We start from the raw sequence: 144,179 nt of genomic DNA, 5'->3' as shown, positions 1-144,179 counted from the left end.
ATGCTATACCAGCTCTTTTCCATTTGAGCCAATTTCTTCTATGAAAAGATTTTCTACCCAATTTTTTCTTCCCTATTATTTCTCCTGAAATTATTGCTTTTCTTTCAAATGTACTTCCCATTCCTGACTACACATTATAATCACGTAGGGAACTTTAAAAAAGTATGATTATTTGGGGCAAGGGAGAGACTAAAAAAGAAGAAGAAGAAAAAAAAAAGAAAATGAAATAATATCTGAGAGAACTTTAAATGCCAAAAACCTGTTAATTTAAAATTCTATATTTAGAGGAAATATCTCCTTAACAAGTGAAGAGAGTGATCAGTGATAAGTGGTTACCACTGATTTTTTGTGCCCAGTGAGTCAAGAGTGACACCTCCAAAGACCAATGGGATAATGGCACTCTGCCACTTCAGCAGGAACAAGACTCGGCCATGCACTCCACAGAGATTATAAAAGTTTTAGGGGACAGCATTGGATCTGTAGTCTCATCTGACCCAGACAGAAGGCTCCTGACTCTTTCATATACCCATCTTGAAAAAGAACAGGAGAAGTAAAAGAATCTGAAAGATTGAGCATTGATGAAATCTAAAAGAAACAATATTAAACTAGCTCTGAGATAGAATGGCAATCTCAATGAAATGAATTGAACATTTAAACACAAAGAGATAATTTAACCCAGGAGTGATTTAGATATCATTAATGGACGAATTCAGTTTTTTTTGCTGCCTAGTTGAGGAGTGGACACGTATATTTATATCCATAACCCATATTTCTGACTTTCTGCTGTTAGTATAGATAATGCCCCTCCTCCCCTCCCTGCTCTGTCCTCCTGCCTGTGCATGTTTGTCATATGCATGGGGGATTTTGTAGTTGAAAGAAATTGGCAGAGTGTAGTGGGACAGTAAAGAGAAAGAAAAACCAAGAGGAAATGAAATGTCTGTTCTTAATCAGGATTTAAAATTTTGAATCCCATGGAAAGATGGTGTTGAGACAGAAATAGTGGGAAGAAAATTTGTGAGACTCCAGCATAAGAATTGTTTCTAGGTTCGAGGGACTGTGTTTAGCACAGGATTGGGAGAGCAGTCCTTTCCTGCTGCAACTTCTCAGACCCTGCACAGTTCTGGCTCCTAGAATAGTAGATCATTGGAGGCACCTCCAATGAGAGCCTGCAACACATCCAGGTGAGTGTCGTTTCAGTAGGCATGAACAGTGGTTAAATGATTCCAAGTGGCCACCAGCCAGTAGATGAGGACCTAAATTCTGAAGGCACCTAAATTCCTTCTACATGGATGATGAGTATGGAGCCAGACGTCATTTAAGATGTGTTTGGAATGAATGAGCATACAGAAAAGCATTGTGGAAGTTAGGGAGCAAGTAAGGATTATAATTGTAATAATAGTAATATTTTATTCTCCCACAGAGAAGGCCTACCAATCAAAAAAATAATAATAATAAATAAATAATCTAAGTGAGAAGAAATAGATTCTTATGGAAAAATATTTTCTTATTTTTTTTCCTCCACCGTATTCAAATTGTATCTACACCTAGTCCTTCATAATTTGTCTCAGAAATCCAGCCTGTATATATCTGGCTCCAAGAATTAACATGATTTACTCAAGACCACTTGGCTAATGCTTAGCACAATCCCGAAGCCTTCTTGTTCCTAGTTCCGAGTCTTTCTGCTGAGTTCTGTTTTTAGGGTCATATTTCTCCTGACTGTGTCTGCCTACGGCCACCTGAGATCTGAATTACTGCCCTGGGGACTGAACACAGGCAGCACGTGGTCTTTTATAAAGGACTCTGTTTGTCTATAACTTCGCAGACTTCTCTCTTCACCTACGATTTTCTTGCCTCTATCAGTCACAGCTGGGAGCAACCACATCTATCCACTCGATGAAATCTGAACGTACAAAGTGATTTCTTTTCTGCAAGAGCTGACCATTATGAACAATTTTGACTTTGGGTTGGGCAGAAGATAACACTGCACTGTAAGGAATTCAATCTCTTTTCAAATCTTCAGGTGAGGGCAGAGTCTCAGATGGAAAAGAAGACAGAAAATACCTTCCTTGTAATATGATTTCAAGGCTGCAGAGAAAGCCCTTCACCCCACAAATGATCCTCATCACATGCATATAATCATTTTATCAGGGGACAAGACCCTTTCTTTTACAAGAAAGAAAAATGACATTCTAAGTCTTCCTAGGGGGAGTGACATCATGGCCAAGTGCAGTGTTGCAATAATAAAACTAAAGTTTTATTAGACCTCTGGCCTGGCCTGTGTGGCTCCGTGGTTGAGCATCAACCCCTGCACCAAGAGGTTGTCAGTTTGATTCCTGGTCAGGACACATGCCTAGGTTGTGGGCCAAATCCCCAGTAGAGGGCATGCAGGCAGCGGCCAATCATTGTTCTCTCAGTGATGTTTCTATCTCTCTCTCCTCTCACTTCCTCTCTCTCTAAAATCGATAAAGAAAAAAAAAAAAAACCACAAAGAACTCAGACCTCTGTATAGTTTATTATATGCCATCCACTCTTTGAAGCACTTTACATTTTTTATTTCTTATTTCTCCAACTTTGCTCGGCAACCCTCTGCAGTAGATTTTATTATTATCCCCATCTTACAGATGAGGAGACAAGCAGAGAGAAATTAAATGACTTGCCAAGCACCATGCAGTTAATGAGTGTTCAAGCTGGGATTCAACTCTAAGCAGTTTGTCTCCAAAGTCCTTCTGCTTACACATTGCACCATGTTGCTTCTCTACAACAGGATACGAGAAACGGAAGCATGGTTCTTGTCCTCAGGGGAAAAAGGGGGGGGGTGCTCTGTAAAGAGAAAACAGGCATTCATAACAGCATGTAATAATTTTTGTGGGATAAATCACAGGATTTCTTGCAAAAACATTTAGAAGACAAGGAGGATCAGCAGGGAATCAGGTACCTTGAGAGGAGGTGGTAGATTTAATGAGCGTCAGTCATAACAGAGGTACATAGAGTGACTTTTTACTCTGATAGGGCAAGATGAAAATAATACTTGTCTAAACATTTGCCTAGTGTCAGTTCCTCCTTTCTACATTAATTTTTATAGGCTTTATTTTTTTTAGAGTAATTTTATATTCACGGAAAAATCGAGCAGAAAGAACAGGGATATTCTACACACCCCTTGTCCCCACACACTCACAATTACCCCCGCTGTTAACATCACGTGCCTAAGTGCTACATTTGTTACAATGAACCCATGTGACACAACATTATCATCCAAAATCCATAACTACATTGGGGATCACTCTTGGGGTTGTACAATCTATGGGTTTGGACAAATGTATAATGACAGTATAGCATCAGACATATAGTATAGGTTCACTGAAAATCCTCTGTGTTCTACCTATTCATCCCACATTCCCTATCCTGACGACCATTGATCTTTTGACTGTCTCTATAGTTTTGCCTTTTCCAGAATATTATGTAGTTGGAATCATACAGTTTTCTAGCTTTTGAGATTGGCTTCTTTCACTTAGTAATATGCATCTATTCCTCTGTGTCTTTTCACGTATTGATAGCTATTTATTCTTAGCACCGAATAATTTTTCATAGTCAGGAGGTACCACAGATTATCAATCCACTTACTGAGGGACATCTTGGTTGCTTCTAAATTTTGACAGTTCTGAATAAAGATGCTATAGTCATTAATGTGCAGTATTTTGTGTGGAAATACATTTTTAACCTAGTTGGGCAAATACTAAGGGGCATCTATTGTTTGTTAAGGAACGTAAGAGTGTGTTTAGTTTTATAAGAAACTGCCATACTATCTTTCAATATGGCTATATTATTTTGCATTCCCATCAGCAAAAATGAGAGTTGCTGTTGCTTCGTATGTTTGCCAGTATCTGGCATTGTCAATATTTTAGATTTTGGCAATTCTAAGCATGTAGTGGTATCTCATTGTTTTAATTTTCATTTCCCTGATGACATGTTATTCATCTTGTCTAATAGGATTTTGAGAAGCATCTTATTTTATTACACTGGTACCTAATATTTCAGTTTGGGGCTTTTAATGTAAATAGTATTATGATTTTAATTTTTTAAAAAGTATTAAATTTATTGTGGTGACATTGGTTAACATGATTATATAAGTTTCAAGTATCCAAATCTATAATGTATCATCTGTATATTTATCACCCAAAGTAAAATCTTTTTTGTCACCCCCTTTTCCTCTGGTAACCACCATACTATTGTCTGTGTCTATGAGTTTTTGTTTGTTTGTCTTGTTTGTTCATTTGTTGCTTTCAGCTTTATATCCCACATATGAGTGAAATCATAAGGCTCTTGACTTTTTCCATCTGACTTATTTCCAATTCCAATCCTTTATTTCTGGTACATAGGATAGCTATTGATTTTTGTGTATCGATCTTGTGTTATAAAACCTTACTATCATTGCTTATTGGATCCAAGAGTTTTTGTGTTGTTGTTGATTCATTTGCCTTTTCTACATAGACAGTCATGTCATCTGTGAACCAAGTTTTTTCTTATTTATTGAATTTATTGGGATAACACTGGTTAATAAAATTATGTAGGTTTCAGGTATACAATTCTATAATACAGCTTCTATTATTGTATTGTGTGTTCACCACCCCAACTCAAGTCTTTTTCCGTCAATATTTACCCCCCATAACATCTCCTACCTCCCCCCCACCCCACTTCCTATCTGGTTTATTCTTCCATTCCAAACAATATATCTTTTATTTATTTATATATATATATATTTTTTTTTTTGAATCTTCACCCAAGGATATTTTTCCATTTATCTTCAGATAGAGTGGGAGGAATGAAAGGAGGGAGGGAGGGAAATAGAGAGAGAGATACATCCATGTGAGACAGACACATCTACTGGTTGTCTCCCACATGACTCCACTAGAGCCAGGGATGAACTGCAACTGAGGTCTGTGCCCTTGACTGGAATCGAACACATGATTCTTTGGTCTGCAAGCCGACACTCTTAACTGCTGAGCCAAACCAGCCAGGGCCATTCATTTGTTTGTTTGTTTATTTATTTATTTATTTATTGAGTCTTCTTGTACTGTCTACGGCTTCTAGTGTGATATTGAAAAGGAGTGGTATTCATTTTATTGAGCTTTCCAGGGACCTAGTTTTGGTTCCACGTATGTTCTCTGTTGATTTTCTGTTTTCAGTTTTATTGATTTCTACTGTAATTTGTATTTTTCTTTTCCTCTGCTTACCTTGAACTTAATTTGCTCTTCTTTTTCTAATCAACTGATAATAAATTCTCCCAAGTTTTATCTGAGAAACTCTTGTTTACTGTTCACTTTTTAAAAATAAATTAATAGAATATAAAATTCTAGGTAGTTGGTTTTTTTCTCATGCAACATTTTAAATAATTCTCTGTACTGTCTTCTTGCTTGAATTATTTCTGAGAAGTTTGATGTAATTTTTATAATAGCTCCTCTACCAATAACCTTTAAAAAATGAATATGATATGGTGAGGTGTAGGTTGTTTTTTGTTTTCTCTCCCTTTTTCTTACTTGGTATTCTCTTCCTGGATTTGTGATCTGATATCTGATATTTGGTGAAATTCTCAGTCTCTGTTGTTTCAAATGGTTTTTCTATTCTTTTTTTCTTACTTCTGTTTCAATATACCCATTATGAATACATTAGATTTTTATAGCTCTCCCACATTCCTTAAGTATTCTGATGCATTGTTTCAGTAATTTTTGTTTGATTTTCAATTCTGGAAATTTCCACTGACATATCCTTCAAGCTCAGAGATCTATCCCTAAATCATGTCCAGTATACTTATAAGCACATCAAGACATTCTTATTTTTGTTCCAGTGTTTTGGTCTCTAGCACTTATTTTTACTCTTTCTTAGTAATTCTTTCTCTATGCCCAGACAGTGTAGCACAGTGGATTGAGCATCGTCCCATGAACTGAGAAGTCCCTGTTCAATTCTTGGTCAGGGCTCATGCCCGGGTTGTGGACTTGATCCTCAGTATGAGGTGTACGGGGACAGCCAATCAATGTTTCTCTCTCACATCAATGTTTCTATATCTCCCTAAAAAAATAAAGATAAAAAATCAATAAAAGCATAAAGAAGTAAATAAACGTAACTTCTTTAAAAAAATTATTTATAATGCCCATCTCTTTTTGCATATTATCTGCTTTTTGTTGTTGTTAAAGCCCTTACCATATTAATCATAGTTATTTTTTTCTGCTTCAGTGTTTTATTTATTTTAAATACATATATACCCTTTAAATAATTTTTTATTTTTTTAAATTAATTAATTAATTTATTTTTTTACAGATGTTTCTCCCCCACCCCCCACTGATTCCTTTCTCCTCCTCCCTCCCTACACTGTCCCCAACTTTGTTGTCCATGTCCATTGTTCATGCATACATGAATATAAGTTCTGTGGTTTATCACCCCACCAGTTACTATTCTGGGGATTGTCAGCCTGTACCCCACTTCCACATCTCTGAGACTACCCCATTCTTCAGACTGTTAGGTTTATTATATTCCACAAATAAGTGAGATCACGGGATATTTGTCTTTCTTTGCTTGGCTTGTTTTGTTTAGGATGATACTTACCAGGTCCCTCCATGTCCTCTCAAAGGATAAAAGATCTGTCTTTCTTACAGCGGTATAGTACTTTGTTCTGTATGTGTACCACAACTTGTTTATCCATTTGTCTACTGATGGACACTTGGGCTGTTTCCAGATCTCAGCTATTATAAATAGTGCTGCTACAAACATGGAGGTACATATATTCTTTCTGATTGGTGTTTTAGGCTTTTTAGGGTATATTCCTAGAAGTGGGACCACTGGGTCAAATGGAAGTTCAATTTTTTTACTTTTTTGAGGTAACACCATATTGTTTTTAATAGTGGCTGCACCAGTCTGCATTCCCACCAGCAGTGTACTAGAGTCCCCTTTTCTCCTCACCCTTGCCAGTACTTGTTGTTTGATGATTTGTTGATGTTGGCCATTCTGACAGGTGTGAGGTGTTTTAATTTGCATCTCTCTGATGATTAGTGATGTTGAACATTTCTTCATATGTCTCTTGCCATTTGTATGTCCTGTTTGGAGAGGTGTCTATTTAGTTCCTCTGCCCATTTTTAACTGGGTTCTTTATCTTCCTTTTGTTGAGTTGTAAGAACACTCTATATATTTTGGAAATTAACCCCTTATCTGATGTATCGTTGGCAATTGTGCTCTCCCATAGAATGGGTTGCCTTTCCATTTTGGTGGTTGTTTCTTTTGCTGTGCAGAAGCCTTTGAGTTTGATGTGGTCCCATGTGTTCATTTTCTCCTTTGTTTCTGTTGCCTTAGGTGATGTATCAGTGAAAATTCTGCGGTGTATGATGTCTGAAATTTTGTTGCCTACATTTTCTTCTAGGATTTTTATGGATTCATGAGTCACATTTAAGTCTCTTATCCATTTTGAGTTTATTCTTGTGTATGGTATAAGTTGATGATCTAATTTCTTTTCTTTTATTTTCTTTTTTTTACATGTAGCTGTCCAATTTTCCCAACACCATTTATTAAAAAGGCTGTCTTTACTCCACTGTATGCTTTTGCCACCTTTGTCAAATAATTAAGCATATTGCCTTGGGTCCATTTCTGGGTTCTCTATTCTCTTCCATTGATCTATCTGCCTGTTCTTGTGCCACTACCAGGCTGTTTTGATTACAGTGGCTTTGTAGTATAACCTGAAATCCAGTAATGTGATCCCTACAACTTTTTTCTTCTTTTTCAAGATTGCTGTGGCTATTCATGGTCTTTTTGGTTCCATATGAACTTTTGAAGTATTTGTTCTGTGAAGTATGTCATTGGTATTTTGATGGGGAGTGCATTGAATCTATAGATTGCTTTGGGTAGTATGGATACTTTCATGATGTTAATTCTTACAATCCATGAACAAGGTATGTGCTTCCAATTTTTTATATCTTCCTCTTTAATGACCTGTATTTTTCTGTGAATAGGTTCTTTATTTCTTTGGTTAAGTTTATTCCTAGGTATCTTAATTTTTTTGCTGCAATGGTAAATGAGGTTGCTTTTTTAGTTTCTCTTTTTGTGAGTTCATCATTGGTGTATAAGAATGAATCGACTTCTTGACGTTAATTTTGTATCCTGCTACTTTGCCAAATTCATTTATTAAGTCTAGTAAATTTTTGATGGAGTCTTTGGGGATTTCTACATATAGTATCATGTCATCTGCAAATAATGACAGATTCACTTACTCTTTTCCATTTTGGATCCCTTTTATTTTTTCTTCTGTCTGATTGCTGTGGCTAAGACTTCCAGTACTATGTTAAATGAGAGTGGTGATAGTGGGCATTCCTGTCTTGTTACTGTTCTTAAGGGAAATGCTTTTAGTTTCTGCCGATTGAGTATGATGTAGGCTGTAGGTCTTTCATATATGGCCTTTATTATGTTCAAGATATGATCCTTCTATTCTCAGATTGCTGAGCATTTTTATCAGAAATGGGTGCTGGATTTTGTCAAATGCTTTTTTAGCGTCTATTGATATGATCATATGATTTTTATCCTTCATTATGTTTATGTGGTGTATCACATCTATTGATTCGTGAATATTGTACCAGCCTTGCATCCCTAGGATGACTCCCACTTGGTCATGGTGAATAATTTTTTTGATGTATTGCTGGATTCGATTTGCTAGTATTTTGTTCAGGATTTTGGCATCTATGTTGATCACGGAATTTGGTCTTTAGTTTTCTTTCTTTGTAGTGTCTTTTTCTGGTTTTGGAATTAGAATTATGCTGGCCTCATGAAATGAGTTTGGAAGTCTTCCTTCTTCTTGAATTTTTTGAAATAGTTTGAGGAGAATGGTCATTAGTTCTTCTTTGAATGTTCGGTAAAATTCCCCCATGTAGCCGTCCAGGCCTGGGCTTTTGTTTGCTGGGAGAGTCCTGATTACATCTTCAATTTCTTTTGTTGTTATTGGTCTGTTCAAGTTTTCTAACTCTTCCCAGTTCAGTTTTGGGAGAGTATGTGTTTCTAGAAATTGCTCATTTCACTTAGATTGTCGAATTTGTTGCCGTATAATTGTACATAATATTTGTTAACAATCGTTTGTATTTCTGTGTTGCCAGTTATTCTTTCTCCTCTTTCATTTCTGATTTTGTGTATTTGGGTTCTCTCTCTTTGTTTCTTGGTGAGTCTAGCTAAGGGTCCATCAATCTTGTTTATCTTTTCAAAGAACCAGCTCTTTGTTTTATTGATCTTTTGAATTGTTTTTTTGGTTTCCATGTCATTTATTTCTGCTCTGATCTTTACTAGTTCCTTCCTTCTACTTGCTCTGGGGTTTTCTTTTTGTTTGCTTTATAGTTCTTTAAGTAGTGAGGTTAGATAGTCTATGAGAAATTTTTCTTGTTTCTTGAGGTAGGCCTGTAGTGCTAGGAACTTCCATGTCAGAACTGCTTTCACTGCATCCCATTGATTTTGTGATGTTGTGTGTTTATTTTAATTGGTTTCCAGGAAGTTTTTAATTTCTTCCTAGATCTCCTCCGTAACCCATTCATTGTTTAATAACATGCTATTTAGCCTCCATGGCTTCAAATGTCTTTGTATGTTCTTGTTGCAATTGATTTTTAGTTTCATGCCATTGTGATCCGTGAAGATGCTTGATACGATTTCAACCTTCTTGAATTTGTAGAGACTTTGTTCCCTAACATGTGGTCTATCTTTGAGAATGTCCCATGTGCACTTGAGAAGAATGTGAATTCTGCAGTTTTGGGGTGTAATTCTCTGTAGGTATCTATTAAATCCATTTGATCCAGCACTTCATTTAGAGTCTGTACTTTCTTATTAATTTTTTGTCTTGATGGTCTATCCAGTGATGTCAGCAGGATGTTGAGTCCCCTGCTATGATTGTATTGCTGTTGATTTCTCCTTTGAAGTCCTCCAGAAGATTTTTAATATATTTTGGTGCTCCTATATTGGGTGCATATATATTTACCAAGGTTATATCTTCCTGTTGGATAAATCCTCTCAATATTATGTAGTGGCCTTATTTGTCTCTACTATGGTCTTCATTTAGAAATCTACTCTATCAGGTATGAGTATTGTTACCCCAGCTTTTTTGGCTTTTCGTTTGCTTGAAAGATTTTTTTCCATCCCTTCACTTTCAATCTATGTGAGTCTTTTGATGGGATGTGGGTTTCTTGTAAACAACATATATTTTATTGCCATTTTTTGTAGTTATATTTTTCTTTCTATTTCTTGTACTAATTACAGCATTCCTTTTAGCATATCTTGCAATGTTGGTTTGGTGTTAATATATTCCCTTAGCCTTTTTTTTTTTTTTTTGTCTGGAAAGCTTTTTATTTGACCTACTATTTTGAATGATAGCCTTGCTGGATAAAGTAGTCTTGGATTCAGATCCTTGTTTTTCATGACCTTGATTACTTCATGCCACTCCCTTCTAGCCTGAAGTGTTTCTGTTGAGAAGTCAGCTAGAGAGCCTTATGGGGGTTTCTTTGTAGGTAACGTGTTGTTTATCTCTCGCTGCCTTTAAGATTCTCTCTTTGTCTTAATTTTTGGCATTTTAATTACTATGTGTCTTTGTGTGGGCCTGTATGGGTTCTTCTTACTTGGGGCTCTCTGTGCTTCTTGAACTTGAATGCCTTCTTCCTTCACCAAGTTAGGAAAGTTTTCTGTCACTATTTCTTCAAATATATTCTGTAACCCTTGCCCATTTTCTTCTTCTTGGGGGACTCCTATGATACAAATATTATTATGTTTCTAGTTATCCCACAGTTCTCTTAAGCTATCTTCCTGTTTTATAATTTATTTTTTCCTTTTGTTTTTCTGATTGGTTGATTTTTTCTACTCTGTCTTCTAATTCACTGATCTGGTCCTCAGCTTCTTCTATTCTGCAGGTTAGTCCTTCCAATGTGTTCTTTATTTCTGCTATGTCATTCTTCATTTCCACTTGGTTGATTTTCAATGTTTCTATACCGTGACTCATGGTGCTGATGTTCTTACTCATGCTGTTAGCTTCCTCAAGATCATGGCTCTGAACTCTACCTCTGATAATTTGCTTAACTGCATTTCATTGATCTCATCTTCGATAGAGTTCTCTTGTTATTTCCTTTGGGATTTGTTTTATTGTTTCACCATTTTGGCTATCTCAGTGGGTTTTGGAGCTTGTTAATTTTTCCCTGTGGGTGGTGTGCTGCTCTTTGTGGCTCCCTCTACTGGGTTTGGATGGACCTGGGTGGGCCCACATTAAACACCATTGTCAAGTGTTACTTTCCTGGGTAGATTTGCAAGCCCAGGAAAGATTCAGTTATACTCTCGCTTTTTCCTGGAGGCTAGTAGTTTCAGTTACTCAGTGCCTTGGAATATAGCCTGGTGTTCTGCCTAAGTGGATTTCCAGAGGTAGGGATAGATGCTGATTGTTAATGAGCCTCAATTTGCATTTCTTTGTCTCACCTGGGAAAGGCTGAATGTCCAGGGGGCGGAGCTGCTGCTTTTCCCCACAGCTCTGGTAAGGAGCACAGTGGCCACTGTCCTTTCTGGCTGCAACTCAGCAAAAACTCTGAATGCCCTCCAAACCCCAGGTGTCCCCACAGAGTCCCAGACCAGTCTCCCCTCCCTCTGCCATAGCCCCCAGGTGAGTGCTGTGGCTATTTTAGCGCTCTGTCCCAGCTCTCTACGCTGTGGAGCGGGCTTGGTCTTAATTCCCCAAGGGCGCTGTTGCTCATATCTAAGACTGCTGCTGTCCTTGGGCTCCCAGCCTGCCACCCTCTTGTGCCTCTGCAGATCCTACCAGTGTCCCTGGTTATACAGTCCTGTCCTGCTGCTTTTCTGTTGCTTTTTTCCAAGGATTTGTCTTTATTTTAGTTTTAATTCCCGTTTGGTCCTGGGAGATCATAGCTTCCATTCACTCCGCCTCCATTTTCACATCCTGAATCATAGTTATTTTTAAATCCTCATTTGATACTTCCAGTGTTTCTGCCACATCTCAATCTGATTCTGATATTTGCACTGTCTCTTCAATTGTGATTTTGCTTTTAGTATGCCTTTTGATTTGTTGTTGAAAGCCAGACATGATTATTGTGTCAAAGGAAATGCAGTCAATAGGCCCTCAGTAATGTAGCGGTAAGGTGTGGAGGGAGGAGAATCTTCTACAGTTTTATGATTAGGTCTCAGGCCTTCAGTGAGCCTGTGCCCTGGGTGGTGCATCTCACAAGTGCGTCTCAGTTTTCTTCACCTGAAGTTAGACAGGATGGCTGGAAGGAGCTGAGTTGTGTATTTCTGTATTTCCATTTTCCCATGTGGAAAACTAGGGCAGGCTGGAGTTGGGTAATTCCCTTCCCCAGCTCAGTGGGAATCTTATAAACCCCCAATAGTTAGTCTCTGGTAAAACAGTTTCTCTTTTGGGCAAGTCTTATCAAGAAGAACAGAATGCTCTTGCATATTTTTAAATGATTACATTTTCTCTCCCTCTGTGGAAACCCAAGAGGGTTTTTCTCTGATATTCACAGTGAGAATCTGGTAGAACACTTAGAGGTGAAACTCACAAAAGTGTTGGGATGCTGCTTAGGCTAGGTCCCCCTGGAGCTCACACCTCTCAAACTTGTCCACACTGAGCCCCTTGCTATTAGTCAGTTGCAGTTCAAGTTTTCCTACTTCAGTAATGGTTCATGGAGAAGCTTCTGCTATGGGCCTTCACTCTGGTAAGTTGTGAATTACTTTCCTTGCCTGTCTCTTCTATTTCGGGGTCAACAGCTCTCCCTATGACCTAAGCTCTCTGAAAAATCTAAGAAGAGTTTTTTTCAGCTATTGTTGTTAACTCCTTATATTCCAGTCTCTCCAAATTCATTATTAATATAAATGTACCAGCTAAAGATCAGACATATAGAGTATTTTGTATTTTTTTTTTAACCCTTGTAAGGGCTAAAGAATCCCACTAATTTGTATTAAACTCTCTGGAAACTGGCCTTTAATTATGTACATTAGACATATTTTGAAGTAGTGCAACTAAAACAGTGGGACATTACTGGTATTGGGGGCAGTTTCATACTGAAATGTGAAGGCAAACAAGTGGGGTTCCTTTTGATGGATCGCTAAGTCTCTCCCCACTGAATCATATAAATCATGATGAAAAATGGACGGCGAGGCCCACTTCATAAATCCTGGCCCAGTTTCCAAAGGTAGTATCTTGCAACCTCAAAGTCACTGCTCAGCATTTCAGATGCAAAACTGCAGCCTGACTCCTGCAGGAGTTAATGTGTTAGCATTTTAACAAATTGAACCACTTCAGTGGCCTATTTATCAGTTCAAGCTATTTGGAAATGTTGCAACCATATGTCGTCCATTGAAATGAACACTAAACACTGCATTTATAAATGGTAATTTATGACTCATAAATGTCTTTGCTATTAGAGCCATTCTGCCACTGTGAATGGAATTGATAGCAGGTTCTAAGCTCTGTGGTATGTGTATGTTTTTCCCCCCTTTTTAGGAACATTGTAGATATTAAAGCTTTAGTGCCTCATGGAAATGTTATTTTTAAAAAGCTGTGCATATCAAAAAGATTGTGTTTTATGCTAGATTTTCATATTCATAAGTTTGACAGGCAGGTTAAATATATGTGTGCATGTGCATATGGTGAGGATCTTTTACATGTCTGTATAGACAGAGATTGTAGAATTGTAACTCTAAGATGTGGAAGTTACACCTCACTATCTGTCTAGGCCTTGGGTTTATTCTTGGAATTGTAACTGGTCATCATCTATACTAATAAGTCCTCTCCCCTTCTTCCTCAGAGTTAGAAGGCCCCACTTTGAGCTGGACATGTGGCCTGCTAAGGGTGTATTACTCACTTCCCTTACAAATAAGATGGCAAAATGACAGGCCAATGTAAGCAGAAAGACTGTGGAAGCTTCTGGGAAACCACATTTAAAAATAGCTGGATAAATCAGGAAGAATATATGTACCCCCATGTTCATAGCAGCACTATTTACAATAGCTAAGATCTGGAAACAGCCCAAGTGTCCACCAGTAGACGAATGGATCAAAAAGCTGTGGTACATATACACAATGGAATACTATGCAGCGGTAAGAAAGAAAGATCTCTTATCCTTTGAGACGACATGGAGGGACCTGGAAAGTATTATCCTAAGTGAAAGAAGCCAAGCAGAGAAGGACAAATACCACATGATCTCACTTATATACGGAATATAATGAACATAACAGTCTGAGGAATACAGTAGACCCAGACACATGGAAGTGGGGCACAGACTGACATCCCTCAGAAGAGGGGATGGGGGGTGGGGGGGTAGGAAGAGATAAACCACAAACTTATATGCATGTATGCATGACCAATGGACATGGACAACTAAGCCGGGAACAGGGTGGAGGGGAGGTGGGGTGGGGGGTGCCAATGGGGTAAAAAGGTAAAATATCTGTAACAAAAAAATAAATAAATAAATAAATAAAAAATTTCTAAAAAAAAACCAAACAAACAAAAATAAAAAAATAAAAATAGCTGGATAACTTTGCACATTTTTATTGATCTTTTCTTTGTCTCGTTACTTGGAATTGGATGTTAAGGCCGGAACGTAAGCAGTCATTTGGACACTGAGGAACTATGGAGTATCTTAGACTTAGAAGAAGCCTGCATCCCTAACAAACCCATAAAGACATATACTGGTCCTAGAAATCCTAGCTTCAGACTTACTTTATGGAAAAAAACAAAAGAGAGAGTGAGAGAGGGAGCAGAAAAAGAGCTTTCTTATTTACACAATCCTTATTCTTTGAAGCACGCATCCATAACATAATTGATATAGTTAGGTAATATGCATTATCCTAACTTAAAGATTGAATCACATGAGGTCCAGATGATTTATTTCATCTGTCCAAGGTCACAGGATTCTGTGTAGTTGAGGAAATCTCTGGAATCCATGTTTTTGACCCGTGGTTCATTACTCTTGCTATTTATAGGCAGTCTGCAGCATTTAATGAGACTGTATAGGGGATACAATGGTTCAGGGTTGCAGTCAGGCAAACCTGGCCACCTGGCAGGTGGGAGTACCTCCTGGTGAATTTGCTGGTCGTGGGAGTTCTAACAGCTCACACATGTTATAATTTACATACACGAAAGTCACACATGTTATAATTTACATACCTAAAAGTCCAGTTTTATTTGTAACTATCATATGACTACTATGGTTCTTAAAAAATAAATATAATGAAATATAATTAGATATAAATATATATTTGAGGTTAGCACAGTTTCCACATTTAAATTTTCAATGTGCTGTTTTGAAATGCTGATGCTTCGGGAAATTTTTAATTGCTGTTATTAATATGCATGGTTAATATCATGACATTTATTTCTAAGGAGAACTGAGTATTTGCGATTCTATTAAAGCAGTGAAATAATACCCCTGATGAACCTCCAGAATAGGGAAAGGAATTTCTCGTTGTGTAAGGGTTAATGCAAAGTTCTAATCTTAGGGAATGGATGATTCTAAGCATCAGAATTAGAACAGAATTTTATCATTGACTTTCAGTGTCAAAGTGAGATTCTATAACTTACCCCCTCAGCCTCATCCCCAACTCCATGCACACACACATACCCTTTTCAGATGTATATGACTAATTTGAGTCTTCTAGTGTATATCCTCTCACCTGATGCTGGGGACACTGCTAAAACATTTTAACCAACTGAATCATTTGTCTTAGAGTAACTGCTATGTGAATATTGCTGTTTTAGAAAAATAAGTTAGGCAAAGCACTTTGTCTATAGGAATTTAGAGTATACCACAAGGAAGACATGAGTCCTAATAATTAAAAACAAAGTTGGATGGAGTGAAAAATGCAAAGTGTTTTCATTCAGCCAAACTCTCTTCCACTTATGAGAATATCAGAAACTCCATTTACTGGGTCACACTTTTTTTCAACTTTGGCCTATAGACATTCTTACCTTTCTTACAAGTGTCATATTAATGGTGTGTGTGTATATATATATATATATATATATATATATATATATATATATATTACATAAAATAGTCCATGATGCCCTGGCCAGTTTGGCTCAGCAGTTGAGCATTGACCTGCGGACCAGAGAGTTCCGGGTTGGTTCCCGCTAGGGGCATGTACCATAAATAAATAAATAAATAAATAAATAAATAAATAAAATAGTCCATGATACAAATCTGATGTTCAGGAATGGTCATGAGTACTAACTATAATGATAAAAATATATCAGAGTTCAAAGTAGCTGTGGTTGAATAAGAATAAAGAAAATATTAAAAATGATTCAGCTGAAAGAAGACAATTAAGACCAATAGATGTCTGGATTCCAAGTGAGTAAGAAATATGCCAGAAAGGTCTAATGGAGCTAGGTTGTGAGGGTTCAAGTGAGGAAGGTTATTTATTTGTTTATTTATTTATATGTTAATTTTGATGGAATTTATTGGGGTGACATTGGTTAATAAAATTATGGATATACAATTCTAAAATACATCATCTATATATTGTATTGTGTGTTCACCACCCAAAGTCAAGTGGTTATTGACTTTTCATCCCCCCTTTCATCCCCCCTTTACCCTCTTCTACTTTCCCCTACCTGCTTTTTTTTCTGGTAATTTTCATACTGCTGCCTCTGTCTATGAGATTTGTTTCTGTTTTTGCTTAATCACTTCATCTTTTTCACCCTGTCCCCAACTCTCATCCCCTCTAACAGTGGTCAATCTGTTTTCTGTATTTATGAGTCTATTTCTATTTTGTTTTTTTAGTTTATTTTGTTCATTAGGTTCCACAGATAAGTGAAGTCATATGGTATCTGTCTTTCTCTGACAGACTTCTTTCACTTAACTCCCAGGTCCATCCATGCTGTTACAAAAGGTAGGATGTCTTTCTCTTTCTATGGTTGAGTGATATTTTATTGTGTAAATGTACCACAACATTTTTATCCACTTATATACTGATAAGCATTTAGGTTGCCTCCAAATCTTAGTTATTGTAAATAACGCTGCTATGAATATAAGGGTTCATATATTCTTTCAAATTAGTATTTCAAATTTCTTCCACTACATTCCCAGAAGAAGAATTTCTGGGTCAAAAGGTAGTTCTATTTTTTATTTTTTTTTGGGAAACTCCAGACTGTTTTCCACAGTGGCTTCACCAGTCTGCATTTCCACTAGCAGTGCATGAGGGTTCCCTCTTGTCCACATCCTCACCAACACTTGTTGTTTGTTGATTTATTGACGATAGCCATTTTGACAGGTGTGAGGTGATGTCTTATTGTGGTTTCAATTTGCATTCCTCTAATGATTAGTGATGTTGAGCAGCTCTTCATATGTTTATTGACCATTTGTATGTTCTCTTTGGAGAAATGTCTATTCTGGTCCTTTGCCCATTTTTAAATTGGATTGTTTGTTTCTTTGGGTTGAGTTGTATGAGTTCTTTATATATTTTGGATAGTAGTTACTAGGTGTATAATTATCCAGGTGTATAATTGGAGACTATGTTTTCTCATTTAGTGGGTTGTTTTTTTGTTTTGTTGATGGTTTTCTTTGCTGCACAAAACCTTTTGTTTGATGCAGTCCCATTTGTTTATTTTTTTGTTTTGTTTTGTTTCCCTTGCCAGAGGAGACATATCAGAAAATATATTGCTATGAGACATGTCTGAGATTTTACTGCTGATGTTCTTATAGGACTTCTATGGCTTTGAGTCTTATATTTAAGTCTCTAATCCATTTGGAGTTTATTATTATTAAGGTGGTCTAGTTTCATTTTTTTTTTTTGCATGTATCTTTCTAGTTTTCCCAGCATCATTTATTGAATAGACTGTCTTTACTCCATTTATGTTCTTTCCATCTTTATCAAGTATTAATTAACCATAAAGACGTGGGTTTATTTCTGGGTTCTCTTTTCTGTTCCATTTATCTATATGTCTGTTTCTATGACAGTACCATGCTGGTAATTTAAATTTCAAGAACATCAACAAAAACCAAGAGTAATTTGTAAAACATTAAAGACAGGTCACTTCTTACAGAGCTAAAGATCCTTAGTTTTACTCTGAAGTCGCTCATTATCTGTCCCAATTCTATAAACTCTGTTGTTTTGGATACACATAATTCGGTTCTAATCAACTATACAACCATTGAACACCTATATTGTGGGGTAACTTTACTCAGAATTTTGACTTTTCCAAAGATGTCCAAACTGTTGTATCTGTATCTGTTCTTGAGGTCATTAAGTGTAATGGAGATGTCAGATGTTAAAAAAAAAAAATCTATAATCTAGCACATAGCTGACATGGACTCATACTCTGCAATACACTCCCATTCATCACACATTTACATGCATAGGCATTTTAGAAAGTTTTCGTATTTCAGGCATGAAGACCACAAAATTACTTGGACATTGATTACAATCACTGTCACTGTTTTTTCAAGAGGACTAATTAATGGCTTGTGGTAATTTTTTTCCCCCCAGTGGTAGAATTATAGGTGATGCTTCCCAAAAATTTTCTGTAGAAGTTTTATAACTTACAATGGCACTGTATTTAATTAATTTATTTTTTCTCATTAAGGCAGCAAGAATTAACACTGTTAATATGTTTGACACTACGGACTTTAGAAATAAATGTTTGGATCTTAATTTCATTTTTATTAATAGGATGAAGGTAATCCACATTTGTTATTATTAAGGGAAAATCTTCATAGAGATTTGTATTAAAGTAAAATAAAAGTCAGATTTACCATTCTCTTTCTCATCTTCCATCTCCAACTCAAATCAATACATTTGCACCTTAAAATAGTAAAATCTGGATATATTAAAAATGTAAATGTGAAAAAAATGGCTGCAAAGCTTTGGAAAATACATAACATCATAAATAATCAAATATCTTTGGCATAGTCACATCCATAATGTTTATTTAAACATGCTTATTCATATAGGAATATTTGATACACTTGACTGTATTAAAATGAAAATCACTTCTGTGACAGAGTATGTCATAACCAGTGTGAAAAAGGATACTACAGAGGGAAAGTACATATTTGCAGTATATATGAAAAATAGCGTGTTAGTATATACTCTACATAGAAGTTCTAGAAGTCAATAGTAAATGATGGCACAATATCATTGGGCAGTTTATGGATATCTGATTTTCAGGATAGAGAGGGTTACTGCCAATAAATATACAAGAAGACACTAATCCTCACTTGTACCAGGTGATATTCATATTAAAATTATGAGATTAATAAGTTACATTATTCCTTAGGTAAAACAGTCAAAAGTCTGACAATATTAATTCTTGGCAATGACCTGGAGTAATGGGAACTTTCAAATAATTCTTGTGGGAGTATAAATAGGATCAACCTATTAGGAGATCCGTTGGGTGATGTTTAATAATGATTCAAGCCCTGGCTGGTTTGGTTCAGCGGTTAGAGCATCTGCCTGTGGTCCTGAGAGACCCGGGTTCGGTTCCCGCTAAGGGCACGTACTTCGGTTGCAGTTTGTCCCCGGCCCTGGTCGGTTGTGCGGGTGGCAGCCACTCGATGTGTTCCTTTCACGTCGATGTTTCTCTCTCTCTCTCTGTTCCTCTCTCTCCCTCCCACTTTACCTGAACAAAAAATGGAAAAATGTCCTCGGGTGAGGATAAAAAAATAAAAAAATAATGATTCAATATTGTCCTTCCATGATATAGAGCTTCTACATAGTCTCCATACATGAGATCCTAGGTCATAAAAATGACCTGAAAAAAGCTATCAATATGATAGCATGATATGCTAATCACTCTTTAAAGAGTGTCTTCCAGATCACATGAGAGAAATTTCTACTTTATACCAGGAGAAGAGAGCATACAGGTCACTTCTTATCAGGATATAAAGACTTTGTGGCATCATAGATTTACTACACAGAAAAGTCTGCACATATGCATAAATAAATGTGTACAAAATGTTTATGCAATGTTTGTAATAGAAAAATAGAACAACCAAAACAACAAAATCCTTAATTTCCAATAACAGTAGATAGATGGGATTGAATTTATATGTATATTTAAAATTAATTATCTATTTTATCATGTAAACAAATATATTAATTTATATAAATGATTAAGCAATGTTTAGTAAAAAAGCCAATTGTAAAAGCACTATGTACATCACCCCTTTATAGAAAAATATTAAACACAAGCATCAATATTATATAGTTAAGTGTTTATATATAATGTATATGTATGTATACATATATATGCACACACATTTATATACATTTATTATGCAATATAAACATGCATACAGACATATAGGCATTCAAAACATAAAACAAACAGTTTATTACTTCTAGTTAGAATTATTTTAGAATAGTAGATTTCTCTGAGAAATCAGGAGGGTTTTGTCACATGTATAATTTTTTACCTAAGAAATATATCTGAAACAAATATGACAAATATTAATATTCATTGGAGCATAAGTGTCTATTATATTTTTCCCTGTACTTTTGAAAATGCCATAATTTTAAGAAACAATAGCAACAAAATTCAGAAGGTGAAAATATGTGCTGAGGAAGTAGAGAAAAAAAGCACTAACTTCTGGCTTAAAACAGGATATATGGAGTGGATGACACTCACTTTTGATCTGGAACGATGCACAGAATTTCAGCAGCCAGATGAGAGGGAGGTCTTATCAAGCAGAGGCAATGTTTGATTTGGGTTAGGAAACAAATATCTGCAGGGTATTTAAAGGGTGCAGAAGAGCCACCAGAAACATATTCAGGAAAATGCTGCTTAAGAGAAATTTTATGAAATTTAGGAATAAGGAAGAAGGAATTGGGTCAAAGTCAAATGTTGATGAAGTGTAACCCAGAACGGCAGCTGAAGACTATTGGATTTGAGCTGAGAAGCGGCAAACTCTCGGGATAGCATACTTTGGATGGGGAGTCCAGTGGGACAGGGAGGGGCAGCAGGCATCCTAGGCCTGCTGTAGGTGTGGTTCTTAGAGAGGAAAGAGGTATATAGAACAGTAACTTCACTCAGCCGGTTGGATGAAAGTTTCTTGTTGTGCCTTTTGTTTTTAAGCCTATGGGATACTTGTGCATATCTGTAGTCTGAGGAAAAATATTCAGAAGAAACTATTATGAGGCCCAATCCTGGAGGACCTGGAGGACATGGGCAATGTATCCCATCATAATAAAAGAGAGAGAGAAAAGGACAGGTGGTGATACAGACAAATGGTTGTGGGAAAGAAGAGAATCGAAAGGCTCATTATAGAGGATTTACATCTTTGCAGGAAAGTGGCAGTGGGGGAGCATAGAGTGTGGTCGACTTCGATAGAGTAGAAATAGTTTGGAAAGTAGGCTAAAGGGAATGAAATGAGGCATTGATGCGCCTTTATCCCTGCTGCCAAGTCCAGAGTTCATTCTATCCTCAGCTGACGTTCCTCACTGGTTTGTGGTACCCCATGTTGTGTTGTATTTTGTCTCCCTGTATACCTATGTTCCTTTCTGGAATGTTCACCTCTATGTGCCAGGAACATAGTATGTCTTTAATAAATGTTTCTCAAATCGATAAGCAAAGCATTGTATCAGTCAATTCAAAAATTATATTAGAATACCCTGGTTCTGATTTACACTCTGGCACCAGAAACAGGCTCTAAGAATTTAAATAGAAACTTTGTGAGAAAATTATTAGAAATGGATAAGAACCTGCACAGATGTCCAGGCAGCATTTCCTGTTCCAAGAGGGAGGCCACATGACATTTCCCTTCAGAGTTCGGTCTAGGATAGACTATGTCACCACCCAACAGCAGGGTGACCATGGGCAAATGTCTTTCCTCTCTATAAGAAGAGACAGATTTCCAGATTTACCCTATTCCAATTTCTACAAAAGATACACTTCGAAGTCTATGAAAAATAAAAGAATGATATTGTATATAGCATATTTATATCCACGGTAAACCTAATAGCTTTTTAATCTGGAATATGCAACATTGATCTTAATTGATGAAAAATAACACAAGTTTTCAAAGAAAAAAAGGGGGGTGGCTGGTTTGTCATGAGGATAGTTTCTCAGAGTGCTCCTAAAGTCTTAGCTATTTTACTATTTTTTAAAATAATTTTATTCCCTTAAGCTCCATCCAACAGATACAGCGTGAAATCATTGAGGATTTCCAATGCTCACAGTAGAACCTGAGATCTGCCTTTGTTGCATAAAGGTAGTAAGTGCTATGTTTTATCACAGGGTAGCTACTTGGAAAGCTCTATTTTAAAATTATATGTATATGTATATTCAGCTAGTGACATGTGTTAGGATAAAACCCCCTCACCTTTTCAACAAGAGTTGTCATGCTGCTTTTTAAAGTGCTTATATGGTCTATACACTACCCTTTTATAAAAGTTTAAGTGCAAATTTAGGCAAAAGAATGAGACATTAAGAGCTAACTACAATAGTTAACTAAAAACACCCTAGGACACTAAATTAAATATATGCTAGATGGATGTGCCAGGTTTAGCAAAATTAAATCTTATAACTGTGCCTGTAACAAATCAATGACAGAAAATAAGAACTTGGGCTTAGAAGGAAAAAAGGGGACTGGACATGGAGTGGCGGACCCACAATAGAACATACAGATGATGTGTTATAGAATCGTACACCTGAAACCTATATGATTTTATTAACCAGTGTCACTCCAATGAATTCAATAAAAATGAAAAAGAAATGGTAGGGAAATGATGCATCATGGGACAGGGTGTCAGTTTATATTCCCAATTAGGCATGTTCTTTTCCATAAGATCTGAGAGCAGAGAACATGGATTCTCTGTGACTTCTATGGCTAAATTAACAAAAGGCTGCTGGCGTAGTCTGAATATTGTATGAATTACTTGCAAAAGTCTTTGTATGCCTCAGAAGAGCATGGTGCTCTTTTACTCTGTAGAACTAACTCCAATATATAATCTTAATTTTTCTTTGTCCTCCATCCTCCAAGGAGGAATTATCCTCATAAGTAGAATAATAAATTTGGCTGTCGGTTCACAAAGCAAGAAGGTATTTGAAAAAAGAGATTCAAATATGAAATAAGAGGTTGAAAAGTTCAAATGGTTCATCTGCCTCTAGGAGATACAGGTGAAAATATTCTTGATGTTCAGTTCTCCCTCACACAAAGGGAGAAGTTAGATCTTGAAAAAAAAAAAAGCAATGAAGTTTTTACGGATGCAGAGCAATACTTGGAGCAGAAGTGCAGAAAAGGACACTCTCAGAAATGATCCTCCCTCGGAGTCAGCCCTGGGGAAGGAAATGGAAATCAGCAAGGAGGCAGCCACCCAGTTGCCCTCTTTCCTGCACAAGTTGCCAGGCAGTGAGATCAAGGCACAGACCGTGTCTCATTTGGAAAATGGGTCAAGTCATACCTGACACACTCACCTAATAAGAGTGTAGGACACAGAAGATAAGTTATGCTTGGAAAGGTATAAAACATTAATAAACTCGATGAGGCAGTGTTTATTTGTGTGGTCAGATTGCAGCAGACATGATAACAAAGCTAGCGGTGGTGTTTACGCAGCAGCAAACAGACAGATGTAAAGGGAAACATTCATTGTTCAATCAACCGGTTGAAGGAGTCCCGTAATGCTAAACAGCTGGGTATGTGGAAACATCCAGACATTTGATAGCACAGTTCCTTTCTTTTTTTTTAAATAGATTTCTCTTCAGGGCCAGAACATATTCCATACAAGGAAGCTGGTTTCTGTCAACACCTCCTTTTTTTCTTCTTAAACCATGGTGGGATTATCTTGCATTCCTATCCTCTTTATTTGAAATATCTGTTTCGAAGGAACATTCAACTGTTTCTTTAAAAAATTAAACACGTCTTCAAAGAACAAATATTTATCATTCTTTAGGATATTTAGTAAAATAATATGTCAAAGGTTTGAGCACACTCATTGAAGGTGTCTAATAATGGTCCGGTAATAACAGGCAACTTCCAAGAGATTATTAGAAGGACAAATTTGTTTGGATATGTAAGACCTGGTTTGATTAAAAAACACTATGAGCATGAGCTGTCACCTCAAATAAAATATAAGATCTGTGTTTTACGGAAGGATGATTTTGACTATTATTTTTAATCACCACAGTAACTCCTGTATACACATAGGATTAACTTTATAGAACAATATGCTCAATACTTTATAAATTGGTGAACTTAATCTCTTTTTACAATGCACTGGAATGAAACTTGTACTGGAACATCTACCAACTGTAGGGGGAAAAAAAAACAAAAACATTTTAATTCCAGAGCATGTGGTTACTGGAACTGAAGGTCCTTAATTGCATCTTTCGAAAAGGCAAGGGCATCTCTATTTATTAGGCATTTAAATTCAGTGCACTGCAATGTCTCCTCTCTATGCACTTTCCTCAGTAATTGAGTGTTGACTGCGTGCCTTCGGGCTAATTCAATGCTTATGTTGTTAAGATATAGACTGGCTTTTCCTATGTGAATACTTCCTGGCTTTAGTCCTTTACCCAGATTCCAATAATGAATAGAGTCCTTCATTCACTGAAAGAATGTCCTTGGACTTGTTCATGTTCCATGATACTTATACACTACACTGTTTCCTTGGCCTTCGACTTTGCAGCTTGCAGTGGTCCAAGAGCCTGGTTTCCCTTCCAGGCATTCGTGTGCTGTGGTTTTATAGAGCAGAGAGCCCTTTCTTCCACCACCTAATTCTAGTCTCTACACACGTCCTAGAGAGTGCACATACTTAACTAAAAACCCTGCTTTAATATGATACTGTTCAAAAAGCATCTGTGGGTCTTGTTTTCATAGAGCATCATTATATAAATCTTCTGCTTGGTTCTCAAGGACTTATATAAACAAAATATGCCATTCCTACATTTCTTTATTTCTGAGAGTATTACTGGCACAGATTTCTGTGGCATATAGAACTTCTTCCTCACTTCCTTGGGAACATGTGATATTTATTGCCTCTCGCATGAAAATGTTTGTGTCATCCTTTCCATTAGTTTTTTTTTTTTAATTTTTTTTTTTCTTCATTGATTTTAGAGAGAAAGGAAGGGAGAGGGAGAGAAAGATAGAAATGTTGATTTCTATTGATTGGTCGCCTCCTGCATGCCCCAGGTTGTGGGGATTGGGCCTACATCCTGGGCATGTGCCCTGACTGGGAATTGAACCAGCGACCTCTTAGTGCATGGGTCAACGCTCAACCACTGAGCCACACTGGCTGGGCCCATTAATTATTTTTTTTAATTGAGGTAGACTTTACAAAAGTAAGATGCATAAGTCTTAACTGTAAAATTCAATGCATTTGGTAAATGCATACATCTGTATGATTCACACTGTTATGACAATTTCCTTTACTTTGGAAAGATTGTTTATGTCCTTCCCTGTATCCCTAACAATTGCTGCTCTGAATTCTGTCACTGTAAATTAGTTTTGTCTCTCATCACTTTCATACAAATGAGTTATTAAGGTATGTTTTCTCTTGTGTCCAGCTGCTTTTATCCAGCATATTTATTCATGGTGTTTGATTTATCAGTAGGCTGTTCATTTTTATTGCTGAGTATTATTCCCTCATCTGGATATACTGTAATTTGTTGACCCATGGCCCCACTGATAGACATCTGAGTATTTTTTTTCAGTTTTGGAGTGTTATTAATGAAGATGCTATGAACATCTGTGGGTCAATATTTGTGGAAACATACATTTTCAATCCTCGTGGGTGAACACATGAACATAAAATTACTGGATCACAGGGTAGGTGTGACATTTTAAGAAATTAGCAAACTCTTTACCAAGGTGGTTTTGCCACTAATGAGACCCAACTGTTCCTCTGATAGAGTCCCAATTTCTCCTTATCATTAGTAAATTTTGTTTTTTGTTTCTTTATAATTGTAGCTATCCTAGTGGATATGTAAGGATGCCTCATTTTGATTCTAATTTACATTTGTTGGACAACAAATAACACTGAGCACATTTATATGTGTTCAATTGCCATTCATATTTTTTTTTGTTTCCTTTCATATGGGCAAAATACTCAGTTTTTCACTCTTTAGAAATATGTACATGCTGAAGGAGTTTTAGATTCCATTTATCAGATTGGGTTAGTCTCCTAGTTTACTGAAGATTTTAATCATGAATGTGGGTTGATTTTTTTTTTCCTTATCCTCACCCGAGGACATTTTTTAATATTTTCTTCAGCTAGAGTGGGAGGGAGAGAGAGAGAGAAACATCGACGTGAAAGGGACACCTCTAGTGGCGGCCACCCGCACAACTCAACCAGGGCCGGGGACAAACTGCAACCGAGGTACGTGCCCTTAGCGGGAACCGAACCCGGGTCTCTCTGAACCACAGGCCGACGCTCTAACCACTGAGCCAAACTGGCCAGGGCTGTGTGTTGAATTTTATCAAGAGATTTTCCTAGATCTTTCAAGATACTAATAACAGTTTTTCTTTTATTGTGTTAATGCAGTGAATTACACTTATTGATTTCAGAGGCTGAATAAATCTTGTATTTCTGGGGTATACACCACTGGCCATGAAGTATTCTTTTTATATGCTGCTGGATTCAATTTGCTAATACTGTTTAGAGAGTTTTTGGTCAATATTCATGACAGATATTGGTTTGTAATATTCTTTTGTTACTGTGCCTTTGTCAGGTTTTGGTATCGGTTATGATCACCTCATAAAACGGGCTGGAAAGCGTTCTCTTCTGTCTTTTCTGAAAGAGTTTGTTAAAGGCTTTTATTACTTGTTTTATAAATGTTTGATAGAATTTGCTGGCATCTGACTCTTTTGTCTTGCATCTAATGCTGTTCCTGGCTTTCTACCAATCTATCTTTACTTTATAATTACCACCATTCCACACTCCTAGGTATCTTGCAGTTTCCATCCAACTCAAAAGCATTTTCTTCCATTAAACTTTCTGTAATGCCATCAGCGGAGGGCAATCTGTCATTGCCGCCAGCCTCCAGCCTTCACAGCCCTTGCCCTCATGGATTGGGTGCTTACTCTTTTCTGCCCATTTATTACAATCATTCACCGTTATGTTTTACATTTCCTAGAAGAAAGTTCCTCAAATTTATTTTAAAAGTGTTTGAATCAGCAGCACACCATGCAAAATTATGTATCTAGATGGTAATTCAATTTTTTTTGTTTCCTCCTTTTTAAATTAAATTTATTGTAGTGACATTGGTTAATAAAATTAGATAGGTCTCAAGTATACATTTATATGCTACATCGTCTGTATATGGCATTGTGTGCCCACCACTCAAAGTCGCATCTCCTTTGATCACCATACACCGGACCCCCTTAACCCCTTCCTATCCCCCACTCCGTTATTCTCTGGTGACCACCATCCTGTTGTTTAAAGCTAATGGAAGGTGGACCTTTGCTTCTGACCAACTTAAAGTAGCATAACAGGGATTGTGTTTACCCTATCACCTGAAACAGCTGCACTTTTCCCACTCCCCAGAAGGGCAAAATGTATGAAATATTAGCTTCAGGAGTCTGCACATCAGCAATAAAGAGCAATGATCCCTGTGGGAAGGAAAATGTAATGGGCAAACCCTGTGAGTGTTCCAGCTCACTGCCTTAAGAGAGACTGTGGGCCACCACGTGAGGAGGTGGGAGCCAGGCAAGCCCAGTGGGTTCCCTGATCTGAGGAGACAGAGCTAAGGGTCCAAGGAGAACACGGAGGCTGCAGTTCACAGCCTGCCAGTAAGAAGAAGAGTGACTAGCATTGACACCAGGTGGGGGCAAAAGGCCCATTTCCTCAGGTCACAATGAAATTCTTCATGTTTCACAGGGTGTTGGGTAGACAACCCATAAGGGTCTTGCTTCCACAGTGGAAAATATAACTAGCCCTAGAGTAAATGCTGCTCTTGCCCCACCTAACAGATTATTGTATAATTATACTATAGGAAAGCTGTTTAAAAAAAGAAAAGCAAGAGGAAATCACTTTTACTATCTTATTTTAAATATTTTTGAAAATTTTCTCTTGTGATGTCATCTTTGACCCATTGGATATCTAGGAGTGTTTGGGGCTTTCCCCCAAAATTTTGTTTTGTTTTGTTTTCAAGTAAGCTTTTCTTATTTACTATTTAATTCTGCTTCATCAAGAAAACTATTTTGCATAATACTAATTTTTTGGATTTTATAGACACTACACTGTTATCTCAACTCTGGTATAATTTACACATTATTGTTTGTTTCAGGATTCTAAACTCACACTCTGTCTCCCTCTACCTTCAGCCCTCCAGTCCCCTACCCAGAGTCCGATTTTGGTTGTAGTTGAGTTCTGCTCTCCATGTGCAAATCAACTTATTCTTTACCCTAAGCTATTTCCAGCAAAGTGTGGAGTGATACAAATGATCTTTATGTCTAATCCCTCACACCACTGAACAATAAATAATAGATGCATCACATTCCAGTAGATCATTTTGGGACTTACTTGGCTTAAGTATAATTGGAATCATGCAGGATGTTCTAGAGACATCCAAGCCCACGTCCAGCTCCTGTATTATGTCAAACTTATTAAGGAAGTTTAATTCTTCTGTGAGAACTTCAGCTGTTAGGGCAAAATCGTGTTACTTGCATCTCTCTCTTCTTCTTCCTTTCTTTATTCACCATAGTTTTTATGATGTTTTTCATGCACATTTTTATGCGCCAGACCACAGAATAAAGTAAGTAGCAAATTCTTTGTTAAGATGAGTAAAATGAAATGTACGCCATTAATAATAATCTTTATTTTAATTAAGTTCTGCTAAATTAATTTGGTTTATAAATAACTGGGAGAAAAGAAGGAAGATAAGATGTTTCTAGTTCTATATAGTTATCTGTTGTCTTCCAGAGCTACAATGCCAGTCAAGTTTCTAAGGAACCATTTTTTTCATCAATGCACAGAACTTTTCTTAATCTGTCAGATGATGTTCTTCTGAAAAAAAGGTCTTAAAAAGAGGATTGGAATACCAAGTTGGTTATCGATAGTTATGTTATTTCTCTTCCCATTTTAATTGAGCTGTTTTATCTGGAATAAGTTCCATGCTTTTCTTCAGGCCTCATTTTTTCATCAATAAAATAAAAGTTGAAGCAAATGTTCTCTAGTTTTTCTTCTAGTTGTAATGATCTGTCATTTTATGACTCCATGAGTCTACATTTTCTTCCTTATCAGGGAGAAATTAAGAGCAAACATAATTGTTTGCCTCCTTCCCCTTGACGAGTTTCTTATTATGTGGTGACGGAAGGTTAAATAGCCTTTAGATGAAAAATGGACCACCTATTGTTCAAAGTTTTGGTTACTGAGCTTTCTGCCTTGTTAATATCTAGAACCACCTGGTACAATTATTAAACTCAGTGACTTGAGGGTAGGGTGGTTGGGGACATAAGTTAAGGTAGTCAGAAGGTCCAGACATCCAGTTATAAGATAAATAATTTCTGGGGATGCAATGTACAGCATGGTGATTATTGTTATAATATTGTATTATATATTTGAAAGTTGCTAAGAGAGTAGATCTCAAAATTTCCCATCACAAGAAAAAATAATTTGTAAATATGTGAGGTGATGGGTGTTAACTAAACTTATTTGTGACAATCATTTTACAATGTATATATGGATCAGATATTTAGGTTGTACACTTTACGCTAATACAATGTTATATGTTAATTATACCTCAATAAGACTGGAAAAAAATGGAAACAAATATTAGCCAAAATAATGTAAATCAATCAGAGGTACCTCTTTCCTTCCCAATCCGAGTGTATTTTATCGAGGAAAGTCTTGGCATCAAGTGGTAATAGTGGTTAAACAATATATATTCTCTTTAAATGCTTAGTAGGTTGCTGAAGAGTCAAAATGTTAGCTGCACTCAGCCACTTGTATAGAAATTATGTTTTCTTTCCCTAAGATTTCAGAATATTTTTCTCACCAAAGGCTGTGTTCCAGCAGGCAGCAAAGAAGAGCAGAAACAAATTAAAAGTATCTGCCATTTCCTGGAGCTTCAATTATACTCCAGACTTAAATTAAGAGAAGCCCGCGTGCTGGAGTATAGCTGGCTTGATCTGGTTCACCTAGTAGCAAAAACTTGAACTGCTGATGGGGCTGCCCACTTGCTACTGATCAAAGGGAAAGAATGACTTGGTTGAAAATGTAGGGTCTGCTATTTGTGTAGCCCCAAGCACCTAGCATGCCTCTGAGACGGGTCATGAAAGCCTCCGTGCAGATGGCGTCTGGTCAACACAGAGTCAGATGCAACAGGAGGGGAGAGGGGCGACTTGCCTTGTACACTCAGCACTGTTGGTGGATCCCTAAAACTCCTCTTCAAGTTTGGCTTTCCACTGAGTAGCAAATCCAAAACTTGCCTGCAATTCTGCGGATATACACTTTATTCTTCTAACTTAGTGTCCCCCAGTTGGTATCCTGAGCTACTTACCTTCCAGTGTCTTGTGTGATGGTTAAATATGCAAAGTCACAGGCTCTCCTGCCAGATCTGCTGCCTCCAGCGTGAAGGTATGACAAGGGATCTATATATTTAAGAAGTCTCCCCAACTTCCTTCCATACTTAATATTCCAATAGCAGCAAGAACTTGCTTTCTGAGAGAGTGCAAATCCCTCAAATAAATGAAAATGCACTTACCATCTTCTATAAATGGAATGGCCTCAAGCCTCATCTATTATTTCTCCTAGGAAATAGGATTAAATTTAGTCCTATTTTATAGCCAATCAAGTTTGCATCAATTTATATTAATCACAATGCTTATAAAAATGTTAAGAAAAATAAATTATATATGTATACACACAGATATAATATATAACATGTAATATATAATCGATATTATCCAAATCTATCTATGTATTTATATATATCATCTAGATATATAGATATACTATATGTATATATCTCATAATATATATAGATGAATATACATATCTATATTGATCAGATAGATAGATAGATAGATAGATAGATAGATAGATAGATAGATAATAGAGGATAAGACAGAAAAATGGGTAGATTCTAGAGTTCTCATTTCTGTAGCTGGCTGCAAAGCTAGGTTGGTATATTTATCATATGTTTTCCACTGAACATTCAATATTTCTCTTGCCCTTAACTAGCCCCTAGTTTCTCAAGAATCTTTTTTTTTTTTTTAATCCTCACCTGAGGATATTTTCCCATTGCTTTCTAAATAGAATGGAAGGGGGAGAGAGAGAGAGACAGAGAGAGACATTGATGTGAGAGAGACACATCGATTGGTTGCCTCCAGCACGACCCCCACCAGGGCTGGGGATCAATCCTGCAACCCAGGTACGTGCTCTTGACTGGGAATTGAATCTGAGACCCTTCAGTCCTCAGACCAGTGCACTGCCTGCTGAGCTAAAACAGCCAGGGCTCTCGGGATTCTTTTACTAGAGGGACAATCTCTCTCATAAATCCTGAGGAATCTGAGTATGATGGTAAATATCACCATATACTTTATATTTTTATCTGAAACACTTTTGAGTATGAATGTATAATATTATTACATGAATGATTATGCTGGTATATGATGTTTAAATGAAGACAGTCTCGACAAACCAGGACATTTAGTTGCCTATGTATTTTGAGGTTTCTGCATTGCTCCTTTGAATTTTACTGATGGACATGGCAGTGCTAGCAGGAACTTCCATGTGTTCCTGGCCCCCCTTCTTACCTCCATTCATACCAGTCCTTCAATTTTTCTATGATAGTAAAACTTAACTACACACCCAAAGGGAAAAGAAGCATTGTCCCTTATATGTCTGATGGTTCCCTCTTATGAGGAGCCAGAAATAGCTGAGTGACAATCTAAAACTTCTAATTGCAAAAAGGTTTTGTATTGTCTGCTAAAGAAGGGTTCCTTCTTGGATATGAAGACCTCTAGATCTGAAGTTCCTAGAGTGAAATTATTAGTAAGCATGCATTTCTGAATGACTTATTATATGTCATACTGAGAGGTGCACATTTCATTTCCATTCTGTGTTTCTCTGTCATTATACTGTGGTTATGAGGGGAAAAGCATCATATAGTGGAAAGCATCTTCTAATTGGTTTTGTAACTAATAATTCAAAAGGGCATTTCACTGTATATCAGTCTAGTTTCTTACAGGTTACTGTAAAGCCAGCGAATTGCTTCAGCATAAGCTCGTTGCTGCATTATTTGTGTTGCCAAGTAAATTTCTTGATCTGAAGCAATGTAATCTGAGATATTACAGTGGTGATTGTCATTCATGTAGTCCATAGATAGTATTTCTGGCAGATGTGTATTGGGAAGTCAGTGCAAATCCACATTCGATATAAGTGCATTCCAAATGAAGACAAATCACTGCCCAAACCATGGTCTATGATGGATGGTTTCCAATATAACTGTCCCCTGGATATTCTGATAAATTGAGCATTCAGTAGTAGTGTCCAGATTGGTCTTATTGGGAATCATCCATGTTGTTTTAACCCATAAATAACTATTTTTACTTTGGTGTCCTTTTCAGGAGCCAAATGAACCAACACAGAGGTGGTTGAGTGGGAAATAAATAAGAGATAGAGATGATAGAGATAGAGATAGAGATAGAGATAGAGATAGAGATAGAGATAGAGATAGAGATAGAGATAGAGAGAGAGAGAGAGAGAGAGGGAGAGGGAGAGGGAGAGGGAGATGGAGGGAGGGAGGGAGAGAGAGAGAGAATGAATCTCCCTATTTTCTGAAACAGGGCTCCTACAAACATTGTAAATAAAGATACTAGGAGAAACTTTTGCTCTAACATTTAGTCTTCGGCCAGCCCTACACAGATCTAACAAAAACTCCTGTAATTTCCTAAGTAATAAAGCACTAGGAGCATCATTTGTTCTAATATTTGGTCTTCGAGCCGGGTTCCTGACACAGAGCTACTAACTCCCTTATAATTTCCTGGGATATAGGAGTGTATTTGTTCTAATAAGATGGCTCTGGGTGGGTTTCTGGTCATCAAAAAGATCAAGTCTTGGTTGAAGCTTGGAATGTTAAGCCCCACATTCTCCAGAAGTGGGAGAGGGGCTGGAACTGGAGATAGTAATCTATCATGCCTACCCAATGAAGCCTCCATAAACATCCCAATAGTATGGGATTTGGGGAATTTACAGGCTGGTGAACACATCCATGTACCAGGAGGGTGATGTACCCTAATTCCATGGTGACAGAAGTTTCTGTGCTCACAGATCTTGCCCTGTGTATCTCTTCATCTGGCTATCTGCGTGTATTCTTTATCATATCTTTTGTTCTATGATAAACTGGTGAATGTAAGTAAGTGAGTCCCTGAATTCTGTGAGCTGCTCTAGCAAACAATTGACTCTAACAGGAGGGAAGTCACAGGAACCTCCTATTTGTAGCCAAACTGGACAGAATTTGTGGGTAGCCTGGGGACATACTACTTGTGATTGGCTTCTGAAGTGGAGGACAGTCTTGTGGAACTAAGGCCTTAATCTGTGGGATCTACCCTAACTGCTGTTATGTTGGACTTGAATTGAATTGTAGGACACCCAACTGATGCAACAGAATTGCTCAGTGTGGGGGATAAACAAAACCCACATACCTGCTGTCAGAAGTGTTTTGAGAGTGGTAGTTGTGGTTTTTTTTTCCCAGTATACTGAGGAAAAAGACAGAAAGCAGATCTTGTCGCCAAAATTCTCGAGGAACCAGTGAACCTTTCATAAAAACATGTTCTTTAGGTTCCTATATAATGGGTTTATTATTGTTATAAATATATTATTAAATATTTTAAATGTTTCTCAGTTGTACGTTTTCATGCAGTAAGAATCACAATATGCATCCACATAAACAAAAGCTATTTAGGGTTTTCAATAATGTTTAAGAATGTGAAGGTGCCTGAGACCAAAAAGTTTGAGATCAGCTTCTCTAGATAATCGTAGTTGCCCACTGAGAACAACACAGCTTTGCTCCGGACCGCCAGGGGGCACACCACGGCTCTCATCAGGACTTTCCAAGCCTGCACATAGCGTTCTGATCTTCCATGGCATCCTAAGAGCCATGTGGCCGAGCTGCTTCAGTTGTATCCTGGACCAGGTGAAAGGGTTATTTTTCTCTGGATCTTACTCCAGGTTGCCATTTTGGAGATATGTCAATAAATAGCTAGAAGCAAAACAATCAAATATATCATATGTGGCCTCTAAAACCCTAAGATCTCTACCAAAAAAAGACCCCAAAAAACTTTTAGTAGTTGTGGGTACACATTGCTACAATTTTTCTTTCTTTTCTTTTAATGGAAATATCTCAACAAGCCACAGATTAATGCTTTTTAAAAGTTTCACCATGGTGGCAGATCCCTGAATTGTTACAGAATTTATCTCCTGATCTCTGAATGTAACAAATATAAATTACCAAGACAGGAAATTTCTTGCTATATCCTGCTTACCAGGTCCTATGAGCATGAGAAAATTAATGTAGTATCCCCCTGTTCCCCCTGTGCCCTCACATGCATGGTCTACACCATTATCAACATCCCAAGCCACAGTGGTCCATTTGTTACAACTGAAGAACCCGCGTTGACTCACCATTATCACCCAGAGCCCATAGTTTCCATTAGTCTTCACTACTGGTGGTGTACATTCTTTCTGTTTGTACATATGGATAATGACATGTATCCACCATTGTAGTATCACACAGATTAGTTTCATGGTTATAAAATTTCTCTGTGCTCCATATAGTCATCCTTCCCCTGACTCCCCATCTCCTGGGAACCACTCTTTTGACTGTGTCCATAATTTTGCCTTTTTCGGGATGTCTTTATAGTTGAAATGACGCAGCATATTGTCTATTCAGATTGGCTTCTTTCACTTAGTAATATGCAGCTAAGCTTTCTCCCTTTCTTTTCATGAGTTGATAACTCATGTCTTTTTAGCACTAAATAATACTCTATTGTCTAGATATGCCACAGTTTATTTACCCATTCACCCATTGAAGGATATCTTGATTGCTTCCACGTTTTGGCATTTATGATAAAGCTGCTATACATACCCATGTGTTTACAAATGTGTGCTGTAAACATTCATGTGACATTTGTGTGAACATAACTTCTCAAACCTTTGTGTAAATACCAAGGAGCATGATTGCTGGATCATATGGAAAGAGTATTGTTTAGTTTTGTACAAAATTGCCACTGTTCTCCAAAGAGGCTACACCATTTTGTATTCCCAACAGCAACCAATGAGAGTTCCTGTTGCTCCACATCTTCACCAGCCTTTGATGTCAGTGTTTTTTATTTTGGCCATTTTAATAGGTGTGGCATGGTATCTCATTGTTTCTTTTTTAATTTGCACCTCCGTGATGCCATAGGATGTGAACATTTTTTCTATGCTAATTTTCTATCTGTATATCTCCGTGGTGAGATCTTTGTTAAGGTCTTTGGCCCATTTTTAATCAGGTTGTCTGTTTCTTATTGTTGAGTTCTATGATTACTATGTGTATTTGGATATTTGTGATCCAAATATACAAAAGGTGTCTGATGAAGAAACCTGCCATCAGATATATCTATTGCAAATATCTTCTCCAAGTCTGTAGCTTGACTTTTTATTCTCTTGACAGTATCATGCATGGAGCAGGAATTTTAATTTCAATGAAGCCTAGCTGATCAATTATTTCTTCTCTGGGTTGTGCCTTTGTTGTAATCTAGGTCATTTTTAACTAAAATAGTCAAATAATTAAGCAAATGAAGGGGTTAGGGCATAATTTATCTGAATTATTGTTGCTCTAGCCATATACTATGTGCCAGTGATGTATATATTACTGCTTCTGTAATTTAGCAAGACCAATATTAGTATTAAATACAAAAGTATTCTATCAATTTATATAAGTAATGAAATATTGTTAAGAGTACTTCATAAATTAAGAATATAGGCTAAATAGATATCTTCAGAATATTCGAGTGAGAAAACACAGCACATTTCACTGTTTACTCTCAGGTTCAATTTCACTTCAGGGAACCTCTTTGCAAATCCCTTTAAAGTATGAGTTAAAGGAGAGAAGAGAGTCTGTTAGGAGCCTCATGTTGGCTAAATTTAGATATGTAAATGAATCCACAGGGCTTGCTTATATTCCATAGGCAGTCTGTGCAATCTCTCTATTTTTTTTCCTCTTTCCTACTCCACCCTTAATTAATAGAGTAGTTCAGTGATGGGGTCAAATTCCCTGTGTTGACCTAGTTATTTGGCTGCTTTGAGAAGGGGTTGAAGCCTGTACACCACAGGGAAGTGGCAATTAGTTCCTCCATAATTAAAGGGTGAATGGTAACAAACAGAGGTGGGCATTTCCAGTCGGCTGCATGGAAAAACATGGGCTGAATGAAGGAGAATTTTCTAAGCATAGTATCTCCTAGAAATGGCATCCAGTCCGCGGATGAAGCCCAAGTAAAATATGGCAATTTTGAGTTAGATTAGAAATCGGAGAAACTCACACAGACCCACTCATGAAGAGAGGGCCTTGGAACAAATTGACGTCATTTGTAATTAGACAAAAAGCTCCCTTTACCACCCAGAGCAGAACTCTAACCTATTATAATGTTATTTTAGAATAAACGTTATTGTTTTTATCCTTATTTTAAAAACGTAGATGCTTAAATTACAAGCACTTTCATTATTATTTTTTCTTCAGGTAACAAAGAACCAGTCAACTTAAGTAATGGGATTTTATTGCTAGACTAAATACCAGAATATTCAGAAATACAAACATAAGTCTTTTAGGAACCCTAGTAACTATATAGGTTGTCTAAAATTAGGCCTCTTCGTCATTGCATTTCTGATTTTTTTTTTTTCTGAGTTAAAATCCCTTCTCTCCCCTAAGGAACTATCTCTGTGAACTCAGTATTTTTGCTCCATTACTACCTTGACCTTCATAGGCACTTAACTCTCCATAATTCCTTGAGTAACTGCACAGAGCTCCTCTGCAGTTGGAAGCCATGGAAAGCATGTAGACATATAACAGTATTCTAGGAGAAAAAGAAGGGGACTAATAACCCAATCTGAAATAAAAGCCCCATAGCCACCCCTATTGTATTGCTCCCCACTGTGCATTGCTTCTGAAACTCCCAGGATTCACTGCTTCCCAGAACTGCATCAGGGGAAAAAGGGGCTATGGGTCTTTTGTGTCTCACTCTTCCACCTCTATTGCTTCCTCTAAACTCCACCTCCAGGATGTGTTGAGACTTGGGAAGGATGCTGCTGGACCTTCCCAGCAGTCCCCTTCCAACACAGCTTTCGCTCACCTTAGCCTACCCTCCAGGCAGGTGAGTAGACACGGTATATATTTAGGTTCCTGGCCTGCACAGAAAGCTGTTTATTTTATGTTTCTTTATCATTGTACTATAAAACAATGTTCTAAAGTGAATATTTTTTATATTTAGCTAAGGAAAACCCAATTGATCTATATTTATTAAGGGCTCAATGTGTGATCTCTGGATTGATCTCTCCATGTCATGTACAGAAGGAGGAGGGACTGTTTATTTTATCAATAAATCCCTGCAAATATGACATTATGCATATAGGATATTGCACAGCCAGTGTAATGTCACTTGCTGGAAGTTACTCATTCTCTCTTTCCTGACAGGTGAGTGCAGCAGTTCCTTCCCTATAGCTATCTGACCACCCCCAATTCAGCCAGGTACTCTGTACCTCTGTCCCGACCATAAAGGGCTCATGGTGTGGGCGATCAAACCAGCATCAATAAAACACTAGTGCAGAAGTCATACCTGCTCTAATTCTTCTCTTTTAAAGAATCCCCCCCCCCGCCCCTGTTTTGGTGTTTCTCAAATACAGTGATACCTCGGTTCTCGAACATAATTCGTTCCAGGAGGACGGTCGAGAACCAAATTGTTCGAGAACCAAAGCAATGAAACCCAATAGGAAATAATGGAAACTGGATTAATTCGTTCCAAGCCCCAGAAAATGCCTATTTACTGGCCTAATTTGTATATAATATGTAGAAAAACATAAGTCTCAACAAGAAATAAAAGTGTACAGTATGTCTAAGGGTTAAATTCAGTGTAAAGCGTGACTCTCTCCACAAAGCGTGACTCTCTCTCTGCACTCACACTGATGACGCCAGCAAGGCGCGCTGGGCCGAATGAACGCCATTCAGCTCAACTTGGCTCATCTCGGAAGTTCGAGTTCCACATATTTGTTCGGATTCCAAGACAAAAGTTTCTCGAATCTCCTGGTCGAATACCGATTTGGTCGAAATCCGAGGCGTTCGAGAACCGAGGTATCACTGTATGTATTTATGTTACTATTGCTACCTTCTTCTCAAACATCCAAATACATTGTCAAAAAAAAGCCCTAGTATATTTTCCTGTCCCCTCACACGGGATGGAGATCACTCTATTATTTCTCATGGAGGAAAGACCCATTTTGGACAGCTTCTAATGGCATAAAGGCTTTAGTTTTATTAAGAAGCATTTTAGTCTCTATTCATCTACTGAGGAGGCATTTTGAAGAGGCCCCAGTTTTTAAATACTTTGGAAATTTCTTCCTTAGGGAACCTTTCATTCTACCTATGTATCAGATTGACTCTGTTAGTATAATTACTACATATTACTACATGTGAGTTGAACAAATGTGTATACACACACACACACATACAGAGAGAGAGAGAGAGTAAGAGAGAGAGAGAGAGATCTTATAGCAGGTGTACTAACAACACTCATAAGGCCCTTGTCCTGAACTTATGTTAACTGAGTTTGGGAGATAATTATGTAAGCTTGAAAGTTTCCTTTTAGCTTTTGGGAGAGGACAGTAAGTGGCTACACATTTAATAGGGACAGAGACATATGCACAACCATATGTACACACAGAAGAGTGTGTTCACATAGACAAACAGTCTAATGCAGAAGCCAGAAATCACCAGTTTTTTAATTGCCATTTGTCAGGAAAGGGGACTGAATGGACTTTTTAAAATATCATCATAAATATTTCAGTTTTGTTGTTTTAGCTTCAAAATAGCAAACAGGTTTTGACCAAAGCTATGGGAAATGTCTTTCCTATTTGTTACACAGTGTTCTCAGAATTTTTTGGAAATCTTGAAAAAAATAAATATTATAAACTGGCAAGCTGATCAGTTTTTCAGAAACCACTTTTAAAGTAAGAAAAAGCGTTCGCACATCACACATTTTACCAGCAAACCAGCAAACTCTACGAGGGAGGGAACTTGGTTGGTTGCTTGTTTTGTTGGTCTGTTTCTGTTTGTTTGTTTTATTGCTGTATCCCAAATGCCTTGGTCAGTTTCTAGTGTATGGTCCATACACTAAGTATTTGGTGAAGGAATAAATCCCTCATGAATGAATCCTTTATGATATTTTCTTCATCAAATTTATAGTCAAGAAAACCCTACTGGGTTGGAAGCATCTGTATTACCATCCCTACTAGACAGCATATATTTCCCACACCAGAGTCTGAGCAGGATTGGGAGTCACTGGACCAGAAAACTGACCATCCTCTGATAGCTCATGCCAAACTACTGGCCGGTTTGGGTCATGTTCTGGAGATTAGAAGGGTATTTTCAATCAAGATGATCCATCTAATTACAGGAAGAACATGGTCCTGTGAAGAAGTAAAAAAATTAGAGAAAGTCAAAAAATGAAATCATCAGCCAAAGGACAGTCAGTAACATGGTTATAGTTTAGTGATTGTATAAAAGTAACAACAAAAAAAAGAAAATTAAAATATTGGAAACTAGCATGAGAACTGAACAGGGAGCATCTCATGTCACTTCTACAGGTTGTCAGGATACCTGGTTCCCAAAAGCAGTTGAGGACCTGAATCACGGAAGCACAGCTCAATAGAAAGTATTGATTCCAGCACCTAGGACAGTACCTGCCATGTAGGAAAAATTTGCTAAATGTTGAAATGATTAATTCTTTTAGTCTATGTTTATCTGCTTTCAGGAATCCTAAGGGGGTAAAAAAGTAAAATGATTATGCCAACCAAATTATGATGAAAAATAAAATAGTAATACTCCAGTTCCTCTCCATCACTAATATATCATCAACTGGCATCTTTCTTGTTTGAGTATTGGCTTGTCCATTTAGTTTTCTCTCTACTAGACCAAAAGCTTCATGAGTGGATAGACTTTATCTTTTGTGTTTCTATTGCATCTTCAGAGCCTTGGATAGTGCCTGGCTCATATGCAATGCTGAATGAATTTTTGTTAATATTTGTTGTGAATAATAATAACTGTAAATCAATAATAACAAAGACCATGAATATAATGGACTCTAGGACTACCTGTCTGGAAATCAGCCCATAATGTTATGACATAATGCACCTGAAATTGTTCCTTCAGCATTTCCCAACTTGCGAGAGTATAAAAATAATTCCTTTGTATTAAACATTATCCTTCCCCTATAAATATCATTTAAAATAAAAACATCCATTAAAGGAATAATAGAACAAGTTACTGTCACTTTAATGCTAAACTGTGTAATGAGATTCTCATTTACTCTTAGGGCATGGAGCTCCAGGTAGTCTGAGTTCCAAACGTTTCCCCTTGGGCCAATGTCTTCAAATTCCTTGTGTCAACCAGGAAGTTATAGAAAAGGCATTTTTATTTTTCCACAAATCACATTTGAAAAATGGCATTGAATATTCCATGCCAGCGGTCGAGCCTCATTAGGGTAGGATAAGGAGACAGCTGTTTCAAGCAAACTGCAGAAAACAATTAAGTGAGAGACAGTAGGAGAAAAATTCTTTTTAATCTTTAAGTTTGGCGTATCCAGTGTTCTAATATGCTAAGTAGTCTTGTCAACTCATCAGCTTTAAAAATCCCACTAGCATGGCCACTTAAAAGAGAACTTTCCATTACACTCTAGTCCAAGAAATTCCAGGGCACCCTGTCACATCTGTCTTCTTTGTCACGTCACATCTGCCTTCTCTCAGTCTGAGATCAGAGTCCTCTTTCCTGGTAATTTTCCCTCTTACATCTTGAAATTGATAGACTAATTTAATACATTCTTTTCTCATTAACAGAGACTGGTGGAACCATTTTTTGGACTTGAGTTCCCCAATCCTGAGTATTTCTTTAAGGTCTGTCCCAAGACTGTATCTGGCATACCTGTCTAGCTCAGGAATGAGACATATGTGGTAATGATGACACCGCCATTTTGAAAGCATGAATAGAATAATGCAAGAAAAATTGTTAAGTTGATTAAGTGTGTCTTTATCACCATTCTACCTTCTCTTTAATCACCTTTTATCATACATTCTGGAGCATTTCTTTAAACTCTGCATGTACATAGCATGAGATTAACCATCAATGGTGAAGTTTATTAACAATCTTCTTTTGGGTGAAATCATCTTGGCCATCTCAGTATTGCCCAGGAAACTTTGAGGATGACTAGAACATGAGATGTTCAGTGCTAAAACTAGGAAAGTCTTGGGCAAACCAGGATGGTTGGTCACCTTAATTTCCAGAGAAACTTCTTGTCTAGAAACTTCTTGTCTAGAATTTCCAGAGAAACTTCTTGTTCTGTAATATCATTATTTACTACTGTGTCCCCTCCCCTTCTAGCCACACACATTTCACCTGGATGACCCTTACTAACCCACCAGGTCTCCTTTTAGTCTTCATTTCCCCTACACCTTCCTGGATTCCACCAAGACTGAGTTGTATGCCTGTTCTACAAGTTCTTGTCATGACCCTATTTGGGACTCCTTTGGTAGTACTAAACATACTATCTTAACCTTTTTCTTTTACTTGTGTCTTATGGCCAGGCAATTTTTCATGTTGACTGCTGTAACTTCATACTCATTAAATGTTTTTTGAAAGCTGACAGCAAGGACAGATAAATATTTGTTATTAAAAACTTTCAAAAATGGGCTCATCTCACATTGATCCAAGAGTGAAATGTGCTTGAAGGAGAAATGGTGAAGATAATGTCACTGGAAGTGTTCAATCATCCATCAGGAGGTATTACGTGGGATTTCTGCTATGGGTCAATTTTCAAAGTAATTGTACTCTAAGGTCGCTTTATACTAAAGTCATCAGATCTTAATATCTTCTCAATCTACATCATCAGAATTTTCTGATTCCCAAAAACTCTGATTCTACAGATATGGAGTAAGACCTAGGGATTTATATATTTCATATGCTTCCCTAGAGCTTCTGATGTAGAGCTAGTTTAGTGAAAGTCTACTAATGCTCATTACATAGCTATGTTAGCTACAAGCTACATAACTATTAGAAACAAAAAGGCATGCAGTCGTCCTTGTCCTATAGCTACTCACATTTCAGATACATGAATTTGGGGAACTTTCCACAAGAGAAAATGTATTTAAGTTCTGGTTGCCAGATATAATTGGTGTGAGAATGGCCCTTCCAGTTGATTCTGAGGTTCAGTCTACCATGAGAATGACCCTAGAGGAAGTGAGGGCTAAGTTGATATTTAAGATATTAGTAGGAGTTGGACTGGTACGGAAGAGAGGGAGGGATAGGTAGGTAGGTAGGTAGGGAGAGAGAGAGAGAGAGAGAGAGAGAGAGAGAGAGAGAGAATTCCTGAGAGGAAAGTGATTAAGTAGTACGGTAATGAAGAAGGAAAATCTAAACAATGCTTTTCATTTGGGAAAAGTTCTAATGACATTTTGCAATAGGCAAGTGCCTGTGATTGAAGTTAGTTGGAAAAAGTGTTGGTAAAATGGGAGGCCTGGTTTTAAAAAACAAACAAAACTATAGTTAAACTTAATTTATTTTAAATCTTTATTGGTATCACTTTTAAACTATGTATTAAAGATAGTTAAGAGATAAGCTTGTCACACATAAGACATCCTATACGATAGTCTCTGGTTTTGTTACTTTATTCTGGAAACAGAGATCTACTCCCAGACCCCAATTACTTTTAATCTCATTTGGCTGCAGAACATTTTCTTAAATGTGTGGTTCTATGTTCTTGCCTCATTAATTCTTATCTGGTGAATATCACTAAATCTCCTTTGAATAAATGAATAAGTTTGTAATCCCTCAGGGACATCAATTAACAGTGTGTAAGAAATTCAAGTTAGTGTGTGCTGACCCCAGAACATACCCTGGAAGGGGCTTTGTGAGAAAAATTGCTAACATCAGCTCACTTTACTGTAAGCGGTTTCTTCCTCCTTCAAGAAATATTTGGGGGAGTGGGGAGAATTGAGTGCTTTGCTGAGTTCATTTGTGTTCCAGTTCATTGCTGTTTCTTTGCACCTGGTAAGTGAGGGTGAAGCAGTGCTCTTCTTAGAGCAAGTCTTTGTAGTCAATGTCCTGTCCCATGGGGACAAGAGAGGAAGATGTTGAGGCAAACTCTGCCTTCATCCCCTCGGCCTGATGAATAAGCATCAAGCATCAGTACCGATGCATGCACTGTGGAATGTTCCGCCTGGTACTGTCATGTGTCGTTCACAGTAAGAAGAGGGTGATGAACTCAGAAGAATGCAGGATAGCAATGAGAACACGTGGGATCATACCTGGCTTAACCACTGACCGCGGTTTTAGGCAAATGGTTGGACATCTCACAGACTCTCTCCTCAGCTTTCAGTCAGGGGATATCTCCATGGTTTAATTGAAAATCTGAGTTAAATAAGATATGAACAGGTCTTCTAGTTACAGGAGAGGGCCCTGGAGAATGTAAAATAGCTCCTTCTGATTTCCAAGGGTTCAAACATCTTCCTCCCTTTGTGTGCCATGGTGACAGGGGATTTCCCGAGTCCTAACTCCCCAGTCTGTGTGCTTTGCCTTCTTGTTCTTTGTGAGCACATCTTTTCTGGGTTTTGTAGAGTGCTCTCTATCAGGTTCTTCCAAAACTTTCTTTATTTTCCAGGGACACTCTAAAGTGTCCCCATGAATCTCTGCTGCTGATATTTATTATCTTGGGAAGACCTCACCCTAGATGTAGGCTGGACCTGTGATTCCATTCTAAGAAATAGAACAGAAAGGAAATGATGGAAGCCAATGCAGAGAGAAGGTTAGGTAAAGTCTGGCTTCTTCATTGAGCCATTGCTCTTAGAGAAGCAAGTGTCTATGTTGTGAGTAGCACCACAGAGAGGCCTATGTAGCTAGGAACTCATTTCTCTGGCCAACGGGGGTCTTGAAGCCTCTCACCATCTTAGTGACTGACTTTGAAGTGCATCTTTCCCAGCTTTGCCTTGAGGTGATTGCAGCCTGGGCCATTACCTTGATCACAGCCTGCAAGAGACCCTGAGCTGGAGGCTCACAGCTATATCTTGCTTAGATTTCTAACCCACAGAAATTGAGATGATAAATCCCTGTCATTCTAAGCCATACAATTCTGAGGCTCCAATTCTAGTGGGACAGCGACATTGCCCCTTCCTATTGCAGCTCTAGGACAGCACCACCCAGAACCTAGACTCTAGGACCCTTTTGTTCCCTCTCTCAGCCCTACCCAACCCCTTGCTCCTATCATCCTAAATCTGAGCACACAGGCCCTCAGCTCACCCAGGAGAGATGTTTGGTTTTTTATAACATCTCATGTAAATGACTCCACTTGATTCTCTCAAGAATGTTTTGAGATACATATTAAATCCATTTTACAGACAAGGGTATTTTGGCCCTGAAAAAAAAATAAGCAATTTGCACAAGTAAAAATTATAAGATTGTTCACACCAGGTTCAATATTATACTGAAGGGTTTTTTTTTCTCTTAAATATAATAGAGAGAGAGAAGTTATTTACAAGTTACTTGACAAAAAGAGATTTGAAAAATATCAGACCATCTCTGCTGAGTGCCAAATTAATAAGTGTACTTGTTTTCAATTGTAATAAAATATTATAATAATATAACATATTGTTATTCACACACACATGGATATATGTGTGCATATATGTACATCTGTGTATATGTATGACTTTTTCTGTTTGAAGCTTGTAGAAATCCACATAGTTAAGTTTCAATTAAGATTTTTTTTTTAATCTTGCGAAATAGGTCTTGTGTGTACATTTTAATAATTAAATCTCATTTTGTATATATATATATAAATAATTTCTAAAATATGTGCATATATATAATCAGATATAGTATGTACATTTAGATAATAAAATTGGACCTAATACATACGATCAGGTAGACTGTGTTTTTCCTCTGGATTTTTATTGTTGAAGTTGTGATCAATTTTTATTTTTATTTTCCTTGGTAAAGATTAAACAAGAAGGGAATGTCAATGTCATAACAAATACGGTTCATAATGAATTCTTTTTCTCTACTGCATGTACTGAGGCACAGGGGAAAGAGAGATTTTTAACATAAACCATCCCAGATCTTTAAATTTGTATGTAAAACTGGCACTGGTTCATCACTGCTTTAGCTGAGGGAAAAAAAAATCAAAGTTGCCCACGAGGATCCCCCCCACCCTTTTCTTTAATAATGGATACTTTCAGAGACCTCCTAAGGTCCCATTCCCCCTGTCATGTTTAAAGGGTTTATTGTTTCCAGAAAAGCTTTTGCTGCTCCCTCTGGAGACGGAGCTGATCCAAGGTAATATTAATTCTGCGCCTCTCTCTTGTCGGAACTCAAACTTCAAATGGAATATATGAGATGAAGGCTGAAAGAGAGGTTATGTGGGCTGTCATCCGCCATTGTGTCTGAGGCATCAACTGTGCTCAGGACAAATTAGGTGTCAGTCTGGTAAATCTCAGTCAGGAAGGCAAATCAGTTTATAGAAGACTTATTTGGTCTCCTGGAAGGCTCCGCCATTCAGAGAACAGTTAATCTTTCTTTTCTTTCTGGTAATTAAAAAAACAAAACAAAAACCCTGAGATTTAGAGGGCCATTTTTATTATCTCGTCAGCCCCTCCCTGACTTACTCCATGTTTCCCCCACAGAGATGAAGAGCGATTGCTCTGAGTGACTAGGCTAGTAGCATTTACAGGATTATTCATATGGAATGTTCCGTTATTTCAGTTTAATTTCCTAAATGACTAAAGAACCCAGCAGAAGGAGGGGAGAGGCTGGGCAAGGGAGAGATGTAACTTAGCTGGGATGTTTGCAGAGCAAGGAGAGACTGCTAAGGGAGAAGCAGACAAACCTTGTTGTCATGGGATTTGTTTCAGTGTTTGAAATCCTTGATCCCATTAGCCCTTCATTACGAAGTTTGGATGGCAAAAGAAAGTTGCTTTTCATGCTCAAATGTAGAATTTTGAATCTGTCACATCTTTACCTGAGCAAAAGAGACAAGAAAAAAAAAAAAATGAAAGAATTGTATTTATCATATCAGGGTATCTAATCATTTTGCTTTAATCTGGAAAAAACAAAAAACCTTCATTCGAATTTATAAAGAAATGGGGCACCCTCAAATAATAAATAAAAAGCCCTAGATCAGGACTTACCAGCATTATAATTTGACTCTGCCAATAATTTAAAGACCTTGAGACAATTACCTGAATATACTAGCTCACCCTCTGCTCATCTACAAATGGTGGTTATAATGTCTTCCCTTGCTTTTACTAATATTGTATGGGTCAATTGAAAGGAAGTCATGATTAAATACAAGGTATATAAATCAAAAGTGATATTATTGCAAAGTCCACTTGGTCATATCTGTGCCACTCTTCACAAGCACAGAGGTATTCGTTCCCCCGTGCTCCCTAACTTACTTCAGGTGGATTTGACATGCTTCTAGAGGTATAACAAAAAACTCCATGATTTCAACTTTAAATGATTCCCTGGTGTTTGACCAACCACAATACTTCAGAGAAAAAAGTTCCTGGATACCTTAAATATTTGCTTCTTTCTGAATTACTCATTTGCTTGATGGGTATCAGTCTTTTCTACCTACCTGTTCCAGTCTCGTCTGTCTGCCTCTCCCTTGTCCCAGGTCACCGTGATTCCTGATCCTCAGCCTGTGTCCAGGATCCTAATTCATTCAGAAGCCCTATGTTCTCGATATCTTATTTTGTTTATTCTTCTCTGTGTTGAGCACATGGTGACTCAGATGTAACATCAAGTTTTCGTAACAGGCATGTTGTTTGTTTCTATCAGCTCAGATTCTGATTTTTCTCCTCGTTTCTCTTTAGTTACTCCAACATTTTATTAGAGACTGATTCACCCACTGGCTTGTGGGATGTGGAAAAAGTCCACCATGACCTCTTCCTTGAGGCCTGGGTGGAGGTTGCTACAGTATATTGAGGGGAACTGTGCTCAGTGTTTCTAGGTAGTGAGTAACAGCTACAAGGATATGTTTGAGGAATGGAAGCCATGATGATCACCTAGAATACTTGATACTTTACCTTCCAAAACTTTGACAGAGATAATCAGAGGCTTAGTGTCTGGAATTAACACTTGTGATATACTTCAAATTCTCCCTTCTCTTGCTACCTCCCCTCACCTATAATCTCTTTCTGCTCAGACTACAAAATCCTCATCCTATTGTTCTTCTACTCAAAACTTGTTTTAAAGATTAATTCTATTCTAAATCTCTAGTTTATTATCTCTCAGGACTGAAATTACTCTTCTGTTTGTATTTGTAATCCTCTAGTTACCGAACGCAACAACCCTCTTTGTTTCTTCTTTTTTTTTTTTTTAATTTTTTTTTATCCCCACCAAGGACATTTTTCCATATTTTGTTCAGATAGAGTGGGAGAGGGAGAGAGAGAGAGAAACATTGACGTGAAAGGGACACATCGAGTGGCTGCCACCCGCACGACCCAACCAGGGCCGGGGACAAACTGCAACCGAGGTACGTGCCCTTAGCGGGAACCGAACCTGGGTCTCTCTGGACCGCAGGCCGACGCTCTAACCACTGAACCAAACCGGCCAGGGCCCTCTTTGTTTCTTATACAGCTGGAATTTTCTGTGACATTTGCAATGTTGAGTACGCTCTCTATGAAATGCTTTTCTGTCCTCAGTTTCATGTGCTACAGATTCCTGTTTCTCCTGCATTTCTGGCTGCTTATTTCCTACCACACAAATCACTCACCTGGTTATCCTCAGAACTTCCCAGTTCTTTCCAAACTATACACATTTTAAGTTTCAGTCTCTGTACTTCTCTTGTAATCAGATTTTCAGTCCTTCTCTCTCTCTTCACATCCAGACCTGTATTTCTAGCAACTGCCTAAATGTTCCATTTCCATGCCCTATGGGTATATTAGACTCAATATACACAAAACATAACTTTTCATCAAATCACTTTGGTCTCCTGTATTTTTTAGTTCTCAATAACTCCAACTAGAATTTTTTTATTATTACTGTTACATTTATTGGGGTGACAATGATTAATAACATTATATATGTTTCAAGTGTACAATTTTTAATACATCATCTTTATATTGCATTGTGTGCTCATCACCCAAAGTTTAGTCTCCTTCTGTCACCATATATTTTACCTCATTTACCCTCTGCCACCTCCCCCCATCCCCCTTTCTTCACTCTCGTCCCCTCTGGTAACCAGTGTATTGTTGTCTCTGTCAATGAGGTATTTTTATTTGTTTGCTTGTTTGTTTGTTTGTTGCTTTCTGTTTTATATCCCTCATAGAAGTGAAATCACATGGTTCTTGTCATTTTCCATTTGATTTATTTGGCTTAACATGATACCCTCAAGATTCATCCATGTTGTTGTAAATGGCAATATTTTCTCTTTTCTTATGGTTGAGTATTATTCCTTTGTATATATGTACTACATCTTCTTTACCCAGCTGTGCATCAAAGGACACTGGGATTATTTACACGTTTTGGCCACTATGGATAATGCTGCAGTGAAAATAGGGGTGTGCAAGCAATCAAACTACAATGAGGTACCACCTCACACTTTTCACAAGGTTAGAAATAACAAGTGTTGAAGAGAACGTGGAGGAAAACGGAACCCTCAGACACTGCTGGTGGGAATGTACATCGGTACAGAAATGAAGGAGAAATGGGAGGACTCCTGCTGGGCATGAAAAGTAGGACAGAAAAGCATATTATAGAATGTGACTCAACAGTATAGAGGTTCCTCAACAATTATATGACTCAGCAATCCCTCTTCTCGGCATCTACCTGAAGCATTTGAGACCATTTATATGTAAAGATATATGTACAACTAGAATTTTTGTAGTTATTTGCAACTTGAATACAATCGATCCCACACTTCACAGAAGTAACGCTTTGCTCTTCTGTCATTTATAACCTCACTGGCATCTTCATCGAAGTTCCTCATTGTTTCTTAGTCTGACTCCACACATTCCATACTAGTTTATTCTGCCTCTTCCTTATCCACACCACCCATGCCATGTGCTTTTTTAAAACTCCCAGAATGTCTTGCTTTTGTTGCTTATTTTTCTCAGGTGGATACTCCTCTGCTAAAATGGCTCTTTTCTCCAGGTCAGATACCTCTTTTGTGAAGTCTTCTCTGATTCTTGCTCCTTTCTGAATCACTCTCGATTCCAGTTTGCTTCAGATAAATTAGGCAACTGCAGCGTGTTTTCAATGCATTGCTATCTGTGTTTTGACACTGGCATCAGGTTCAAACTAAAGTCAAGCCTATCTTTTGTTTTTCCCCAGAACTGCTAATAACCCCTGAAACAGGAAGCTCTCCTAGATATTTTTCATTAGGAGAGGCTGTGATTCCTTTTGCCTCTCCCCCTTCCCCCACCATAACTCTAACACTGATCACTTATCATCCTAATAGAAAAGGTGCTTTTTTTCTTTCTTTTTCTTTTTAGTTCTGTGGTAGGAACCCAAGTCTACTTGAAATGCGATTATTGTGCCCAGAGAAATCTGGGAAAAGGCAGACCTGGATGAGCCAATGGAGCCTCATGAGGCCCCAGGGGGTGGGCTGCTGGAGCCACCTAAATTTATGTATATCCATTAAAATATCTTCTTGTATTGTGATAGCTGGCTTTTAAGAGATCAAAACAGCCAGTGCGGAAATGTTGTGTTTCTGACTGTGCTGCACACAAACATCGTTTAATTGTCTCCTCAACATGTGCATACGTCCTAAACCCATTGGAGCATCAGGCAGCAGTGGGAGCTGGCGCTGTGCCTGCATTGTTAGCGCTGCTCCATTATGATGGAAATAGCAGGCAGGACAGAGACAGACAGCTAGGAAGGAGGTGGGTGCGTGGTGGCCTGGAGACACAGTGCCTGTAACATGATGTTTGCATTTTCAATTTTGTCTTGAAAAAATGAAATCAATCTGAGGATGGCTCTCTGATCTCCATGGCTGGAGGTGATTTGTCAAAAAGCTCCTGCCCTAGTCTCTTTGGAGACAGAGCCCTGTGGCCACATGAAGCTTTAGCGCCGGGATTAATCCCACATGTTCGGAAGACGGAATTGGGCAAAATAGGCAATGCGCATGGCTGGGCAGGTCAAATGCCAAAGGCCAAAGAACAAATGATGCCAGCAAGCAACAACATTTCTGCTCAGTCTCCTCTAGCATCCTGCCCCTCTCAGCATTCTGCGAGTGTGTTTCATGGGATGATTCTAGTAACATTCATTCATCAAATACATTTTAGTATTCAAGGCACTTTTATATTTATTCATTCATCTGGAACTTACACCTCTCCTGTAACATCATAAAGCGTTAGAGCTGGAACATTCTTTAGAGATCATTTTTCCAATACCTGAATTCACTAAGACCCAAAGAGAGCTTCATTTACCTAAAATCCTATAAACAGTTACTAATACTGGATACTACACTTGCTGATTTTCACTCCGGTAGCCTTTTTCATAATGCCGAGGAGCCAGCAAGGCATTAATGTGTTCATCAGATGCTTTTCCAGGTATAGAAAACCGTGGTCTCTGCAGATGGTAGGAGGTTGTGTGGAACACTGTAGGCTCCTGGTGTGGAGTGGTAGGTGAGTGGGATGCTAATGAAAGAAACATATGCTTGTTGCACTGTTTTTACTTTTAATATTAAATAATGGGGCTAGTGTCCTGCCCTTGCCTTTTTCTGTTTTCTCTTATTTTTTTTTATTTTAGAAGTACTGACCATGGACAGAAATATAAAGGTATGACAGAGGAAAGCTCCAAGTATTCAGATTGGCTCTCTCCATTGGTGTTTCTTGAGGAAACTCCCCCCACAGATAGAGCACATCCCCCTTTGGTCATTTTCCTAGAGGTGGCAACTTAATTATTGGTCCCAATTATCTGTTAGACCGGATCACCAAGATATTCCTTGTCAATTCCTCGAGCATCCTATGAATATTTTAAAGGCAGCAAAACTTTGATTCTTGAGATTACTAGTGAGAATTGTTGCTTCATTATCTCAGCAGATGTCTTTCTCAAAAATTCTCTCGTCTAATTGGTCTCGCCAACCAATGGGCACACACCAGGCAAGTACTTCTCATGGTACACAGCTTCCGCTCTTGAAACACTTCTTATTTCCTGTCTAAATGTTTCCTATTGTTTGAAATCTGATTGATGTCGCATCTCTTATAAGGGACATTTATTGAATATAATACAATAAATTTTAATAACCCCTAGGTCCTGACTATAAACCTAGCATTTAAGAATTTTTCCCCCTAATGATTTTATGGGATTCAGTTGGAGTCTCACTATAATTCTAGGAACATCAAATTTTTCTGTCTTTAAATATTCTATTGTAAGCTTGTGGAATTGTCAAGGAATACCTTTGTGATCTGGTTCATTAGACAGAGGAAATAATCAATCTGTCACCTCTAGGAAAATGACCCTTAGCTGTCCCCTGTATTGGGAGTTACCACAGTGAAGGCTAATAGAGATCCTCTATCCATTCTTCTCTTTCTCTTATGTCTTACTGTGCTCTTAGTACAATGGACTCAGAGTAAAACTGTTCTGTAAGCATTTATGGATTAATTATATTTTCTCATCTCCCAACATTGACATGAAAGATTCTGATTACTTTGTCCAATAGTAATTCTGTGATTGTCCATGATATACATTATTAGAATAGGAGTCAAACGATTAAAGTTCTTGTCCAAAGTCTGTCATGGTGTAAATATAGGAAATTGATAAAACTATTTATATCTCTCTAAGAAAATTTTTTAATGTTTTTATCTTTATTGTTGAAAGTATTACAGATGTTTCTCCTTTTTTCTCCCATTGACACCCTCTTTCTAGCCTCTACCCCCCTCTCCTTCACCACACAGTTGTCTGTGTCCATTGGCTAAGCATAGATGCATATCAGTTCTTTGGTTTATCTCAAGCTGATCAACAAAATAAATCCAGAGACATAGACATAGGAAACAGACTAACACATCTCTAAGAACATGTTTCTTTATTTTTAGCACAGAAATAATCATCACTGCTCAGTTCCAGAAGTTCTGGTGAAGAAAAGAGTTAAGTGAAATGGCTGTGACATTCCTAAGCTTTATACATATGATAACTCCTATTCTTAACACAGTATCATTAGTGCTTATTACTATACATTTTATATATTTATTCCAAAATTTTTTTTTGGTTAATCCTCACCAAGAATATTTTTCCATTGATTTTTAGATAGAGTGGAAAGGAGGAAGGGAGAGACACATTGATTGGTTGCCTCCCACAGGACCCTGACTGTGGCCGGGGATCCAACCTGCAACCCAAGTATGTACCCTTGACTGGGAGTTGAACCCAAGACCCTTCAGTTTTCAGGCCAACACTCTAACTGCAGAGCCAAACCAGCCAGGGCTACTATACATTTTAGATCTTCATATTTAGTTTTATACTTTATGATATTCTATTTTTTTTCTATCATTTGTGCTCTTACATCATATAGAGTTTTAATCCATGTTAAGTAGAGATGAAAATACAGTCATTTTTCAGATCTGGAACAGATCAGAACTCCCAGCCACTGTTATTTGCCTAATGTTGAGTCTATCATCAGATTCTGCATTGAGGACAGAGATACTGGTTTTAGTATATGAACACAGAGTTGCGGAATAAGCAAGTCATTCAGATTTTCAGTTGAACTTTATATAATGGGAAAAAAGATGATTAATCTATATGTTTGTGGGAATCCATCTGCAAGCACTGCCATCCCATCAAGAGGTCAGAAGATGTGATTATGGAAGTGGCGGCCTCGCCATCACTACTCAATCATCCCCACGGTCCTCCTGACAGTAATCAGGAGAGATAGGTGGAGGGCAGCAGTCTGAGTGGGGGATGCAGGAAGGCAACCCTTATATGGCTGGGGCTTCCCAGGAAGGCAGGCCTTCTCCTCTCCCTTCGACAGGGTCACAGGCCAAACTGGCTTGCTGATTGTCAGGTGCCTGCCCCGGCTGACTGGCAGATGAGGGAAGGCTTCATGCAGTCTGATGACCAGGTGTGCCTTACCCACGCTCCTTGTCACCCTCAGGCCCAGCTGCCAGCTCAGAGAGCTGGGGGAGATAATTCCATTAGCACCTGTCCAGCACCCTAAGGCCTCATCGTTTGCTGCCCTCTCTTACCTCCTCTACTAGGCACACAGAAAGGTTAATGGTTAATGATGTCAGGCTTGATTGCTTTACTAAAGGGTAGGTTTGAGGGATCCTTCCGTTTAATCGAGAAATCAGTATCTCAGGTGTCAGAGATAAAGTGAGGCAGCTGGCATGGAAACGAAGCAGCAGGGAAGTGAACCTGGGCCGGGAAGCCAGGCATGATGTTCATGTTCCAGCTTTAAAGTGAGTTCACAGTGAGCTGTGTGGACAAACATGTCGCATATTTAACCTCATGTGCTTTTCTTTGTTGACAATGGCATTTAGTGGTAATCTCTGATTTCTCTATGATCTCAACAGGATGAAAACAGAATTGTTGCATGGGGAAACTTATATATAAACTATGTAGGAGCCACAAGAATTCCCTCTCCTCCCTCATTTCCAACTCTAGGGAGTATAACTGAGCTAGAGCTGCTGCATTCTGGAATCTGGGTCTGCATTTGCTAGAGACCACACTTCAGCAGGGACATCGTGAGATTGACCAGTTTCTGGAACCCTGATGGCCGGCTTTGGCTTGGGGATTCCCCTATGGCTTTACCACACCTTCTTTTTCTGGCATGGCAGTCTAGGATACCTGCACCCAGTATTTACTTCTTCTCTACTTCACTTAGGGCCTGATTTGTATCCTAGTTTTATGGCCCTCACAGTCTTTCCTGGCTTTCTCCCTATTTTCCCTCATGTAGGCATCTCCAATATGATTCTTGCACAATAAATCTTGCCTTGACATCTGCTTCTTGGATCACTCTATCTAACATAGGTTTAAAATTGTGTAATTCCCATTCATGTGAAAGAATAAATAAATTATGTGAATGAGTAAATAAAGCATAAAGTAGAATCTGAGAATGATAATTATTAGCCTTGGGTTTAATTTCCAGTTCTACCTCTGATTAAATAGACATATGATCTACACTAATGATTGATCCTCTCTGTACCTCAAATATATATATATGATAGAAAGAGTATAATACTATTACTTATAGCTTGAGTTTTGGAGAGCACAAAATAAATTAAATGATTTTAAGCCCTTAGAACAATGCCTCTTGTATTCTAAATATCACTTAAAGGTCAGCTGCTATGGTTAAAAACAAACAAACAAACAAAAAACAAACAGAAGGCCAGGGAGCTGGAGAACTTGATTTACAATCACAGAGTTATCAAGGGGGCTTCCAGATGCTCAATGTGGTGGTTTGTTTTATTTGTTTCCTTTTATTTTCATTTGGTGATTGTATATTTTGTTTTATTGTTTACACTCAATTATATTGAGAATTTTGAGAAATATTAATGGCAAAGTTAAAATTGGCCAGTCCTTCAATGATGAAATTTGATAACTGAAAATCAAATATTAGGATAAAAGTCGTCTTCACTTACCAGTTTCAGTGACATAAATGTCCTATGGTGAGAATTAACATGGGATCAAGGCTGTGGTGGTCCAGTTATAACTGAAATTTTCCATGTATGCTATATTTTCATATGTGTTATGTTTGGTCCTTAGTTCTGGGGCCTCAAACTCTCATGGAACCTGTTTCATCTCCCTGTCAAGGCCAAGAGGGAAAAGATGTGATTTAAAATCTCCTTCTTCATTCAGTTGGCTCAGTTGTTCACTTTTCTTTGAGTTTTTCACCCAGTCCCCCTGTGCCTGGATCTATAACTTCTATTTAATTTCTCCGGAAATTGTTTTTGAGAATGAATTTTTGGTAACTGAGAACCTCTTGGAAATCTACAGAAACCAAGTTCCTCCCACTGACTTTCGACGGGTAGCCTCACTGCCCCAGGAGATAGAATCCCAGCCCCTGAACACAAGCTGTCCACACCTGGTTTTCTGTATGTCCTGCCAGACCCTGGAGAATTGCCTGGTCTCTGCACACTGTCTCCTCCTTGCTGCCTCCTCACCTGCACACTTCTCTTGGGGTGTCTGGTCAAGGATGTTTTATTCTTTCCTGAATTTTACTTCGGAGAATTCTAACGTGATTGGGATTTATATTTGAACTATTTTACCTGCGGATTTAACTCCTAACTCACCAGGCTGTGAACTATCTAACAGGTACCAGCTTTAGTGTTTCCTAGATGGCAGGCCTACATATATATACTACTTACCTATTATACTTTTTTTCTCTATTATACATTTTAGTGCAATTTCCATTTATTTACTGTAGTTTCTTCAAAAAGTTGCAGTGAGGATATATGTAAAGAAAGGACTTAGAAGCATGAGGCACATACTAGGTTTAATGGGAACAAGTTTCATCATTCATTGTACATTTATTAAGTATGAACTAAATGTAAAAAATAGCTAAGCTTTACCTAGTACTTTAAGTCTATATACTTACCTATATGTGTTATCTAAATATGCAGAGACACATGTGGGCAACCAAGGTAAATAAGATGTAAATAAGAACTTAGAGAGTGTTACTAATACCCCGGTTCATTATCTGCTGCCAAACTTTTGTCACTTCACATGCTAATTCATTTATGACACGTGCATTGAGTTCTTCAGTTGGCTGAGTACTATGATAGGTGTTGTGATAAAATATTACATGAAAATAATAATCAATAAGAATAACATTTAGTGAGCAATGACTATGAATCAGGTTGTGAATTAGATACATTATTTAACTGAATACAGGAAACTTATGAGGTATGTTCCTATATTGGCATTTTCAGTTGAGAAACAAGGATACAAAGTACAAATTATGTTAAACAGTCAGTTTTAAGGTATTAGGGGTAGACCTCAAATTCAAGACTATCTAAATCAAAAACTGACATTCTTCATATAGACACCATCCTTGTCCTTGAAAAGACACATTAAACTTGACAGAACACGTGAGGTATGGTGGACATTTCAAAGGCTTTGGATGAGGTATCTGGAAGAGTAGGGATATTTCTGCAATTCACTGATGTTGCAGAGGTGCTGAAGGGTAGTAGGTTGGTAGAAATGAGGTGAATGGTAAAGTGTCTTCCACTGCAGCCTCACTTCCTCTATGAAGACGTCCCTTGTCATGTCAATAGATAATGAATAGTATTTTCCACACTTGAATTTCTGCAGTTTCTTAATACTCAGAAAATCCACCTTTATATTGGACAATCACTTTTTAAGTAGATATTTTATTGGTCCATTTATATTGCAGTTCTTTGAAGGCTGGGCATATTGTGAATATTTTGTATGGATCTCTATTCAGGCAAGTTTTCCAGAAAATATATTAAAAATAATACTTGAATGCAGATCTCATTATGAGTGAATTACTGAGCACCTATGGACACCAAAATGTGTATAAGATTCTGCTTTTGTCACCAAAGCAATTCTGGTGGCTTTTTAGGGAGAGAAAACTTACCCATTTAATAGCAGAAAGTCTTGCCATTTTCTTCTATGTTTCAAGCCTTTTGCTCTGCTCCATCCACATTAAAACTTAACATGAGAGTTCAAGTGCCAAGAAATGAGGGTTGTGGGGAGTCTTTCCAGTAATCAGAATGTGACTGGAATTGAAGGTCTTTCAGAGATCTGTTTAAAATCTGTTTTATTCATTCAGCAGCCACAATTTCTTTAACAGCTACAGTTATAATTGAGAGGTTTGGGGCAGAGAGAATTGATTTCGATAAACGTTTTATTCTTTTACCAGTAATTCTCTTAAGTGGGCTTCAGTGAATTACCTTTGTTATGTAGCTATTACCAGGGATAGCCTCAAAATAACTGGGGCCTCAGCCAAGAAATTTTTAACTACAGTAGGAGATGTAGCCCTCCTGAGAGAGGTAGTTCTTTACCCCCACAATGAGGATAATAATTATAGCATAGCATTTGCCTTTCTGTAAAACTGGGCGTTTGAGTCTGAGACTACATAAATTACAGCTCTTAACAGAAACTATGGGGATTTTTCTTGGAAACTTTGTGAGGGGGAACCAGGTTTACCCCCAACCCCCACCCCCGCTGCAGTGGCACTGAGTATCACATGTCCTACTCTGTCACAACCTGTTTAGTAGTCGTATGCTCTACCAGTTTTCTTTCCATCAAAAATATTTGGCCTGGATGCCAAAGAAGGCTTCTCACACAAGGTGATCTTGATGCTGTGCCTTCCAAAACAAACAAGAATTGGCCACTTAGAGAAGGAAATGGTACATCAATCAAATGAAAGCTAAAGAAATGATAGCTTAAATGAAGTACCTGACCAATATACAGCAGAGCTAAAAGACAAGAGTCTATAAAAATTATTTTGAAATATGAAATTTACAGGGAAGGAAAATTCAAAAGCTATCAAGGACATAAAAATATATTGAAACTCACCAGTAATAAGAAAAATTAAATATTAGGTATCACAACATCAGTTAAATTACAAAACATTGGCAGCTAAGTAGGTCCATTATAAAGCTCATAAACTTCTATTAATAGGAAATAGCTGCTACTATTTTCGAGAAGAATATAGCATATGTTATTAATTTAAATATACACAAACCAATGTTCCCTCTTCCCTGTAAAGAAGAAATTGGTATTAGATTAAACCTCATAGAAACAACTAGGAATGAAAAGCAATGGATACTGTTTGAAAGTATGAAAAAGCAGCAAAGTAAACCGAAACTTGAGCAGCCAAGATCCTGGAAACATTCTAAATTTAGTTTAACATTCTGCACGTAACTCCCCCTTGAGCAATTTGCTGATTCCTAGGGGCTTGCTTAGATTTTTAAAAATGACCCAACCAACAAAAAAAAAACTTTATTTTTTTAAATCCTCACCCAAGGATATTTGTCCATTTATCTTCAGATACAGTGAGAGAGAGAAACATCGATGTGAGAGACACATAGATTTGTTGCTTCCCGTGTGATCTCGACCAGGGCGAGGGAACGAAGTTCAACTGAGGTACGTGCCCTTGACCAGAATCAAACCCACGACTCTATGATCCGAGAGCTGACACCCTAGCCACTGAGCGAAACTGGCCAGGGCCAGAAACAACTTTTAAGGTAATATGAAGATAAATAAAAGTTTTTGAGTTTAAGGTAATAAAGAAATAAGAACCATCCATGTTAAAATCTACGGATTTCCCCACTTAATTTTATTACATTTATTATAGTAACATTGGTTAAGAGGGTCATATAGGTTTTGATGTACATTTCTATGATACATAATCTGTGTATTGCATTGTGTGCCCACCACCCAGAGCCAATCTCCCATCACCATGTATCTGGCCCCTTTACACTTTACTACCCTCTCTCTCACAGTGATGTCTCTCTCTCTCTACCTCCCACTCTATCTGAAGATACATAGAAAAATATTCCTCAGGTGAGGATTTAAAAACAATAAAAAAGAATGAAAGACATAAAGCCAAAGAATAAAGAAACTGCACCACACCCTCTAGTATAAGTTGGGAGTGTGGTGCACCTATGCACACTTTCTTCAAAGGCACAACAAGAACATGGCTGGTAACTTTCCAGCTAAAACAACAGCATTCCCCAAACACTGGAAACCAGTTTTAAAATGTAGAAAGAAAATAATGGCCAACTTAGAATGTTGTACCTAGTGAGAATAAACTTCAAAAAGAAAAACAGCATTAGGAAACAAGAATTACTGAGATCTGTACAAAAATAAAAAACTAAGGAGTTCTTTACATAGAAGAACAAGAATCCAGAGAGAAGTATCATAATATAGAAAGAAATGCAAAACAAGTAAAAGATGACTAGACAGGTAAATCTAGATACATATTTACCATTTAAAACAATGCTAATGATATCTTCTGGGATTTGAAATGTACACCGACTTTACAAATGTAACAACAATAGAAAAATAGAGATAAATGAACCTAAAAGGCTATAAGGTTAGATATAACTTAGAATATAATAAAAGTGTTAAAGTAATCTCTACTATATCAGGGATGTATATTTCCATCTCCAGAAAAATCACTAATAGAAAAGAGAAAGGCAACATAATTTTTAACTTTCAAGTTAACGGGGTAGGGGACAAGGGATAAAATAAAATATCAAGGCAAGAAAAGTAAAAGAAACAAATAGGCAGATCAAAACAAATGTTGAAATACATTCAAATTTATTTCAGATATATCCTTAATTGTGTTAAACATAAAAATGTACAAAAAAATCTTGTCACACGGAATATAAAAATAAATTTCCATGATATGTGTCTTCTGATTCTAATATATGAAGGAAAAGATAAATTGAAAATAAAATCATAACAAAAGTTATATCATGTAAACATAAATGTAAATATTAAACATAAACATAAATATTATAATATCAACAAATTCTAATATCACTAAAAGGTACACCTCAGGAATACCACTAAAATTAAAGAAGAACATATAATAATGATGAGTCAAATCAATAAGAAGGCAGTAATTAATATTATATTAAACTTTATTTATTAAATATGAGAAAAACAAATGTTATACTAAAAAATTATTTCGAATAAATTAATCACATTAACAAAAAACATGAAAGTGATCTGTGTGTTTGAGTAGATGAAAAAAATAGCCCTGGCCAGTTTGGCTCAGTGGTTGGAGCGTTGGCCTGCGGTACAGAGAGACCCGGGTTCGGTTCCCGCTAAGGGCACGTACCTCGGTTGCAGTTTGTCCCTGGCCCTGGTTGGTCGTGCGGGTGGCAGCCACTCGATGTGTCCCTTCACATCGATGTTTCTCTCTCTCTCTCTTCCTCTCTGTCCCTCCCACTCTATCTGAACAAAAAATGGAAAAATGTCCTCGGGTGAGGATAAAATAAATAAATAAATAAATAAATAAAATAAAATAATAATAACATATAACAATTACATAGATAACTTTTAAAAATCACAGGATATTTCCTTGATATAACCAAAGAATTCTAAGAAACGGTGTAGAGCAAATATTAAATTTAATGGTAAAATATGGAAACCATTTACCCTGTGACTAGGAATGAAACTGGGATTCCCAATATTACCATATTTATTCAACATACTGTAGGTCATAGCAAGGGGTACAAGGTAAGAAAAGGAAACCAAATGCTTACAAATTGCAAAGGAAGGAATACATTTATTATTATACCAAAAAACAAAAAAAAATATGTAGAAAATGTTTTATAATCTACAAACTTTTAGAATTAACATATGCATTTCATAAGATCATAACAAGGACAATATACAAAATTGATTGTATTACTTTTATCAACAATCAAATAGGAAGAACATTAAAAACATAATATCATTTAGAGTAATAAACAAACATTCATTAATAAATTTAAGAGACCATGTTCAAGTTCTCTACACTAAAATCTACAATAGAAAATTAAGATGAAAGAACACCAAAATAGAAAAATATACAATTTTCATGGGTTGGAAGACTAAGTATAAAGATGTCAATTCAGTCTAAATTAAAAATATAAATATGATATAATCTCAATTGTATCCCAAAGGATTTTCTTTTTGAAAAATTGGAAAACTGATTTAAAAATGCACATGTAATTGTAAAGGGCTATGAATACATGACATCTACCTCTTCAAGGTCTTATATGCAGACTATATAAAGAACTCATGCCCTGGCTGGTGTGGCTCAGTTGGGTGGGCATCATCCGCGCACTGAAAGGTTGCTGGTTCTGTTCCCAGTTGGCGCACATGCCCAGTAGGCGGCATGCAGGAGGCAGCCAATCAATGTTTCACACTCACTTTGCTGTTTCTTCTCTCTCCCTCTCCTTCTGCTTTCCTTTATCTCTAAAAGTCCTTTTGAAAATCTTAAAAAAAAACAAACAAACTCATATCTCAACTGAGAAAAAAAGGCAACTAATAAAAATATAGGCAAAGTGTTAAATAAATACTCATTTAAAAAAGGAGATTTGAATATGAAAAGGTACTCTACATCATCAGTCATTAGGAAAGTGAAAATTAAAACTGCAATGATATATCACAACACCTTTACCAGAATAACTCAAACTAAGACCAAAACAAATAAAACCATGCTAGTAATGATAATACAATTCAAGGCGTTAGTGTGCATTTGGCACAACTGCAACTCTCAAGACTGCTGTGGAAATTTAAGTTAGTGTATTTTTTAATACCTTTTTGACAATGTCTCCTAAAGATAAAAATATTCCTACCTTTCACCCAGTAATTCCACTCCTATAGATTATATAAATATGGGGGCAAAAAGCATATACAAAGATATTCTTAGCAACATTATTTCTGATAGCAGACAATTGAAAAAGCTCAAGTGTCCACTCATACAAGAATGAATAGAGAAATAGTGCTATGTTTATTAAATAGTATACTATGTAATTTCAAAAATGAACTACTGTTGCATGGAAGAACCTGAGTGAATCATGAAGTCATAAAATAGAGTAAAGAAATCTACCCAAACCTTCACATAATATATATTATTGTATTTATTATATAAGTGATATTTGAAAAGCAATCAGTGGATATTAAATATTTCTTGGGGATCTGGAAGTGAGAGTCAGAATCTGAGGGATTGGATCTGAGCTGTAATCAGTGACTGTGTTCTCCACACAATCGTTGGGACAGACGTCTGCTGTAACCAGGGGTCACCCAGCTCACTGGGCTTCGTAAGATTAATGGTTTCTGTGTTTTTATTATTGGGTAAAAAATTCCAGCACTCTTTACTTTCCCTCACTATGTTACTTGTAGTTACTTTGTTATTGTTTTTTTTTTCTTTCTTAATAATCTTAGCTGACAAGAATGCCCAAACACTTTTTACCTCATTATCTTAAAGACTGGTCATTTTTTCTAATGGTGGCCTGACCAGAAGAGAGCAGATGTTAAAGACACTTTGCTGCATGGAGAACTGCCATCTCAATGAGTCATACTTGATTACTTATCGTGTTCATGATCCTCGGCTCTTTCCTCCATGAGAACACCTTTTTCTTCAGAAAACTCTTCAGTCTTTGTGTTTGTATCAAATGAAGTCCCCTTGTGTTGATAACACAGCTGAGTTTATTGCCTGCCATAGTCAAGATCTTCCTCTGCAGATATTTTGGTAATGTCACCCAGGGAGACAGGCAAGGAAGGAATTTATTAAGAATATAAAGGTTGGTTTAAGATAGGTATTTCTAAGTGGGAGTTTGATTAGGGTTAGATAAGGATTATGGCAGAATGATATGATTTATTAAAGTAACAAGGCATACATTGTATTGAAAAGTTGGTGAGTCTTTGAGACAGTTCTTATAATGAACATTTAAGTATTTGTCTGGAAAAGAGTTTCCTGGAATAATGCTCTTAGTAAAATCGTGTTCCTGTAGTCAGTAGGCTGGCGTGGTGAGGGAGTAGGTACTTCCTCAGAGTCCATCAGTTTATAGGGGTAGATTATTTTTTCTCATTCGGCTCCCAGTGTCCTAAACTACCAAGTTTGCCAGACATAGTACAGTGACCCCCAAATTCCTTTTTAGTCTAAGGTCAGTCTAACATTCTTGCTAATGATGAGTTTGATTTTGGGGGGTGGGGAGAGTGAGAGAAAGAAGGGGAAAGGAGGCGGGGGGGGGAGCAAAAATATACTGAAGATATATTTTTGCACAAGGGAGTAGAGTTAGAAATTAAACACAGTTTTCTAAGGATAATGGGGTTTATTATCCTCAGAACAAGGAACAAGAGAAAAATTATTGAAAACATGGTATAATATATTGGCCCTGATTTTGCCACGACTTTTCTATGTGAACTTATGTTTTTGAGTTCTTGACATTAGGACAAATTTTCCAGAACCATAAGAAAAATTCCTCAGACTACTTTTTCTCCTAGCTGTGTTGTGCTTCGGCAGTTTATGAAAGCTAATATTCTGATAACAATGAATACCTTCCAAATGGGCTTAGGGCCAAACATTATTTTTCTCTCTCTCTTCATCTTAAGTACCTCTCGACTAGAGAAGTTAATGGTATCCCAGCAACAGATAAGCAATGCCTCATTTAATTGCCAAAGATTATAATTTAATGAACTTTGGAAAAAAGGAAGTCAAGTTGACTACAGGGTTCTTTGTCTGATTAATTTGATGAAAATCTATAAACATCTGACCTAGCTCATTAACACCTTAATGAAGACAGAAGAATCTCTTATGCTCAATTTCCAGAGAACAAGTATTGTGTGTGGCATTTTTATTTTTCCAGCCAAAGAATAATGAGATCCATAAAGTAAAATTTGCATATCTATATGTCAAAGTGAATGTGGCAATCATCAACACAACAATTGAGGTACTATGGACCTTATGGATAACCTCATCATTTATTTCTTGCTTCTCTTTCCCAACATTGCTCTATTACTGCCTTGCCAGTACATGGTATAAGTCTACTATCACCTAAAAGACAGGTAGAGGGACCAGGAGGGGGAAAAAAAAACCATAATACAGGGTGGGGAAAAGTAGGTTTACAGTTGTAAGTACAAAAAATCGTTTTCTTGCATTATTATTTATTACTTCTTGTGTTATTTTCCATATGAAAAACAGTCAATCTATTTTTGCCTCACCCTGTATTTGCCCTTAGGAAACCAGTAGATTCAGCTGATTATGATCCATTGGAGTTTGTAGTTTTTTAGCTCATAGAATTGTTCAGTGGACTGGAGAATAGGCTCAGCTATAACAGCCAGAATTCCAGCTAGATGCTAAAGTACGTTCCCTTATCCTTTATGAGCTAGGAACTCCACTTTAAATCTGTTAATCTCTTAACTTCCAGAGACGGAAAGTGTCCCAATCAGGTCTCTCTTGAGTTCTAAGTCAGTCTTGAGCCCCTCACTGAAGTCGTGAGCTCTGGTGTGAAACTCTTGCCTGTGTGTCTGTCTGATGGGATCTACTCCACTTGCCCAGGCCACAAGGGAATGCAAGGGAAATGGGAAAGCAGATAATCCAGTGTTTTTGCTTCTATCTGGGAGCATATTTTCTTCCTCCAAGCCTCATAAGTTAGGGAATTCCCCAAACAGAGAAGGCTATCAGGTGCCTAATGGTCAAAATGAATGGCAAATGTTCACAGGGAGTTTACAGTCTACACTCTGGTGAGCGACAAAGACGAAGGCATCGGTGATGTTGAAATAATGTAGAAACTTCTGCTGGAAGGAGGATAGACTGATTGACTCAGGCTGAAGAATCCTACCGGAAGTAAGGAACATGTGAAGTGAATAAAAATTAAGAATAGTATCAGCTAAAGAAAGAACGTAAGAAAAGATTTCAGGAAGAGGACAGAACATGAGCAAAGGCTCAGAGGCCTGAAGCAACCGGTGGAGAATTCTCCAAATTTGTGTAATTCTCTTAACGGGGTGTATGACTTCCTGGGTTATAACTATTGTGGACAAAAAGCAAGTTAGTTCTTAAAATGTGCCCTTAAGGACAGCTGGTGATAAAAACTGTCAATGAAAAGCAGCTGAAAAGCCACATGTTCTAAGGGCCCACAAAGAGCTATGTGAAACAGAAATTTATCAAAAAGATAGAGATTTACTTTCAAGAAGTTTATTTTATCAGCAAAACACAGCATGGAACAATAAATATTATGTAACTTGACATAAGAATTCTTTGTCTTAAACTTCATATTTGTAATCATGTTTTCTCAGCTGCTTCCTCTTCTTGCCCTTATAAGTGATCATACCTTGTTTCTAAACATGTATTTCTATTTCTAAAATATGTCCTGCATCAGAATGTTAGATCAATTCTTACCCATTATTTTGGGTATATTTTTCAATTGGGAGAACTTTTTAGATTTTATATGGGCTCCCAAATGGGAGCATCTTTGGCTTCTTATTATGTGACCAGGAATCTTTCTGAATTTTAGTTCTGGTTAGATTTTACTATGTGGGGCGTGAGCAATGTTAATGGGTAAACTGGTGATGCTATTTCTGCAAATTTATGTAATAAATATCTGTGGGATGGCCCTTTTCCATGGAGACTCTTAAAGACTCTACTTTCAAACCAATATGGTTGTTTTGAGAAAGATCACCGAGACTGGAGCTTTGGGGCAGTGGTGTTTGCCTAGTGACTTATTAAATTAAGTAATACAGGGAAATTACTTTGTCCATTGTTTTAGAATATTATAGTTACAAATGATTTTGACTGGTTTATTTTTCTCCTTATGGTTGACCTAAAAAACCAGTGCAAGCTATCTATCATTTATCCCTCTGGGAAAAATGGATGAATCTAGGACACTTGGATCATAAAGGCTTAGGCAGTTTATATAAAACTAGCTTGATAGTATGCAAGCAGGCTGTATGTATAATTATTAAGTAAGATGACACTTGGGATAATAACTTATTAGTATAGAATTGAATTGGTCTAATACAGAGCATCTGAGAGAATCACGCGCCAGAAGACCATGTAATATGAAACAGTATTCTAAGAGAAAGAGTCAGACTTTTGTTAGGTGAGCCCATAATTATCTGCAAAACACTAGAGTAAGGCATAGAAGCAAATAAACCTAATTATGTGTCAATGAGTATAAATTCTTGGGTGACATGGTTAGACTCGGAACAGAGACACATGGTGTTTAATTCAATAAATATTGTTAGAATATAAGAAATAATGGTTAATAAAATGAATGAATAGATGCACTCAACAAATATTTACTGTCTTTTTTGGCTAATTGTGAAGTGATAAGAAAGTAAATATATCTGACTTGATGCCCTGAAATAGTTTAAATAAAATATATTTAAAATGCTGTTCTATTACCACAGCAATGGTGGAGTTTACTTCTTAGTTAATTTATCTATTTACATTCATTCCTTTGGTGGGTTCATTCATACAAATTTAAATATCATCTAGAGGCTTACTGTACCCACATACGTGGCTGCAGGCCAAACCTCTCTCCCAAACACACTTCAAACTTAACATGCCAAACATGATTATTTTTGCCAAACTTTAATACCTGTGTTAAAAACTAATTTTCAAAGTAAAGGTAAAATCATGACTTTCATAGAGATATCAGATAGCCACATGTTAAAGATTGTATTTAACTAATTATTAATCAGATAATCAATAAGATGTTATAAGCAGTTCAAAGGATAATACAAAAAGCAGATACTTTTGTAGATCATGAATATTGAAAAGATTGTACAAATGGAGGCATAACTATCTCCTTGTATCAATGGGAAAGGGACGTTAATTGGCTTTCTGGACAGGGTTTATATGTCTACAGAGAAGAGATATTTTGCATTGCTGTCAGTTATATACAATTTGCAGTGTTATACATTGATGTCTGTGAACGGCTCAACTTCACCCATAGAATCAGAATCGGATAACCTCGAAAGATGTTCTCTGAACATTGCACAGTGAAAAACGAGGAGAAATAAAGACATAATCAGAGACATGGGGAGGCAGAGCTTGTTCTCATGTCTGCAGTGAAAAAGCTGCTGAAGAATTAACTTTGATAAGAAGAGAAAGAACGCATTTGGGCTTTTATGGAACACAAGAAAGAATACAAGCTCATATTAGTAAATCAATTATGAGACTCATTTAATTAGGACTGTAAAAATAATAATAATAATGTATTAGAAATTTAAAACTAAAATTACTTAGAACAATGAAAAGATAGGGAGGGAGGTTTTCAATGAGTAGGTAAAACATGCTTAAGTTCCTCATTCTGTTCAAATAGAGGAATTTGAAATTTTAGAAGTGTATTATTTAATATATGTCAAATATTTTGTGCTAAATAATGAAGGGAATTTCATAACTAACCAGAAATATAATCTATTGTTCCTAACCCATTAGAGAGTTAAAAGTAGAATACAATGAAAATTAATTGATATATAAGAAAGAAAAAAATTAAAAGAAGTTGAAGCAAAGAAAAATAATTCAAAATAGAAAACACCACATATTAGTTAAAATATATTAAAATAACAATAATAATAATGGATAAGAAGATATTCATTCCCTCATTCCTCCCAAATGATTTAAGTTCTCTGCCACACAGTGCATAAATGTCACACCTGAGAAAAATTACAAAAAATGCTTAAAAATAAGGATAAAAAGAGCTAACCTATGTAACACTGTTGTAAGAATGTTGATGTAAAATTTTTGTAGTAACATACAAAACAAAGCTGAAAGTAGAGTTTTTTTTAAATGAATGAGTCACATTACATAATAACAAAAGAGGAAATTCACAAAGAAAATGTTGAATTGACAACATTGCCTTCAACTATCTAAAGCAAAACCGTCAGGATTATTCTACAATAATTTAGTAAATCCATATTCAAATTCAGCAGTTTTCTAATTCATTTTTACTGTAAACTGAGAATTCTACTTATGAGCAATTCAATAAAAAATAGAAGACTTGATTACCAGAGTTAACCTTAATCAATATATGTGTACATATGACCAACTTACATAAGTAGATTACAATTAGATTTCAAAGGAAATCTCAAGGTATTTGAAATAATTGATAGCATATATACTATACTATCTGTCAATTCAATTTGAAATCAACAATTAAGTTTTTATTCCCAAACACAAATGTTTGCAAACATACAAAAATATTACTAACTAATTCATGAGATAAAGGGAATATCAAAATGAAAACTGCGAAATATTTAGAAATAAATGAAAGTGAAAATACTGAATAAAAACTTGAGATGCAGCTAAAGTTATTTAAAGGTGAACACACAGCTTTAAAGGAGGTGTGCATTGACTTCAGTAAGCCAGGAGAATAACAATATAGTTAAAAAGGGTAAGAAAATGAATACTGAGGATACATAGGTATTAATGCAATTAAAAGCATAGAAACAATAAAAAGGAACACTAAAATTATAAACGAAGTCTTTGTAAGTTTAAATAAAAGTACATATACTTCTGAACAGATACAAATAAACAATATTAAGTACTAATAAGGAGATATGGAATAAAACTAATAGAATATTTTTAAAAATATGAGTGAATATATAAACTTTATGATAATTTACAACATATGAAATAATTTATTGCCTAACAGAATAATAATTTCCAAAATTGATTTGAGTAGAACTAGAAATTGTTAATAAATTATAAATATTTATATTTACGAAACAGTAACTTTTTAATTTTCCTTAAAAAATACACAGGGAATAAAGACAACAGGAAAAGACAGTGTTACCAATGAGTCTGAACACAGCTTAAGGGTGAGGCAATCCCTCTCTTATTTAAACTCAGAGTTAAAAAAAAAAAAGGGAAGTACATCTAAATCGTTTATCAGAAATGTATCACTTGATTGTAAAACAAATAAAAAAAGATATGCAATAAAAGAAAACTTTAGGTGGATATTACTTATTAACATAGATACAAAATTCCTCATTAAAATTTTAGGAAATATATTTTAATATAATGAAAAATACATCATGGTTAAGTAGCATATTTTAGAAATCCAAGGTGATTAATCATCAGAAAATCTATTCATAGTATTTGCCATAGATTAAAGGAAAAAAGAAACATGGCCTTTTAAAGAGATACTCAAAAGCATTCGAAAAATTCAACACCCTTTTATGATTTTTAAAACATCTCATGGAATGGAAGGAAAAGGTTATAATGTGATAATAACATATCTTTACCAATAGCATTTACTATACTCAATAGTAGCACTCTTTAATACTTCCATTACATTGATAATAAAGGGAGGCCCATTATTCCTGCCTCTAAGTTACACGGTGCTGTCAGTTTTAGTTAAAATTCAAACATTTTAACTGAAACTGCAGTATTATTGCTCTTCATTGAGACAGAGGGATTTGTAGGTATAGTTTTATTACTTATTCAAACTATACACTAATGTAGTCTAAAGTGTTGATTCATTACTTTTTTCCCTTTTGTGGACTGATATTTATTTTATTATATATATATTTGCTTAATACTAAGTTTTACTGGTCTGATTATATGCGCAAAGACCAATACAATTTTTTCCACTGGCTGCAAATGTTTCTGGCCATTATTATTATATATTTCATGTCATGATTGCTACTAAAAATATTTTGGTATATAATAGGAGGGAGGTTTAAAAAGTTGTCCTTTCGCCCTGGCCGGTTTGGCTCAGGTGTTAGAGCATCAGCCTGCGGTCCAGAGAGACCTAGGTTCAGTTCCCGCTAAGGGCATGTACCTTGGTTGCAGTTTGTCCCCAGCCCTGGTTGGGTTGTGCAGGAGACAGCCACTTGATGTGTCTCTTTCACGTCGATGTTTCTCTCTCTCTTTCTCTTCCTCTCTCTCCTCCCACTCTATGTGAACAAAAACAAAAAAAAAAAGGAAAAAGAAAAAATGTCCTCAGGTGAGGATAAAAAATAAATAAATAAATAAATAAATAAATAAATAAATAAATAAATAAGTAAATAAGTAAATAAGTAAATAAATAAAAACATGTCAATGGAACCTGCTATGTCCCGATTAGAAGCCAAGACAAAGATATTCCATTGTCACCTCTCCTCTTGGTGTTGTATTTGGACATCAGATTTCAGCTTTCACACCTCCTCAAACAATTAGATATACCTTCATAACAGACAGGGGAGGGTGTTCTTTTCTCTGTGAACAGCTAATGAAAACCCGTATTCAGACAGTAGGTGAGCAGAGAGAAGTGGCTTGGGTTCCTGGTGCCTTCTCAGGTTTTTTATTCCAAGTCTTGTTTGAGACCTTTCTTTACATTATATTACTTTTCCTTATAATAGATTCCTTTATTTCTCGCTGAAAGTGAGGAAGGTACCTGCAAGGGTGAGTTTGTACCTGGGGGCTGGGCAGAGAGTAGAATAGGATAGAGAAACTACCCTGTGCCTGTCACCTCACCCAGATTATGTCCATCACCACAAAGAGAGGGGTTGATTTTTATAGGGAAGTCTGTGAGACGTGGAGCCCTTTACAGTAATGATTTGGAAGCCAGGTGACAAAGGGAGATTTCATCTGGCCACATGGGAGTCTAGTTGGAGAGACATAACTGAATGTTTGGCATCATACCCTTGGGTGTTACTTCACATTTATTTGTATTTATATCTAGCTGCTGATACATTTATTCACTGGCAAATACAGGTACATCAAGTTGTCACTACCTGTACTGTAATCTAAATTTAGGATAATGCATTGCTATTTTTCTCTGTGGTTTAGACTTGTTCATAAGAATCTTATATTTTGTCCTTGCAATAGCCCTTTAAACTGTGATTAGTAAACAACTAACTAGACTTTCTTGTTAAAGCACAGTACATAAATTTGAGAGCATAAATATTGTTTTTCAGAAGTTGCAATATGGCATTTTATCCCTTGCTGACAAGGGAACAAAAGATTTCTATTTCTGGGCTTTTAGCTATCCTATCAGAGAAGAAAATGTGTTCATTGCACTGGGGTGCTGTCTGTTCCCTGGAAATAATGAAATCAGAAATAACAAATGATTGACTACAGTTACTTATTAGAATACATGCCAAAATACACAAGGACCCAGTTCTAAACCAGTTGGAATTTATTCTGTATTACTGTTTTTCTCAAGAGTAATATTCTTACATGAATCAGTCATTTTCTTTCACTTAACAATAGAAAAAAATCTAATTTGGTCAGTCATGTCAGTCAAAAGTTATGAATGAAGTCAACTAATACCCAATGCCTACAGGAGTATAAAACCAGTGCTGGCTGCAAGTTTTCCCCTTGAAATGTGTAATTTTGATGAAGGTGAAATTTAATATATTTAACCTATCACCTAAATCTGCTGTTTCACACCTCTGCTTCTTTCAGGCCCTGAATCACTTGGTCAGTGTTTCATCGTTGTGAAGTTAGGATAGTGTGTTTTTACATCATGGGAGTTCTGTGTGTTTTAAGTAGTTTCTGTTTAATTTCTGAACGCAGAATGAAATGCTTACTTTTCTCAGAATAGAATTAAAGGAGTTTGCATGGTGGATTTGGAGGAGCACAGTTTTCTTGATGCCCTTAACTACTGTCTGTCCTACTTATGAATAATGTTGACCTTGAGTGAGATCCTTTTGGGACCCAAGGGGAAAGTATCACTCCATAGTACCACACTAAATGCATAGAGGAGAACAGAGCCATGACATGGTGAGTGTAATCTAAAAATCAGTGGTTAAACAATAAATGCAATTCAGTAAAGAAAACTATTGTCTTTCTTGATTTTATCTAGTGAAAATCCAGTCCCTTCTTCAAGCTCCAATGTATATACTGTGCCTAACACACAGGAGGCTACTCAAATGGGATTTTAAGAACACAGAGGTGGTTTCTGCAACTCTAAACATTGCATTCTACTTTAACACCTGTTGTGTTTATTTTACCCCTTAAATTATAAATTCTTGTGGGTTTTCATAATTAATTATGAGGAAATACATTCTAATCTCCATTTAGCTAGTATTACTTATTCTTCTGAATCAGAGTTAAAGAAGATAAAGCTTAAAGTTTAAGGTAAAAAAAAAAACAACAACCCAGAGCTTAGATCACTGATAGAGTTGGAATGGTGTGTGTGTGTGTGTGTGTGTGTGTGTGTGTGCGCGCGCGCACTTTGAGGGAGTGGTAGAAATTAGTCATGTATTCTATCCTAGTTTTCTTGGGTAGATGGAGACATACAAGGGAGAAGAACACCAAAATACATATAAGAGATTTTTCAGTAATTTTGCAACTTTTCAGTTATGCCATGAGATGACTGTATGGTCCATTTAATCTGAATTGGATCTAAAGATATACCTAAGAAGCAAAGAGTCATCTGGTTAATTTGGTTCGTGCAATATATAAATAAATTATAAGTTGTTTATTCTACAAAGACACCAGAAAACTCACTTAATTCATTCACTCACACATGATTTTCAATGTGTTAGCTGAATATTTTTGGCACTATTAGTCAATTGATTTGATTTGATAGTTGGGTATCAGGCTATACACATTTAAGGACTCTGAAAGATAAGGGAATTCATATTACAATTTTTTTTCTAAATCAGTTATAAGTTATAAATTTTATTTCAGGGTAAAACTTTATTTTAGGGAAGGAATTAAAATACACAAATGGAGCCCTGGCCAGTTTGGCTCAGCGGTTAGAGTGTCGGCCTGCAGTCCAGAGAGACCCGGCTTTGGTTCCTGGTAAGGGTGTGTACCTCGGTTGCAGTTTGTTCCCGGCCCTGGTAGGGTTGTGCAGGTGGCAGCCACTCGATGTGTCCCTTTCACATTGATGTTTCTCTCTCTCTCTCCCTCCTACTCTATCTGAACAAAAAATGGAAAAATGTCCTCGGATGAGGATAAAAAAAAAATTAAAATACACAACTGGAAAGTTAACTACATTATTTGTTTGGAAAAACTTTATTTCTTCAAGAAATTTAGAAACATTTTTTCTTTCAACATTAAGGTTATTTCTCATATATAAAACTCTGTTACCTCACAAAATAAGATTTTACTTTGCTTATTTTGGAAGGGACATGTCTATCCCACCAGTCTGATTCCCAGGATTCTTAATAAGAAGAAAATGACACAATTTGTTGGAGACTGAGAAAGTAATCCTTATACTAAAAATTTCTCTTCAAAATGCCTCAAAACCATTGCCTAAAATTCTGTCTTCAGAGTCAGTATTTGAAAGCATGATATTTAATATAAATTACAATCCAATAATAATGCACATGGTAGTGGTAAACTACTATGCCACTGCCTATCACCCACAGATTGGCCGAAATGTTCAAATCCTTTCCAAAATGACTTCAGGCTGAAGGAAGTTTTGAATAAGAGAGTCAGTTTGGATATCAAAGAGTTAATCAATTCAGAGGGTTTCAGATCCTCTATAATCTTCATTGACTAAGTATTATAAGCCCAAATAACCCAATTTTTTTTCAAACAGACTATTTTGCTTTTATATAAGTCTTTAAGTCTCAGCTTCCCATTCCAGGTTTCTTCCCCAGCCCAGTACGCAACCCCTGCTTCATGTGGAAGACCACAGAGGACCTGCCAAGTGGAGTCCAGCGAGGTGAGCTTCCCCAGCAACTGTGCCCTGCACAGCCAGGCTTTCATATGGGTAATAAATTGGTGGATTTGGTCCATGTGGGTAGGAGCAGAAAAGCATCCTAACGTAGGACACCTGTGAAGCTTTGGAAATCATTTCCCTTTTGCTTGCAGCCATTCTAGACTATTAACTCTAAGTCTACTATAGTTACCTACTTGCTACTGATGCTCCCATTGTGAAAGCATCTTCACCAAGGAGTCAAAATTGTTCTGAGAATTTATGCCATCTTCTTCTTCTTCTTTTTTTTTTAAGAACAGCTTTATTGCCATCTCATCTAATTTGATTTATATCTTATCTCTACAGAGACTATGCTTCGAAAGGTCAGCAATGACTCTCTATAACACATCTATTCTCAGTTCATATTCTCTTCCAGGAGGATGACAAAACCGGGGATTCCTACCTGCTGAATATTTTATTTTTTACTAAAATGCTTATTCAACTGAATTTATTTAAACTTAACTAGATGCTGTTCATGAATTTCAACAAAGATCACTTCACACTTTGCGGTTACAGGCCTATAATCTACCTACCTTGTTTCTCATCACTTAAACTTCTCTGTTGCCATTTTAAAGCTACTACTATACTCCCTACCACTCTTATCTTTTAAAAGATAGCCTCCCTAGTTCCTTTCATTGTTTCTTATGCAGCATGGTTTTCGATCTTTCTGACGTCTTGGTCCGCCTCTGCAACCTTGCTGTCTGTAAAGCACAGCACCAACAAAACTGAATGTGATCCTCTTACGCCGTGGTGACCGCCACGTCACACCTCCTATGCTAGTTGTTTTTACACTTACTCTAAGATAAACTATTTATAGCAGCCTCTTCTGTAGCCACACTGCAAGGTGGATTACAATCGAGCTTGCTATTTCATTAACATGATTATGTTTTTATATATTTTTGTCTCACTTTTAACTTGAAGAGTTGATATTTTAAACTCATTTGCTGTGCCCACATTTATACGTGTTCAAGTTCACCATTAGATTCAGCTCATTGCTCAGACTTGCCACAGTCTTTTGAGATTTGTACTTTGTCATCTGATGTAGTCACCCTCCTTTTTCCAAAAGGGTGCTCACTGTTTTTCTGAGTGTAGGTCTTCCTTATGGTCATATAGAGTATGATAAAAATGTTGCTGCCCCAGTGTCAAGGACTGTCCTTGAGGTTGACAGCAATCCAGTAATAAACACTCTTTAAACTTAGTTATTCAGTTATTAATTTAGAGGTATATAGAGTATCTAGAACTTCTTTTAAATAAGTTGTTAAATTGCATACAAAATGTTTTAGACACATTTTTATGATATTATATATATATATAAATCTAATAAACCTATAAAAGTGGAAAATTACATGAAACTGATAAGATGTGGTTCAGTAAGTCTATGGGGCTCTCAATAATCACTGCTTCTTTTCTGGTCTACTTTTGAACAATCCCTTTGAGCTCACAAATCTATAATTCATGTAACTTTAAACATTTGCCTTGCTCCATATTTCTAGAATCTCCCACGTTCCCCAAACTTCCTTAAAGACAACTTATGTGTGTTTGGAAGACTAATTTTTAAGTTCTATTAGTTAGTTGAAAATAAGTGTGAAATAACAATTATAAAGGTGATGTTGTGATCAAAGTGTTTGGCATCTTAGTTCTAAGGCAGATGCGGATGTGAGTATCCAGGAACGACGATGGGATGACGAGACCTCAGTGATTCACACGTCTGCTTCCGAACATCCTCCATCTCTCATCCATTCCACATGCACACACACAAACTAACTTCACCTGATTTTAAGGACTCCTGCAAAAATCTGTTGCAAGGAGCTGAAGAAAACTTAGGTGATGTAAAGACTAAAGGATCAGAGTTGACATATTCACGGCTTCGATTTTCATTAGCTTCAGTCCATTAAACAAGCATTTGCTAATGCAATATTGTATGCATAAAACAACTGAAATATTCATTAAATGGGAAAACGACGGAGGACGCAGGCCAACCGTTTCTCCGAGACAGTTTTGCTTCAGGAATACAGCTCACCAGGGTACCCGGCTTTGCCATTGAGTTTATTTATTTATTTTTTTGAATTTAAGGTTTTTAAATATCTGTGCTTCATCAGACAAATATATTTAAATTTTGATCATGGAAATGATTTTTCCTATGTCACAAGAGTTTAAATACTGAATTTTCAAATATTTTCATAAGAGGTTCTGACCCACCCTGGCCGGTCTGGCTCAGCGGTTAGAGCATCGGCCTGTGGTCCAGAGAGACTGGGGTTCGGTTCCTGCTAAGGGCACGTACCTCGGCTGCAGTTTGTCCCCGGCCCTGGTTGGGTCATGTGGGTGGCAGCCACTCGATGTGTCCCTGTCGCATGGATGTTTCTCTCTCTCTCTCCCTCCCACTCTATCTGAACAAGAAATGTCCTCAAGTGAGGATTAAATAAATAAATAAATAAGTCCTGACCCATGTCATTAAAGCTATTAGAGCATATCTTCCTGTATTTTAAGTAGAGTGTCTTCCTCTCATAGATTGTTTAATTCAATGTCCCACACAGCCCTTCACAAAAGAAACAAAACAGTTTTCAGTGAGTGAAATCAGTATGTCAAACAATCTGTTAGACATTACAAAGGGAAAAGCAAGACAAGTCACTGCTTTCAGACTCATAATTTAATGTAGAACTTAGATACATGCATTAGTATTAAACAAGGTAAAGTAATTTAATGCAAAAGAGTGAACTGAGTAAAATTAGTGGGTCAGTTTAAAAATAGAGAAACACTGCATGTGCTACTTAGATCACAGTTTAGATGGAACCTGATTTGATAGCTAGAGACATGGGATGTTTGATTCCAAGTAGATGGAGGAAGACCCATGATGATAGCAAGCATTGATCTGGAATCAGAAAGTCTGGGTTTGAGTTTGACTCTGTAACAACTAGATTTGTGACATGGCTCAAAGTCACTTTCCCTAACCAAAAATATTTTATAACTTGTAACATCCACTTCAAAGATTTTTAATGTCATGTTCTAAAACCAGAGAAGTCTGCATATTATGTGCGGAGATGTAAAGATAATGAAGTGTGAAGAGTGTTCAGGGAAGAGCTGTACCCTCTATCTAGTCTGGCTAGATTTTACCACGTAGGAGATAAACATAAATGGAATGAGGTAGCCATTGAAGGTCTTTTCAGTGTGAAAATGAGTTTGTGTAATGAACGAGGCAGGTTCTTAAAATTGCAGGAAGATTTATAGATAGTAAAATTAATCTATTTTAAAAGATACAATTTGATTGGTTGTTTTTATTAATCTCCAAAATTCTCTCATGACCCTTGGTAGATTATTCCCTCCCACAATTCCATGTCTCTAGACTTCTTTAGATGTTACTATAATCTTGCATTTTCTAGAGTTGCGAGTAAGTAGAATCATACAGTACGGTGAATCTTGTGAATGGCATTTTTCTCTTAGAATAATGTGTTTTAGATTTATCCATGGTGTTATATGCTTCCCTAGTTCATTCCGTTTTACTGCTGAGTAGTAGTAGCTCTATGGCAATCTTACAGTTTGTTTCCATTCACCAGCTGATAAACATTTGGGTTGTTTAAAGTTGGGGACCATTATGAATAACACTGCATGAAAATTCAAATACAAGTCTTTATGTGGATGTATGTTTTCATTTTTTTCTGGGAAAAAAGCTAGGCATGAGATGGCTGAATCACATGGAAATGGTATGTTTAAATTTTGAAGAAACTGCCAAACTGTTTTCCAAAGTGGATGTGCTATTTTCCATTCCCAAAAGCAATGTGTTAGAGTTCCAGCTGCTTCACTTCCTTGCCAAGATATGACATCATCAGAATTTGAGGAGGTGTGTAGTAGTATCTCAATGTGGTTTTAATTTTCTTTACTCTAATGACTTATAACGTTAGCATCTTTCTATGTTTGTAATTGCTGCATCGCTTCTGGAGTGAAGTATCTTTTCTAAAGTTTTGCAAATTTTTAATCAAATTGTATTTGTTTAAATTTTGATTGTTAATATGGATTAATTTTTGTTTCACATTCTGCATAAAAGTCTTTTATCAAATACGTGTTTGTCAAATATTTTCTGTACTACTCTTCACTACATCCAGCTTCTTAGAGAAGTTACCCATGTTCCTAATGCTCCTTTTGTACTTACAAACAAATTGATCATTATGTTCCACCAGGTTCTGTCCAGCATGGGAGGAATCACATTTCTAACCTCTCTACCCATTTTGTCCAGCCCCCATGTAACATTAGATCTCACCCTGACCTCAGTCTGCAACCTTTAGGGTATCTCTCTGACTTCCACATCTTGGCCATGTGCTATGGTATTAAAACTTGTCATATAGAACTGGATCTGAACAATAGGTTGCAAAGAGGAAGATAATGTAAGTCCATGGGTTGTCCAATTATTCATTCTACGAATAAATAGGAAATCTGAGAAATAAGAATTTTCTTCTTAATTTTGAAGGTTGCTTGTTTTTGAAAATTTGGTCACTTTGAATGCTTTGGGCTAGAAGAAGTGCATAAGGCCAGTGAATTAGTCTATATAACTTTCCTTTTTCTACAAAGGATGTTAAGTATACATTTGAGAAGATTCGGTGATTTTAATAAAACAAAGTAATTGTAATTTCAGATTGTATGGATCATAAAGTGTTATTTGTTAGTTGCAAAGATGGAAAATAAGAATATCTTAGAATAATGTTTAAATCCTTGTTCCTTTGGAAAGGTTAATTATGTTCCTTCCAAGAAGACAGAGAGGTTGATGTGATGATGTGATCACATTCTAGGATTTTAAATTGTTTCCATGACAAGAGGTTTGACGGTTTCAATGAGACTATAATTTAGTAATTTAAGGTGTTTCTTACAAAAGCTAGGAAAGAACAACAACAGGCTAGAGTCATTTTAAGTGACATTTGTCTCTATATACATGTTCATTTAGAATCGTGAGTTATAAGGACAGTGATCTGAAAGGACATGCTTGTGCCAGAAAGTAGCATTTTATAAAATGTTTAATTTGCTCAGTTGACCACTTCAGCTCACTTTTTTTACATTTTTAATTTAGTATATTTTCTTATTTATTAGTATTTCTCCATATTCCAGTAATTTTTAACTTTTTTTCATCACATGGCACACACAAACTAATTTCAAAAATTCTGCGACACACTAATAAATTGCACATTTTACTGACATGACAAAAAATAAGGATCATTCTAATTCATTTATACCAGATAGCTGTTGTTGTGTTGGCTGTTGTCATTTTATTTTTATTTCACAATCTAAGGGAAGAGAGGTCAGTGCCCCTGACTAAATAGTATTGCATGCTTTAAAAATTCTTGTGGCACATTGGTTAAAATTGCTACCATATACAAATATCATAGTTTTTCACTAAAGACTTACTAATATTAACTAACTTAATTGTAATATTTGAATTTACTTCTCCCTCTACCACCTCCTTCATCTTCTCCATCTACCCAGTCTCTATAATCCCTTTCTGAGGATTTTTGTCAATGCTATTCTCCAATCAGAAATATTCTCATCTCTTTCTAAGGCTGTTCTAACTACTTTATACTTCATTCCAGTTCTCATAAAATCTTTGTTGTCTGTCATAAGTTGAGTCATCACAAATTCATGCTGCTTTCCTAATTGTCAAGTCTAAAGACAGATTTTCATTCCTTTTCCTCTGCACTACCTACATTTTAGGTGGTTATTATCTCCTCAACTTCGAAAGTATCTTCTATAAAGACTTCTGTGATACATGGCATACAGTTTCTGTCTGCTTTCACACCTGAAAGCCCGTTTTAACTGCCTGTAGTCCTAGAGTCCTGTAGACTCAATGTCCATGTTTTATGCTCCTTGATGTTGGTTGATGCTCCAGGTAGCCCTCATTGCTGTTTGGATATGATGGACCTCTCTCCAAACAGCAGCCAGTAACAACAGGAGTGGTTGTGCAGAGGGGTACCCTGCATAGAATGTGCGGCAGAAGTCTTAAAGCAATAGACAGCATGCTTTGTGTACAACATCTCCTCTGCATACATTATCACACAATTTGGCACTCTGAGAGGTAAGTGGCAAAGGATTCAAATATCCTAGATCCTGCTAAATATCACCTAATTAGAATTAGACTCACTTAAGCAGTGCCGCTACTATCCACGACTTCAAGCTGCTTAGATCTTTAATGTTGTATTAAAATAGTTGAAAAAAATCTAAGGAAGAGGAGTAGAATTTAGGTTCTGGCCTATAGCATTAACTCTAGTCCAGATGATGTTGGCAGGGAATAGAGACCCTGGTCTTCTATGATCACATGCAGAACCTGCTTCACTCCCAATCAGCTCTTCACTGCATGGCTCACCCAACCCTTGACTACAAATCTCCAGCTGATGCAAAACCATTCCCATTTTTATATCTTTTACTTTTCTGTTCTTCTCATGGGGGAAATCCTTAATTTCTCTCTTCTCTAGAAAATTTCTACTTGTTCTTCAAGGTCTAGCTCAAGTGCCACCTCTTTCAATCAAGCATATTCTACCCTTTCACCTGACTGCTGTGATGTCCCTTCCTATGAGTTCTTGTTGAATCTGAGGTCTCTTCCTTTTAGCTGTGTGTACAGTTAATGCTTTTTTAAAAAAAACACAAAAAGCTTTTCATTGGTGGTCTTTTCCCAACTAAATTTTATGTACACTGAGGACCATGTACATATTTAATCTTGTTTTTTTTTTTTTTTTTTTAATGTATCAGAGCACAGAGATAATATAAGATAAACATACTCAATAATGACTATACACAGAATGCTCTTGGCAGGGGAAGAGAGTTTGATTCAATACATCAGTCGTACTAAAATCTTTAATCAATAAATATTATGTATTTTTCTAATGGTATAAATATTTGACATAAATTATCTTCTTGCCTCTATCTGTGTCCTTTGGTAGTATTCTCCCAAACTGAACCTGGATAGGATTTGAAACTTATTTGGCCAGTAAAGGTTGGTGTGTACATGCACATTGGGTCTTTATCTGTCTCTTGCTGCTCTTTTGTACCTATGTTCAGAGGCACAGGCAAGCTTCTTGAAGGATGAGAAACCATGTGAAGCAGAGACAAGCTGACCCAGCTGAGGCTCTTCAGCCCAACCAGCTGACCTACTAACATGAGAAGAAAGCCATCATGGACCATTCATGCAATCCAAAAGGGTCATCTAGTCTACCCACTATATCATAAAAATAATAAATAGTTGTTTTAATTCACTCATTTTGGCATATTTTCTCCACTATAACAAATTTAGTTCCGCAGGTTGTTCTAGTGACAGCTTAGGCATTTCTTTAGGTATCTAATTCTTGCAAGAAGGGGATACATGATAGTCTCTATATTTTCTGGAAGAGTTTACATGATGTTGGGATTTTGTAGTCATTAATTATAAGGTAGAAGCATCTCTATATTACTCTGAGTCTTTTCTATATTGATGCTAATAAATAAATTTTTTATGAGATTTAAACCTTTAATGGTTATAAGAATATAGCTTATTTAAAATTTCTACTTGTGGAAAATTTGGTGTCTTATGTTTCATAGGGAATTTTCTTCTTTATTTGAGTTTCACATTTTTAATATTTTCTATTTTAACAAAATCTATAAATTCAGCTGCTTATTTCATATTAATGTCAGTTACTTATACATTTTTTACTCCTTGGTCAATTTTATTAATAATTTATCTATTTCAATAGATTTTTCAAAGAACCACTGGCTTTTGATTTCCTTGATGCTTTTTTCTTTTCATTTTGATTTCATTAGCATTAGTTTTATTTATTACTTTGTTTTAATTTATTTTATATACAGTTGTTCTTTTAAATGTCCTGTATTGGATAGTTCATTAAAATTTGTGATTAATTCCTTGAAATATAAACCTTTTGGGATAAAACTTATTTCTAAATAATTCCTTGTTTTCACTTCACAAGTTTTGATGTGCTGTATTTACATTATATTCATTTCAAGTACTTTCTCGTTTTTGTCATCATACGCTTGCCCTTTTTGTTTGCTTTTCCCTAAGCAGTTCTGTAACACAAAAGCATCAGTTTATAGTAAGTGACATTTTGTATCAAAAATATTTATTTATTGTGTCTCATCCCAATTTTGGCAATATGATTTAATAAAATCAATAGTAAAAGTTTGTCATGACATACTCACATTATAAAACTTACTTGGTTTTTATTAGGATGAAATTGAGTTCTACATGAAGATTGAAGTCTGAAGACTTTGACTTCCTCAGTAGATCAAATAAAGTTTTTGCTTTCTGTTTTTGTTTTAAGAAATGCATACTGTGTACCAAGGATTGTGACAAATGTTTCTCATATAGAATCTCATTTCATTATATATCTTAACGTAACTTATCTCCATTTGAAGGATGTGGAAACTGAGGCAAAAAATATTAAGTACCTTGAGCAAATTTACTCCAGCAGTAAAAGTTCTACCTGGAGTTCAAATTTAAGCGAACTTACTTCTAAGTCTTTGGTCTTAATGAAAATTCTACTTGATTCCTTTTCACAAACTTGCTACGTATAAATATATTACTGTTTATATACAATTATCTAACTGTTAGGTTATTGAATTCAATGGAAGAATAAGGTCAATTTTGTTTCAGGATGTAATAATTCAGTCATTCATATATTGTCCATGTTTAAGAAGATGTGTTTGTGACAAAGAGACAAAGAAAAATAAAATAGGATAAGAAAAACAACAGGATAAGAAATCAGAGAGTGATTTTGTCCTGACTCTGCCATCAATCTTATAAGTTGTTTGAGCATAAGATCCCTCATTTTTAATTTTTCAAATATGCTTCTGTTGATTTTAGAGAGAAAGGAAGGGAGAGGAAGAGAGATATACATGTGAGAAACATTGATTAGCTGCCTCCTGCATGTCTTGTACTAGGGATCGAGCCCACAACCTGGGCATGTGCCCTAATGGAGATACAAACTGGTGACCTTTTGCTGCGTGGAATGATGTTCAACCAACTGAGACACACCAGCCAGTGCAAAATCCCTCCCTTTTATAATGACACATAAAAATTAGATCACTGATCATTTTTGAGAATCTCAGTTTGGCATCATCCTGGATGACTATGATATTCTGGCTGAAACATATGCTTTTAAGCACTTTTAAAACCACACCTATATATTAGCCATCTTTTTAGTTCAGATATAATTTGAAGTCACAAGATTGTAGGCTTTCAATATGAAACAGTTTGCATCCACAGAATCAAGCATAGAGCCCCAGCCTTCACAAGGGCTCAGTAAATATTTCTGAATTAAATGAAATGCAATTGGTTTTTATTCTACAGTATCCACCAATTAATGATAATGTATTATATTTTAGGTGTGACATCACTGCCCAAACAGCCTAATTGTCAATTCCCCAGGCAGAAGTCATTCCTTACCGTCCTTTTTTATCAACTAACAAGAGGGTAAGAAAAGCATTCTCATAGTTTAATTTGATCTAATGGGGAAAATGCATTTCCTTTTTAGATTTGTTGAAAGCAACTACATTTGAGTAAAATGACACCTGTCAAGTTCCTTGATGGTTTCACATTTCCTGATAAAATTACAGGCACAGAGAAGCATCCCAGACTGGTCCTAAGCACTTCAGTGTCATGAATAGTATAGCTATAATTAGTGACTTTTGCCTGGTGATAACAAATGCCAGAGGGCATCTCAATCTCTGCAGATGAGTTCTCCAGGATTTAATTAGCTCTATCTTTCTATTCTTTGTAGAACTATACTGTTCCTAATATACCTGGTGCTTGCTTCAGGCATGGGTCAAAGCATGCAGCTGTCAATTATTTAATATTCATGACATTTTTTAACAAATGAAGTGTGCATGAAGCCTGTAGTATGGGAGAATGTCGAAGCCAGTGCACTAGTGGAAGAGATAGCCTAGTTCTGTGAATAATAATTTGAATAACTCAGGGACACAGGGAATTTTGTTCTTAAACCTCAAAATCTGTCTTTTCTCTTTGCTTATAATCATCAGGGGAGAGACAATGAAGTAAGTTTCAGTTCCTATTCTCTGTTATCTCAGTATATCAATTTTGCACATCACTGTAGGTTTCAAGTTTTCATCTTTAAAATGGAAAATTAAACTAGCTGATTTCTAAGCCTCCTCCAGTTTTAAAAGTCTAGGCTTTGATGATGATTATGGAAATTTTCATCAAATTCAGACTCATTGTTCCTTAAAATAGATTACTGGGGTAATTTTAATTTTTGGCTTATTATAATATAAATATGTATAGAGAGAATAAATTCTATAAATTTTAACTATATAATTTTAGCGTGTTGAAAAATTTGAGAACAATTTTCTTGGCTATGCCAGTGACATGGGCCACATCAAGTTGTTTAGAAATGCATCCCTGGAACTGAGTTATATAGTTCTAAAAGTTATAGTGGTTTTTCCATCTTTTGGGATACATTTTGGTGTCCTAAAGCAGAAATTTATGGAGTATCTTTGTTGTAACAGCTCCCAGAAGTGCCAAACAAAGTACTTCTTCTATGCTTCTAGAGAATCTGACCTCTTATAAATGTATTACAGTCCATTTTTAAGCTAATTCTGAATGTTAGTCTAATGGCATGGTTAATGGTCATTGCTCATTTAAGCTTAAGTCAATGCACCTTTAGAGAATGAACCCCTAATTTCACTTTTAATTACCCGAGCAATTACATTGTTGACTTCAGGAAGGAAGGAAAATTTATGTTGTATAAGCATATATAGGCATGATTGTAAACTTCCTTTAGAGTTTATGTATTGCATTGAAGTAATTTTTAAGTAATGACAATGACTCTGACATATGTAGATATACCACAGGGCTAGATGTTGCATAGAGTATGACAAGTCATTAGATCTTATAGATAACATTTATTTAATTTTATTGATACCAAGATGAATAAATATAAATATTGATATAACTTGAATAGCCCTTAGTGAGGTGTGATAATCATATAATAAATGCCATGCATTAAAACCATACAGTGAATCAGTTTTGGCATGTGTATACATCTATGAAACCATCACCACAGTCAAGGTAATGAACATATCATCAACTCCTCGGGTGTCCTAACGCCCCTTTGTAATTGCTATTTCTTGCCCATCTCAATCCTTCTCCCCAGACAGCCCCTATGATGGTGTCTGTCATTATAAGTGTTTTATATTTTCTAGATTCTTCTATAAATGAAATAATAGAGCATGTACTATTTTTTGGTTTGACTTTTTCACACAGCATGATTATTTTGAGATTAGCCCATATTTTTGTGTGTAGCATTAGTTTCTTTCTTTTCAGTACTGAGTAGTGTTCCATGTGCCAATATAATGCAATTTGTTTATCTATTCCTCTGCTGATGAGTATTTGGGTTGTTGCCAGTTTCGGACTGTTGCAAATAGAGCTTCTGTGAACATTCATGTACAAAACTTGTGCAGATATATGTTTCCTTTTCTCTTGGGTCAGTAACTACGAATGCTAAAAGTCAGTTATTCTAGTAGGTTTTTGTTTGTTTGGTTTTTGATGGGTAGATTCCACTAAATTTCCTATATAGAAGATAACATAAATAAAGACGGTTTTACGTCTTCTTTTACGATTTAGAGCATTTCCATTACTTGATTACACTGGCTGGAGCCTTCGATATAATGACGAACAGAAGTAGTGAGAGCAGGTATTCATTCTTCTCTTGTTTCTAAGCATGGAGTAAGGCATTTAGAATTTTACCATTAAGTATGATAGTAGTTGTAGGTTTTCTTGAAAGCCCCTTTTCAGATTGAGGACATTCCCTTATAATACTAATTTGCTGAGAATTTTTACCAAAGATAGAGGTCAAACTTTGGAAAATGCTTTTTCTGCATTATTTGAGATAACCATATTTTTTCTTCTTTTGTTTGCTAATATTGTTGATTTTAAAATATTAAACCAACTCTTAATTTCTGAAATAAACCTCACTTGATCCTAATGTATTATCTTTTATTAATATTTTGTGGCTTTCATTTAGCAAAATACACATGTTTTACAACTATTGGATAACTATATACTTTGGATGTAATCATGAATATTCATTAAACACATGGACTCTTTAGGTGAATTACCTGAGTTAAAGTAACTTAAGTATCCCGTGCCTCAGTTTACTCACCTTTGAAATGTCAGAGTAATAGTTTAGATATATTATAAGCTGAAAAAAATAAGATAATGCATTGGAAGAGTAATGCAAAGCCTGGTATATTATACATGTTAGACAAGATCAGATAATATATTTTGAGTAACAATGGTCAGTCCAGGCCAGTAATGTGTGTCAGGTTGTCAGTAGTGGGAGAAGATGAGGGGGAGATTTCTGGAATAATTACAAGAGGGAGCTATTGAGTCGAATAGAGAAATTGCTGAGAGTCAGTAAGAAGTGGAGTTGGGAAGGGAAATACTGGCTCAGAGTCAGCAAAAAGGAAAGGTTCTAGACTAACTTTGGAGGTGAGGAGCTGAGTGTCCGGAGCATATTTGTTTAGGTAATATAAAGGGACATTTATGCAGGAGATACTGAATAGCTACCCAGGTAATAAGAAGCAGTTAATAATATTGAGGTCCAAATTCCAATTCCAATTCTTTATCAGGTCTCTTGGGACCAAACCCTTACCAGGTAATAAGAAGCAGTTAATAATATTGAGGTCCAAATTCCAATTCCAATTCTTTATCAGGTCTCTTGGGACCAAACCCTTACTAATCTTCAAATATAGTTTTGTTCTAGTAAGGCTATAGAACTCTTCCCTGTATAATATTTTTAACTGCATAAATAACATATATATAAGACAAAAATAACTCCACAGTTTTGTGAAATACTCTCCCACAAACAGGGTCCTCTCCAGGGTGAAGGGTTATATCTGTGAATTCCAGGTAAAAAACATGGGAATAATGGATGAGATGAACTTTGAGAAAAATTTTTAAAATAATTTATTTCTTAAATCTTGTCAAGTTTAACTTATATTTCTTCCTTGGATTCTTTATTTCAAATGTCACCTTTCAGTGGGTCCATATCTGAGCCACTTTTTCTAAAACTGCCATTTGTGTTTATCCTGCTAACACTCCATAGTTTACTTTTGCGATTTCATTTTCTCTTTATCACTGGCCATTAAACAGGTGTAGCCAGCATGCATGGAGGTCAATCCTGTACACCTTCTGCTTTCGTATGATCCATGAGCTAAGGAAAATTGCTACATTTATATATTTTTTAAATAAAAAGAAGAATATTTCATAATATGGGAAAATTGTATTGTATTCAAATTTCACTGTTCACAGTGCCACACTCATTTTTGTTCACACGTTGTCTTGGCTGTTTTCATACTTCAAAAGCAAAATTGAATAGTTGTACTCTCTAGTCCTTTACCGAAAAAGGCATGCTGATCTGGATCTAAAATATTATATTTTAGTTGTATTTTCATGTATACTATTTTATCTATCATATTTTAATGGCTCATTTCTCCCCACTAGCATATAAATCCTTTGAGGTAGACATTTTTATCTGTTTTGTTCCCTAGTGTATTTCCAGTGCCTAGAAATAGTATGTTGTACATAGTAATGCTTACTAAACATTTGCTGATTGAAAGAATATCTACCACAACAATATCATATGATAGATGGGGTAGTTGAGATAAAACAAGTACTCTCAAGAAGGGAAGAGATATATTAATATATGAGTTTTCTGAAGCTGCCTCAGTAAAGAATCTTGATGGATGAGTATGCCTCCCACAGGCAGAGAGAAGAGGGGATGCCCAAAAAAATGCCAGGAAATGAGGAGGAGTCAAGTTGGAAATTAGCATGGCTCACTCAGAGTGATGTGAAAGAAACCTAGAGAAAATAGTTAAAGGTTTACAATGGGAATAAAACAGATACTGTGAGAAAGTGAAAAAATGAGGCCAGATTATATATAACCTAAAATGTCAGGATGAGAAGTTTGATTTGAAACCAACTTTTGAATGTCCTGTTTGTTTACAAACCTTGGAAAGAAATGGAGGAGGAAAAGATTACAACTCAACTGAGAAGATGTCAATTTGCCCTGCACTTACTTGTGATTTGGAGCAATTCCAAACAAAAGCAGCAAATCGAAAGATCTCATCCCCTTTATTTTCTTCCCTTCACTTTAAGAATACCAATTACAAGTGATTGAAAGAAACATTTTCATGGTATTTCCCCAGACCTGATTGTGTTACAAAGTCTGGAGACAATCTCCAGGGCTCCAGCCGGGACACATTTACAGAATATTGAGTTTTGATTTTATGCCTTGTTTTTGCCATTATGTAGAGGTTACTTTGATGTTTATTATACTGCTGGATTGATACAAATTATAGTCAGATAAACACAATCAACGTTTTTACTAGTTGTTCAAATTGTGATTTGCCCTCAGTAGGAGACAATGGTAATTTCTGGTATTTTAGAAATTTGATGCAACACCCAGCTTGACTCTCAATATATTGAAGGGAATTCTTTATATTTTTAATCTACTTGAACTTTCAGTACTTGATTTAATATGTGCTTGCTGGTATCTATTGTTACCAGGTCAAAGAATTTTAATAAAGGACATGAAGTGTATGAATTAATGTACTCAACTAAATTCACACACAAAAAAATATTTCAAAACTCATTTTCTACCTGGTGGTAAACTAAAATTATGAGATTATGAAACAGAGCTTGATAATACATCTTAACATAAAATTTCAACATGCATTTTTATAATGAATGCTAAAGCATGCATTTTAACAGGTGCATATAACCTTCCAAAGGGGAACAATTTAATTTGGGAGAGTGAAAACAGTTTTAGATACTGTAGTAGTTTGTGGCCCTCCCAACTGCCCATGATATAAAAACAGATATACCACACATCTGGTATAAACATTTCATGGTGGAGGGACTACTAGGGAAAAAAAGTATAAAACTATTTCTTCAAAGTGGGGGAGAAACAGATTGAGAAACACTTTATTTTAAATAATTGGTATTTGTTTTACTTTTGCCAGTCTATCTTGATATCCTGATAACTAATTTATAAACTGTTTTTGTATAATATCTTCAAGGTATCTGAGGTTTATTTCTACCCAACTAAGGTATACTACTCAAGGATACGGGCTGAGCTCCTTGGGTTTTATGATTGTGTCAAAGCTATAATTTATATGTATCTTAGACTATCTAGCTACTTTGATCGACTAATGATAAATCATAAAATCTTCTATTCTTCTTTTGCTCTTTTATCAACAACTTTTCTATTGATTTTCTAATTATCCAGAAACCCAAATAATTTTAATTAATAGTCATCTCATCACAAATTCTAATGTGAAGTAAAAAATTCATCTGTAAGATGAATAGATGCACATTATCTAATTTATTTATTGGCTATAAACAACAGAAATTGACTTCTTACACTTCTAGAAGCTGCAACTCTAAAATCAGGGTTTCAACATAGATTCTGGTGAGAGTCCTCTTCTGGATGCACACTGCTGATTCCTCATGGTATTTTCCCATGGAAAAGAACAGAGAGAACCACAACATTTTATTTTATTTTATTTTATTTGTATATTAATGTTTTCACTTGTTGAGTTTCCCTAGATATGCTTCAATAAATGTGTTATCTAATTGCCTGAACTAGCATTTGATTTCAGCACAGTAGACACACATGTTAAGAAAATCGCACCTCCATGAAGAAATGGCTTAATAACTGTTAATAGCGTTTATCATTACCTTTTCCATATTGATGACAGGTATAGCTTCCATTGGACCTTCTCAGCTTTGGACTACATTGTAATGTGGTATAGTGTAGTCAGACCTATGTTTGAATTTGTGATTTAGCCATGGCTACATTTCTGACCTGTGGAAAGTTATTTAAACATTCTAAGCCTCCATTTTTCAATCTGTAAAATGGGTATTATAATAATATTAATCTTGCAGTGTTGTGAGAATTGAGATAAGAGACACAAAGCTGTTAGTATGGAGACCAAAACACACACACACACACACACACACACACATACACACACACAACAAAGTAAATAGTAATGGTGACAGTGGTAGTAGATATACGTAGTAATATAGTAGTAGAATTCATGGTAACAGTGCTTCGTTAGGTTTGTGATCCTATCATCTACATGTTCAAGTTCCCATGTAAAACTATGTCACAAACGCTATCCAGTGACAGCAAAGACGATGAAATTCTAAGGTATTTTTAGCTTGAGATGTGGTCAGTGGATGTTAGAAAATTGGTGGTTATGGGGAGCAAAAGCAGTCAGAATGAGGCAGCTCATCTAAGAAAAATGGGAGAAATTTAGCAGAAAAAGGTCACGATAGGAGTAAATTACAGGCTACATGAAACAAAAAAGAGAAGAGGGTAAAATAGAGAAAGCTATCATTTTAAGAGCACACTCCTAATTGAAATTCAAAAGGGGAAAGGTTTCCAGTTGAGGTGGGATCCACTTATGGCTGTGCTCATGTAATTAGAATCGAAGACCATCTACTTTGAGTGAGTTTAGGAACAGTCCTATCACGTTATCAGCTCGATCATCAACCTGTCTGTTGATATGAGGAGGAAACATGGCAGTGAATGGGGAAAGAGGGAAACAATTGGACTAGTACTTGAAGCCCCTCAAGAAAAATAGGAATGTATCATGAGGACCAACATATTTTGGTGTCAAGGAATTTGAGAGTGTATAGGAACAAAAGTTTGTTAAACTGAACTCATGTTTTTACAGTAGTGCATGGCATATATTGAGTGCTACATGAGTGTCAGATATGTATAATATACGAATATATTTACATAGGTATAATCTACTCCTGGTAGTTCATGTACACAGTGCACATTCATTGGAAGGCTGATCATGGTGATTATGGTGAAAATAAAACATTAGTGATCGTTCATGGCAGAGTTAAATCGGGCCACTTCCCTGAAACTGACTAGCCAATCTAAAAGTAGTTGCAACACAAATCTATTTTACTCAGTTGGACTGGGTAATTAATATGATGCGTGACTTCAGGCTTAACTGTTAATTCTTATAATAAAAATATTATAGTCAAACTGTTACATGTGCTCAGAAAATAGGAAATTAATTATGAACAGCCCATTGAATGCAGGGAGGGTTGAAGATCCATGGTTTCCGTTGAAGCATGATTTGAAGTAATTCCCCTATCACCGATTGAACATTTCTATAGAACTCATCTAACTGTGCTCAGCCAATGAATCCCGGGAGAGTTTCTGCTTCATTAACTGTTTACATGGTGACCTCAATAGAAATGTTTTATCCTGATGAGCTATCTCTTGCACAGGCTGCCTTAGGCACCAGTTGTAGGGCTGTACAACTCTTCATGTACATTGAGAAATGAGAAATATTGCATTAGCATTCGTAATCTTGTCACATTAAACAATGAAGCATCCCTTGTTATGTTAACCTCTTAATCACCTCCACAGTGCCACAACATACTCTCTATCCCTGAAGTCCTCAGTTTCTACATATTTGGAGTGAAAGATACATATGGAGTTGTATTTCCTGCTTGTATTTCAAGGTTCTAACAGCCTAGATTTGAAGGCAGGTACTCGACGTGTTTCATTTCTTATTTATTTATTTATTTATTTATTTATTTATTTTTATTCTCACCTGAGGACATTTTTTCCATTTTTTTTTGTTCAGATAGAGTTGGAGAGAGAGAGAGGAAGAGAGAGAGAGAGAGAGAGAAACATCGACGTGAAAGGGACACATCGAGTGGCTGCCACTCACACGACCCAACCAGGGCTGGGGACAAACTGCAACCGTGGTACGTGCCCTTAGCGGGAACTGAACCCAGGTCTCTCTGGACCGCAAGCTGATGATCTAACTGCTGAGCCAAACCATCCAGGACTCATTTCATTTTTAAATGGCACTGTCATTTGCATCATATGCCAAATAGAAGTTTTAAAATTTAACTGGGCATCTTTGAGTAAAATCTTCTCAGTGAGCAAATGTTCTTTTTTTTTAAGAAAAAAAGTTGTTTTCTATACAATATTTGTCTGGTAACAGAAGCTTTGTAATAATGATGATGATGATGATGATGATGATTGGATAAGTGGAATCATTCAGTGGGTGGATCAGAGAAAGACATAATAATGCTATTTGACTTTTGCATAATGCTATAATGACTTTCAAATATATCTTTTGTAATAAGCTACAGATGCACACAGATCAACATAGATTTTTAAAGGAAGATTAAACAGAAGGAGAATCACTGTAATGGGGGTCTAGTCCCAAAATGGTTGGTAAGCTCTGCCCTATTGTGTAAGTAACTTAACGGTTTAGGGCCTCAGTTTCTACATTTCTAAAGTTAGAAAAGTGGGTGACAATCTCTAGGTACTCAACTCTAAATTCTGTTATACTAAGTGATATTTGGCTACTATTTCTGTCTCTAAAATTATTGAACTTGAGTATCATGAGATCTAAAGTCTAACTTGACAGTTCTGTGATTTTAGTGCTTTTCCTTATTTATTTAATATAGTACCATTCTTTTCTAACAGATTTAAATTGTTTGCTTCACTTACTTTTAATAATTATTCACTAGCTGATCTTGCTTTTGCTAATCCTTCTTTTCTAGCCATAGTCTACTTAATCATTTGATTCATTTCTAAAATACCGTTATTCAAATTCACTCAAATTTTTATGATGCATGGAAAGCCAAATAATTTATATCTAAACATATCCCATGGTGTATTTCATGCTATATCTTTGTTACAACATTTGCTGGTTGGCTCTTTGAGACCATATCAATTTCTCTCTTATCCACAGTCCTGCAAATTCATATGGCTTAGATATGTTTTTCAGTTGTTTTTCACTCATAGGAAACTTCTTGAAAGCAGGCTTATCTTCCCTTTTATTACCTTCCGTGCTTAGCACGGTGATGAAACTAGAGCTGGTATGTAGATAATCATGGCTGAAGTAGATAATAGGCACATGGTTTGTTATACCTAATCATCCTTCCCCACAGCACTAGGGTCTGGGTTTTGGGACTTCCAGGAATTAATGAATTTTGCTGATTTCATCTAGATCCTTCTCTCTGAGCCTCTTCGGGCAAAAGACAGTGGGTTTTCAGGATGGATTCATTCCTTTTTAATGTAGAGTTAACTTCTGCTGAAAAGTTGTATGGAAATACTTTTGTGATGCAATGGAAAGGGCAGAGTTGACCTGGAGTCAGAATATTTGACTTTGTGAGGCTTAGTCACTGCATCAATCTAAAGGGAATAAAACTGTTTTTTATGCTGACATCTCTGGCTCTCCAAGGAAATTAGAAGAGGAGCTGAATGGGAAAGGACTTTATGTTGCAGAGTACTATAGATAAGAGGGAATTTCTTCATCATAATAAAAATCAATTGTTTTTAATAACGTTCAAATGAAACCCACAATTCTATGTCTTAGTTAAAAGTTACTCCATGTATACTTATCATTTAATGAAAAGTATCTGAAATTTAATTTACATAAACTCTGTCCATCCTTTGGAATATCAGAAAACACGTCTCTTACTCATTATAGATGTCCAGATACTTTCTTGTCTGTTCCTACGAGTGATCAAGCAAGATCACTAGCTCTGACCTCCATGGTACTGTTTAACCATATAAGTCTTCTCCATCTCTTGGCCTAACTTACATTAAGTATAGACCACGGGCTTACATTCTTTGGGTCATAGAATAAATGTCTTCTGTTAGGAACCAAGATGCAGAGGATGAGAAGAGAGAAATTGCAAAATTAATTTGCATTCAAGTGTTTTATTATGAGTAATATTTTCTTTCCCCTTGTTATATTGAATTTATATTTTTAAAGAGAAATATATTTCTATCTCACTCACAATTTTATTTGCCTTAATTTTCTCTATAAAGAAGTACTTAAAAGTTTTTATCATCTTGGATTTTTTGAGATTCTAATAAAGTTGTGAACCCTCTTCCCACAGAAATGCTTAGAATAAAAATAAATTTCCAAAATGACTCAGGTATGTCACTGAATCTCTAAAACCTTTCCATGGATCCCTAGGGTCCAGAGTGTATTATCTAAATGTATGAGTGTAATGGGTATGATTAAAAAAATGTTGTTCCATCATGGTTTAGAAGACATGCTTCAATAAGGCATTACAATTACCAGCAGATCTATGTCTTTGAGTTTTCCACATCCACCAATATGAACTTAAAAATCTTCAAAAACATTTGTGTCCCAGTTTTTGATCCTACATATGAGTCAAATAAGATAATCAGAAATCTATATCTAATAGGTATCAGGAACACTCTCAGTGGTATTGACATTTTTTTCTTTTTTAATATAAAGAACTCCTTATTTAAACATAATTTTACAATGAAACCCCAATATGTTAAAGAGGTAAAAAAAAACTAAGCTGACTAGTTGAAGGGTGCTTTGGTGTGGCCATATATGGTCCCTATCCATATATATTTTTCCCACTTCTTCATTCCAGTTCCTAATACAGCTTTTCAGAACTTCCAGGGGTCTGAAACACACTAATAAACCAATGGATAAGATGATGAAGGGAAACCATGTTTTAGGTAGAGGCAATAGCACTCACAAAGATAGCAAGAAAAGGAACAGAAGTTGAATATTGCCATAAAGAATTGTACTGAGGGTGGGTAGGGAACAGATGATAGATTTTTAAATAACAGCCTCATCCTTCACAGCTTTATATTCAACATGAAATAATGTGAATATTATTCTGCAAGCTTGAGGACTCATTGTGGATTTTAAATGAAGCAGTAATTTAATAAGATTTATATTTAAAAAGATTACTCTGGAAATTATATCGAAGATAAATTACAGGAAGACATTAACTGGGGTTAAAAAAAGATAAGAGATAATTTAAGTAATTCAAGAGAGAGGTTATTGAAACCAGAATTGAGGAAATAGCACTTGGAGTAGAGAAAAATGACAGTTTCTAAAGATATCATGTAGGTACAAGGATTGACAGGACTTGGGCCATTTGGATATGGTCATAAGTGAAAGGGAGCAGTCACAATTTCCACCCTGTTGTTCACGTGTGGTACAGAAAGTAATGGAAGCTTTGCAGGATGGAGGGGATAGATGATTTCAAGTTCATCTTGCCCTATCCTCTAATTCCTTAATATGCATAAAATGTTCCTTTCCCACTAGATGGTGATTTTTCCAGTTATGGTTTGTGTTCTTTGAAGAACTCTCCAAAGTCATGGTTGAAGTGGGTATTTACATTAGATAATTCAGCAGGAGCATCTGCATTGCTAGACTGAGAAGAATGGTCACACCATTGTTAGGCTATAAGAAGCAGCGGACTATGACTGTTTGGCAATGTCTTCCATGTCTGTGGAAGAGAGAAACATCTTTGTGTATTTGCTACACAGTTGTCACATACATTGAAGGTACCTTACCTGCATGAACGATTTATTAGAGTGTTTATTCATCAGTAGCAAGGCCAGGAAAGACTAACAATTTTGGCAAATGAAAAATGAGCTTGTAGAGTCTTTCATTAATTCATATATTTTATTCATCTAGATTTACTGAGTAGCAATACATATGCATTTCTCTCATCATGGAAGGTCAAGAGATAGGTCAAATAAAGACACAGTTCTTGTCCCTAAGAGGCTTACAGCTTGGATGTTGAAAATAAAGTACAAGAAATTATCAGAGTGTATTATGTGGGTATAAATACTTGTGGTACCACAGAATGCTAAGGATAACCAGTACCATTGGGGAAGATAAGGGTTAGCACTGTGGAAGTATCTGGATCTCATTCAGGTCAGACTTTGGCAAATGGAAGGATTTGGTTGAGTGGCAATGTGGTAGATTATGGCTGGCAGTGGCTAAGTTACTCATCTTTGCTTGTCTAGCTCCTCTACACAAGGGTCCCTCCTTCTCTGCTGATGTGGTCCTCTATGCCTGCAGGACTCAGGGTTGATGTGTTGCTTCTGATGACCCTATCCCTGCTTTGGGTGGTGCTCTCAGTTCTAGGTCTTGACTTTGCTCCTTCTCATCAGGTACCACTTATTGACAGAGGCACATATGACTTACTGAAGTCGTTAATTAATACTCCATTAACAGAGAACAGCTTGCAGTCATCAATGAGAAGACATAGTTATATTCGTGAATGTGAAACTACTCCAGCGCTACAAGAAATGCCAGACAGCTTTAGAGAGGACTATTTGGAGAGCCCTGGGAAAATGCAGAAAGGACAAATGGTCTGGTCTAAATCTCAGAACCCTACTGGAGTATATCTGGTTCAAACTGCCCAGAAGAAAGTACTGCTTTCCAGAAAGCATATATGTTACAACAGAGCACTACAAAACCAGAACTTTGAGGAAGATGTTTAGGCACAAGCTCTCTTAGGTCTGTAGACCATACCACATAAACAGTGACCTGAGTCCACAACATGCATTAAAATGAGTTATGTTTAGGAGACAGTGGGGGATGTATCCAATGGTTTATGTAAAACCAGTATCTTTTGAGAACAGACTGCCAAAAATCCTCTACAATTTTTTAAAATGTATCTTTATTGTTTAAAGTATTACAGATAACCCTCTTTTTTTCCTCATTGACCCCCTTCCCCCAACTCCCACACTCCCCACCCCACCTGGTCTTAACTGCACTATTGTCTGTGTCCATTGGTTATGTATATATGCATATAAGTTCTTCCCACCCCATTCTTCCCTCTGAGGTTTGTCAGTCTATTCCCTACTTCCATGTCTCTGAATCTATTTTGTTCATCAGTTTATTTTGTTCATTAGATTCCACAGATTAGTGAGATCATATGGCATTTGTCTTTCTCTGACTAGAATTTTTACATTGATTTTTCTTGGATTTGCCTGGCTTGCTCTTTGAATATCTCTACTTTAGGAAACATTTCGGTCAAATATGAGTTGAGATTTAAGCAAGAAGGAAACAAGAATAAGCACAGTTTATTTCTCTTTCTCCACTGGCTGATCAAATAGGCACAGAATAAATATGTATTGAGCCAAGTGTATAGGATATTGAATCTATGGAGTTGAGGTTTTGTTAATGGTGTTGCTGGGTTTTTTTTAATAAAAGACACGTTACTTTTCTGTTTTCTTTTTCTGTTTCTCTATTTATCACTTTCCTCCCCAGGTGTACCAATGGCCTCAGGGCCTCCACAAAAGACAGGTGCCTGCTACTTTTCATTCCATGCAATATCAAATATATATATTTCAGAATGCTCTGTCTCTTTATCTATTGTTCCACAGTAATGAGCCATCACTGGCATCACCATTATCATAATCATCATTAAGAATTATAGCATACACTTTGAGCCAATATTAGTTTGCATGTCATTAGCTGCCAACATTCTGTTGGTATCTTAATTGGGAATCACTTAATTAAACTAACAAGGTCAATGGCAATTTCTTTTTCTTAAGCTCCAGAGCACATTCACGACCATGGAAGGTTTTAATTCTTCAGATTACATTAGTTCACTTTTAAACATTCATTAGCTTCAATCCGAACACTCCTTTTCCGAACTGGCCTGAGATACACATACACACACACACACACACACACACACACACACTCACTTGCACATTCACAGACATTCACACACACACACTTAGAGAGTTGCTTGGGAAAGAGCTCCTCCTCTCTGACTTTCTATGCATTGCTAGAGATTTGAGCAGGCTCATCGATAAATTATGCAGTGTTTTTGTTTATGCTTCAATGCAATTTCCCCAAAACATTTTTGACAACCATTTAATTTGTGGTGGGATATTTATGCACTAACCCACACTTTAAGCAATTTATTGTTGAAAATAAAGTAGAAACAATAGACACAATAGTATGATTTCAGTAAATAACAAAAATGTACACCAATTGTTGCCATATTAGGATATAGCTTTACTGTCTTCAAAAACAGATAGGATTTTAAGAGGAAAAATGCCTTTCAAAATGACAAGCAAGATGTAAAATTGAGATAAACAGCTCAGGAGAGTGAGTACCCAATTGTACATGGTCTCATTGGTGAGCTTGTTACATTTGCTTTTGTGAAGGATTCTGCACGTTCCTGACTCTACACTAGAGTATCCTTTTAAAGGCTGATACACAAGCAATTGAGTAGATTCTGCCAAATAATTTAGCCTGGCTTCTCCTGTTCATGAAACATGGGAATTAGATTTAGTATAGCTATGTACATTGGGAAAGATTAAAATTTTACCTTTGTGACTTAATGGTGAAGCTTCTCACTTCATTCTATGACACTGCCAGGTGATACCTGCTCACTTATCTTTTAGGAAGACTCTAATGGGACTGAGACCAAACTAGATAATTACTTTTCAGAGACAGGTTTGTTGGCAGAGGCTGTGATTTCTGATTACTCCAGTCTGACTTCCTACCAAGTTAGCTCTCCTGTTGTATTTAAATGCTCCTTTAAACCAAAGGCATGCCTTCCCACAGTCATCATGAGAGTACATCTATCAACAGATATTTCCTTAGCATGTACCATATATAAGACATTATGTTAGGCATGAAGTGTTTCAAACAAGTGTAAATCATCAATGAGACTTCAATAAAGTCTCAACAAAGACAAGGAGTAAACAACAGTAATTTAAGCTATGAACAAACTGTTATACTTCAGAACAAGACAGTGCTACAAGAACTATCTCAGATGAATAGGCAGATGATCAAATGGGTAGTTTCACTAATAAGTGGTCCAGAAATGAAGAGAAAAAAGAGATACATTTGACCTGTAATATAAGAGTTATTCCTAGGGGGAAAAAAAAAAGAACTTATGCTGGGCTTATAAGAGGCAGGATTTAGAGTAGAAAAGAGGAGGGAGAGTCAGTTTTTAAAAGTGGAAATGATGGGACGAGTATAAAAAAAGTGAAAATCCTTCCAGAAATCACTGAATAGTAGAGAAATGTTTGTGCTGACACTGATGGAAATCAAGTTGGCTACGTATAAAAGGCCATTGTGAAGGAATTAAATGTCAGAGCAGTTTTAAAACCCTTTGTTATATAATTTGAACATTATTTTGTATTTCTCCTCTTGCAGGGAAGTCACACAATTTTAAATTTTATTGTAATGGGACCAGAATTCATCCACGCATTGGTTTGTTTGTTTATGTATTCTTTTATTTACTCATTAAATTTAGGCAGTGTTCTGGTCACTGAAGATCTACCTTAGAACAAAACAGAAAAAAAACAACAACCCTGCTCTAAAATATCTGTCTGTCTATCTATCAATCTATCTATCTATCTATCCATCCATCCATCCATCCATCCATCCATCCATACACACACACACACACACACACACACACACACACACACACACCCCTTAGATATGGTTAAGTATGAAAAACAAAATGTAAAGCAGGGAGAAATAATATGAAGGGTTGTGTGCATAGAAATATTTGTTCAAGGGCTCATTAAGGTCCTTTGCGAAGGTGAGTTCTGAGCAAAGACCTACAGGAAGTGAGAGTCTTTCATGTGGATGCCTGGGGCAGGAATAACTTGACAAGCAGGAGAAAGAGCAAGTGCCAGGCCCTAAAGCCAGAACAATTGGTGGATCAGGGTAGCTGGCACAGCATGAAGAAGAGGAGATGGTAAAGCAGAGACCAGAGAGAATAGGAGTCTGCTCAAGGACAGGATGGGAGCCCTCCTAAGGACATTGGTTTTTACCCAGAATGAGCCGAAAAGCCATGGTAGGGTCTTGAGATTGATAACGTCTGACTCATAATGAATTATACAGTGGGTATTAATATGGCCATTGAATACATTTACAGACAAAGGAGGTTTTAAAATTTAAACTGATAAACTAGAAAGATGCAAGAGTCCAAATAATTATTCAAGTTATATGTGTATTCCTAACAAACTAACCGTAGAAATATATTAATATCTTTTTAAAATTTCATTGAGACAGATAATTTTTAAAATTTCTATATGACCCTTTTTAAATTTAATTGATTCCAATTTGTTGAAAGTGTCTGAGGTCATCAGACCTATAAGGATCATGTAAGCAAATGCATATATGTTTATTAAAGTACTTTTGATCTTAAGTGAATAAGTCTCATTTAGCATTTCTCGTGTGATATAATGGAACAAGTTCAGGATTATGACTGAGCAGACATGGGTTTTAAAACCAGATCAGCAACTAAGAAGCTCTGTGGTCTTAGGTAAATCAATGAATTTATATAGACCCCAACTGAAAATCCCTACCCTGCTCATCTCATGTTATTCCTACGTTGGTCCCTTTAAAATGTAAGCAGAGAAGTCCCTCAAGTGTCCTTTGGTGCTGAGCCCGACCACATCGCACTGCTGTTCCTATCTTGCTTTTCACTCTAATATCGTGTGATCCTCTAACTGCTATGGTTCCAAAGTTACTGCCATGCCCATACCTTGCTCTGTACAGTATTATTTTAGCTGCCTGCCCCATCCCCCGTCAATTTGTTTTTGCACACTATCCAATTTTCTTTCTTCCTTGACTTGGCAGCTCTCTTTCTTGACATATTCCACACTTGGCCTGCCTGCCAGGAAAGGGGTGGGTTTCTGTACCACAGGCCGACACTCCAACCGCTGAGCCAAACCGGCCAGGGCAGGGGTGGGTCTATGTAAGAGTGTAAATGTCTGAAGAACAGGGTAGTCCCAGAGACGTGGAAATAGGGTACAGACTGACAATCCCCAGAAGAGGCGGTGGAGGGGAGAGATAAACCACAGAACTTATATGCATGTACGCATAACGGATGGACACGGACAACAAAGCTGGGGACAGGGCGGGGAGGGAGGGGAAGGAGGGTGTCAATGGGGGAAAAAGGAGAAACATCTGTAACAAAATTAATTAATTAATTAAAATAAATAAATAAAGAGTGTGGCTAAAATTCTATATCACAAATCCATACTTATAGTGACTTTTCCAAATACACTATATTAATTTTCGTTTCTTTGGGTCCTCTATTGGTGATGCCAGTCTTGATTGAAATGATGTGTTTGTAGCTAATGATCTTATGTGGTCATCAGAAATCTATCCGAGTTCCTTATTGCAGGACATGTAATATGCACTATGGAATCAGTTCTAGGTGATTTGTCATTGAATTGGATATTTAGAATTTAAGCAATGAAATAGTAATCCTCACCTTTGTCATGATCAATATCAACACCATCATTGCTACAGTTAATATGTAGTAAGTGCTTGCTGTGTACCAGGGATGGAGCCAAAAATAACACACAGGTTATCTGATTTAATCTTCACAACTGTCCTTAAAAGTAATATTATTAGCTCCATATTTTCAGATAATAAAACTGAGGCAGAGGAAAGGCAAATTTACTTGTCCAAAGTCAAATTATTGTAAGTGATAAAGCTGTAAAATCCATATCATCTGACTTTGAAGATCTTATTCAAGAATGTCTTTAGCTATTTATTTTGGCCAATAGAATGAAATTGGGGTCAAGGGTTTTCTGAAAATATAAATACTTTTCTTAACTAGTACAATAAAAAATTAATGAAGACAGTAGTATTTCTGAAATGCTTCTCAGTGGTTATAAGAATATGAAAATGGGGGAATGATAATATATATGTATATAAATACACAATATACAATATACCAAATTATGACTGTAATAAAGCAGATTCATCCAAACACACTTCAATACCTTACAAGTCTTGTGTTAAGAAAATAGTAGGCAGTTTTATTGATTTGTGTCCTGATAGATTTTGAAACAAATCATGCTGTACAACACAAACAGCGTAGTATTTACAGATGAGCAAAGACATTGACCAACTGTCCAAATACGCAGAGAGCAGAGGAAATGATGTGAGTTTATTTGGAGATGCCTATCACCACGCTCACATTTCAGGTCATCATAATGCTATGGAATACATTACAAACAGATTCATTATAATTTAATAGTGTTTTTCCCTCCTGTAACAAGAGAACATAAATGTAAGTAATAACATTTTAGGGCATGCAATAGTTTAGTATGTGCTTTCTTTGGCATTTTGATGAATAAAAGAAAAGATGAGAACAACATTTTTCATCCAGGCAAATGATTCTGGATTATTAGAATATCAAAGTCGGTCATACAACTCCATGAACAATAGTAAAGGCAGCATACAATAGCAGGATTGCTAATGCCAAGAAAATGTCTTCATAGGATACTGAAAAGAGGACTGAATTGTAATTAGGAGGCTCAATGAATCTTTTCGCTGACCAGATATAATTCATATAGTTTCCCTGGGTTTCTATTTCTTCATCTGTGAACTGGGTAATTTAGGCTGAAATAATCTCCAGAATTCTTTGTAGTCCTAACATTCTGCCATTTGGATTTGGATTTGGATTAGGATCAGAATTTACCAGTAATATCTACTGTATTGTTTAATGTGGACTGTAAGGTTATTTCCATACAAAAAAGAATGTGTTGCAGTAGAGTAAATGGGGCATTGACTTAAAGTCAGACTCAAGTTTTCATCCCAACACTTCTGCATAGAAGCTAAGAATATGCTACTTAAATCTGTCACATATGAGACTCACTATTCTATCCAATGTTTGAAATTGCAAGATCTATTTTACACGGGTGAGGTAAGCATTCCATAAAGTGTTTTGAGAGGACCTTATAACTTATGAATGTGCTTAGCTATAAAAGGGACTCCCAGGCCTTTATAGGGGCTTAAAAGAGAATTTCCATAAAGGCAGGGACAGTATCTGTCTTGGTTTGGGCTGTTGTAACAAGACACAGTGGATTGGGTGGTTTAGACAACAGAAATTCATTTCTTACAGTTCTGGAGGCTGAGTAAGTCCAAGGTGCTGGCACTTTTGGTCTCTAGTGAGGGCACTCTTCCTGACTGGCACATAGTCATTTTCTCATTGTATCCTCAGGTGGCAGAGAGAGAGCCCCTTTTTGCCACCCTCTTATAAAGGCATTAATCCCATCATGGGAGCTCCACCCATGTGATTTAATACTACCCTAATTACCTCCCAAAGGTCTCACCTACAAATACTACCATGTTGAGGATTAGGGTTTCAACCTATGAATTTTGGGGTAGGGGGAACAAACATAAAAGTGTCAAGTTCAAAATTAAATTCTAAGCATATGGCTGGCTCAGAGGAAGAGCTTAATAAATACTTTTATGGCTGAATAAATATAAACAAATGAATACTTGACTTACTTTGTATCACAGTAAAGTAAGTCCTATGATGTTTCAAATTGCTATTAACAGGTTTCGTATTCATGTTCATTTAGTGCTGATCTAGAACATATATTACAGATGGCTCCTAGAGAATCTGATCATTGAAAGTAAGAATTTTTAGTTTTCTTTCCATAGCAGATAGATTCTTAATTTAAGATTAATATAAAATGGGTTAACAGGTATAGTAAAAACAAACAACATAGACTTTGTGTCTCATGGTTCTGGTTTAATTCACAGATTTTAACTTGTCTTTAAGTCTCAGAGATATAAGTTACTTTGCAAGGGTACCCAGTGAATTAAGTTAGAATGTGTTTGCAAATTAACTAATATAGTATCTGATCTATAATAGGCATTTGATAAAGATTTACTTTCTCTCCTCCATGCTATAATTTTCCATCATCAATGAGGATAAAACTATGATAAATAAATGGGAAAATAAAATTTTCATTGCCATAACTACAGATAAAGATAAGATCATCACTATTTATGACTAGCTTCTGGAGAAATAGAGAGAAAAAGGTAAGATCTTTATTCCATTGCTGAAGTTATGAACATTTTTAATACACTATCTAAAATAAAACTTGTTATATGGAGTGTTAGAATAGTAACACACATAACATTTGGAATAACAATATCTAAGACTGATTCCAACTTTAATATTCTGTGGTGGTTGTTATTAAATTATACTGAGTCCTAATATAGTTTTAGCACTGAACTTAGTGCTGTGAGCAGCAAGCAGAGTCAGGGATGGGATATAACATAAGGATTGCAAGATTATCTTTTTCAATGAAAAGATTGTGGACAAGTTAGAGAGAAAAAAATCAGTCACACAAAAAAAGAGAAAACACACTAAAACAACATATTCAGTATAGCATGAAATAAGTTAGAATTCTATAATGATCTAAATGCCATCATACTTTGGTCATCTATCTGCTATAATGAGGGTTCAGGTAGCATAGGAAGTCCATTGGGTGACTTTAGGTAGTGGAGCCACACATGAGACAAGGGTCTTAGTAGTAGTAGTACTAGTAGTAGTAGTAGTAGTATTTTTGTTGTTATTTGCACTGGAATCTCAAGAACGGGCAAATGTATCTGTTGGGGCTCAGTGCAGTGAGACTCTCAGGAGAAGGCAACTTCCATGACCTGGAAGCACTTCTAGGGGCCATCACTTGTTAGAGAATCAGTATTCCTTTCTGCTGACCTCCTTGGTGTATATTATTTTCCAAACTTAAATGAAAGCTTCTGCTTAGGGCAGAACCAATTCAAACACAACCTTGTGGTAGCTTTTGAATAACAACTGAACAAAATTCGATGAAGAGTTTTGTTTTCACCTATGCAGATAACATCTCAATAATCTGTATTTGTGGCATGAATTTCTTAGAAAAATTAGTCTCATGGACTTTTGCCAGGAGGCATATTTCCTCTTTTCCAGCACTGCTTGCAGCAGCTAAAATTCTAGACAAGCACTCTTACAACTAATTACATTAAGAAGTCTAATTAGTAGGAAATAAAATATTATACTGATGTTAAGCATTAAGTGGTTAGACTGCATACAGACACTGATAGCTACTTGGTCTGTATAACTATCTAACCAGCAATTGAGTCCCTTCATTTCATTCCTTGTTTGCCAAAAGGATCTTTATTGAGTGGTTTTGCTTCTGTGTTCAGTTTGGCTCAGTTTCTAGAGATTCCCATGCATTTGCTGGTTTCTACACTTCAACAGAAATAAACAGTGCTGAATTATTTCGGATATTGCTATAGAAGAAAGGGATTTCTTGAACAGATGGATACAATCAAATTATCTCTGCCTTTCCCCAGTCTCTGGTAGTCGTGTTTTGTGTTTTGCTTTATATCATTAATTTGTGTTCTTTAGCTTCCAATCCAGTTTTTTTTTTTTTTTCCTTAGATATGCCCACAAATTTCTTACCCAGGAGAATTTAGGTTTTTCACACATGTTGTAAATGTTGAGGGTGTCCATTGAGTAAATTGATTGTGACAGCGGTTAATATTTTTCAGATATTTATATACTAAAAGTATTTTCAATTTTAACATTTAATTTCATTGTGATATGTGCTATCCTCTCAAATCTAAAAAAAAAAAAAATGTAGACGTTTGTTATTTTGTTGGCAAGACATGTTTTGCCAGCTCAAACTTTCATATCACTACAAAACAATTTTACTTCTTCTTTCAAATGGTAACTTTTATTGTAGAGTAAGTTTCATGTTAATTTGATCATCAAATTGACAAGAAATCCACTCTCATTTTTATTAAATTCTTCTATATCATAATTAAGCAGATTTAAAAATATATGCCTCTATCAATAAGAGTTATTGTTAATACAGAGTAGAGTGAAATATGATTTTCTCCATTAAGACATTTTTTAAATTATTACATATATGTGTTACAGTGTTAAATATATTCATACTAATAAAGAGGTCAAGAAGCTAATAGAATATTGAGGTGTTCAATCAATTTACATTGAAAAACTGAAAGTTTAGTTGACTATATAAAGGTAGCATTTTGAAAATAAGTCTATGAAACAGAATAACAGGAAAGAGAACAGGAGAGGAAGTCAAGAAATACTATTTTTTTTACCTTATCTCTACACTCGTCATAATTTTATATTGGCTAGTTTCTTCTTTCTTTAGCATGAGTCTTCACAACAATCCATTTCGAAAGATAAATTTATAAATGTCTGTAGGTGTTTAGACTATTCTAATGAAGGGTATAACAGAGTGTGTTAAATGGACCACTATATGTGGAAAATTGCTGAACAAGAAGGATTGCACCATGTAAAATGCTGATCGCTTTCTAATGAATAAATTGGGCTAGCAATATCTAATACTGATTCCAGCTTTAATATTCTGTAGTTGCTGTTATCAAATTATATTGAGGCCTAATATAGTTCCAACACTAAACAGTACTATGGATTGGGGGGTTAGAGACTGAATATAACAAAATAATTGCAATATTATCTTCTCCATGAAAAGACTGTAGACAAATTGGAGGAGGGAAAAAGGGGGATGGGGAGAAAATATTAAGGTATTTTCAGAATAAGATTAAATATGTTTGAATTATAAAATAATCAGTGTTTTAAGTAACATTGGTCCTTATATTTTGAGACAATCATATATAGTTGTACGACGCTGAGATATATTGATATGGCCCACTTATCCCACAACATCTCTCCTACTGGGATCTCAGATGGTAGGCAACCTGATGTAACACAAATTGACTCATAGGAGCATAGCAGGAAGTCTCTAGACATTGGAAGAAAACAGATTCTTCCCTATAGCCTCCGGAAAGAATGCAGCCCCGCTGATATCTTGATTTTACCCCAGTGGGACCTGTGTCACATTTCTGACCACCAGAAGTGCAAGATAATAAATTTGTGTTAAGCCACTGAGTTTTTGGTAATTTGTTATGGCAACAATAGAAGACTAATATAGGTGGGTACAAAATAGTATTTGATGATATTTCTCTATTAGTGAAGGTAAATATTATTTACACATGAGTGACTATATTTTTACTTACATAAATTTCTTTTTTTAATTGATTTTGTGTGTGTGTGAGAGAGAGAGAGAGAGAGAGGAGCATCGATGTGAGAAAGAAACATGTATCGGTTGTCTCCCGCATGCATGCACCCTGTTTGGGGATGGAGCCCCCTACTCATGATTGTACCCTGACCAGGAATCAAACCCACCCCTCTGATGCAAGGCACAAGGCTCAAACCAACTGTGCCGCACTGGTCAGGGCTACTCATGTAAATTTCTTGTTCATAAGTTTCTTTTTCGCTCTATATTTTAGATATTAATTTTTATTATATTCTTTGCAACTGTTCTCACAGAATGTTTCCTTTTTCAAAAGACTTGGTTGCTAGTGTGCTTCATCGACCTTAGTTTTATGGCTTCTGTATTTCATGTCTTGCTTTGAAAGCCTTCTCATCACAAATTCACTAAAACTGTCTTCTATATTTTCTTCTAATTTATTTATGTTCCTTATTTTTTGCTATGTAGTTCATCTATAACTTATTTATCTCTGCAAACTATGAGGAAAAAATATGAATATTATCTTCAAAAATAAAGACCTTATTATGCCAACACTATTAAAATGTCTTTTTTTCTCTTATGATTCATACTGCCACTTCTATCAAAACTCTATCACATATATAATTATGTTTCTGATTTTTTCATTGTTTTATCACTCCATGTGTTTATTCCCACATCAAGTGAATATTGTTTCTCTGAATTTAATCAACAGAGTTTTATTTGTATAATTTTATTGATAGGTATGGCATGTCATTCATTATTTTCCTCTATCTCAAATTTTCTTGACTATTTCAGCTTTTTTTTTTTTTTTTGTAATTTTTTTCCCTTTTTTGATTTTAGAGAGAAAGGAAGGGAGAGGGAGAGAGAAACATCGATGAGAGAGAAGATTGATTGGCCGCCTCCTGCATGCCCCTTACTGGGGATTTGGCCCACAATCTGGGCATGTATGTGCCCTGACTGGGAATCAAACCAGCAACCTCTTGGTGCATGGGTCGACACTCAACCACTGAGCCACACTGGCCAGGCTGCATATTTTTTAATGGGCCATGCTTTTATCTGGCTTGATTTATTCTCAAGTATTTAATGATTTCCCTTCCTGGAACATTATACAAGGACACTTTCTAGTTAGTTATTTCTAGTGCATTGAAAAACTCAGGTTAAGTATATAGACTCTGCAGTCAGACTGGTTGCATTCATATCCATTCTCACCACTCATAATTCTTGTTATGCTGCCACTGTGCACCCGTTTCCTTATCTGTAAAATGAGATAATAATAGCAATAATTTCAATGATTTGTTATAAATAAGTTTTGTTCTAGGTTTAGAGACTTAGAACTCTCTAGCACATGCTAAAGTACCATACAGATTTCCAGTATTGTTATTTTTATTATATTGATCATTTATCTTGAGATACTTTATTGGTATAAAGTCATATAGTCTATAAATTTGATTCTGTTTCTTTTTGATTGATATACTGTTTATTGATCATAGTTTCCATTTTAAGGATTAATCCTAGCAGGCAAAAATATGTATTTTGGAGTATAGTAGATTTGTTTTGAATCATGGTTTTCAGATTCCAAAATAATTGTGTGACAGTGGGCATGCAGTAATTCATCTTCAGTTTTCTTGTGTTCCACTGTCTTTATTTGTAAAGTGCATGTAGTAGAAAATATTTCAAAGAACTTATGTGAAGATTGAATGAAATGCACATTTGAGAGCATAGAAGAAGATGGGCATATGGCAGACACTGACCAAATGTTGCTTTTTTTGCATTCTGCACATCATATATTGTTTGAAAAACAACCTAAGAAACAGATACTATTATCTTATTATTAGTGGTGAGAACATTCAGTCTCAGAAGGGTGAATCATGACTTATACTCAGTCATCTAGCTAACACATTATGCAAATTTAGTATGGAAGGTTATGGGACACTATATTCTTTGTTTTCTCCAGGGATTTTTCTAATTCACATTTTGAACTTGGTACCACATGGACACTTCATTTGATCTAAGCAGTCTCTTTCTGTTGGAATCTTCTGAATTTACTTTTTCTCTTTGGTGTTTCAGGCCACTGGATTTAATTAAAGAGAACTGAGTTTCTCTTTGTTGGAAACCCTGCAGGAAAGGGACTTATTTTTAATGATTTGGAAAAATGAGAATTAAATGAATCTGAGTTGATAGCTAAAATCATTAGCAAAGAGTTGGTAGTAGTTAGGACCATGGATGGAGAGAAACAAATGTTCCACAGTAGAGCAAAATCATTACAAAGGAGAACATCCTCTTCCTCCATTTACATAAACAAAAAGGCCTGAGTTAATAGGAAGTTGCCAAGACTGCTATATTTACCTTAACAGTGTAGAAGGTTGTCTGGATTCATCTCTATAATTAACAATTGTACAAATGATGTTTGTTTGCAAAATTGTGTGTGCTTAATAATTATTACTGATATATCCAATATGCCAATAGAGCTCACTGTCATTTTTGTTGTTGTTATAATAATCTATGGGGCCCTAGTTTATTGTTTGAATTCAGTTTCACCTCGAAGAGTAATGGAAATTGATGGATTTAGAGAACTTGAACTCTGTATATGAAAGGAGGAAATTTAACAAGTTGGCTCTGGAGGACATTGATATGTCATTATGAATCACTTTAAATTTCCCCTGATCATGTTAATAATGCTGTTAAATGCTCACCAAAATCTTTTAGGTGTGTATGTCAGTTGTCACATGACATTTTAATAGACAAGATTTCTAAGACTCAGAGCCTTTGGATACTTTACCGATGCTTAAATTGCTACTTAGCATCAGGGTTTGTGTTGTAACACAAGTGTTGAGATGTCTAGTTAGTCTAGCCCTCATTTGAGAATATATGAATTGGTTTGGCAAAGATATTTTTTTTTTTTTACTGTGGCATCCTATTAAAGGCATGAATCCTGATACCAAAAGAATGTCTTCAAAAGATGATGCATCATACCCTCCTAAATTTGTGTTATAATCTACCTAAGTGTCTTTCCTGAAAATAATGTATGTCTTGCCTGGCCGGTGTTCCTCAGTTGGTTGGTTGTTATCTCATGCACCAGGAGGTTGCTGGTTCAATTCCTGGTCAGACTACATACCTGGCTGTGGGTCAATCCCTGGTAGGGGGCATGAAGTAGGCAGCCGATTGATGGTTCTCATTCACATCGACATTTCTATCTCTTTCTCTCTCTAAAAGTCAATAAATATATATTTTTAAAATGCATGTATTTTTGTACCTTTTAATTTACAACATTTGGAAATTAAAACTCATTAAGCTTCCATGAATAAATGTTCAGTTAAATTTGAATAATGTCATCAGTATAGTGTGGTTTGTGGTCAAAATTTTTCTCTTTGGAAACGTAGGACTCTGAATGTTCAGAGGTAGATAAATTAGAAATACTTTTGAAAATGCCCAGTTGATTTACTGCTGGCCAAAGAATGAATTTGAGCACATCTTAGTCATGGAACTTAGCAATGTTAATTATACGTACAGTGGGACATAATCAGCTCTGGATGGCATTGGGCTCTGACTGAAGTGTGCTTCACAAGAACCAACTCACTTTGACAGACGATCCCAGGAAGCACAATTCTACCAAACACTTAATTAGAACCTATATCATAAACTGTGAGATCCGGAGAGAAACCTAGAGATTATCTCCTGCAAACACTTCATTTTGCAAAAGTGAAACTGAGGCCCAGATATCACATATAACTAAACCCAAGTCACTTAGTTGGTGATGGGTAGATTTGGAATTTAAGTGAGTTTCCTGATTCTGATCACCTTGACAGACTTAAGAACAGTTCTTTATTATAGTTTTGTGTATATGAAAATAGACATGCATAAGCTTCAAACAATTCCAGATGTAGCTATTATTATAGATGCTTTCTTCCACATATCTATTAATATCACACGGCCTTTGTGTTTTTTCCACATATCTATTAGCCTAACAAATACTCAGCTGGTCAAAAGAACAAATAAATAAAAACATACTTAAAAATAGACACCTTAGCCTGTAACCCCCTTCATGACCTTGCACAGATGAATATTAAAAAATTTAAGCCTCATTTTCAACTGTGAGATAATGGAGTTGAGTTACTGCCTTAAGCTCTGTAAACATAAATACCAGATATAGCTTTTTGTTGAAGATAATGTCCCCTCTGAAAACCGAAGGCAGAAAATATTTCATTTTGGTCTCTCTTGCCTGGAGGAAAGATTTTTTTTCTCCCTTCTGTTAACTGTAGTTGATTTTCCTGCACAAAACTGAAACACATATGATGTCCATCAACATGTCAAGTATTGGTCTTTTTATTAAAATAATTATATATGGTATGAAAACTCCCAATCCTCTTTGTGGATTTCAGCTTGTAAGATTTCTGATTTGAACTAAGCAAGACAAATATGACATCTATCAAAAATATCTGAGCTCCACATTGCAATCTCTAGCTGACTTGCACACACACTCACACTCAAATGTGGACCTATTACAGAGGAATTATCTAGTTAGAATGCAATTATCTGCTAAGCCAAATTCACGAAAGATTAGCCAACAGCTCTACAAAGCAAGACTTATTGACATCTCCAACTAAATTATGCTATGATTTACCAATTAACTTGGTTAAACAGTAATCATTAGAACAGAAAAGCATTATAAACTTGAAGGGGGAAAAAAAGCAATGATCTGAACAATGCTGTACAAATCTTTGTTTATAACAAATCAACCAAAGGCCTCTTTCGAGAGATTGTTTCTGATAGTTCTTTATGATTTATTATTTCTAAAAAGTATTCTAAAGTTTGTTCCTGCAGACTCTGGTCAACAACGCTGGGGCAGAGTTTAAAGCTAACAGCCTGGACTATAGAACATCACTCACCCTGTAAAACATGAATATAATTTCTTCCTGAAGAGAACCACTTCTTCATTTACTTTTGAAATAAACAACACATTCAAAAGATTACTCATCCTTTTGTTGACTTCAGCCCAGTGTTCTTACATGTTCACATTGAAAAGTTCCATGAAGTTCATTTCAAGCAATGGGGGGCTGAGAAAGCTGATTTCACTTAGAGTTTGAGGTTTCTTCCCCTCTCTTTAAATATTTATACTGCCAATAAACAAACACAGATGTTTAAAAAGAAAAAAAAATCCAGCTAACTAAAAACCTTGCCCTGTGAAAACAGGCATATGGTAAAGTTTTCAGTATGGTTTGATTCAGAATATACTAGAAATGATGCAATTACTTAATGGTTTTGCATAACAAATGAAAAACTTCTTTGGCTTATGATGCAATGGAGTTTTTACAAGCCCTCTAGCCTAGGTTACAAATAGATAAGTGATTACATTTAGATAGATGTGGCAGAACTGTCTGAAAGGCAGAAAGATCTGACATGATCAAATAGCCAAGTACGTCAATCAAACACAGGCAACTAGATAAAAAATCATAATTAGATTGTCTGCTAAATCATCTGTTAATATATCAGCAGGGAAGAACAATTAGGAGAGTCATCAGTTACATCTTATTTCTGCTTTAATATTGAAAATGGATTGTTTATGTAATCCATAAAGAACCTTTTAGCCCATAAACAAAAAAAGCAAACAGTGGAGTCTATGCATTATTTTTCATCCTAGAGGTGTTTGCCTGAATTAGATTTTGACTGGTACTGGAAATATTGTGACATAAATAAAGATGTTCTATCATAAGCTAAGTTTTTCTAGCAATATATTAGAATATAATATGCATTCCATGTAGTCGGAGCTACACAAAATGGAGAATCTGTATTTAAGGAGCAAGCATTTCCTTAACTTCGAAAGGATCTTCACAATGAATGTTCCACAGGAACCCACAAAGAGAAGGTGGGAAGAGATTTCTCCATCTTCCCAAATGACTCTTTGCTTTTGCTTTGCTTTTATGTCCTGTTGAAAAGCCTGTGATTTGAAACAAAACAGCATGTGATGGCTAAAATCAGAGACAGAAAAGAGAAAAAAGAACATAAGCTGATGAAAACAGAATAGATTAAAACAATTCTTATTAAAATATCTCATTCAGTGGCTGTGAACTTTTGTGTGGAGCCCATGATTGATGAAGGGAAATGCCTGCAAGAATGAATGTGAATATTTTGAACTTTGTTCTGGTATTTACAAGGGAGAGATTTCCAACAGGCTGATTTCCATGCCAAAAATAGTAAAATAGAAGAGAAAATCATCTTTTAATGAGGGAATTCAAACAAACACTTTAATTGCACATGGGTTACATAGGTATGAATAGTAGTTCTTTATTTCCATCATTTATCCATTCACTCAGTCAAAATACATGTGTTATTTTATTCCAGGTGTTCTTCAGGTGGGTGTAAGATAGATACAAGAATAGATGAAGTATACCCAGTAGGACAGCTCTAATAAAAATGATGGACAATAATAAGCATTGATAAAGATATATAGAGGAACCCTCATACACTACTGATGGGAATGTAAAATGACATTGCCACTTTGGAAAACAGTTCATCAATTCCTCAAAAGTTAAACATGGAGTTACCATGTTAAACAGCAATCCCAGTCCTAGGTATATACACAGGAGGATAAAAAACATATGCCCATGCCAATATGTGTACATAAATGTTCAGAGCAGCATAATTTATAATAGACAAAAAGTGAAAACCATCCGAATATTCATCAACTGATCAATAGATGGTCAAAATGTGCTCTGTCCGTACAACAGAATATTATTCAACCATAAAGGAATAAAGCACTGATTTGTGTTACAACATCAATGGACCTTGAAAACATGATGCTAAGTCAAAGAAGTCAGACACCTATTGCTTGATTCCATTGATAAGAAATGTGCAGAATAGGAAAATCCACAGAGACAGAAAGTAGTTTGGTGGGTTTCAGGAGCTGAGGGTTAGAGGAGAAGGCAGAGTATTCTATACATTATGTCCAGGTTGTATAGCTCAGTTCAGTAGGATAAACAGGGAACACTGTGATTAGTCCTTCTTAACTAAAACTGTAATCACATTATCTTTTATCTTCAATAAAGTTTTGCCTCCCACATGTCACTGAGTCTGCTCCCACTGAAGTCATTAGATTTCTCTAGAGTGCTAAATTTGGTGTTTCAATGTCTGTTTTTATCTTTGTTGAAAGTGAAGCCTTTGATTAAACCTTGACTTCTCTGTGAGGTCAATTCTATTTGATGGTGTAAACTTTCTCCAAAGACTCTAACTTTTCTTTGATCTTCTTTACATTTTAAATAGTACTGTTAACTTCTTAAATTTTATACAATTTAGTAACTTATCGTATTCATTTTTTTTCTTTTTTGGTTTTTAATTTTTGTTTTTGTTAATCCTCACCTGAGGATATTTTTCTATTGACTTTTAGAGAGAGTGGACGTGGAAGGGAAGGAGAAAGAGAGAGAGAAACATCGAAGTGAGAGAGACACATCGATTGGTTGCCACATGACCCTGACCAGGGCTGGGGATGGAAACTGCAACCTAAGTATGTGCCCTTGACTGGAAATCAAACCCACAACCCTTTGGCCCTCAGGCCAACACTAATCACTGAGCCAAACCAGCCAGGGCTCATTTTTTTTTTTTTTTTAATGTACTAGAATGTACACAAAGTCAGCAATCTTTGTTTTTTTTCTCTTTGTATCCCAAGTGTTGAGCTTAGAGAACTCCAAGCCAATATTTGTTGAAGAGATTAATAAGCTCTGGGACATTTTATTTCATTGTTTATTTGAAAATGTCTTCTCTCCTTTTTCTATATATGTATTTTTTTTGTAAGTGTTAACATAGCAGATTGTTACCATCAGAAAGTCTTGCTTGCATGATTATCCCTTGGTTGGAATATGGGAACTTGAATTTCAGAAGAATTCCCACCATTCTCACAACTGATAAGAGTGCCATTTGTCACATGGTGTTAAAACTCATTGGTGGGGAAACTAAGTACAACCTAGGAGTCCTGGGCAAACACTCTTTGAAGCTTGCTCCTGGCTTCATCCAGTCTTTGCCTCATTCACTTTTTCCCTTCACTGTTTTTGTTTTGTGTCCTTTAGCTGTAATAAAGCATAGACATGAATATAACTCTATGAGTTTATGAGTTATCGTAGTAAATTATTAAAACTGGGAATGGTATTGGGGAACTGCAACACACACATATCACACACATACATACCTGTACATATATACACACACATATACATCTATATGTATATATGCACACATGTGTACATGCACACACATTTTTATTTATATATATATGTAATTTTGGCACATGTAATGCATAAATTTGAAATCATCGATTATAACCTCTTGGCTTACCTCCATTATCTCCATGTTTTCTGTTTGTTTATGGTACCTTCTGTTATTCAAATTGAAAATTATTTTCATGTGGCCAGAGATAGTTAATTGTCAATTGATATTTACAAGTTATATATAAAGCGGGTTGACAGTTCTGTATCTACTAATGGGAGTCTTTGCTTAAGACAGATCAGTGAGAATGCTGACAACTATATGGGTTATCGATACCGGAACATCAAAACTCAGGTAACTTTTCTCTGGAAGTGTTTAGTTTCCCCTGAGGAAAATCCTCTTTTCCCAGAAAACAGAAATTTTCTTGTTTTTATTCTTCATGTTTTTTTGTGGTGATAGCAGTGATGGAGTGTTCTATGTACCTAATCCCCATCCTCATTTCTTAACGCTATGTCTCCCTTCAGACCTCCACTTTGCGCTGGCTTCTTCTGTTTTTCAGGGCACCCTGCTGCCCTACCATCTATATCCTGCTCTGCCAGCACGTAAGGCCTCAGTGCCTCCCTGCGCTGTTCATCAGTCATCACCCTCAGGGTTCTCAATTACCCCAAATGCTGTTGTAATCACTTATCAGCTTGGTCCCTCTTCTGTTTCTCCTGTTTTATTGTTGTAGATTTATAAATTTTATTCTTTACTATCATTTTAATAGAGTCTTGGGATAATGAGAAGACAAAAACCTATGTGAAAGCCCAATTACAAACACTTTATAAACTATTTTATAAAGTGGTCTGTAGAAATAATCCCTGAACAGATTGTGAGGCTGCTGACACGGTGTGATTTGAGCAGCAGTGATGAGATCCCCTTCCCCCCATGCCCCCCAAGTCCTGCCTACCTACTTGCTCACACATGAAATCCTTGTTCCATTAAACAAATACTTCAATTCCACAAATAGAGACAAGATTGGAAAAGCAAATGTCTGTGACATGTTGGCACAATTCAAACTCATCTGTGAAATACAGACTTTGGATCTTGTTAAGAGCGGATTTTGAATAGGAAAAGGTAAAACATTATCAGGACTCTAGACCTGAAAAGCAGGAATTTCAGCACCAAAATAAATACAAAAGTACACCAGATAGGATGTCAAGATATTAAAGCCAATCCACTCCTGATAAGGTTATATAAATACAAAGTCAGCCTGACTCAGAAACAGGCTTGTAACTAGGATCTCAGGACTGCCGCACAGGCTTCAGTGGTTTTTGCTACGCTTGAGGGGATTAACTAATGATACTTAATTTTTCACCAGCTCTAAAATCTTACCGTACTTTGAACATGTTTGAACGGGAACAACAAACATGCTGTCAGTCCAAAATTTATATCATTATTGATGTTTAAATATTAGTTAAATAGTAGTATTTTCAATATCAATATTGAACATAGATCATTCTTCCAGATTTTCTGTAGTTGTTCCACAGTTAATGTTACTTGAGTCTAAGAAGCCATGCTTGTTTCTTCAAGGGCTTTTGAGATTTCGAACAGGTTCTTCTCATTCTTGTCCTTTCTTGCCTCTAATTAATTTTGTGTTAATGTCTCTTCCAGGTGCCATAAGTGGGATAGATATTCCTTGCACAAATGTGACTGCTTTCACTCTGGTCCTGGGCTTCTTATCTCCCCACTTCATTGGTGGTAATGTGTGGAGCGCTGGGGTGCACAATTTGTATTCCCCTGCATGCTCAGGATAACTCTTGCGTTTGAGGACATCACCAACAAAGATTGTAACAATGTTTGAGAAAGTCAGTAGAAGGCAGTGTTCATGGTGGCTCAATGCATAATTGCAGCATAAGGAGCAATGATGTAACCAGCATTAGATAAGTGGTTTTAGGAAAATGCAGAGGCATAAACATTCCAAAGTGCTATGTCAATGCAAATAATAACAGTATTGCTCACACTTTATTGCAGTGAGAGATATAAAATTAGCTAGGAACAGTGCCTTTGACAGTAACACAGAAGGAGTTTCCTGGATCTAAACAGTAAGAGATGACTCCTAAATACTAGGAATACTTTTTACTGATTGAACAATAAACAAAAATGAAAGTTCATTTTCTTTTTCCATCTAAATTTTATCAGTAAATCACTATACCTCTCATGAGGCTATAAACTTTATCACATATTTTTTTCTTTATTTATTTTAGAGAGAGAGGAAGGGACAGGGAGAGAGAGATAGAAACAGTGACAAGAGAGAACATCGATTGGCCAACTCCTGCATGACCCCACTGGGGATTTGGCCCACAACCTGGGCATGTGCCCTGACCAGGAATCGAACTAGAAACTTCTCGGTGCATGGGTCGATGCTCAACCACTGAGCCACACCAGCCAGGCATAAAATAAAATTGTTTATATACCCAGGAGACCCAAACAAAATAAAACAAAATGATATATATGTATATATATATATATATATATATATATATACACACACACACACACTTGTCAAGAACCCACACAATTTAAGATTATCTCAGGCTATGAGAACTATGTCATGTATTTTATCAGATGACTTAAATGGAAGAAGCTACTGAACAATGAAATAAAGTTTTCAATTTTTAGTATCACTTGACAAGTATGTTTCTAGATTAAGGGTTAAACAGATCTATTAAAAGACAGAGAAACAAATATAATGATATATATTTAATTTTTTTCTAATTTATATTACCTTAGACTTTATTTTACAAATACATACTGATATGAAATTAAGATGGTTTTTGTAATGTCTAAATTTAGTTAAACAAAATTTAGATTAATTTTTTGCCTTTATAATACCATAGAACCAGTTTGAATAACTATTGTAGTTTAGTTATTGTGCCTATACTTTATAAAGACAAATTGTAGTTTATTATGGAGCACAAAATATTTATGTCCCATATGTTGGTATAGAATGAACTCATATACTCACATTTTAATATAAAAATTGAGTTTTAGAAGAAAACTTGCAGTGTGAAACAGATTACACATAGTTAAAAATTATAGAAAGTGAGAAATATTTTATATAGATCTACAAAATATGCAATAAATGAAGGGGAATGTGTGATAATGATGAATGTCATATGAAGGGTAGAGGATCTGGTGGAAAGAGAGAAACAAATGAGATCAGGAAGAATCTTATAGTAGGCTTCAGACATTTTAATGTTTTATTGATAAAACATTTATAGATGTTTGTTTTATAACTGAAACTTTGTTTCTAAAATATTAGAAACAACTTCTATTTAGAACAATATTTAGAAATTCTTTAAAAATTAAGAACCCATTCTTCCTTATAGTGTGTAGTATTATTTTATATTTTCTTTCAAAAATGTTGAATTTTACTATTACATTTTTGTCTATAAGGTACCCAAGAAATATGACTTTAGAAAATCAATTTTATTATTCTATATATAGTCATTAGCTCCAGTATTATTTATTGATTAATCCATTCTATTTGGATGCCTTTTCTTTCTTTCTTTTCTTTTCTTTCTTTCTTTTTTTTTTTTTTTTTTTTTTTTTACAGCTATTGGCCAGGCATTCTTGCCCTGAATTAAGTTATTTTATTTATTTTTTTTGTTACAGAATTTTCTCCTTTTTTACCCCATTGACACCTTCCTCCCCGTCCCCCCCCCCCCATCCCCGGCTTTGGTGTCTATGTCCATTGGGTATGCATACATGCATATAAGTTCTGTGGTTTATCTCTTCCCACCCCCCCACCTCCCCATCCCCTCTTCTGAGGGATGTCAGTCTGTGCCCTACTTCCATGTTTCTGGATCTATCCTATTCCTCAGACTATGTTCATTATATTCCACAAATAAGTGAGATCATGTGGTATTTGTCTTTTTCTGCTTGGCTTATTTCACTTAGGATAATACTTTCCAGGTCCCTCCATGTCGTCTCAAAGGATAAGAGATCTTTCTTTCTTACAACTGCACAGTACTCCATTGTGTATATGTACCACAGCTTTTTTATCCATTCGTCTACTGATGGACATTTAGGCTGTTTCCAGATCTTAGCTATTCTAAATAGTGCTGCTATGAACATGGGGGCACATATATTCTTTCTGATTGGTGTTTCAGGCTTCTTAGGCTCTATTCATAGAAGTGAAATCACTGGGTCAAATGGAAGTTCAATTTTTAATTTTTTGAGGTAACACCATATTGTTTTCTATAGTGGCTGCACCAGTCTGCATTCCTACCAGCAGTGTATTAGAGTTCCCTTTTCTCCTCACCCTCGCCAACACTTGTTGTTTGATCATTTGTTGATGGTGGCCATTCTGAGGTGTGAGATTATACCTCATTGTTGTTTTAATTTGCATCTCTCTGATAATTAGTGATGTTGAGCATTTCTTCATATGTCTCTCAGCCATTTGTATGTCCTGTTTGGAGAGGTGTCTATTCAGCTCCTCTGCCCATTTTTTAAGTGGGTTCTTTGTCTTCCTTTTGTTGAATTGTATGAGTACTCTATACATTTTGGAAATTAACCCCTTATCTGATACATCATTGGCAATGATTTTCTCCCATACAGTGAGTTGCCTTTCCATTTTGATGGTGGTTTCTTTTGCTGTGCAGAACCTTTTTCGTTTGATGTAGTACCATGTGTTTATTTTTTCCTTTGTTTCTATTGACTTAGGTGATGTATCAGTGAAAATTCTGCTGCATATAATGTCCAAAATTTTGTTGCCTACATTTTCTTCTAGAATTTTTATGAATTCACGGGTCACATTTAAGTCTTTATCCATTTTGAGTTTATTCATGTGTATGGTGTAAGTTGATGGTCTAGTTTCATTTTTTTGCATGTAGCTGTCTAATTTTCCCAACACCATTTATTAAAGAGGCTGTCTTTACTCCACTGTATGCTCTTGCCACCTTCATCAAATATTAATTGAGCATATTGCCTTGGGTCCATTTCTGGGTTCTCTATTCTGTTCCACTGGTCTATATGACTGTTCCTGTGCCAGTACACCAGCCTGTTTTGATTACAGTCGTTTTGTAGTATAACCTGATATCTGGTACTGTGATTTCACCTACTTTGTCCTTCTTTTTCAAAATTGTTGTGGCTATTCAAGGTCTTTTTTGGTTCCATATGAATTTTTGAAGCATTTGTTCTAGTACTGTGAAATACGTTGTTGGTATTTTGATGGGGATCGCATTGAATCTATAGATTGCTTTGGGTAATATGGACATTTTAATAATGTTAATTCTTCCAATCCATGAACAAGGTATGTGCTTCCACATTTTTATATCATCCTCTATTTCTTTTTCCAATGTCCTGTGGTTTTCTGCGAATAGGTCCTTTACTTCTTTGGTTAAGTTTATTCCTAGGTATCTTAATTTTTTTGCTGCGATGGTAAATGGGATTGTTTTTTCAGTTTCTCTTTCTGTGAGTTCATCATTAGTGTATAAGAATACCGTCGATTTCTTGACATTAATTTTGTATCCTGCTACTTTGAAAAATTCATTTAATAAGTCTAGTAGATTTTTGATGTAGTCTTTGGGGTTTCTATGTATAATATCATGTCATCTGCAAATAATGACAGTTTCACTTCCTCCTTTCCAATTTGGATCCCTTTTATTTTTTCTTCATGTCTTACTGTTGTGGCTAAGATTTCCAGTACTATGTTAAATAAGAGTGGTGAAAGTGGACATCCCTGTCTTGTTCCTGTTCTGAAGGGAATTGTTTTTAGTTTCTGCCCAATTTAGTATGATGTTGGCTGTAGGTCTTTCATATATGGCCTTTATTATGTCGAGATATGATCCCTCTATTCCCACATTACTGAGAATTTTTATCAGAAATGGGTGCTGGATTTTGTCACATGCTTTCAGCATCTATTGATATGACCATGTGGTTTTTATTCTTCATTTTGTTTATGTGGTGTATCACATTTATTGATTTGTAAATATTGTACCAGCCTTGCATCCCTAGGATGAATCCCACTTGGTCATGGTGGATAATTGTTTTGATGTATTGTTGGATTCGATTTGCTAGTATTTTGTTCAGGATTTTGGCATCTATGTTCATCAGGGATATCGGCCTGTAGTTTGCTTTCTTTGTCATGTCTTTTTCTTGTTTTGGAATTGGAATTATGCTGGCCTTATAAAACGAGTTTGGAAGTCTTCCTTCTTCTTGAATTTTTTGAAATAGTTTGAGGAGAATGGGTTTTAGTTCTTCTTTGAATGTTCAGTAAAACTCCCCCGTGAAGCCATCTGCGGCTGGGCTTTTAATTGCTGGGAGAGTCTTGATTACCTCTTCAATTTCCTTAGTTGTTACTGGTTTGTTCAAGTTTTCTATCTCTTCCTGGTCCAGTTTTGGGAGACTGTGTGTTTCTAGATATTGTTTATTTCACTTAGATTGTCGAATTAGTTGCCATATAATTGTTCATAGTAGCTGTAAATGATCTTTTGTATTTCTGTGGTGTCAGTTGTTCCTTCCCCACTTTCATTTCTGATTTTGTGTATTTGGGTTCTCTCTCTTTGTTTCTTGGTGAGTCTAGCTAAGGGTCCATCAATTTTGTTTATCTTTTTAAAAAACCAGCTCTTTGTTTCATTGATCCTTTGAATTGTTTTGTTGTTGTTGTTGTTGTTGTTTTTGTCTCCATGTCATTTATTTCTGCTCTGATCTTTACTATTTCCTTCATTCTACTTGCTCTGGAGTATTCTTTTTGTTTGCTTTCTAATTCTTTAAGTTGTGAGGTTAGACAGTCAATTAGAAATGTTTCTTGTTTCTTGCTGCTTCCAATAGATTTTGTGTTGTTTTGTGTAATTTTAATTAGTTTCCAGGAAGTTTTTACTTTCTTCTTTGATCTCCCATTCGTTGTTTAATAACATGCTATTTAGCCTTCATGTGTTCAAATGTCTTTGCATGTTTTTGCTGCAATTGATTTCTAGTTTCATGCCATTGTGATCTGAGAAGATGCTTGATATGATTTCAATCTTCTTGAACTTGTAGAGATTTAGTTTGTGTCCTATCATGTGGTCTATCTTTGAGAATGTCCCATGTGCACTTGAGAAGAATGTGAATTCTAGAGTTTTGGGGTGTAATTCTCTGTAGATATCTATTACATCCATTTGGTCTAGTGCTTCATTTAGAGTCTCTGTTTCCTTGCTTAATTTTTGTCTAGAGGATCGATCCAATGTTTCAACGGGGTTTTGAAGTCCCCTGCTGTGATTCAACTTCTCATTTGAAGTCCTTCAGAAGATTTCTAATATATTTGGTGCTCCTATATTGGGTGCATATATGTTTATCAAGGTTATATCTTCCTGTTGGATAGATCCTTTCAATGTTATGTAATGGACCTCTTTGTCTCTAGTTATTGTCTTTATTTTGAAATTTATTTTATCAGATATGAGTGTTGCTACCCCAGCTTTTTTTTTGCTTGGAAAATTATTTTCCATCCCTTCACTTTCAACCTATGTGAGTCTTTTGTTGTGAGGTGGGTCTCTTGTAAACAACATATAGATGAGTCATGCTTTCTTATCCAATCAGCTACTCTGTCTTTTTATTGGAGCATTCAGTCCATTTACATTTAAGGTGATTATTGATATGTACTTACTTATTGCCATTTTTGTTTAGTGTGGTTATATTTTTTTCCCTATTACTTCTACTAATTACAGCAATTTTTAAATCATTTCTTGCAGTGCTGGTTTGGTGCTAATATATTCCCTTAGCCTTTTTTTGTCTGGAAAGCTCTTTATTTGACCTTCTATTTTGAATGACAGCCTTGCTGGGTAGAGTAGTCTTGGATTCAGATCCTTGTTTTTAATGACCTTGATTACTTCATGCCATTCCCTTCTGGCCTGTAGTGTTTCTTGTGAGAAGTCAGCTGAGATCTTTATGGTGTTTTCTTTGTAGGTAACCTGTTACTTATCTCTTGCTGCCTTTAGTATTCTCTCTTTGTCTTTAATTTTTGTCATTTTGATTATTATGTGTCTTGGTGTGGGCCTGTATGGGTTCTTCTTACTTGGGGCTCTCTGTGCTTCTTGAACTTGAGTGCCTTCTTCCTTCACCAAATTAGGAAAGTTTTCTGTCACTATTTCTTTGAATATATTCTCTAACTTTTGCTTATTTTCTTCTTCTTTGTGACTCCTATGATGTGAATATTATTATGTTTCCAGTTGTCCAACAGTTCTCTTAAGATGCCTTCCTATTTTTTAATTGATTTTTCCTTTTGGTTTTCTGATTGGTTGATTTTTTCTACCCTGTCTCTAATTCACTGATCCGGTCCTCAGCTTCCTCTACTTTGCTGTTTAGACCTTCCAATGTGTTCTTTATTTCTGATATGTCATTCGTAATCTCTTCTTGGTGGTTTTTAATTTTCAATTGGTTTATTTTCAGCATCTCTATGTCCTTACTCATGCTGTTGAGCTCCCTCAAGATCATGGCTCTGAATTCTACCTCTGTTAACTTGCCTAACTGCTCCATATTGATCTCATCTTTGGTGGAGGTCTCTTCTTTCATGTGGCTTTTGTTTTTGTGTTTCACCATTTTGGCTTTCACAGTGGGCTTTGGAGCCTGCCAAATTTTCCCTGTGGGTGTTGGTGTTCTGCTATTTGTTGCTCTCTCTCCTGGGTTTAGATGAGCGAGGGAGGACCCATGATAAACACCACAGTCAAGTTTTACTTTCCTGGCTAGAGTTGCTAGCCCAGGAATGGTACTGTTATCCTCTAGCTTTTTGCCTGGAGGCTAGCAGTCAAGGTTACTTGAAGAGTTTTGGGTTGTCAGTTGTTTGAAAAACTCCCTCAGGTGCTCAGCATAAGGGGATTACCAAGGGTGGGGCAGATGCTGGTTGTGAGTGAGCCTCAATTTGCATTTCAATGGCCCCCAGGGTGGGTTTGAATCTCCAAGGAAGAGGCTGCTGCCTCTCCCCAGAACCCTGGGACGGAGCAAGATGGCCATAGTCCTGCGTGGCTGTGACTCAGCCAAAGCTCTGAGCGCCCTCCAAGTCCCGAGTGTCCCCACAAAGTTCCAGTCCAGTCTCCCCTCCCTCTGCTGCAGCCCAAGGTGAGTGGCTGTGGCTATTTTAGCTTCTGTCCTGGCTCTGCGCTGTGGAGCCCCTTGGGACTTTAACCCTAGGACACTGCTCAGAGCTAAGGCTGCTGTTGTCTGTGGGCTCCCAGCCCCCTCTTGCACCTTCGCAATGCTACCAGGATGGAGTCAGTGTCCCTGGTTATATGGTCCTCGCTAGCTGCTTTTCTGTTGCTTATTCCCGTCGATTTGTCTGTGTTTCAGTTGTAATTCCAGTTTGGTCCTGGGAGATGGTCTGTGTAGCTTCCATTCACTCCGCCGCCATTTTTCTGCCCTCTGGATGCCTTTTCCTGGGACCTCCATTCTATTTTATTGGTGCATTTGCTTATTGTTCGTACAAGACAAAAAAGTCACATTTTCCTTGTGACCCTCAGAATATGATTAATATGACAACATTTGTGTCATTTAAATTTTTCTGTCTAACCCACTGGACTGTTTTTATTTTGTTTTTCTAAATCGTAAGTAATACATATGTCTCTGTTTTGTTTCTCTAGTACCCAGCTCAGTGCTTAATGTCTAATATGCACTTGATATGTATTAAGGGGATATTTTTATATTATCTCTTGGAACTGATTCTCATCTCCACCATTTTAATACTTGTGAAAATTGCCACTAAAAAAGAGAGAGAAATTTGTTTGTACTATGTATGTAAAAGTACAATGGATGAGTATTGTGTGATGGAGAGAACACTGAACAAAAATCAACAGATTCCATGTCCCACTACCTAGCTTGGTGATCTTTGAAGGAAACTCAACCTTAACATCTCTATTTTAAAAATAAAGGATTAGGCTAAACTGTATTTAGTCTGTTGTAGCCTTAAAAAGGAGCATCTAAAACATCCACCAGTGATATCTGTATAAATAAAGACCAAGAAATATTTTTCCTTATTCATCAATATAATATAAAAACACAAAGTCAATGAAAATAATGGCAAAGGGAGAGTTCTTTTTCAGTCTGGGTTCAAAATGTTCTAATTTGTTACTCAAAAATGTTTGCATTCATATATTGTTTCAATTAATATACATCTCATTTCTTTAAGCTAGATGCATAGTGAAGAATATGACAATCTCTCCCAAGAATTTATATTCTAGTCAGGGTTGCAAAAATAGAGGTGAACGAACAACAAGGGGGCCAGACATCATCTTTGACCTGCCTCCTTCCTACTCTCCTGGATCCTACAGTCTTTGATGAAATTGTTGAGAAAACACTTAAGTTTTATCAACTCTAAAAGGTTTAATATTTAGCCTTTATTGTGCTAGATATTGGGAATTCAAAAATATAATTAATAATAATAATACAACATAAGAATTAAATTAGATTAGGCCAATGTTAATTTTGCAGATGGCTCTGACAAGCCAGTTTGCCTATTGAGATATGCAACTATAGAACAATGTAGTCATCAAATCTGAACCAATGCAGAAAATTTCTGTCAATCTATGTGAGAAGTAAAGAGCTCCTGTTTAATTTACTTTACGTGAAAGAGACAGAATGGTGGGTTGTAAATAGTATAGGCATTAAAACAAGTGTGACTTACATTTGAATCCTGCCTTCACGTTTTTAAGTATTGTATTGGCTTAGACAAGTCACTTACGTTCTAAGCCTTGGTTTCCTTTTCTGCTGTATGAGGTCACTAATACTTATCTTGTAGAGTTATGGAGATTGAGGATAACCTACAAAATAATCAAGTACAATTCCTGGCATATGAATAATGACTATCATTATTATTATAGGTAGAAAAAGAGAAAATAATTTAAAACAACAGTATGGTGATTACCAGAGGGAAAAGCAGGTGGGGGGAGATAGAAAAGGGTAAAGGGGGAACATGGTGACAGAAGGAGACTTGATTTTGGGTGGTAAACATATAATGCAGTATGTAAATGATATATTATAGAATTGTGCACTTGAAACCTATATAATTTTATTAACCAATTTCACCCCAATATAAATTAAAATAAAATAATAAGTGAATAAAATTATTTTTATTTGTTTGTGACCTTGTTTAATCTGATAATATGAGATTAGAGTATATGGTTATGAGTTTTAAGGTCTCTCATAATTGTCTTCCTTTAAAAAGGACTGATTAGACAATTTGCAAATAGGCCTTTCCTGCAAATGAATCATAATCTATATATAAACTTTAAAAATGTGAAGATTTCCTCCCCTTTTAGGTAAAATAATGGTTTCTCCTTATGCAGGATAGTTGAAGGTCACTAAGTATCTAGGGATGGTCTGATTATTTACTACACTTGTTCCTTCAAGACCACTGAAATATATTCTAAAATATTATTAAAAATTCCCAGAGCATTATATGAGATGAGAATTGGAATAATTAGAAAAAATATATCTTCATTTGTTAATGGTTGAAGTTGAGGTCTCCAAAAATATGTATCAACTCTTAATTGTATATGCTAATAGAAATATTAATTTTAAAAATAAGATGCTCAGAAGTCTGATTTAATGCAAATGAAATGTGAATTTGGAAACTAGTACATCATTGCTAATTATTTTCTTCTGGATCCTTGAAAAATTGGCCATTGTAGTTTCTTTCATGTTGAACGTAAGCAATCAATTATATTTCTGTTCGGGAATATTTCTTTTCTGATTTCAGCAAAAGCGATGTCCAAGAAATAAAGTCAGAAGGAATGATGCCAGGATAAGGACTGTTTCTGGAGAAAACGTCCAATGGCTATCTCTATTAGTACCATAGATCGGGGTGGGACCTCAGCTTGTGGGTTGCCTGTAAAAGACCAGAGAAATAGCAGGGGCCTCAGAGATCACCCTTGTCACTCAGACAGGAGTGCGCTCTCATTTCACACACAAGGAAATGAGACAGTGTGGCTTAACTCCTGCTCCTTATTTAACTACTACAGCCACATTAGCTTCCCCTTCCATTTTAAAGTATAACGGTGAGGGAATGAATGGCATAGAGGGGTTAAATCACTCTCATTCTGTTCTGTAATACAGCTGCATTGGTGGGCAACATATGGATTCCATAGCCTTTGGCCTGAAAGAAATTGAACTTACTCATGATGGTGTGACTTTGTTTAAAATGTCTCTAAGAGCAAGTGGTCTCTGAGAGAACGGACAGGAATCAGAGGGGCAGAGTTGGTGATGTCAAGGAAAATGTCACTAGCATTATAGTTTACAACCATTGGGGACTGCTGATTTAATATTTGGATTTTTTTTCTTTCTTTACCTCTAATCTCATATATTCAACCAGTTATTGGACTGTTATTATATCTCCGCCTTTCAAATAGCATAAAAACATAATGTTGAATATCACCCACTAATTTGGAAATAATTGAATAAGAAGAAAGTTCATCCACTTATTGTCATGGTTATGGGCCAGAATTAAATCATTTGCTTTTACAGCAATGTGTGGAGGTATTGACAGAACCTGAAAGTCAACTAAAATTCATAATCGTGATAGGTCTATTCTCTTTCAGGCCTCTCTGAGCTTTGCTTGGCTCCTGTTAATGACAGTTTCCTAAGTGAAACAAAGGGAATTTAGCAGAATCAATGAAGTCATGTTTTCACTTATAATGTCGACATGGGGACTGCTTTCCTGATGGCTAAATGGAATTACAAAAAACTACCAAATATAGAAATGCTTTCCGAAATACATTTGTTTTCTTCTTTTGCCCTTCATGCATACTCATTAGCAGACCATGAAAATTATAAAAACACATTAAAAATCAGTTATTACATGTTGTAATGTAAACTGTCGCATAGGTTTCATAGGAACAGGAAGCAAAAGTGATGAAAAGTAAACACAAAATTGGTTAATTAAATGTCTCTTTATTTAACTTAGAGAAGTAAAGAAAAATGGAAAACAAACCTACCTTAAGGGGTGGAAATTAAAATAAGATTTAAAAATAATTTTTATATTTCTATTGTATTTCTGGTAACTTTGTTGTGATCATCGTTATAATTCACATTATTTATGGCTCTCATGAATTTCAATCAAACATCATTTGAAATGCATTGCTACCATTTAGCCTTATTTCCTATCATTTATTTGAGGAGCTGGGGGGCTAAAGACAATGTAAATCTTAAAATAATATAGCTTGGAAAAATGGCTCCTACCTACTTAGTGGTGTGAATTGAGGACTAACAGAAAAAGAACTGTAATAAATATACCTAAAACTGTCATGTTAAATATACCTAAAATTCTTCACACTTGCTATATCAATATATGGGTAAGAATGGAAAGACCTTGTAGAATGTTGACATAGGTCCATGAATTAATCTATGATTATTAAGTACTGATTTAGCTTGAGTTGATTTAGGAAACTCTTTGAACAGAAAGCAAGGCCTTGGGTAAGAGTACAGCACAGATCAGCTTAGAGAAGGAGGGAAATGTCTAAATCAAGAGGCAGCACAAAAGAGACTGCATCCGTCCCTGAATGGTGAAAACATGATATTGAGCGTGTAGCTAATAATTAACCATTGTATATAACAATATAAAATAAAGAGGATGTGTCTTAGCTGGCTCAGGTAGTTTCCAACATTGGATGCACTTTTATAGACCACATATTCCACATTTCAACCTCTCTGTCCTGTAAGAATCCTAACTATATGAGAGATAACAATCCTAGTGATACGTAGACCATGACTTCTGAAGCAGCCACACACTTTGAGCTGCCTGGCCCTGGAAAGAGCTCTTCTTTGCCATCCCCAGTTTTACCTTTGGAACTGTCCAGAGCAGTGATTTTCAACCTTTTCCAACTCACATAAACTAATTACTAAAAGTATGCAGCACACCCAAAATACATATTTTTAGAACATTATATTTTATTATATTTTTTATATTTAAAATATATATTATATAAAATATTTTTGAATATTATAATTTTTGCCAGTGTGACAAAAAGATAGTTATAATTATGATTCCTTCACACTTGATGGCTATTGTTGTGTTGGTTGTTGTCATTTTGGGTTTGCTGTTGTTATTTGGTAAAGGAAAAGAGTTCAGTGCCCCCAACTGAATCGTCAAGTATTTCCTTTTCAAAAAATCCTTTTATTTTTTATATTGTTTTTAATTGTTGTCTTTATTTTTTAATTATTTTTATTAATTTGTTTTTGTTGCAGATGTTTCTCCTTTCCCCCCCATTGATACCCTCCTCCCCATCCCCCCTACCGAATCCCCAGCCTTGTTGTCTATGTCCATTGGTTATGCATACATGCGTATAAGTTCTGTGGTTTATCTCTTCCTCCCCAACACCCCTTCTTCTGAAGTTTGTCAGTCTGTACCCTACCTCTATGTCTATGGGTCAATTTTGTTCATCAGTTTGTTTAGTTCATTATATTTCACAAATAAGTAAGATCATGTGGTATTTGTCTTTCTCTGATTGGCTTATTTGGCTTAGCATAATACTCTCCAGGTCCCTTCATGTCATCTCAAAGGATAAGAGATCTTTCTTTCTTACAGCTGCATAGTACTCCATTGTGTACATGTAACACAGCTTTTTTATCCACTCATCTACTGATGGACACTTGGGTTTTTTCCAGATCTAAGCTATCATAAATAGTGCTGCTATGAACATAGGGGTATATATATCAAAATGGAAAGTGAACCCATTATATGGGAGACCATAATTGCAAATGATGCATCAGATAAGGAATTAATTTTCAAAATAAATAGAGTACTCATACAACTCAACAAAAGAACAGGTGTAACAAAGGAAGACAAAGGAAGACAAAGAACCCAATTAAAAAATGGGCAGAGGACCTAAATAGACACATCTTCAAACAAGACATACAAATGGCAAAGAGACATATGAAACAATGCTCAATGTCACTAATCATCAGAGAGATGCAAATTAAAACAACAATGAGGTATCACCTCACACCTGTCAGAATGGCCGCCATGAACAAATCATCAAACAACAAGTGTTGGTGAGGGTGTGGAGAAAAGGGGACTCTAGTACACTGCTGGTGGGAATGCAGATTGGTGCAGCCACTATGGAAAACACTATGGTGTTACCTCAAAAAGTTAAAAATGGAACTGCCATTTGACCCAGTGATCCCACTTCTAGGAATAGACCCTAAGAAGCCTGAAACACCAATCAGAAAGAATAAATAGTCAAGTGTTGCATGTTTTAAAAATTCTTGTGGCTCACCAGTTGAAAACCGCTGGTCCAGATTGAGTTTAAGTCCGTGCCGACCTGACAGCCTTGTGCACATAAGAAGTCTCTTTCAAAGTCTTCTTTAAATTAGACAACTACACTTTCTTCATTCTGTATCAAATATTATTTGGGGACAATTTCCTTTCAGTGTAACTCTTGGAGTGCAGAGCCCACAGCATTGCAGGTGCTGCTGACCTGACCAGTGCATCTGCAGGTGGGACTTACTGAGCGTTATTGCCTACTCTGGACAATCACCGTAACACAAAATGAGCTGAATAGCCTCAGCTCAAAACATGGCAGACTTTCGTACAAATGTCTTTTTTGAAACCAGTTCACACAGCACTCAAGCAAAAATCTAAATAGATCATTAAGAAGAGTTAACCAAATTGGACACAGAAAGCGGAAATCAGAAACTAAGATTATTATGGCTAGAAAGGTGGGAAGTCCTGCAAAAACTCCAGTGCTGTTGGCTAGCCTCTTTGATTATGCACCTGTTTTTCTCTCAGAATATTCAGATGGACTAATGACTAAACCAGGGTAGAAATTAACATTATACAATGTTAGATACTATCAATTGCTAAGACGTTGTCTCTTTTCTTTTAGTATGGAAATAAGGCATCTTTGTCCAAGTAGAGTTCCATTGTATTAGGTGTAATCATGAAATTACTATTTTTTCCTGTAGGATAATTAGATATTTATAAAGGGCGTGAGTAAAGGAATGATTTGTGTCCATTATCTATTTATTGTTTCTCAGCAGCAAACACAAACTTCTAATTTGCCTCTGTAATGTCAGAGTTGAAATTCTACAAACTGCATTTCCTATATTCATTGCCTGCTTGACCTATGTTAAGTTCTGCCAAGGGAAGTAATTACAATGAAACAGAAGAAGAGAAGGGATTCTTCCTGTTTATTTTTACCAACTCCATTAAGGTATACTATTCAATAAACTGCAGATATTAGAATGTATAATGTGGTAGGTTTTTGACATGTGTATACACCCAGGAAAGTGTCACCATGATAAAGATAGTGAATATCTCTGTCACATCCAGAATCTTCCTTGGGTCCCTTTGGAATCCCTCCCTCCTGCTCCTCCCACTCTGTCCCCAGACAACCACTAAAGTGCTTTCAGTCATTATAGCTTAGCATGCATTTTCTAGAATTTTGCATGAATGGAATCATACAGTATGGATTCTTTTATGTTTGACTTTTTCAATCAGTATGACTATGTCCATCCAGGTCATCGCGTATATATGAATAATTCATTCGTTTCTATTGACAAGTAGTTTTACCTTTGCAGATTGGTTTCTGCAGGTACAGATTTTCTGTGCTTGAGTCCCTGGGCTGATGCACTTGTCTTCAGAGTCATAGTCAAGCAGTACTGGAACCAGGCCATATGACTGCTGCTGGGTCCACAGTGAGGTCTGCTGTTGACGAGCCTGGTATTAGGGGCTTGAGCAGGTGTGAATTCCACTGGGTGGCTGGGTAGTTGGGACTGCTTCCTGGACCTTGGTCAGTAGGGCTGGGGCTAGCTCAAGGGTGTTTTATGAGGTCCTCAGGTGAAAGGCCAGTCCCTAGGGGCATAGGTGGGTGTGGCTTCCTCTTGGTCTCTAGAAGGGCTCCTTCACAGGTAACTTGTTAGGTCCCTGGACAGGCAAGATTGGTCTTGGACCACAGATAAGTGGGACTTGGAACTGGGTCTCGGGCCTGCTTGAGGATTTACAGTCGAACCAATGTTGGCAGGTCTGAGTCCAGGGGCACCGTGAGATATGTCTCCTTCCAGATCCTGGGTGAGCAGGACTGTTCTCATCCTGTAGCTGACAGGGTCTGGGGCTGAGTTACAGGGCTTTTTCAGGATCAGCATTTGGACCCAGGTCAGAGGGCCTGCCTTAGTGCATGATGGATGTGTCTCCCTGTTGGTCCCTGCAGACAGGAGTTTCCCCGGCCCATGGAAGGGAGGGCATGGAGCTGAGTTACAGGCTGTTTCAGGGAGGATGGGGCTGCCTATGGATCTGTAGCTAGGACCATGATCAGCCACCTGGGCATGTGCCTACTTTCCAAAAACTGCCCTGCTTTGCCTTGGGCTCCATTGGAGTTTCACAACCTCTTACCTGAATCCCAAAGCTCCCACAAGTGCCTGCTTTTCCATGGATGACTACCAAATTATTGTTGCTAAGGGGGAGTATGAGCAGGGGCATCCTATTCTTCCATCTTGTTGACCTATTTAAGTGTTCTTTAAGTTTCTCAGCAATGTTTTATAGTTTACTGTGTACAGGTCTTACATCTCTGCCATAAGATGCATCTTTGAATATCTCTTTTACTTTTTTTACTACATGATAATTCTTTCAAAATTACAATGTGCAATTGGTTTTGCTAGTACTATAATAATTATATTTTTATATTTATCTGGCATGCTATAATCTTTATAAAAACACATTTTCAGAAGCTTTCCTGTAGATTTTACAAAGGTAATCAATCAAGCTATATGCTAATAAAGACAATTTTACTTCTTCACTTATAATCAGAATGGCTTTTCCTTACCCTGGAGTATCACCTCCCTAGAACCTCTAGTACATTTTCTAAAACCCTGGATTTTAGGAGAAAGGCATTCAGTTTTTCACTATTAAGTACCCTATTAAAGATAGGTTTCCTTGGATTTTCATTTATCAAGTAAAGAAGTTATCTTTTATTTCTAGTTTGCTGAGAGTTTTTATAAAAACGATAATGTTTGCCTCTTGTGCACAGGGCAGACACATGTACCACCCATTAAAAAAGGTTGTGGGTCTCTGCCCTGGCTAGTTTGGCTCAGCGGTTAGAGCGTCGGCCTGCGGTCGAGAGAGACCTGGGTTCGGTTCCCGCTAAGGGCATGTACCTAAGTTGCAGTTTGTCCCCGGCCCTGGTTGGGTCATGCAGGTGGCAACCACTTGATGTGTTCCTTTCATGTGGATGTTTCTTTCTCTCTCTCTCCCCCACTCTATCTGAACAAAAAATGGTAAAAATGTCCTCGGATGAGGATAAAAAAAAAAAGATCGTGGGTCTCTGAACTAAGTGCCCAACTGTGTGTGCAGGTATCATTGGACCCTCTGTGTATCACCCTGTGAGATGTAGGGCTTGAAAATGGACTCAAATGCTGAAATTCTGGCTATGCTATTACTACGAATGATAAATAAACAATCCATCTCTGACCCAGGAGTTTGTAGTTGTTTGTTTTTGTTGTTAATTCTCACCCAAGGATATTTTTCCATTCATTTTTTAGACAGAGTGGAATAGAGGAAGAAAGGGAGAGAGAGAGCGAGAGAGAGAAACATCAGTGTGAGAAAGACACATCGATTGGTTGCCTCCTGCACATCTCCAACCAGGGCTGGGGATTGAACCTGCAACCCAGGTACATACCCTCGACTGGTCATTGAACCCACAACCCTTTGGTCTGCAGGCCAATGCTCTAACCTCTGAGCTAAGCCAGCCAGTGCCAGGAGTTTTTAGTTTTATACAAACATCCATAACTGTGTTGGCTTTCAGGCTAGGTACAATTTCAGAGTTGTCAGAGTTCTTGATGGTACCAAGCTTTATTTTCCCCTGGGTCTAAGAGTGAGGGCTCAGAAAAGGAAATGTATAGTTCTTTGTCCAGGATGACGAACAGGAACACTGGTTCATCACGAGCCCAAGGTTTTTTTCTGTAAGGTAGAAATTGTCTTCTAAGGGTGCTGGCTAAGCTTATGTCCCAACTCACAGGCAGGTCTGAGAATCTCAAAGGAATATTTTTAATTGTATCATGAAACACATATATATGAATGCATTTATTTAGTTGTATATCAAATATTAGGTGCTAAACTCTTGGCACGTATTAACTAATTAAATTATAATAACCCACTAAATATGTTATCTGTTAACATTTTCACTGCAATGTACTTTAATTGTCCTGCAAATGTTCACTGAAATTTTAAGGTCTTCTTGATAATAATGCAATAAGAGGAAACAGATATATGTTTTTACTTGCTTGTTTGTTTTTTGTTGTTGTCATTTTTAATCTAGTACTCTAAACTTTAATAAGGAATTGAAATGTCCAGGAAATGAGAATCATGTTTTATTAATAATTACTATTCTAAAGGAAGGTACTCAGCCTCTTGTATACACATTCTTCATGCCAAAAGGTATGTTAGACAAACATCACAGCTGCACAGACATATGAAAATCATGTGCACAAAGGTGAATCAGTCACATGTCCCTCAGCCCCCAATACATGAACCAGATTTTTTTGGCAGCTTCTCTGAGTTGTGTTTCTACAAAGCAAGTCTATGGTTTCCAAGAGTGCTGAGATAGGGAAACTATTGCTGAACTGGAGCCATTTTCTTCTTCTTACAGTACAAAGATAGAGGCACAAAGTGTTAGAACTCTTGGTTTGATATGTGAATGTCCTTGCTCAAACACACATCAATGACACACATCTCTAACTGCTCTTGTGTCTCCAGAGTACTGATGGTCGAACAAGCATGGTTGGTATGATTCCAATGTTTTGAAATACTGAGATATCTAAGCTTATGTGGAGGGTTGATGCCCATATACTGCTTGAAACTTGGTAAGCACTTTATCTTTTATGCCTAATTTGACACTGGTTCTCCACATTTTGTAAAACGGGCTTCACTGAAGATCTTCAAGTGACAAAGAGTGATAAAGTGTTGACCACTAGTCTTGAGAGTAAGTGAATCAACATAAGTTTCTTCTTATTATTATTTTTTTGAACTCTATAAACACCATAGTTGACATGTGAGGATGGTGTGGAGATACCAAGTCATAAGTTAGACCTTGAAAGACAAACAATATCATCTTCTAAATGTCAGATTCCATCTCCTTCCTTATTTCATAAACTTGTTGAAAGACAGTAAAATTAAGTATGTATAGTGCTATAGAATTTTGGGGATATAGCTCATAGTAAATTTTCTTTTACTCTTTATTTTTCCTTAAATATGACAAAAAGCACAAGTAAATAAGTAAATCACTAGGTAAAGGGGGTGGGGGAAAGGACATTTGTGATCTACCAATTTTTTTATGAAAGGGAGTCTCTAAATCTTCTCCAGAAATATATCTTATTATTATCTTTATATTTTAAGACAGTGTTTCTCATCTTAAATTTGGCTAATGTGGATAAAGTGTTAAATACTGTCTCCAGTAAATTGCATAAGTTTTTTTTTTTTTTTTTTATCCTCACCCGAGGACATTTTTCCATTCTTTGTTCAGGTAGAGTGGGAGGGAGAGAGAGGAACAGAGAGAGAGAGAGAAACATCGATGTGAAAGGAACACATCGAGTGGTTGCCACCTGCACAACCAACCAGGGCCGGGGACAAACTGCAACCGAGGTACGCACCCTTAGCGGGAACCGAACCCGGGTCTCTCAGGACCGCAGGCCGACGCTCTAACCGCTGAACCAAACCGGCCAGGGCAAATTGCATAAGTTTTGACTGAAAGAATATTTATTTCTTTCTTGTTAACAAAAAAATTCATTTGCATAGAGCAGACAATGGGGTCCATCTGAGAAGAAAAAGTTCCCTTGAAGCAATGAATTATATAGTAATGCCAATAGAGATGACAAAGAAAGTATGCTGTAAACTTCTGTTTACCATTTTTCCTTTCTTGAATCAGGCAACTTTTCTCTCTTTCTTCCTCTTCCTAAAAATTCAAGCATGATGTTTTGTGTATTAAGTGTATCATGTATAAAAATGATATTGTGATGTTTAGGGAAATCGTTGTAGCTTATGCGTAGCATATGGTAAACCAGAATGATAGAAGAAGGTTGAATCCTTTGTGGCATCATTGAGATGCATCATGGGGGATATTCTACACATTGACCTCTTGTTATATGAGGCACAAATAAACTCCTCTTGTTTAAGCCACTAGTAGTCATATATATTTTTAATTTATTTTTATTGTAGAAAGTATTACAGATGTCCTCACCCCTTTTCCCCCATTGGCCCCTCCCCCTATGCCTTCAATGCATTACTGTCTGTGTTCATTGGTTATGCGTATATGCATATAAGTTCTTTGGTTAATCTCTTTCCGCTGCCCTCCCCCCTTTCCTCTGAGATTCTTTAATCTGTTTCCTGCTTCTATGTCTCTAGATCTATTTTGTTCATCACTTTATTTTGTTCATTAGATTCCACATATAAGTGAGATCATGTAGCAAAATGGGAATAGAGGTATCATGCCTCAACATAATGAAGATCATACATAACCAACCTACAGTCAACATCATACTCAGTGAGCAAAAACTAAAGCATTTCCCCTAAGAACAATAACAAGACAGAGATGTCCACTTTCACCACTCATATTCAACATAGTACTGGAAGTCCTAGCCACAGTAATCAGACAATAATTAAAAATAAAAGTCATCCAAATTGGAAAGGAAGAACTAAAATTGTCATTATTCACAGATGGCATGACATTGTAGATAGAAAACCCTATACTCTATCAAAAAGCTATCAGATTTAATTAAGGAATTCATCAATGTAGCAGGCTACAAAATTAACATCCAGAAATCAATGACATTTAAATTTTTTTTTTTCTTTATAGAATTTTTAGAGAGAAAAGAAGGGAGAGAGAGAAATAGAAACATCGATGAGAGAGAACATCAGTTGGCTGCCTCCTGCATGCCTTCCACTGGAGATTTGGACCGCAACCTGGTCATGTGCCCTGACTGGGAATTGAGCCAGCAACTTCTTGGTACATAGGTCAGTGCTCAACCACTGAGCCACACCAGCAGGGCTCAATGGCATTTTTATACACCTAATAATGAGCTCCCAGAAAAAGAAAAGAAAAACCCACAATATTTTCTGCTATTTTCAGCAAAAATCATTCTTAAGTGACATCTCACTTTGCACATACTCTGTTCTTTGCCCAAGGAACAGAGGTAAAATGTCAAAATGCCTAGATTCATATGCATTTTGCAAAACAAAGAATCATACTAAACACACAGCACAATTAGAACTCCCACCATCCCCAAAATCTAAAAACTTGACCGAAAAAAAAAAGTTTTAGTTTTGCATGGATTTACACTTTGGCTAAGGAAGATTAAAACAGTGTAAGTTTCCAGGTACTAAGTGTCCAGTTTTTATTCCTTAATTTAATAAATATCTCTTTATTGTCAAAGCATATTTGCTTCACCTGTATAGCTTTAGTAGGTGGTTTTCAGAAAGGCATATTCAAAATCTGTGTGTTCTTTTCTCTACATCCCAGTATCATTCTCAGGTATGAACGTCATATCCCCACGCTGTCTCACTATTTCAACTCTCATCCTTATTTTATTAATTTCAGGGACATGTAAACTGACATTTAGCCTAATTTTGCCATTTTTAATAATCTCTAAGTCATATTTTGTGTTAACTTTCTAGTAAGTCATTTTTAGTTTTATTGCAAGTATCTTTAATATTTTAGATATAACATTTCTGGTATCATATTTTACATCTTCAGCTCTAAACTTCCATCATGTCCTTTTCTTTGTCTCATCCTTTTCAAAGATCATATGAATGTTACCGTTTAAGAAAGCTTAATGATCATGGGTTATGATTTGATCATATTTGAACAAGAAATAATAAAAATGTTTAAAAATTAAATGGAGTCAAATCTGTAGGGTTAGAAGTTAAGTTATAGATCATTGATAGGCAGACAAATACTTTTTATCCTCAATAATTCAAATTAATCTTGTTTAATGGAGATAAAATTGCTTTCTATCCTAAGAAAAGATTATTCTAAACATTATATTTGATTACTCTATATGATATTAATCAGTTTGCTTCTATTAGCAAATTTATTTTATCATTACTGATTGACTATACATGTAACTATTCTTCAAATACACCTTTCATATTTATTGATTTTCTCATTAAATTGAGTTCAGTAGCTCGGCCGGTGTAGCTAACTTGGTCGAGTGCCGACCTATGCACCAAGAGGTTGCCGGTTTGATTCCTGGTCAGGGCACATGCCAAGGTTGTAGGCCCGATCCCTGGTGGGGGGCATGCAGGAAGTGGACAATCGATGTTCTCTCTCATCAATTAACCATTATCAATGTTTCTATCTCTCTCTCCTTTTCTCTCTCTAAAATCAATAAAGAAAAAATATTTTTTAAAAATATTTTGAGTTCAGTAAATTATTAGCATCTAATAATTTTATATTTACATGAATTGTGTTTTTAACTTTTTGAAAAATTATACTTTGGTCATACTACTAATTCCATTTTAGAAGCAATTGTTAAATAAATAGATAATTGTCTAATTTGATTATCAGACTACTAGCGAATCACAGACTAAAGTCCAGTTCTTTCCTCTTACCTACTAATGCTTACTTAGTGATCAATCTAAAATGTTAGCTTATATTTCTGACTTTTCACTCCTTGTAATTGTTTTTACATCTGATTACCTATTTATTCACTTGTTCTACCCACAGTAACAAAAACACACACTTACATCCTACACAAGAAAATAGATACCTACAAGTAACATGAAGTCCAGGAAACAATGCCAAAATATTCTTTTTCATTGACTCTATTATTTTCCTTTTCATCGGTGGTAAAGAAGGAACTACTAGACAAACAGGAAGGTCTGCACCTTAATGAATGGCAATATGCAGCATACATTTTGTTTTGCTTCTCATTACAAAACTGCTACAGCCCTTAGTAAAAAGTTGTCATTTAAGTGTGAAGGGATGTTAATGGCTGTGCTTTTATTTTGCTTTATTGTGATACTTATAAATACAGGGTTACCATATCTTTAACCTTCTTGTCCATTCGATTTTTGTTTGTTTTGTTTTGTTGCAACAGTTTAGGTTTAATATTTCCCTTCTGGAGTAAAAGCTGTATTCATTTGAAACAATGGTGGACAAGTAAAGAAAAGAAAAAATCAAGAAATCTGTTTTTAAAATACCATGTTTTCTATTTTTAAAAAAGAAGGTAAAATTGGTAATGGCATTCGGTGTAAGGATAGCACACAAACAGAAAGATGCGTCTCATTAGATCTACTGCTTCGCTGTCAAAGATGAGAACTGTACAGAAAAATAAATAATGCCTTTTACTTCCTGAGCAGAAATAGTCCATCAAGTTTATTTTCCTCTTTGAATAGCATGGTGAGTAGAGGAAAAAGAAGAGAGAGAACTATGGTTTTGAAAGGCATTTTAAAATTATTCTTTGCAAAATATTTCTTTTGGAAGGCACAACATATGCATAAAATAGCCCATTAGCTCTTGCTTAGCAGTGCTCCAACCCCAGTCAGATATCTCGTAATGTTTCTTTTGTTGGCAGTTCTCAGCTAATGATGACCTTAGTTTAAACCAGTGTTTCCCAAACTGTGCAGTGGGAAAACTTTTTCACTAGGTGTTAGCAGTAACTAGTTTGGACTGGACAAGGATGTGGGTGGGTAGCTTACAATTAAATATGCTTGTGAAACCACAAGCATATTTCATTGAAAAGTCTATGATGGAATACCATCCTTCTTTTTGTCACCTGTCCCCAATGGCAGTACAACAGACATTCAATAAGTATTTTATTGATACAATGCCATCTTGCCCAGCTGGTGTGGCTCAGTTGGTTGAGCACCAAGAGTTCACCAGTTAGATTCCTAGTTAGAGCAGGTGCCTGGGTCCTGAGCTCGATCCTGGTAGGGGGTGTGCAGGAGGCAGTGTATTGATGATGTTTCTCTCTCCTTCTCCCTTCCTCTCTATCTAAAATCAACAAAAACATATTTTAAAAATACATTGTTATCTCCTTTATAACCAACCCTATTTTTTAAAGATCCTTAACTTATTTATTTTGCCATATGAAGTAATATTTACTCTTTCACCACATAAGATGATAGGAATATACTTGTGATATGCATCAAATGAGATCCTAATATTCATTTTTTTCCCTGTTACAGCTTAGACAAATGCCATAAAGCTGCAAATTTTAAACTACAGCCCTGAGGCACTTCCAAGGATACAATTTAAAAATCATTATCAAACAATGGAAACCCAGAAAATTAAATTCCCCTTCATAAGAGAATATTTTTTTAAATTAATTTTTGTTACAGATGTTTCTCCTTTTTTCCCCCATTGACACCCTCCTCCCCAACTCCTCCCACCTCATCCCTGGCTTGGTTGTCTATGTCCATTGGTTATGCATACATGCATATAAGTTATGAGATTTATCTCCCCCCACCCCCTCTTCTGGGGATTGTCAGTTTGTACCCCACTTCCACATCTCTGGGACTACCCCATTCCTCAGACTGTTATGTTCATTATATTCCACAAATAAGTGAGATCATGTGATATTTGTCTTTCTCTGCTTGGCTCGTTTCGCTTAGGATAATACTCTCCAGGTCCCTCCATGTCGTCTCAAAGGATAAGAGATCTTTCTTTCTTACAGCTGCATAGTACTCCATTGTGTATATGCACCACTGCTTTTTTATCCATTCATCTACTGATAGACATTTGGACTGTTTCCAGATCTTCGCTATTGTAAATAGTGCTGCTATAAACAAGGGGGTACATATATTCTTTCTGATTGGTGTTTCAGGTTTCTTAGGGTATATTCCTAAAAGTGGGATCGCTGGGTCAAATGGAAGTTCAATTTTTAATTTTTTGAGGTAATACCATATTATTTTCCATAGTGGCTGCACCAGTCTGCATTCCCACCAGCAGTGTACTAGAGTCCCCTTTTCTCCACACCCTTGCCAACAATTGTTGTTTGATGATTTGTAGATGGCGTCCATTCAGACAAGTGTGAGGTGGTACTTCATTGTTGTTTTAATTTGCATCTCTCTGATGATTAGTGATGTTGAACATTTCTTCATATGTCTTTTGGCCATTTGTATGTCCTTTTTGGAGAGGTGTTTATTTAGGTCCTCTGCCCATGTTTTAATTGGGTTCTTTGTCTTCGTTTTGTTGAGTTGTATGAGTACTCTATATATTTTGGAAATTAACCCCTTATCTAATGTATCATTGGCAATGATGCTCTCCCATACAGGGGGTTGCCATTCCATTTTGATGGTTGTTTCTTTCACTGTACAGAAGCTTTTTAGTTTGATGTAGTCCCATGTGTTCATTTTTCCCTTTGTTTCTGTTGCCTTAGGTGATGTATCAGTGAAAATTCTGCTGTGTTATAATGTCTGAAATTTTGTTGCCTACATTTTCTTCTAGGATTTTTATGGATTCACGGGTCACATATAAGTCTTTTATCCATTTTGAGTTTCTTCTTGTGTATGGTGTAAGTTGATGGTCTAGTTTCATTTTTTTTTTTTTTCATGTAGCTGTCCAATTTTCCCAACACCATTTATTAAAGAGGCTGGCTGTCTTTACTCCATTGTATACTCGTGCCAAATTTGTCAAATATTAATTGAGTGTAATGTCTTGCATTCATTTCTGGGTTCTCTATTCTGTTCCACTGGTCTATATGCCTGTTCGTGTGCCAGCACTGTTTGGATTACAGTAGCTTTGTGGTATAACCTGCTATCTAATATTGTGATCCAACCTACTTTGTTCTTCTTCTTCAAGATCATTGTCACTATTCAGGTCTTTTTTGGTTACATATGAACTTCTGAAGTATTTGTTCTTGTTCTGTGAAATATGTCATTGGTATTTTGATGGGGATTGCATTAACTCTATAGATTGCTTTGGGTAATATGGACATTTTAATGATGTTAATTCTTTCAATCCATGAAGAAGGTATGTGCTTCCACTTTTTTATAGCTTTCTCTATTTCCTTTTTCAATGTCTTGTAGTTTTCTATAAATAGGTCCTTTACTTTTTTGGTTAAGTTTATTCCTAGGTTCTTAATTATTTTGCTGCAATGGTAAATGGAATTGTTTTTATAGTTTCTCTTTCTGTGAGTTCATCTTTGGTGTATGAGAATGCTGTCGATTTCTTGATCATACCTTTGTATCCTGCTACTTTGCCAAATTCATTTATTAAGTCTAGTAGATTTATGATGGAGTCTTTAGGTTTTTTTTAATGTATAATACCATGTCATCTGCTAATAATGACAGTTTTACTTCCTCCTTTCCAGTTTGGATCCGTTATATTTTTTCTTCCTGTCTGATTGCTGTGGCTATTGCCAGTACTATGTTAAATAAGAATGGCAAAAGCGGGCAACCCTAGCTTTTTCCTGTTCTTAAGGAAAATGCTTTTAATTTTTGCCCATTGAGTATGATGTTGGCTGTAGGTCTTTCATATATGGCCTTTATTATGTCAAGATATGATCCCTCTATTCCCACATTGCTGAGCATTTTTATCAGAAATGGGTGCTGGATTTTGTCAAATGCTTTTCAGCATCTATTTATATGATCATGTGGTTTTTATTCTTCATTTTGTTTATGTGGTGTATCACATTTATTGATTTGCAAATATTGTACCAGCCTTACATCCCTTGGATGAATCCTACTTGGTCATGGTGAATAATTTTTTTCATGTATTTCTGGATCCAATTTGCTAGTATGTTGTTCAGGATTTTGGCATCTATATTAATCAGGGATATTGGCCTGTAGTTTTCTTTCTTTGTAGTGTCTTTTTCTGATTTTGGAGTTGGAATTATGTTGGCCTCATAAAACGAGTTTGGGAGTCTTCCTTCTTCTTGAATATTTTGAAATAGTGTGAGGAGAATGTGTGTTAGTACTTCTTTGAATGTTCAGTAAAACGCCTTCATGAAACCATTTGTGCCTGGGTTTTGTTTGTTGGGAGAGTCTTGATTACATCTTCAATTTCCTTAGTTGTTATTGGTCTGTTCAAGTTTTCTAACTTTTCCTGGTTCAGTTTTGGGAGACTGTGTATTTCTAGAAATTTGTCCATTTCGCTTAGATTGTCAAATTTGTTGCCATATAATTTTTCATAGTAGCTGTTAACGATCTTTTGTATTTCTGTGGTGTCAGTTGTTACTTCTCTTATTTCTGATTTTGTGTTTTTGGGTTCTCTCTCTTTGTTTTTTGGTGAGTCTAGCTAAGGGCCCATGAATCTTGTTAATCCTTTTGAAAAATCAGCTCTTTGTTTCATTGATCATTTGAATTGTTTTGTTTGTTTGTTTGTTTGTTTGTTTGTTTGTTTTTTTGGTCTCTATGTCATTTATTTCTGCTCTGATCTTTACTGTTTCCTTCCTTGTACTTGTTCTGGGGTTTTCTTTTAGTTTGCTTTCTAATTCTTTAAGTTGTGAGGTTAGACAGTCAATTAGAAATGTTTCTTGTTTCTTGAGGTAGGCCTGTAGTGCTATGAACTTCCCTCTCAGAACTGCTTTCACTGTATCCCATAGATTTTGTGTTGTCGTGGGTTCATTTTCATTGGTTTCCAGGAAGTTTTTGATTTTTTCCTTGATCTCCTCAGTAACCCATTCATTGTTTAATAACATGCTATTTAACATTTATGTGTTCAAATGTCTTTGCATGTTCTTGTTGCAATTTATTTCTAGTTTCATGCCAATGTGATCTGTGAAGATGCTTGATATGATTTCAGTCTTCTTGAACTTGTAGAGACTTAGTTTGTGTCCTAACATGTGGTCTATCTTTGAGAATGTCCCATGTACACTTGAGAAAAATGTAAATAAATTCTGTAGTTTTGGGGTGTAATTCTCTGTAGAATTAAATCCATTTGTTCTAGTGCTTCATTTAGAGTCTGTGTTTCTTTGCCAATCTTTTGTTTAGAGGATCTATCCAGTGATGTCATCGGGGTGTTGAAGTCTCCTGCTATGATTGTATTGCTGTTGATTTCTCCTTAGAAGTCCTCCAGAAGACTTTTAATATATTTTGGGGCTCCTACATTGGTGCATATATGTTTACCAAGGTTATATCTTCCTGTTGGATAGATCCTTTCAATATTATGGCTTTCTTTGTCTCTAGTTATGGCCTTCATTTTGAAATCTATTTAATCAGATATGAGTATTGCTACCCCAGCTTTTTTTCCTTTCTGATTGCTTGAAAGATTTTTTTCTATCCCTTCACTTTCAAGCTATGTGAGTCTTTTGTTGTGAGGTGGGTCTCTTGTAAACAACATATAGATGAGTCATGCTTTCTTATCCAATCAGCTACTCTGTGTCCTTTTATCAGAGCATTCAATCCATTTACATTTAAGGTGATTACTGATATATACTTATTTATTTCCATTTCTGTTTAGTGTTGTTATATTTTTCTTCCTATTTCTTCTACTAATTATAGCAGTCCTTTGAACATTTCTTGCAGTGCTGCTTTGGTGCTAATGTATCCCCTTAGACTTTTTTGTGTCTGGGAAGCCCTTTATTTGACCTTCAATTTTTGAATTAAAGCCTTGCTGGGTAGAGTAGCCATAGATTCAGATCCTTGTTTAAATGACCTTGATTACCTCATGCCATTCCCTTCTGGCCTGTAGTGTTTCTGTTGAGAAGTCAGCTGAGATCCTTATGGGGTTTCCTTTGTAGGTAATCTGTTGCTTATCTCTTGCTGCTTTTGGAATTGTCTCTTTGTCTTTAATTTTTGGCATTTTAATTACTATGTGTCTTGGTGTGGGCCTATTTGGTTTCTTCTTACTTGGGGCTCTCTGTGGTTCTTGAACTTGAATGCCTTCTTTTTTCACCAAATTAGGGACGTTTTCTGTCACTATTTCTTCAAATATATTCTCTAACCCTTGCTCATTTTATTCTTCTTCGGGGACTCCTATGATGCAAATATAACGTTTTCAGTTGTCCCACAGTTCTTTTAAGCTGTCTTCCTGTTTTTTAATTGTTTTTTCCTTTTGGTTTTCTGATTGGTTGATTTTTTTCTACCCTGTCTTCTAATTCACTGATCAGGTCCTCAGCTACCTCTATTCTGCTGTTTAGTCCTTGCAGTGTGTTCTTCATTTCTGATATGTCATTCTTAATTTCTTCCTGCTGGTT

The sequence above is a fragment of the Molossus molossus genome, unplaced genomic scaffold (assembly GCF_014108415.1).
Source record: "Molossus molossus isolate mMolMol1 unplaced genomic scaffold, mMolMol1.p scaffold_m16_p_6, whole genome shotgun sequence".
NCBI classification, from domain to species: Eukaryota; Metazoa; Chordata; class Mammalia; order Chiroptera; family Molossidae; genus Molossus; species Molossus molossus.
Note: the sequence above shows the minus strand (reverse complement) of the source record.